The sequence below is a fragment of the Canis lupus genome, chromosome 18 (assembly GCF_011100685.1).
Source record: "Canis lupus familiaris isolate Mischka breed German Shepherd chromosome 18, alternate assembly UU_Cfam_GSD_1.0, whole genome shotgun sequence".
In the NCBI taxonomy this organism is placed as follows: Eukaryota; Metazoa; Chordata; class Mammalia; order Carnivora; family Canidae; genus Canis; species Canis lupus.
Genome location: NC_049239.1, coordinates 39,233,298 through 39,372,522, shown reverse-complemented (window position 1 = coordinate 39,372,522; position 139,225 = coordinate 39,233,298). Strand labels below are relative to the sequence as shown.

Below are 139,225 nucleotides of genomic sequence, written 5' to 3'. Positions count from 1 at the left end.
CAGCAAGGAGACTTCTTCTTCTTTTTTTAAGATTTTATTTATTTATTTTAGAGAAAGAGCACGCACGCCCATATGGAAGCAGGAGTAGGGCCAGAAGCCTTCCAGACAGTAACCCAATGCTCCTCCCATGCCTCTGGTACCACACAAAGTCCTTCAGCTGCATGATCTCACTTAACCACTGCCACATCCCTAGGAGATATGTACCGCTGTGATTTCCAATTTACAAAGAAGGAAAAATTGACTTTGAGAGGCTTAGTGACTTGTCCAAGGCCACACATTTAACGGCACTTAAACACCAAAACGACTCCAGAACCCACTTTCTTTAACACTCAGACAACGTCTGAAGGCCATTGCCGCCACTTACTGGCTAGTGACTTTGGGAAAGGACTTCACCTTTCCTGAATTTTCATTCTCCTTACCTGTGACATAGGTGTGTACCTAAAGCCCACCTTGCTGGACTGCATGGCCTATGACTCAAGCCCCAGCACAACCCACCTAACAGGTGCATGAGCTTTCCACAACTTTTTTTTTTTTTTTTTTTGCTAATCCACTTGACCATGAGAATTACTTGATATGCTTAATAAAAACACAGGTTCCTGAGACCTGCCCCAGACCTGCTGAATCAGAAGCCTTAGGGAAGTTTCCCAGGAATCTGTACATTTCTTAAAAAGCTCCACATGATCTTTATAACAAGTAAAGTCTGGTACTCAGCAGACCAGTGTTGACCATGCATTAGAATCACTTAAGGAACATTTGAAGATTCCCAATGCCAAATCCCATCCTAAACTATTCACTTTGAGTCTTAGCTTGAGCCCCAGCCAGGCATCAGGACCTTTTATAAGCTCCCAGGGGAATGCAATGGGCAGCCCGAGTAGAGAACCATTGCTCTAGGCCAGTGCTGTCCAAAAGAACATTCTGCAATGATGGAAATATCCTCTATCTGTCCTGTCCAGTCTGATAGGGACCAGCCATATGTGGCTGAACTTGAAACATGCCTAGCGCAAGTGAAGAACTAAAACAGTAATTGTACTTAATGTCAAATAATATAATTTTAAATTTGAGCAGCCACATGTGGTTACCTTACTGCAGCATGTGGCTCTAGCCTTGGAAGAGTGTGCTGCCCTTGTGGGTAACAGGCAGGGGCTAAGGCATGACAATAAGGAGGATCCTCCCCGCTTTGTAAAAGGGGTGAGGGGCCTTTCTGAGACATTTCCTTGGAAATTAAAATGTTTTCACGGGATCCAAGACAGTAATTGGTCCCAGTGGTCTGCTCCACTTGGTAAATCTCCCACCTGGCCCCTTTCTTGGCTCTACTGGAGAAGGAAAACAGCCACCTCCAGGCTTCAACGAGCGCCTTGAAGTTGCAGGAAGAGCCAAGGGGTGGGCTGAGGAGGCTAGCTTCTATTTTAAAGATGTTTTCCTTCTTGGAATAAGCTCCATCCTCCAATGGTGCCGACAGGGCAAAGGTTGTGACTGACATTGTGTTGCTGGACATTAAACAGCCTCTGAGGTCAGCCGGCAGCTGGTGGGCACGTCCTGACAAACGGTTTTAATCAGACTCACCCCTGCCCCTGGGAAGCTAGAGGCTCAGGGGCCGGGGAGGAGGGGAGGCCAGCTGCTGGTGATCACCAGTTTACTTCCCCATCTCCCTTCAGACTCCCTGCCCCTGCGTGTCCCCCCACCCTATGCACTACCAGGATGGATGTTTGTGAGTTGAGTGGATATACTGGCTGGAGATGCAGGGACCAGCCCCACCCCCAACCCCCAACTTGGGGGTGTGGGGAGGCAATGACTCAGGAAGTTCTATTGGGCTTCTCTTCCCTGCTGTGAGCTCACTCCTGAATGACAAGCTGTGAGTTCCAACCAAATGTTTTCTTACAGTCACCACACCTATTGGTTTTCTCTCCCCTGAGAAACTAGTCAGCCGGTCTTTTAAGAAGGTCATCTTACTCCTGCTCCATTAGGGCAATGGGACCTCAAGACCTCAGTCCAGGGTCAGGGAGTTAATATGGAGCGCTGGAGGAAGTGCCAGGTCTGAGCACGTCTCTTCACCTCTAAATGGGAACGATAACATTCACAAGGCAGTTGGAAAAATGAAGCCAGATGATGATTTGTAAATGAAAGTGGCAACAGGTACCCAAGTATTTTTAAAATCTGAGTTTCCCCAACCCTCTTGCACTGTTGGTGGGAATGCAAACTGGTGCAGCCACAATGGAGAACAGTATGGAGCTTCTTCAAAAAGTGAAAAATAGAAGTTTTTAACCTATGCTCCAGCAATTGCACTACTAGGTATTTATCCAAAGGATACAAAAATACAGAGGCAAAAGGGTATGTGCACCCCAACATTTATAGCAGCATTACCACAATAGCCAATCTATGGAGACCCTAGATTTCCATCAACTGATGAATGGATCCAGATGTCACACACACACACACACACACACACACACACACACAGTGGAATACTACTCAGCCTACAAAAAGAATGAAATCTTGACATGGATGGAGCTAGAGTGTATAATGCTAAGTGAAGTAAGTCAGTCAGAGAAAGACAAATACCATATGATCTCACTCATGTGTGGAATTTAAGAAAGAAAACAGATGAACATATGGGAAGGGGGAAAGAAAAGAAGAAGAAAGGGAAACAAGCCATAAGTGACTCTTAAGGACAGAGGATGGCTGGGGGGAGGTGGGCGGGGGATGGGCTAGATAGGGGATGGGCATTAAGGAGGGCACTTGTGATGAGCACTGGGTGTTGTATGTAAGTGGTAAGTCACTGAATTCTACTCCAGAAACTAATATTATGCTGTATGTTAACTAAAATTTAAATTTAAAAAAATTTTTAATTAAAAAAAATCTGAGCTTCCTTCATCCCCACTCTTAAGGATTTCTTAATCTTCACCCTACCTTATCCTATCTCTAAATTTCCTCTTAATATTTGTGGTGCCCTAGGCTGTGACCTTTGATCCCTGCAGATTGGGTACCCTAAAAAAATGCCCCCCAAACCCTAACAATACCCAAGCTCCAGATGGCCACACGATGGGATTCCCTACCTGGACTCAGTCAACCCTCCCAGGGCTATTATCTCTCTAATCTATAGCTCAACTCAGCAAACATTTGCTTTGTGTTTCCCCAGGATGATAGCTAAGCACTTGTACATGGGGTGGGACAGGGGATGGCATAAAATCAGTAAGACAGGCTCCCTACATTCAGAACCCCAAACAATGACAATAACACACAGCACCAGGGCATCTGCCAGGTTCCAAAGCACTGTCCTGACTAATAACGTTTATGAGCTTCAAAATAACCCTCTGAAGAGAATATGGAAATTGTTATTTATAATACCTAGATTCCAGATGACGATCAGAGAATGGGGATGTCTTGGTCATGTTCACTGAGAGTAGATGCAGAGCCAAGACTCACCCTCAAATTGGTTTTTGCTCTGAATGATACTATGCGTTCAAAGCAGTCATGATTAGAAACAGAATTATTGATTAGTATTACTGTCCTCCAGATTCCCTGTCCTTTCCCACCAGAGGGAAAGAGCCTTGAATTTTAAAGAGAGAACAGAGGCTGGAACTAAGCACAGATGCAGGCGTTCAGGGAAACCAGATGTTCATATGTGCCTGCAAATCAAGGGGCTCTGTGCAGGCGTTGAAGGCGGTGGTTGTGCATGGGGGCTCAGAACACGTCATAGAGAGGGCGGGGCTTGAGTGGGCCATGAAGGAAGGGCTGGGCTTTGCATGGGCACGGGGAAGAACCAGGGCTTTCCAGGCACTGAGCTCCCTCGGAGCCAAGGCTCCCAGTTCTGGCGTAAGTATGCACATTTTATCAGTTCATACAGTTCAGCTATGGAGCCAGGCACTGGCAATGCACAAATAAATAAGACAAGGTCACTGCCCCGGAGGTATTTCTAGTGGCAGGGCCAACACTTGTTCTAAGGGCCTGTCAGGGAGGAAATTGAGGAAAGTGGACAGCTCTGGTGGAGTTAGATACTGACAGCCTTGACTGGTGGTCCAGGGAATTCAGGGTTATCTTAAAGGCAGTGGGGTAGGCAGAGGGCTCTTCCTCTAGTCCCTTTGTCTCCGTCCTGGCATCTTGCTCAGGCTCCAGGACACAGCTCACGGTGCCTTTCATCTTTCTTCCCCAGGCCCTGTGGCTCCTGTAAGCAATTTGGAAAGCCATGAGACAAGGACAATAAATCGTCTTCAGTGACAACCCTGCTCCCCCTCCCCCCAGCCTTTGTCCCTCCCCTTTGTCTGGAGAGGGGGCCTCCCAGCCAGCTCTGCCCCTCCTCTCTCTAACCCCCTTCCAGTGGGCTTTATGGTTTCCATGGAAACCAGAGAACCCTAGCCGCCCGGGGTCTCTCACAAAAGTACTGTTTGTGCCACCATTTGGGACGGAGGAGACAGTGTGAAAGTGAGAAAATAGCTTATAAATGCCTTCCCCACCATGCAGCCACCCAAGCTCTGGTGGGGAGGAAGGAGGGACTGAGCTTTCTTTCTGCTTTCTGCTTGAAAGGGGCTTTGCTGGGCTAAGTCCAAACCTAGTCTAGCATCCCTAAAGGAACACACACACACTCACACACATGCAGACATACACACACGCATAATGCATAATGCATACACTCACACAAACACACACATATAAAAACCCTCAAATACACACACACACACACACACACACACACACACACACACATGCTCACCAGCCCAACCCTCACCAGCTACAGCTGGGTTCAGTCCACTAAAAAAACACATCCCCCCGTAAGATGACCCTGCGCTTGGAACAACTGTCCATTCCTAGCATATTCCTAGCATGTAAAAACCCTTCTGGGGACCTCCTAGAGCTGCTGCCACACCCTCAGGATTCTCCAGCACCCCCACCAAGCACCTCAAGCCCCCTGCCCTTACAGCTTACAGACTGGAAACTTGCTTCTTGGTGTTTTAAAGGCTTGTGACATCAGAAGCTGCAGATCAGGCAGGCTTTCCCATGCCACCCCAGCAAAAAGCCATCAGTCCTGCCCAAAAGGACCGAGAACAGTGGGGGAAGTGACAAAGAGAGAACAGAAGAGAAACACTTCACTTTCCATTTCGACGGGTCCCAGCTTGTAGATATAGATCCTGGGGAGCGAACTCACACTGGGGAGGGGTCCCCACATACTAGCAATCCTCAAAAAAGCAGCGCAGTTGGATGAACACATGCAGCCCCTGTCCTTGCTATAGGTAACAAGAGTCCAGATTGCTCTCTTCAGCTGCTACAAGACAGCCCAGACATCCAGTGGGTAGTTTGGTTGTTTCAGCTTAATTTTTCAGTAAGTGAGGTAATCTTGGAATTAGTTCTCATTCAGCATGGTCTGCTTGGTAATCCAAATATTTCTGAGCACAAGGAAGTCGTTGGTGTTCATACCCGTTATCCCACTAGCCCCAGTCCCTTGATCCATGCTGGATGTTGAGTCCATCCAAAGTCACTGCTAAATTTACTCCCTACCTCTGGTGTGGATTAGCCCTCCACTCTTCAGAGGAAAAACAAATAAATCCACCTGAGTGGGAGGAATGGAAGGTCAGTCTGGATATCCCTCCACTTAAATGATTTTTCCAACACCTGAAGGGTAACTGGGCATAGTAGACTTAGGGTTCTGATTGTTCCAGGTCCCTAACCACACTCTTGCATTTTTAGTATAGCCCTAGGAAAGTTAGTGTAACTCTAAATTTCATCTGTAAATCACAACATAATACCCTCCCCCAAGATTGTTGCAATGATGTTGACGTACGCATGTCAAAGAAGTACCCAACACGTTACCTCTCTTCAGTAGGTAACAGCTGGGTAAATGTAAAACAACATTAACTGTGCACTCTCTTGCCATATTTTTTTTTATCTCAAGGAGACCACAGATCTCATATGTGCACCTTAACACCTTGTCTCTGTAAACCAATTCCTTCTTACCCATGAAAATTAATTTTGAGCTAATCAATCTTGAATACCTAACACGTGGTCTCTGCATTAAGACCCAACAGAAAGGTAAAATGATAAAAAAAATTCACCATCACTTACAGAAAAATAATTTACTGGGCAATTTGACCTCTGCATACCAAGCCTTGCAGAAAACGAGGGAGGTGAGTAAAACACAGCAGCTGCCACCCAGCAGTGGCTCACTGGGGCCCACCCATCCTTTTTGTTTTTTAAGATTTTATTTATTTATTCATGAGAGACACAGGGAGAGAGAGAGAGAGAGGCAATGACAGAGGCAGAGGGAGAAGCAGGCTCCATGCAGGAGGACCTATGCAGGACTCGATCCCGGGACTCCAGGATCACGCCCTCGGTCGAGGGCAGGAGCTAAACCGCTGAGCCACCAAGGTATCCCCCATCTATCCTTAAGACTTAAGTCCCAACCCTCCCTTGCCAGTTATCACTTCACATTTGGCCGGTCATTTCATTCTTCTGAACCTCAGCTTTCTCATCTGGAAAACGGAGCTGATCACAATGGCACCTCTACCACCCAAGATTAAATGAAACTGAGCCCATGAAATAAATACTCCAGCTCGAGAAATGTCTAGTGCAAAAAAGTGCTCAATTAACTTTAGCTTCTGTTGTTGTTATTACTAACCACCACCACCACCACCACCCCCCAACTCTAGAAGAATTAGATCACAAAATGGCACCAGACAGCAAGGAAGGGCTGGTGCAGAGTCCAGTTGGCTCTGGGAATTCACTTCCCCTTTCCGGACCTTTGTCACCTAAAGCAAAATGGAGAGATGGGACTGGTGATCCTTCATCACTCGGTGACTTCAAGATATGCTTAAGAAGCAAGGGTCACAAACAAACAAGGGAAATAAACAACAGCCAGCAAAAGCACCAAGGAGCCCCTTAAGACTAACAGTCAGGGTCCTCCCACTCACCTTGGTTCCCTAACAGCCAACTGTTTTCCGGAAAAGCTCCTTTTTTTTCCCAAATGCTCCTCCCTGTGCTTTCCCCTCCTCCCCGCTACTTTTCCTCCTCCTGGGGAAGCAGAAGTTCCTGATGGCCATGGAGAAGGTCAGAGGTCTCCACCGGCCTGGCCAGGAGCCACCAGAGCTGCTTCCTGCCAGAGGCCTTCTGTGGACCGCTGCCCACCCCAGGGAAACCCAAATAAAGTCGCCTCCCCACTTAAGAGCATTTTGCCCTTTAAGGAAAGGTTGTGTTTAGAGCCCAAAACATATTTATGGCTTGATGAAGATTTCATCCAACCTTTTACGGACACGCTCGGCAGCAAAGCGGCCCCCCCAGGCGCATCTGCTACCGCCTTCGTGGGCAGACCTGGCTTGGATCCTGAATAAGTTACAAAGGTGCTGAGCTTTGCCTCTGATAAGCCCTTTCTTTGTTCTTTCTTTTCTTCTTCCAACTCTTCCGGGCCATGGCCAACCAGCCTTACCATCTCATCCCATTCTGTCTTCTCAAAAATGAGACTGGGGATAAATACTCAAAATGACCATCAAATGTGACTTAACACATTTCCACCTCAGGTGAGAGAAACTTAAAGAAAACACCTGATAAGCATTTCTGTGCCCAGAATTTTACAGGAATCTTGTTTTATCCTCACAACAGCCTGTAGGCAAGTACAGGTCACCATTCCCCCCCCCCCCCCCCCCAGCTCAATACCTATGCACCCGAGGCTCAGGGTGCTCATAGCTCACCCAAGGCCCTCGGAAGCTAGTGAGAGCAGAGCTGATACTTGCACTCAGGTCTCTGTGAGGTGTATCTGCTCCACCACACCATGAACCACCAAAAAACAGAGCTGTCCAGCATTGCCAAGAGATTGGCAGGATCTGAAGAGAGACATAAAAGTCTAGGGAATCTACCACACGTTGCAGGTTGCTCCCCAAACTTCTTTCTCATGGAACCAGTTCTGGGTCTGCCCACGACTGAGGTGGAGGGCAGGACACCCTCCCTCTAGGACATCTTTGATGGCAACAGTTGACCACATTTCAGCTTCCTCATCCAGAGAGGGGAGTGCACTGGAATTCACAGAGATTTGAGGAACAGAATGCAAGAGAATCTGAGATACTAAGTAAATTCCTGCCATTCCATTAGATAGATAGGAATAGAGATAAGAAACTGATAAGAACATGGATTCAAATACAGAGAGAGAGATACAGACAGACACCGAGCTTTCATGTTGCAAGTTTTCCTGCCAGTTAGAAATAATCCAGCGGCACTCAAGAGCATGGCATGGTGAAGCCACCACAGACTTTACAGCTGGACCGACGTGGCATTGGACCCTGGCAGGGCCACGTCCTGGTTACCTGAACTTGAGCAAATTGCCTGACATTTCTGAGCTTCAGTTTCCTCTTCTGCAAAACAGAAATGATAATATCTGCCTTTACAAAGCTATCTAAAGGATTTGGGATTAGTTCCATAATATACCTAACATTGCTTTGAGAGTGGTAGAGGTACGACAAATAGCAGTATCATGGTTCTTATTTGAAATGTAATGGTGTTAAGGTGCCCTCCAAGACAGCCAACTTTATATATCCCCCTGGCTTAATGAGGGCCAAGAAACAGTCCACTTTCTCCATCCTTATCTCAAAGCAGAGATTCAGAGAACTCCCAAGAACCAGGGTAATGCTAAATAAAGGAGAAAGATTTTCACCAGCCAAAGAGCAGCTGCTCTGGCCTTCTGGGAATGGCCCTCTGCCTTAAAGCCCTTCGCTGACCACCCAGGCTTCCAGGAGAACATCCAGACCCCCAGCATGACTCACGGAGCCCCTGACGGCCCCTCCAGCCAGTCTGCTCTCCCACTCACAAACCTCCCACCAGATGTTCGGTCCACCATTCCCCAAACACAGCATTCCATGGCTTTGCTCATGCTGCTTCCAGTGCCCAAAGCATCTTCCTCGCCCTCTGCCCAAAGAACCCCATGTCATCATGAGAAGCCCAGCCCAAATCCATCAAGAATTACCGCCACCTTCTCTAGGATCCCCTCACACTTCTTACTGAAAGGATGAAAAGAGCGGTGTGGGGACACTGAGGAGAACTATGCTTGCTGGGTGCCTACTATGTGCCAGGCATTGGCTACTCCACACACTTTACACTATTTACCCCTTCAAGCAACCACATGAGCTAAGCCATTATCTCTACTTTACAGATGGATAAAATGAGTTTACAAGGCCCAAGACATGGTCCCAGGATTGAAAGACCCCATGGCCCTTTTTTCCAACCCCTATCCCCCAGGGGCACAAAGTTAAGTGTAAGCCTGTCTGTCTCCAACACTAGACTGTGTTTCCTGTAAACAAAGTCCTTATCTTACTCATGCCTGAGTAAGCCCCGTTGGCCCAGGCTCAAGCCCAGTACCTGACACCTAGTAAGCCCTCCACAGATGCTTGTCAGATGGATCTTTCTCAACAAGCTCAGGGAGCCACTGGGTCACCCTTCTATTTATTATAGAGACCAGAGAGAAGGAGTGCTGGATCATTGAGGAATTGCATTTCCAGGTGGACTCCCTTGGCTTTCTCCATGAACACAGGTTTGCTGGCAGGAGGATTTGACCTTGACTACCACCCATTTGCAGAATCGGAGATACAACTGTCTGTTTCTCTTTAAATTACATTCATTTTAAAGGGAACTCTAAATTTTTAGCAAAAAAAAAAAAAAATCAGCAATGAGATCTCTGAGCTGGTGATCATTCTCTCTGAAGATGGGCCATTGGACCAGGAAGGACACTGGCCCAGTCACCACTGTGGCCCTACAGCAGCTTTCCCAAATTCTAAGCATAATGAACCCAAGGAAGCCTACAGCCTAATACACAACCTTTGTCATGTCCGCAATGCTCAGTTCTTTTACACAAACTCCCTATGTTTGGGGATCGTCACATAATCTGAGCGCCACCTCCCAACCTGGAGGCTGACTCCACTTTCCCTGGCAGTCTTTGCAGCCCTGTCAGCAGGTGGCCTGGGCTCCAAAGATCCTGCACATCCTGCATGTGTGAGTTTGCGTTAGAGAACAACCCAAGGTCCCAGGAACTCCGTGAAATCTGTCTTCTGGCCAAGTGGGGCAATGGCAGAAAATCATCGAGGTCTGGGAGTCAGCAGTGGCAGAAGTGCTATGCCAGTCCCAGGATGAAAGGATGAAAAGAGGGGTGTGGGGATTCTGGGGAGAACTATGCTTGCTGGGTGGCTACTATGCGGGGCCAAGCAGTGTGTGCACCCCATTAGAACCAAATAATTCAAGGAAGGCTCCTTCCTGAAGCCTAATTCCCCAGAGATTCTACAAACTACCTAACATGTGTTCTTTATTAAATTCATTTTCTGCATAAATAGCTGGGCGAGGTGCTGTTGTTTGCATCTTAGATGCCAGACGGATGCAAGCCTCATGCCTGCCAGCCTTGCAAAATAAAACCTGTTTAGACTGAACATACCTCACAGCAATACCTGATCAACCTCCCTGCCGACACACACACACACACACACACACACACTTAGATGGAGATCTCACAGACCTGGAACATATTGAGTGCACAGTAAATGTGTATTGAAATAAAGTGAAGAGAGGCCGTGTTTCCAGGCCACATCTTGGGGTCGCGGACCCAACACCAGAAAAGGAAGAGGTCCCACGCCTTTTGTATTAAATAAGGCCCCGCAGTGCAGTGGGCTGTCTCTGTGACTCAGAAGCTTGGCTCTGGAGATCATTTCTCTGACAGAGTTTCCAGAAATGGTTGGAACAATGGCAGCCTCACTAGAAAGAAGTCTGTCACCTCCCACAGAAGCAACTTTGAGGGACAACATGTTTTTGAATTTGCAACTTGGAGTGTTTGCTAGAACATCCCTTCCACTGCAGGGCATGGCAGGTAGGGCTGAGTCAGGAGAACCGAGTTTCGCTCCAATTCTGCCCCAACCTCCTATATGTTCGACCTGTGGTTTTAGGCGCAGACAACATGCTCGGCAGGTGTTGGAGTTTTGCAAGATGATTGTACCGGAGGAGAGAGACTCAAGGGTGGTGGCTGTGTTGGCCCTCAGTTTCCCTATCTGTAAAATGAGTGGTTCACCTTTCTCCCTATTGCCTCTGTCAGGACATTTCTTCTGCAGAAAGCTAATTCCTTCTATGCTAGTCAACCAGGGCTATGGGGCAGGGCTGTGCAGCTTGTACAATAGGTGTGTCCTGGCCAAGGATGCCCAGCTGAGGGGTAAGCAAAATCCAGTCTACACTCCCCAAGCTGTGAATCCTGGGGTCAGGCTCCTTTCTCTGGAAGAGGGACTTTTTTTTTCCTAATTTGCACAAAAGCATCATATAGGCTAGCCATGGTCCTACTTTCATTTCATATTTGTGCCCTCCTCCCCACTGGGGTCATGCTACCCTCCTCTGGTCATCACCCTTTCTTCACCACAGACTTGAGCTCCTGGTTACAATCATATTCACTGTCCTGTGTCTACAGTAATTCCAAAACTTCAATCTCTACATGTGCAACTCTCCCAGCTACCTGGCCTCTCTGTTTCTTGATGTTCTTCACCCCAGGAATCTTTCCTGCTGCCCCCCGATCTCCTACAGCTACTCACTCGACAGCCACACTGTAGACCAGACCATTACAAGAAATCTCTATTGTGAAACCCTGCTCTTTGACTTCTACTTTCAGTGGCTCCAGCCTGTTTGCCACAGTACCCTCATCCCACACTTCATGTCCCGTATCCTGCCCACCAACCCATTGATGCCACCCTATGCCCACCAGCTGGCAAATGCCTCCCATCTTTGTTTTCTTCCTCACATAAATTAAATTCCATTGTCCTTGACAACCACTCCCTTGCAAACAACCCAGTCACCCTTGCGTCTCTCTCCTCCAGTGCAATCACCTTGCAAAGCTCCAACTCCTGCTGAGCATGTTCTCTGCCCCTAAAACCACAGTAGCTAAATGCTGCCAGGGAGAATTACATAGCCTGGTAAAGAGATTTTGCTTTAAGTTCAATGGACCCAAATCCCATGATGGAGAATCAGAGGTGTACGCTTCCCTGGGAATGTTGCTTTTTTATTGCCCAAGATAATACTTTATGCCCTCAAAACTTTATTATACCCTTCCCCACCTTATGCACAGCTGATGACCTCATCTTACAAGTCACTGAAAAATGAGAAGTCACAAAACCAGGATTCACTCACCTTCTAGATTCTAGCAACTTACCTGCTTCTTGATTCATCCTTTCTGACTTCCTTACTAATATGGAGAAGGAATGTTCTCTCTTCTTATCAGTCTGGTCCTTTCACATGTTCCAGCTCATACCCTTTCTGACCTCCCGGAAGGCCTTTCTCCCCGAGCCATCCCCTCTCCATGGAAGCATTATCTCCCTTATGACTTGCTCTTGCTCTCACCTTTTTGTTTTTTTCTCAGATCATTGCCAACACACAAACATGGCCCTGAAGCTCTGATTGCTTAAAGGCTTTCTCTTCATCCCACCTCCTCCTCTAGCTAGCTCCCACTTCTCTGCTTACCTTTCCGACAAAGCTTTTGAAAAGCATGATTCCGGGGCACCTGGGTGGCTCAGTGGTTGAGTGTCTGCCTTTGACTCCGGTCATGCTCCCGGGGTCTTGGGATCGAGTCCCTCATCGGGCTCCCTTTAGGAAGCCTGCTTCTCCCTCTGCCTGTGTCGCTTCCCTTCTCTCTGTGTCTATCATAAATAAATAAATAAAAATCTTTAAAAGAAAAAAGAGGGGATCCCTGGGTGGCGCAGCGGTTTGGCGCCTGCCTTTGGCCCAGGGCGCGATCCTGGAGACCCGGGATCGAGTCCCACGTCAGGCTCCCGGTGCATGGAGCCTGCTTCTCCCTCTGCCTATGTCTCTGCCTCTCTCTCTCTCTCTCTCTCCCCTCCTGCTTCTCCTCCTCCTCCTCCTTCTCCTCCTCCTCCTAATCCACTCACCCACATCCAGGCCATCAGAAGTCCAATTCATCCTGAATCCAAAATATGGTTCAAATGTGTCTCCCTTCTCAGTCTCATGGACCCCACCTTTGTGCAACCCACCATCATCTCTCAATTTGGCCTCTGAAGTGATTTCTTAGCTGTCTTCTCTGTTTCCCCCTCCTGCTCCCCTTCAATTCATTCTCTGTGCAGCAGCCTGAAGGGTAATTTTATGCAAATTGGATCATGTCACTTTTTGGATGGTTTCTCATTGCACTTAGAGTAAAGTCACACTCCTTGCCGCAGCTCATGTAGCAGCCTCCTTGCCTGCTACATGAACTGGCCCCTGCCTGTCTCTCTAACTTTGTCCCATGCCACCCTCTCCCTGACTTCCTGTCCACTAGTCTTCCAGGGGCTGACAATAGCTCCAAGAACCCACTGAGATCTTTCCTGCATCAGAGTCTCTGCACCTGCTGTTCCTGCTTCCAGAACTCTCTTAGCCAGCCCTTCACATGGTGGGCTCACTCTTCTCTGTCAGGCATCAACTGAAAAGTCACTTTCTAAGAAGGCCTTGCCTGAACACCCTGTCTAAAATTGTTTTCAACATCATTTTCTATCTGAAATATTATTTCTTTCACAGCATTTTTTATAACCTGCCATTTAATATGTTTCGCTTATGTCACCTGTGTATTATCTATCTTCCCCCACAAAAATGATAGCTTACCAAGGGGAAGAGCCATGCCTATCTCATCCACCCCTGTAATCCCAGTGCTTAGCAAAGTGACTGCCATACAGTAAGTGTTTAATAAATATTTGTTGAATGAATGAATGAATCTCACACTCCCTTGTACATATGCCCTACACACAAGCTTGCTGGACCTGTTCCTCAAACGTTTCAGGCCCTTCCCTACCCTCTTGCCTCTGCTCACACTGTCCTGTCAGTCTAGATATCTTCCCATCAACCCCATTCTGCTTTCAAGGTTGCCAAAAGCCCAGTCATCCTTCAACGGCCATCTTCAACTCTAATGTCTGAAATCTCCCACTATCAGCAACTCTTAGAATCCCAGAATGTCAGTTCTTAGAGGTGATGTAATTCAAAATCCCATTTGCTGCTCTAACTGCTCAGCATGCTGGCTAGGGCAGCAATCAAGCAAGAAAAGCCAACCATGACAGTGAGGAGGGGATGGCTGCCCAAATCTCATTCAGTCTCCTCATGTTACAGATGAGGAAGCTGATGTTCAGGTCTGGGGGTGGCTTTCCAGGGAACAGCACTGAAAACAGCACTGTGGAATTATATCAGACTGCCTTTTCTTCAACCCCAGACAGAGAAGCTGAGGTTCAGACTTAAAAGACTATCAAGATTGTGAGTTTTTAATGTAAAAAAATATATATACAGTGTATTATTTTTTGTATATTTTATTGGAGTTCGATTTGTGCAGTGTATTATTTTTAATCTTTCTTTTCCAACAGACTTAATTTTATATGCAAACTTCTGTCCAGATTAATTTTATATGCAAACTTCTGTCAAAAGTCTCCAGTTTCATTTTGCTGTTTACTACCAAGATAAAAGTATTTTAAATACAAAAAGAAAAATTAGCTACAGTCCTGGAGTTGAACATTCCCTTCTTCCTTATGCTCTTTTTCAATGTAGAGAACTTCCAACCCTTCTGTAGAGGAAAGGTCAAGTCACTTTTTTTTTTTTTTTTTGTAATAAGAAAGGTGAAAAGGGAAGATGGAAGAAAATTAAGACCTACTTTCCACAAACTGAATGTGTCCCCCCAAAATTCACATGTTGCAATCTAACCTCCAATGTGATAGTGTTTGGAGGTGAAGCCTTTGGGAGGTTATTAGTCATGAGGGTGGAGCCTTCTGTGTTTTAATGACATCCCCCAGTGATTCTTCTGCACACTAAAGTTTAAGGAGCATTGATGGCACAAACAAGAGAAGAATTGGGATTCAGACTACACCTGTCTAACTGTGCTCTTAACAGAATGGAGAGCAGAGAAAACATCATGGTTTTGAAGAAAACAAGTTAAGCCATCACTGACATAAATTGGACATGTCAATACTATATTCGATTGCTTGTCTTCTCTGATAAGTATCCCTTCCAAAGCCATCTGCAGTGTAGAATGGAGACAACCTGGTGACATGAAAAGCAAGCAGGTCTGGAAATCAAGAGAACTAAGACAACCAACTCACCCACCACTTAGCAATGACATTAGGAAAGTCACTTGCCCTACCCCTAAAGCCTCACTTCCTTCACTAGTAAAGTGGAAAGGTAAGAGCACTCCTATCCAGCTCAATTATGCTGTGTTTTCTATGCCAGCAGGTTGAGCTGCCTGGTCTCCTGACACAATCAGAGTGGAAACCACTTCCTTCTCCAGCCTGCAACATCTATCTTTAGTCACTCCTTCAGTAATTGCTGTGTAGCTTTTCCCAAACATAAAAATAGCTTATTAGCACATCAAATAACCACCAGCTTCCAGGGGCCTGACAGCTAACAGCACTCCCAATACAGAGCTTGCAGCCAGCTGGATCCCAAGGATACTCAGGGTCTTCCAGGTCTCATCCCAGAAACCAACTAACAACCATTTTGATGCATCCTTTTTCCTAAGGGCAAGGGTTAAATCCATGCCCTTCAATCCTGGCACCTTGGGATAACAGTCCCCGAACTCTGGGCCACTGTTATCTCTACTACCAAAGTCCTTTCTGTGCCAAAGAAACTGGACCCGGGTCACCTAGAGTGAAGTCTGGGTCACTCTTGTCACCAGAGGCCACTTCATCCCCATCAGACAGGAAGATTCCTTGAACTTATGGATATATTCCAGACCCAGAAGAAAATCTGCCAAATCTTCTTTGATGCCCTTAAATCTGGCCCAGATTTTCTAAGAGACGGGAAGTTTTCCCTGAGTATTTTTGTAGAGGGGGAAGTCCAAGATTTGATTGTTCATTTAGTCAGTACATCTCCACCATCATGAGTCCTTCCTCCATGAACAGTGGATGTCCAGGCATAGATTCCCAGAATTTGTTTGACTCAGTGCTGGCTCAAGTTGGCTCACTGATAACTTCCCCAGGAAGCCAACCAGCCTTGCACAACATCATCCAACCAAAGAGACTTGAAGACACAGTTTCCAGCACAAACACTGAACAGTGTTTCAGTGCTATAACTTGAGGTGTCCTACTTACAAGAATATTAGAAGTGCCCCCTAGGCTCTGGCTCTGTGGTTCCCAAGCAACAGCTCTAAGAGGACCATGTTATTTGGTCTGAGTCAGTGGTTAGGAATCTTAGTGTTCATCAATCCCAGTTCATCTTTTCTGGCACCAGTCTTTAACTTCATTTTTCTGGGCTCTTTTAAAATACTTAACTATAGGAAGCAAACCAAGGGTTGCAGAAGGTGAGGTGGGTGGGGTGATGGAGTAACTGGATGATGGGCATTAAGGAGGGCATGAGATGTGATAAGCACTGGGTATTATATGCAACTGATAAATTATTGAATACTACATCTGAAACTAATGATGTACTATATGCTAGCTAAATGAATTTAAATTTTAAAAAATAAAAACAAAAGAGATCAACTTATCAAATAAAGATCTGATTTTCTCACCTTTCCTCTCACCCTTTCTTTCTCACGTTATTCAATTGTTTCAACAAATACCCTTTGAACACTGCCACATTCCAGGCACTGGGTATACAGAACTATGTAAACACAGCCCCTGCCTTAGAGCAGCTGCCCATAGGGCAGAGGAGACAGACCAGCTCTCAGAGCTGTAACCGTGAGGCCAAGTGCTCAAAGGACACGAAGTAGAGGAGGAACAGTGTGCTGGCCAAGTAAGGTAGTTCAAGCAGTTTGGGGGTACCTGCTTCTGATTATCCTATGTCCACACAGGACACAGCTCTGAGCAGACAAGAGATATATGCCATATGGCTAAATAATAAAGTACGAAACGACATCAGGCAAGATATCCATTGAACACAAATATTGTCTCATATTGCCAGGTTTGCAGTTATTCAGGCAAGAAAATAAGCCCGAAAGTGGCTTTGGAGGTGGGAGACAATGCCAAACATTTAGAGCCTAATAGACCCAGAGATGAGCCTGTGACTTCAGCCAGTACATCAACCCTGCCTGTGATCACTCTGTGATGTGCATCAGAAGATGGGTGTGTGCCTGCAGAGCCTCCTCTCTGTCTCCTGAAATGATGCTATTATCCACCATTAAACTCCAACAGAGGAGGAATCCCTTGTACTTTATTTATTGCTCTTTTCTTATCATCTAGCATGTGCCTGGTATATAGAAATAAAAATATATTTGTTTAAAAAAGACATGGAAGAAAATACTGGGCCAGTATTCCTCAAAACTCTCAGGGTTATCAAAAAACAGAGTCTGAGAAACTGTCACAGCCAAGAGGAGCCTCAGGAGACGGGATGGCTAAATGCAATGAGGTAACCTGGATGGGATCCTGGAACAGAAAAAGGACATTAGGTAAAAAGTGAAGAAGACAGAAGAAAATATGGACTAAGCTCATAGTAATGTATCAATATTGATTCAGAGGAAAGACGGAGTATCCTGCGCTGAGCACAATGGAGGCCACAGACAGTGGAAGAGCCAGGCCACACAGCAGCTCTCAGGAGCAAGAAGGACAAGAACCTCACGGGCTGTGCTTTGACCTCGAGGAGCCCCTCACCTCTAGGAAGCAGTGTCTGGGGGCCCAACCAATGGGGAGAGAAGAAGTGGAACTCATGATCCAGAAGAACTAGTATCTCTTTACCAGTACCCAGTGTAAGGTTTGCTGCGCCTTGCTCATTTCCGAATCCCAGGAACTGGCACGCTACCAGAGCAAAAAACATGTCAACAAAGTGAAGAGATGCCTACCAATCCATGGAATGGCGACATTAAAAGGGGAAACGAAGAAGCTAGACTCAGGTCAGAACAGCAGAAGCAAAGACAAGAACCAGTGCTGCCCCTTCTGTAACATGACCTGTTCCTCCCCTGTGGTGGCCCCATCGCAACTATCTAAGACCCACACAAAGAACTTAGAGCTGCAGCAGCAATCCACTAAGGTGAAAGCTCTGTCAAAATGCTTTGCAAACCCTTTCCTTATGGCCTCCACCTTAGCCTTGTACCAGGATAGAGAGATGATAGGCCCAGTCAAGTTCTGCAGCCTCGGCCATGCAACTTACAATGACCCTGTCATGGCTCAATAACATTATGTGGGCAAGAAACACAGGAAACAGGAAACCAGCTCAAATTCACGGCACATTATGGGCAGCTGGCAGACCCTGCTATTGCTGACGCATCAGCTGAGAAGGCCCACCCCTGCAAGATGTTAAGATAATGCTCAACTCCATAGAACGGTATCAAGCTCATGTCAGTGGCTGCAAACACAAGAACCAGTCACCAAAAGCAATGGCATCACACCTGAGCCAGATTCCAATGCAAAGGCAGGCAGGCCATTGAGAAAGACTCAGCCACCGTCGGAGACTAGAGATGTTTCTGTCCAGCACCCCAGGTTGAACCAGCCATGAGCCAGCTTCCCATTACCATGGTCAGCCCTTGGCTCCCTCTTCCTCACTTTTCTACCTGGAAAACACAGAGGCCTAAGGCAGGAGTGGGGCACAGATAGCCTCTGATTGGCCCAGGCACATCCACCCCTGCTCTTCCCCTGTAGAATGGGCCCTGTAGGTCAGGACAAGGGAAGGGGGTGGATCTTGAGAGGACTCGGGCCCTCACAGGAGAGTAGTTTGGAAGATGGCCTTTCCCCTTCCCCAGCCCCCTTGGGCCATATGTCATGAGCCCCAGGCCTGTCTTTCCTCTGCAGCTCAGTTTTGAACCAGTCTCTACAGCTAAAGAACTGAGCTCCCCAGGCTCTAGGCAGCTCCAGTGAAACCTGGAGCTTTCACAGCAAACCTTGGCCTAGGTGGCAAAGGATAGATGGAAGTGGCTGCCCCCTTTCCCCAAAAAGTACAAGCTTTCCTGAGCCTGGGACCAGATGCTGGCCAGTTATAGAGCATCCTGCCCACCGTGAAGTTTCCTCCTGGAGCAGTGATATAGTCCTAGCGGAGCAATGCCGTCCTTCCTGCCCCTTCTCCACAGTTCCTGAATGGTGCTAAGGATCTCAGCAGCTGGGGAAAAACTAGAAGGGGAGGTGGCCTCGCGGAAAGCTCCAAGGGGGGGCCAGCGAACAGAATAGGACCCCCAGGGAAAGAGAGGAGAGCTGGTACAAGTTTTGGCAATGAGGAAAAAGATGTTCCCCAGGCCCCAAACTTAGATTTCTCCAACTCTGCTGTGTTTTATGGCCTGGGACTTCACTGGAAGTGGATTTTTCATTGTAGCTTTCAAGCAGCAATTCGAAGAGGTGACAACCATCATAGGCACCCCTTTGTTGAGTCAGGGAAGCCCATAGCTGCTCTGTGGCCTCTTCCCCCCATTGCCTATCCCTTTGCCTGTGAAATGGCTTTACATATTGTGTGTGTGTGTGTATGTGTGTGTGTTTATGCTCTGTCTCTTGATCACTGAAGCATCTAAATAAAGAATTTATCCATGAAAAAATAGAGAGAGAGAGATAGATTCATTAATGAAGACAAGAGGGTCATGCTAATGTAAGATGTCAATAATAAAGGATGCTAGACGTGGAATATATGGAAACTCTCTGAATTACATTAGCAATTTTTCTGTAAATCCAAAACAAAAGGTGTAGTAACAGGAAATGTGAATAATCATCTTCAAGCATCTTTGTGCCCTCCCCCACCCCAGCTGGCAGTCCATCATCTTTCTGACCCTCGCCAGTTGCTCTTCATAGTTTCAATAAAAGACATTCTCCGTTTCCTAAACCTGGAGCCATGAGCCATGCTCTTGCCTGGCAGCGGGAAGCATGAGTTCTAGTCCCACCTCTGCCCTTTCCCTGCTGTCTGCCTGCGTACAAATCCTCACCCTCCACAGAGCCTTACGTGGAAGGTAAGGCTCTCCATGTCATTCCATGAAGCCAGGGACGGTGGCAGGTTCATCTCTGTATCCCCAACTTCTAGTAGGCACATAGTAGGCACTGAACAAAAAGTTTGTTGAATGAATAAATCAACAACCATTGCTTGAGACTCTCGCAAGCTCTTTATAACTAGTCAGCCCAAAGTGTCTGAGACTCCTTTATTGCCAACTCGATTCTAAGCTTCCGTTGTTGCTGTCTCCAACGTTGCTTACAGGGACTTTATAAGCATTTGAGCAATAATTCACAAGAGCTGCACCTGCTGCATCAGGCCCCGCAATCTTCCAACTGCCTGGCATTAAGACAGAGTGGTGCCAGCTGAGAAAGGCAGACGTCACATCTAGGTCCTGTCATGCTGTGTCATCTTGCCTTCTGGGGGTGGTCTTCCCCGGGGATCCATCGGCCCCCCTTGCAGCATCCTTCTCTAATTAGCACAGTGTAAGAGGACAGAACTCCCAGCCCCTGTCTAGGAGGCCCTGGCTTATATCTTCAAGGAAAACAGTTCAAGCCCAGGTAGGGGAAAACGGAAGTCATCTCCTAAAAAACAATCCCTGGCCCCCAAGCTGTCTAGAGACCTGGACTATAGTCCCACCCCAATCTGTCGTCATCCATTCTCTGAGACCTGTGCAGATTTTTCTCTGTTCCTCTGCTTGGCTCCCCTCCCAGAGCTGGTGGGGGTGACAGAAAGCACAGATGAGGACCTTTGTAGTTCCTCACAGGGGCTGTGCTCCTTCTGGTCTCTGGATAATCCCTCTGCACAGAGCACACCACCACCACCACCACCACCACCACCCGGCAAGCACTCTGAAGTCTGCCCTGGCACCCTGCCTACATGCATCCTACTGCCTCCATTAGGCCCTCAAAGCACCTTTATGCTCCCTGCTTAGAGCTTGCTGACTATAAACGCCCCTCTCACTGTCTCCACCAGCCCGCAGCCCACCGGGTCCTGTGCACCATTTACTCCTGTGCCCACCCCGCTGCTTGTCACCCAAGTAGTCAATAAGGGCTGGATGGGTAACCCCGTGAGTGGGTGAATGGGTGAAGAAATGAAGAAACTGTGGACAAATGAATTATTAACTGCTCTACAATCTTATGATTTTTTGGATAACTTACCTCAAATTTCCCTGGAGGGTTAGTGAGATTTTTCTTTTACAGCATCTGTAAAAAAGAGAAGAAAAAACCTCAAATCGTTTGTTGTTGCAGTTGTAAATTCCTGCTGGGTTTTCCCTGATGTGCTTCCAAAGACTTGGAAACAAGCTGTGACACCCTGTCCAGCTCCCTCCCTGCCTCCCACCACTACTGCTACCCAATGCTCCCCCCCCTCTTAATTTCTCTCTCTCCACATCCTGTCTCCATCTCTCCCCTCACTCTGTTTCTCTATCTCTCCCTGTCTCTGTCTCCCTCCCTTTCTCTGTCTCTATCTCTCTGTCACTGTCTCTCTATATCCCTATATCTTTATCTCTATCTCTCTCTCTCCTTCTGTCTCTCTGTCTCTATCTCTGTCTTTATCTCTCTGTCTCTGTCTCTCTGTTTCTATCTCTCTGTCTCTTTATCTCTCTTCTCTGTATCTCTCTCTTTCTCTGTCTTTTCTGTCTCTATCTCTCCTTCTCTGTCTCTGTCTCTATCTCTCTGTCTCTATCTCTGTCTTTGTCTCTGTCTCTCTCCTTTTCTCTGTCTCTATCTCTCATGCACTCCCCACCATCCCTCTCCCCTCCCCATCCTGACCCGGTCCCTGTGCTAGTGCCTTACCAATGAGCCCCCACTCTCCTTCCCAACCACCCGGCCCTGCCTCACTTGTGCTTTGGGAGAAACAGTGGCCAAGAGTGTGGGCTTTGGGAGGGGACAGCCTGAACTGTCCTGGCCTCGTTCTTCCGTGTACTAGCTGTGTCACCTCGCTCAAGTCTGTGACTAACCTCTCTGAGCCTTGGCTTCCTTGTCAGCAGAATGAGTGTCTAGGAGCCCCGCTCAGAGCACTGCAAGGATTAGACAACATGTTTGGAAGTGCTTAGCACACACCGCGGTGACTCTCGCTCCTGTCCCTTCTACTGCACTGATTGCTTTCGTGTCATCCGCAGACACGGCCAGTCCCCCAAGTCCTCATGGAAGGTGATGAACACCTCTGCACCTAGTGTTTCCCTCCGGGAATGGTTTCAGACTCTTCCTCCCCCAAATCAATGACCCTCCAGAGCCCGGTTTCCTGTCTCTGACCCGCTGGTCTTCTGTGCACTCCTCCTTCATTTGACCACAGGATCTGTGTGGATGGGGATGTCCCCAAGCCTGGCCTCCCCCTGGAAATCATCTTAGGAGCTTCTAGCAGTTGGAACATCCAGGATGGGTCCAGAAGGTTTGGATTCCTGAGGTCTGGGGTGTTGCTCGGGGACAGGTATCTGCAGACACCCGGAGTCACTAACTGGAGGCCAGCACCTGAACTTCTCATTTAAGCCAACTGGATGGTCACGGGACAATGAATGAGTGAAGGAGTGAATGAATGAATGCTAACATTTTCCCAGGGCCTGTGCTCAGGACTCCAAAATATGCGCCCATTTGTCCCACGGTTTTCAAGCAGGAAATCTGAGCTGCTTCCCAACCCCACCCTATCCCCACCTCACCCCCCACCCCAGCCTTTATTTCCTGTGCTTCTCCTGGGCTCACTCCCACCCCTGCCCTGCCCTGGGTCTAGTTCTCCCAAGTTTTGCCCATCTCCCCTCTCCCATTCCAGTTTCCCACCTGACTCCCATTAGCTCCTACTTCCCTCCTGTGCCCCCTCAGCCCAAGTCACCTCCCACTGGGACATCTGCAAACAGGGGGGCCTTTCCTCATCCCATGACACTTGTGTGAGAAGAGGCTCTGGACACAGCAATTACACAAAACAGATTTATTGAATGAACCGAAGTGACTAACAGGGTCAGAAAACATAGCAGAGACGTTCCAAAGAGGGGGCTGGTAGGGGATGAGGGAGCCTCCATCCTCTGTCCAGGGCCACCAGTGAGTTCCAGGCAAGAGGTCTCTGGGGTCACTGAGGAAGGCCTCAGAAAGGCACCCTCTTCCCTTCTGGTAGCTTCCTCCAACCTTGACCGCATGCTTTGAGGACAGCCCTGGGCTGAGAAAGGGAGTCTGTGGAAGATTCCAGTCTGTAAGGGGGAGATTAAGCTGAGGAGAGCCTCTTCCTTTCTCCTCCTCCCTCGGCTCCTGGAGCTGGCGCCATCCCAGGGATGGTCAAGCTCTCCATTTACACCACGCTGGGCTCTTCCTGCCTCCATGGCGCAAATCTTGTCCTTCACGTCCTGTCGGGAGGCCTCCAAGAACAAAACCTGGAATATACACATCCCTGCCTCCAGCCCACAAAGGCCCCACCATCAATTTTGTCCTTGAGGCCTCTCTGGTGGCTTGAAGTCATGCCCTCAGCCCTGCCACAGCTGCTCCAGTCATCATTCCCAGCCCCCCAGCCCAGCAGGAGAGGCCAATGGGTCCCATCCTGGTGGTGAGGTGACAAAAACCCCACCCAGTGCTTTTCACCCCAGGCAAGAAGGCATGTTCCTTAGGGAGGGGGACACAGACCCAGGGAAAGGGGAGAGTGGTAGGGAACACACTCATGGACTCAGAGCAGGGGGGAGAGGTGTGGGAAAGGAGCCAAGGAAGCTCTTAACCACCTCCTGCTTCCCTCATGGAACTAGGAATGATGGCACCCAGCACATTGGGTTTCCCCAGGGCTTGGGCACCACTGCCTTGGGGACAGATCTCCCAAGAGGGGTCCCAGCCCTAACAGGAACATCTCTCTTAAAGCACGGACCAGCCGTCAGAGCCCCCAAATCCAGTGGGGGAAGGGGTGAATTCATTTTTGTTCTATATTGCCTCACTATGTCCCTCTTTCCCCAAGGATGCTGCGTGCAGAGTGGAGAAGTGGTAGAGAGTAAAGAGTAGAGAGTAGGGGGGTAGTTCACCCAAGTGACGAGTGACACAGGCACACTGCTCTTCCTGTTATACTCATCTGTGTACACACACAAGCACACACACACGCACACACATAACTCTTGGCACCCAGCAACACCAGTGCTCAAGAAAAGTGTCCTGCCTGGAGATGCCAGGCTGTGGTGGGGAGACCTACAGGTCCCAGTTCTGGAGAAGGTCGGAGGGGTGAGGAATTGGAAAGGGAAGCCAAGCAGCATATAGACTAAATACGGACTCCCTTCTTCCTCGACGTTGCCTTCCCGACTCCCCACTCATAGAATGACACCTAGGAGCCGGCAGTCCCATCACCAACCCCGTGGACTTCCGATTGCCATGGGGAATAGAGGTTGAATGAGAGGAAATCTGCAAAAAAAGCACATCTAGTTGGCATGAAGGAGGGGCTGCAGGAAGCGAGGCCCCCTTCTGGGATCCTTAGTGCCCGAAACTACAGTGAAATGGTCCGGTTTGCAAGAAAGTTCTGGAGCTCCCAGCTGCAGAGCCTGGAACTAACTTTGCTGACACCAGCCCCGGTCCCTCCTTCACTCTCGGGGAGCCAGAGAGTGTGTGCAAGCTTCAGGATTCTTAACCCTTGGAAGCCCTGCAGAACCAGGGAGGTGAATAGGGGAAGAAGGAGGGATTAAAGAGGAGGTGTGCCCCGGAGACCGGGTTGGAGCCAGCAGGTGACAATTCGGGCTGGAAAGTGCAGACAGAGGAGAAAGTAGGGGCAGGGAGAAGGGACAGGGCATTAGGAAGAAAGGAGGGAAAAGGAAAAGCTGGAGATCCAAGAAAAGGAGTGGGGGCAACCCAGTTCAGTTGAGCCAGCACAACTTCCCTTGTTTTATATACAAATGGGGAAACGGAGGCCCAGAGGGGTCAAGACACTCGTGCAAGGTCCGTCTCACGGATACCGAGTGGCCGAGCAGGAGCCTGCAGGGCTCAGTGTCCTCCCACTCAACCACAAACCTCTGAACAAGCCTCAAGAAGGAAGGAAGACAAGAGGGGGCAGGGGGGCAGGGAGCAGGGGAAAGGGTGGAGTGAGAGGGAGAAGGTGCTGTCATGCTACCTGACTTTCAGAGAGCAGGGGAAGGCCGGGCAGGCCCCAGCCCTAGTCAACCACGAGGGTCTCTTGGCTGTAGGGGATGGACTTCTCGTGCATCTGCTCTGCACCCTTCCCCGAGTTGGGGCCAGGGCCCCTGGCTGTGGCCGGAGGAGTAGCTGGCCGACTTCTCCCCGCTGCTGCTGTGGGAGGCCGCGCCGCACCTGCTCCGGCCGCAGCAGAGCATGGACGCGCAGGCCTGGCGGAAGCGCGGGTCGAAGAAGGCGTAGAGGAAGGGGTTGAGGCAGCTGTTGACGTAGCTGATGCAGGTGCAGTAGGGGAAGACGTTCATGAGGAAGATGTCCAGGTCGCAGGGCCAGTGCAGCAGGCCGCCCAGCATGTAGAGCGTCTTCACCAGGTGGTAGGGCATCCAGCAGAGCGCGAAGGTCACCACCAGCACCACGATGATGCTGAGCAGCCGCCGCCGCTTCCGCAGGCCCTCGATGCGCTCCTTGCGGAAGTGGCCGGCGATGGTTTGGGCGATGAAGAAGTAGCAGGTGAGCATGACGGTGAAGGGCACCACGAAGCCCACGGCGGTGGACGACACCCCCAGGCCCACCTCCCAGGCCCACTCGGAGCTGGCGGCGGCCACCATGGAGTAGTCCATGTAGCACTGCACCTTGGTGCTGTTCTCCAGGTCCCCGGTGGAGCGGAACACCATGACCGGCAGGGCCAGCAGGGCGGCGAGCACCCACAGCACCGCCGTGGCCACGGCCCCGCTGACCCGCAGCCTCAGGCGAGCGTTGGCCACGGGCCTCACGATGGCCAGGTAGCGGTCGAAGCTGAGCCCGGTGAGGCAGAAGACGCTGGCGTACATGTTGACGAAGATCACGTAGCTGCTGAGCTTGCAGGCGAAGGTGCCGAAGGGCCAGTCATAGCCCCGGTACGTGTAGGTGGCCCAGAGCGGCAGGGTCACCACGAAGGTCAGGTCGGCCACGGCCAGGCTGGCGATGAAGATGTCTGCTGAGCGCCTCTTCTCGCGGCCGCTGCGGAACACGGTCCAGAGCACCAGGCCGTTGCCCGTGGTGCCCAGGAGGAAGACCAGCATGTAGATGGCGGGGATGAGGGCGCCCGACGACTTCCAGTCCGCGTACTCGCACTCGGACTGGTTGTCGGCGCCGTAGTAGTTGTCGAAATCGCCAGCCTCCTCCATGCCGGCAGCGGACAGAGGCCGGGCGGGGGCCCCAGGCGGGAAGGGCCGAGGGTGTCCAGAGCCCCCCCAGGGAGCCGCCGAGGAGCTGCCTGGGGCCCAGCCGTCCCCCCACCCTCTCCTGCCGAGTCCCCGAGTCCCCAGTCCCGGCCTCAGCCAAGCCGCTTCCCTGCGCCCTCCTGAGTCTCTGTCTCCTCCGTGTCTGGTCACTCCCTCCTCCCACCTCCAGACCAACCCCTCACTTGGGAGTCTTAAGATCTTTAAGTTACAGCCCACTTTCTTTTTTTTTTTTTCCCTCCTTCTCCTCCCTGGGCAAGTGGACCGAATGGAGCCCTGCTGCCCTGGGCAGAATATTATCTGGGGCTTGCAGCCTGCCCTCCTCCCGGCCCCGCCTCCACCCTCTGGCTGCCACCCACCTTCTTCCCAGCCTCAGCCTCGGGCTCTGCTTTCCTCTGGCCTTTGGAGCAGCCCCTCCACAGACCTCCTCACCCTCCCATTCTCACCCCCTCCCATCCACTAGAAATGGGGCGAATTATGCAGATTGAAATGGAGCCCGAGCTGGAGCCAGGACGGGTGGGGGGCAAGGAGGGTGTGAGATTTCGCAGGATGTTCTGAGCATCTGGCAAGCCCTCCCCGCAGGCAGGCGGGTCTGGCCCCCACCCTCCCCCTCCTGCCCTCCCAGCCCCCACGCAGACCAGACCTCACTCCTCTCTTCCCCCCCCCTCATGGCCATCCTCCTTTACACCTCCACACTTTGACCCCCTCTCTGGAAACTTTTATGGTTTACAGACACAGTTAAGGGGCTTTCTCCAGGATTCATGCGAGGTTGGCAGACCGCCGCCGTTTGCAGATGGCCTGGGAAGTTTTAGAGGGTGGAGGACAAAGTCGCAGGAGAAAGAAAGTCCAGACAAAAGTCATTAAGTCAGGTGATTAAATCTGCGGGGAAACGGAGGCCTAACAAGGCAAATGTCTTGCTCCAAGTCACAGGGATGAATCTCGCTACAGTTCTGTGGTTTGCTTTCCTTCCTTTCCAAGCACCTGCCTCTGCTTACCAGATAGTAGGTGATCACTAAATGATGGAGTGAGCTAAGGGATGGATGGACTGGTTGCTGGTGGAAAGAAAAGCCCGTAGGCTCTGGGAACCTCAGACACACTTCAATCTTCGGGGACCAGCTCTCTGTGAGACCAGCAGCCAGAGGAGGAGGCAAGGGAGGGGCAGCCACTGAGGGGATGCTATGGGCACAGTCCCGGACAAACTCACTTTGCCCCATCTGTTCAGCTTTCCAGGACCTCTGGGCAGGAACAAGGGAAGGCCACACAAGATTTCATTCTTAAGTATACCTCTCGTGAGTGGAGGAGTCCGTCTAAGGTTGGGCAGGGATAAGATGGCACAAAATCAGGAGATAAGTCATGGCCCCATCCAAAGTAAAAGGCTTATAAAACAAGAATCCCTTGTCTCAAAGGAGGGATGGTCGGAAACCCTCGTGCAGGGGTCTGCAAACTCAAATACTCACAAGGAGCTGGTTCAGAGGGTCATGCATCTTATATGTGCTTACTATCTCCTTTAATTGGCACGACTTTGGAAAGTAGGCACTCCTATTAATCTCCACTTACGGATAAGGAAACGAAGGCACGGGGAAGTGAGGTCATAGCCAAGGTCACTCGGCTGGTAATTGTCAGAGCCAGATTTTGAACCAAGGCTTGAGCACATAGACTAAACCTCAAGTTCTCCCACCCACCCACCTACCCGCAAAAAAAAAAAAAAAAAAAAAGAAAGAAAGAAAGAAAGAAAGAAAGAAAGAAAAGAAAAAAGAAACCTCAACCCTTTTTAGATTGGCAAGGTTTGTCATCTGCTGAGCATCATAGAAATGTAGGATCACACTAGGATACCTGTGATTCACATTAAAATAAGCTCTCTTGAGAGAAATGTTTTAAAGATTGACTAAAATATTTTAGAGATCCTCCCCACTCTCCTGATTGAACGGGTTCTGAGAAGCCCAGCCAGGCAATCATTGGGGGTTGGCACCATAGCATGGTCCGGAAACTGCCCCGTGGCCAACCACCTCCAAAGAGGATTCCTGGTCACCTGAGGCCAGCAGGAAAGCCAAGCAGGACCCAGCCACTGGCACCCTGGCAGTCTGCAAAACGGTGGTCAGGACACCCACAGATTTCAGACCGAGAGCTCTATTGACCTCATAGGGTAGGGATTGTTTGGGGCCTGCTTGCTCCGGCATGTTTGTCTAATAGAAGTCTGTGCAGGTGGAACAATGGTCTTCATTAATCTGACCCTAAACTTGGGTGAAAATGGTTAACCTTCAACCATGTCAGACTACCTCAGCCTTGACCTATCACAAGGGGCCTGAGAGGTGTGCAGGAACCAGTCTGGCTCTGGTCAGGTCACAACTGATGGCAGCTGTCATGAATAAAATTGCTCAGGACATGCGAGGATAAAGGCCAAGGTCAAGACCCCCCAGGTAATCCAGATCTTTGTTTCTCCCAGAAAGATGTGGGCACCCAGGCCCTTTGCAGCTAGGAACATCGGAGAGCCAGTGAGCTCGCAGTGTTCCCCAAATCTGGTCTCCCCTCCCCCCCCAAGTTGTTCCCACTTGGACCCTAAGCCAGATAGAGACCCTGTGGGAGAGGCTATGGGCCCATCTCTTTAGAAAGCCACGAGGTTCCCTGACTCTGATGGGGTAAGAAACGGTTGCTCTCACCAGGGGAACCAAACTAGGGAAAATTGGGAAGGAATTGGGGGCCGAGACTAGGAAGTAGCTACCGATTAGGGCTGGACTGAAGTACGGATGAGATCTGACCTCCAGCCAAAAGCCAGCTGGAAGCAGGTGGCCTGAGTGTCCCCAGCAATGGCAGCCTGAAATGAGCAGAATCAGCCAACCTCACCCAGCCTGGGACCCAAGGTCCCTGTCCACCCAACACAGGTGACAGTTTAGTGAAGAGGACCAGTAGCGGAAGCCTGATCTCATGTGCCCCCAGGGCTTAGAAGGAATGCCTCAGCAGAGCACACCTGGGCAGACACCTGTACCCGTTTGTTTTTTGTTTTTTGTTTTTTGTTTTTTTTTTGGTAACCCCCTCCCCCACCTCAGATTGGAGCCTGGTAAATGCCTGTTGAATTAAAGCTGTAGGAATGTGCTTGGGGGAAAATATGGGAGAAAGGCTGGGTCTTCACTCCAGGGCTGCTCCCCTGCATTAACAAAGGCACCTTTTTTGCTACACTGACCCAGAATAATCTGCCCCGAGCCATGTGGCAAACCAGCAGCCAGGGCAAGGCTGTTGGCCAGTGTCCCCGGGGCTGCCCTGCCCTGGAGAGGCTGATCGGTCTCCCGGGGGACTTCACTCTCTCCTGGGAGATTTCTTCAGGGTATTGTGAGGAGCCTGGCATGACCGGCTCCTGGCACAGCAGCGCCCCAGACCTGCTGCGGGTCCCTTTGAGGAGAGCCCAGACCGCCGGGGGACCTCTGGAGTCAGTGATTCAATGGCCCTCCCCCACCCCAGCTCTGAGCTTGTCCCCGGCCTAGAAATGGAGACTGGCTTGGCCCTCCGCCCCTGACTGCGTGTGGCTGCATGTGCACTCAGGGGCAGGGCTCGTGTGTGCCGTGGGGCCGCTTGTGAGCAAGCAGGACATGAGTGTGCGCAGGGCACGCGCGTGCATCGGGTGCGTGCGTGCTTTCACAAGCCGGTGTGTGCCGGGCTCAGGCACTGGAAAAGCCTCCTCCTTGGAGGGATGGGAAAGGGTGGTTCGTTCACTGGGTCTCTAAGGGCTTGGGGTGAAGGAGAAGGCCCAAAGGCTCTGGTCTGCAGGGACCTGCCCAGCCCCTGCCCCAGGCTCTGGGTGGGGGGACATCAAAGTGAAGCTGTCTTTCTCTGCCCCTTGCTGACTTCTCACCTCCTCCCCCAGCCCTGCCCCAGCCCCCTCACTTCACAGGTCTGCTTTGAACTCACCCAGGGCCTCGGGGGCCTCTTCTCCCCTTCCCAGGAGAAAGCACAGCTGTGTGCTGAACAGCTGGTGGTGTTATCTGAGGGGAAGGGGAGGGAAGGACAGGGATGAGGACGAAACGGGGCTTCCCAGCCCACTCTGGGATTCCTCCCACCTTTGTCCAGCCTCACACCACCCCCTCCCCCACCGCAGCCCTGCACGCACTCACACACACAGGAGCCCCACCTTAGCAGCTTATCTGAGCAAAACCAAATGGCCAGCTGCCTCTGACAATTAAAGCAGACCCCCCTCAGCCCTCAGCAGCCCCTTCTCCCCCAGCCATTTGGTGCTACTTCAAACTTGCGGGCGTACTCCAAAGGCCTAGGACCCAGGGCAGGGTCGGGGGCTGCTCTGCAGACTGCAAACGGAGGAAAACCTGCAGGCCCAGGAGCCAGTCCCATCTCGGCTACTAAGTCATTCACTCGGCAAATATTTATTGAGCAGCTCCAATAAGCCAAATTCCACCCGAGGCACGGGGCCCACGCTGAATTGTGTGAGCAGTTCAGACCACGTCCCCAATGTCCTGCATATGTGCTCTAGAAGCCGAGAAGACACAAAATAGCTGGACGCAAAACAGATTCAATGAGCTCCGACAGCGAGATGGGCTGCAGAGCAAGCTCACCCGGACAGCCACTTAGGGTCAACGTTAGACGGAGCCGACCACCAGAAGAGGGCCTCGTCGGAGCACTGCCATGCTCCCTAAACTCTGACCGAACCATTCGTTTGCTGTGTGACCCTGGACAGGGCTCTTCCCTCTCTGATCCTCAGTGTCCCTGTCTATGAGGACATTGAACCAGCTGGCAATTCTGGGAACTACGGCAGTGGCTCCCAGAGGCGGTTGGAGACGTGGATTTCCTGCTAAAGCAGTCAAAAAGGGGAGGCAACCTGACTCTCAGTGTAGCAGGTCGATGACAGACAAAACCAGATCAGAACCCTTTCTCCCTGCCGTGGCTTGCAGCCCCCACCTAACGGGTTGTTCATCAGGCTGTGAGTAATGGGGGTCTGAACACACTTCCTGACGTTCCCCAGCCACCCCCTCACCCCTCACCTGACATTACCCTCCCCCAGTTATTTAGCACACCTCCCTATACTAGGTGGCCTCTAGTAAATGTGTGGGGACCCAGTTGCTAGGTCACTGACCCCCCACCCAAGCTGAAGCCCTAGGAGACAGTAAAGGGGGTAGGGGGCAAGAAGGTCACCCCTGACACCTTAGTAAGACCATCCTCTCGGGATGCCTGGGTGGCTCAGTGGTTGAGCATCTATCTGCCTTTGGCTCAGGGAGTGATGCCAGTGTCCTGGGATCAAGTCCCACATGGGGCTCCCCACATGGAGCCTGCTTCTCCCTCGGCCTGTATCTCTACCTCTCTCTCTCTGTGTCTCTCATGAATAAATAAATAAAATCTTAAAAAAAAAAAAAAAAAAAAAACACCACCCTCTGTAAATGTCAAGTAGCGGCCCCTCCAGCTTGGATTTTCAAGACTGGATATGGTGGCTCTGCTTACCCCCTGGTGTTCAGGATGGCTTTGATGAATAAGAACTGAGAATATGAATCAATTATTATTTCACAAACAGAGTGGATTAGATAAACAGACCCTTCCAAAATGACAAGCCACTGGGGTGGGTGGGGAACGGAGAGCAAGCCAAGTGGTCTCTGTGGGTGCAAAGGTTGCCGCCAGTGATCTACCCACATGCTCAGCTTCACTAATGAGGAAAAGGAGGCCCCAGGGTGGGGGGGGTACTCATCCAGGTGTCCCCACCGGGTCACACCCACTGTCCCCTGTGCCCCTGTGCTTTCCCCTCCCTTCCCTAAAGATCAGGTCCGGAGGAAGCCTTTCTCCTTGGAGCTCACTCGCCTTTGTTAGCCTGACATAGGAGAGCTTGGGCAGGAGGCAGCTAGGACAGGAAACCGCGCAGAGGCCGGAAGGAGGTCAGGAAGAGGCGGACAGGACCCTGGCCCCGCTCACACCCAGCCCTACTAGTCTTCAGGAGAGCAACAGGGTGTTTCCAAAAATATTTACAGTGAGTCTAAATTAATGAGGTACTGTATGAGCGCTGACAATGGGAGGATGTGGGACCAAGCCCTCCAGGGGAGAAGACCAACGCCGACAGCCACAGGCTGCACGAGGGCTCTGGAGTGGGGAAGGCCCCCCACGACCCAGGGACAGGGAAGTCAAGCCCTCCACCCTGGGGCCAGAGCAGGCACTGGATACGACGGCACCCCATCGTGGCTGCCCAGCCTCCCCAGGAGCGGGGACACCTCCTCGACCCCTGCTTCTGCAAAGAGGATCACCAACCTGCCTCCTGCTCCAATCCCATGTGGAAATCTCCTCTAGTGCACCCAGTCTGAGGACCTCTTGAATACCTCTGTTGCCCAGACACTCACTCCTGTCCCCTGAAAGCCCACTCCACCCGGGTGCAGCACCGCTCATTCCACAGTGTCGTCTTCCACAGAGCAGAGGGGTCCAGAGCGCAGCACCGCTGCCCGCAGGTCACATCCCACGGGTCAGGGAGCCATGGCCAGCCTTGACTTTCTTGTCTGTAAAATAGGAGTCGTTATAGTATCTACCTGATGGGGTCCGTGTGAGGATTCGACGGGATGGTAAAGGACCCAACTGGGGGGCAGAGGGACACCGCGCAGGCAAAAACTCCACAAAGGTGCAGAGATCCAAACCAGAGTTTAAAATGTCTCTGGGTGGGTATCCCTGGGTGGCTTAGCGGTTTAGTGCCTGCCTTTGGCCCAGGGAGCGATCCTGGAGTCTCGGGATCGAGTCCCGCGTCGGGCTCCCGGCATGGAGCCTGCTTCTCCCTCTGCCTCTCTCTCTCTCTCTATGTCTATCATAATAAATAAATCTTTAAAAAAATAAATAAATAAAAATTAAAATTAAAAAATAAAATAAAAAAATCAATAAAATGTCTCAAGGTGAAAGTTAGTGATAGCTGGAAAAGCCAAGCACCATTTTGTTGCCATTAAAGTGACACGGAAAAGCTTGACATGCACCGTCCGTGTGTTACCGCTCAGCCCAGGAGGCTACCAAGCCCTTGGAATGTGGTCGGGGCCAGGGGAGAAGAGCTGCAGGTGTAGAATGCATAGGCCAGGCTGCAAGGACTTGGCCACAAAAACGAGACAGAAGACATCTCAGTAGTAATTGGTTATATTGATTACATGCACAAATGATAATATCTTGAATCTATTGGGGTAAATAAAATATATTATTACAAAGAATTTTACATGTTTCTCTTACTTTATTGATTAACGTGGCCATTAGAAAATTTTTGATGACATGTGCAGTTCCCATTATATTCCTGTTGGGCAGCACTGAGCTAAATAGTCAGCTCTGAGGTTTAAGACACCCATTCCAGAGGCACCTCTGACGGGAGATTAGAAAGGAGAAATGGGGGCACCGGGGCGGGGGGCTCAGAGGTTGAGCATCTGCCTTCGGTTCAGGGCATGATCCCGGGGTCCTGGGATCAAATCCCCCATTGGGGTCCCCACAGGGAGCCTACTTCTCCTTCTGCCTGTGTTTCTGCCTCTCTCTCTCTCTGTCTCTCTCATGAATAAATAAATAAAATCTCTAAAAGAAAAAGAATGGAAAAGTAAATGCAGTCGTCCAGACCAAAGTTCTGTATTGAGGGGAGGACTCAAGTCGGGATCCTAAGCTACGGTGCCAAGTAAACACGACTTGTAGCGATAGGTTAGAGTTTATCACACCCCGATAGGAAAGTTGTCAGGCACTGCGTAAGCACCTCTACATGCTTTCCCCAAAGTAGTTTTCATTAAAAAATTATTTTTCCTAATTGCACTAAAAATTCAGCAGAGGATTTCCAGCATGATTCCCATTTTACGGATTAGTAAACCAAGGTTCTGAAACGTACATCATGGGCTCAGGAGCACTCGACTTACAAGAAACAGAGAGGGGATCTGAACCCCTGACCTTGGCTCCAGAAGCCTGCAAGCTCACCGCCCAGGTATGCTTTCCCAATGCAGGGCCCTGCTTCTGCACCCTAGTAGAACCTGCTCCGTGGCAGGGAACCTCCGAGGCTCTCCCGCACGGCAGGGCGGCACCAGCCATGTAACCCATCTGCCTGCACCATGGGGTGAGTGATGAAAACCTCACCCAGGGCTGCCGTCAGGGCTCACAGGGCCATGACAGCAACAGGCTCATTTGTAAGACCGACGTGCTTTGCACTGATTATGAGAGTGAACTCTGAAGGCAAAACATCTGGTCTCAAATGCTAGCTCTGCTACTTTATCCCTCCAAGCTTTGGTTTCATTAACCATAAAATCAGGTAATAACCCACTGCAGTGGTCAGAATTATAAGATACTAGACAAAAAGACTAGGCCCGATGCCCGGCAGAGAGATTTGCTCAGTAAACATTGCAAATGACAGTGATCTTATTTAAATCCTCACAATTAGCCGAAAGAGACCCGGAGGGTCGGTTAAGATCAATAGGAACGATGATATTCTCAGTTTACAAATGCAGAAACCGAGGCTCAAAGACATTACGAAACTTGTCTAAGTTCCCCGATTTCTAAGTATTGGAAGGAGAATTCAAACCCAGGATGGCTGGTTCCCCGGTCCGCAGTCTTAAGAGCACAGTGTGTAGGTCATCATCTTGCACCAACGGTGAAGTCGTATTTCCTTTCCTCGGGTAGCACAGGTATCCAGTGGCAGTCTGCCTTTGCCAAGGAGGCATGAGGCTGTTACTGCAGCATCTCTTGTCCCTGTGACTGCTCCTAGTCTCAGGAGTGGTTGGGGAGATGGAGGTAGGCACTGGACACCAGGGTCACTCCCAGACCAGGGCACAGAGCTGCCTCCCAAGCTCCATCCTCGCCAGGCTGGTATCTGCTGGGTGCTTCTGACCTGGGAGATGCTGACATCTGGTGGGAATGAGCTGGTACTCAGTCTTGACCTCCCCTGTGCCTGATTCCCAGCACTGGTGTCCTGGGCAGAGACCCTGCAGGCTGAGTCCCCAGCAGGGGGTGGTGCTTAGGTCAACCAGACCTCTCCTTCCTCTGGGTTGCCATGGCACCTGGAATTACCAACCCCAGAATCTTTCAATTGTGCAATTTGTGTGAAGGATCCTTAGCACAGGGGACTTACCCACAGTCCAATCAGCTGATGATTCTGAGGCTGAGCGGGTCCAAGAACCCAGCTAGCTCAGGTGCCCAAGTCTGCAAAGGAATCGAGCAGTAGGTCCCTACACTCAGCTCAGCGTCTTGAGCCACATGTTATCTCCTGAAATGTGGTTACATTGCACGATAATTATCTAATATCACGTTATGACACTCATGTAAGGAAAGAAATGTTCTTGTCATTTCCACTTTGGGTGAAAACCAGAGACACTGAATCATCCTCAGTGTTATTCGTGACACTCCCTCAAGCACGTCACTGCGTAAAAACATAGCAAAGTGAAAAGTGTGACTCTTTTATTAAAGAAAATTATGGACTAGGAAACTTTTTAAAATAAACTGACAATGGATTAAGAAAAAAGTTGGTCAAGTCCTGGAGGCAAGAATCTCATTACTGAGCACCTACTGCCGCCGTGTGGTAACTTGCATGACAACAACCTCAGAATTTCTTAGAATTTCTTGTCTGAACTTTTTATCTCAACGGACTTTGTACTGAAATGAATGTCTCCCACTCCACCCACAAATTTTAGCGTGGGACACACAATTGAGTGGGCCCAGGCAAGAAGTGTGAGCATAGAAATATACTTCGTTCAGAACCAGTCCAAGCTGCTGCTGCAATCTTAGCCCTGGGACCCTGGAGGCTACGTAGAGATCTAACTTAATGTATGTTTTTCTAGTGTGGTGTGTGTGTGTGTATGTGTGTGTGTGTGTCTGTGTGTCTGTGTTCTCTCTTTTCCTCTTTCTCTTTCTGGAAAGATTTTTCCTTTGTCTCAGAAACAGCTATTCTGATAAGACAGGTGAACTTGGGCACAGAAAGGAACGAGGATAGAGCCCATGAGTGGCCATGCCAGGGTGAGAGCTACAGACTCCAGAGACTCACCTAATGAATGAACGTTGCGTTTTCCTCTGTGGGGACCCTATGCTAAGCTCGGTGGTGATCCCAAACACTACCGAGGCCTTTACCTTTGAAAAACAGAGACTAGTGGGGAAGACTGGCATCTGCTAACTGACATAGGAAAAGTTAAGCTATAGCAGTGGGAAACAATGAAGGAGTTGTATCCACAGCCAGAGTTTTAGGGTGAAAACATGTAGAGGTTCCAAGTACTGAAAAGACTATGACATCCTCCGTAATTTAAAATTAAAACAAACAAACCAACAACAAAAAGACAAGTGTAATGAAATCCCCCAAAAGTCTTGTCTTGCCCACGATGACTTCTTCGATGTTATTTTGTTTTTGAAAAGCCAAATAGCATGTTATGAAAAATTAGGAGCGACTCTGTTTCATCAATTCCTGAAATACAAAATACATACTTAGTCTTCTAATGAAGAATCCAAGACTGGATACATATACAAGAAAGGTTTGACTTAGAAAAGTCAAGAAATACTCCCCTGAGGAAATGATTACTGCCCCCAAGAGCTTCAAGATGAGAAGGCAGTTAGGGGAAAAAGATGACAAACAATTACAGCAAACCTGGGGCAGAGCACGTGCAAAGGTCCTGAGGCAGCCTGGAGCTTGGGAAAGCCGAGGCTGAAAATAGGTAGGTGAGGACAGTGGAGACTGTGTTGCAAGAGGAGGCTAAGGACCAAGCCACATGGGGCCTTGTGGGCCACCCTAAGGAGCTTTGCCTTTATCCTCCCAGAAATGGAGAGTAGTAGAAGGGTTTTAATTAGCAGGGCACAGTGACAAGATCCAGCTGGTGTTACAGAAAAGCCGCTCTGGCTGTGCATGGAGAATGGATATGAAGAAGGACAAGAGTTCATTTAGAAGACATTTGTTCCCGTGAGAGGCGATAGAAGCTTTGATTAAGAGTGTGATACTCAAAATGGAGAGAAGTGAACAGATTTCAGAGATATTTTGGATTGGATCTAGGCATAAGGAAAAGGGAAGTGTGAGTGTCTCTTAGGTTTCTCCCTTACGGGACTAAATGAATGGGGTGTCACTCATGGAACAGGGTGCGACAGGAAGCGGTAAGCAAACCCTGATATCTGCTTAGAGACTGCATGAGAGTCTTGTCACGGGTTCAGATCTTCTCAGGCTCCCCTCCCCTTGCCCCAGCTCTGCAAGGGCTCTAATGAGCCCGAAGCAGGCAGCCTAGCGGCTCCTCGTCTCTGGCCCATGCCGTGCCTATTGGCCTCCCACTCTGGGGCTTCCCTGCTGCCCATGTCCTTGCAGACTCCATGCAAACTCAGAAACGCAAGAGAGTTAGCACCCCAGGGGATGAAACGTTGACCAGTGGAAAACAAGCCAGTGGAGAAATTCTTCCTGTGTTCTCTCCCAGAGGGCTGGTCCTCAGGGACAGTTTATACCGTTTAGGATAGTAGTCCTACAGATTGGCTGGTTCACAATATGCATGATCATCTTACCTCTCCCTCTTTTCTGTGACGGTCCCCTTGTAACTTATTCCTATTCTCTGGAGTTGATTCCCTAATAAAAGAAGACTATAGTAGCTCCCTGCCTCAGACGTTGCCCTGAGGGGAGCCCAGTAATATGACTGCCCCCTCTCCAGTGCATCAACTGGGGTCACAGCTGCATGACTAGAGACTGGTATGTCCACCCTCCTTCTCAACAGCTTATTCTCTAACTGTCCATGGGGTATGGGTAGAAATAATATGTATTCTATCCGGGTCATAGCCTCCAAAAGGGACATTGCTTACTCTTCACTTCCTGAAACAGGGGTGTGGGGCTAATGAGCCAGCATTGACCATGTGGATGAAGACACCATGTGGAGGAATGGCAAACAGGGGGACACCGTGTGGAGCAGAGCTGAGCCACGCATTGTCTTATCTCACAGCTTCACTGTACTACACTTCACTGAACTACAACTAACACATAGGAAGACCAGATTTGGGGAAAAACCCATGAGTCTAGTTTCATACATTTTACTTTTGAGCAGCCTTTGAGAAATCTGAGTGAAATGGGAATTGAGATGTGAGCCTGGAAGTCAGAGGGGAGGCCTGAACTGACAACATAAGTTTGTGAATCATCTCCCTCTTCTTTGTGGCTGGGTAATTAAAGTCCAAGTGTGTCTGAGGTGGTCTAGAAAGGGTAGAGAGGGAGAAGAAAAGGGAATTTCTAAATGGCCCCAGTCATCCCTACCTCCTGTGTTTATGCACTTATGCAATTTCCCTTGAATGTGGGTTAGAATATAAGAAAAGTGATGGGATGTCACTTCCAAATCAAGTCACAAAAAGACTGGCTTCCATCTCATATGTCCTCTCTCTCAATCACCTGCTCTGAGGGAAGTCAACCTCCATGTTGTAAGTTTCCCTACGGAGAGACCCACATGGCAAGGACCTAAAGGAGGCCTCTAGCCAAGAGCCAGGGAGGGACTGAGGCACTTAATCCAACATCCCATGAAAAAATGAATCCTGCCAATAAGTACATGAGGGATATTGAAAGCAGATTCTACAGTCCTTTCAGAGTATTATTCAGCCCTGGCCAATACCTTAATTGCAGCTTTGGGAATCTTTACTCCAGAGACATCTAGCTAAGCCACAGCCAGATTCCTGACCCAGAGAAACCATGGGATAATAAATGCTTATTTTCTAAGCTACTAGGTTTGGGGGTGATTTGTTTCTCAGCAATTGGTAACTAAGACAGAGCCCATGCCAGAGCCATGAGGAGCTCTACTCCTTTAGCGGCTGGGAGTGGAGAACCAGCCAATAAAGGAGGCCAAGAGCAAGCAGCCATGGGCATAGGAGGCAACCCAAGTGGGTGCCAAGTCTACAGAACCCAGGAAAAGATAGGAGGGAAGAGTCAGTAGTGTTGGGATGCTACTGACAGATCAAATAAGATGAGATACAAGTACTGATGAATGACATGATGTGGGGGCACCAGTGACCTCAGGATATAAGCTGCTCCCTCAGGACCAGTGGGCCTGGAAAACCTGTTTGGAATGATTGAGGAAAAAGCTGGAATGAAGGAAATGCAGTACTTTTACTCCAGTTTTGACAGTGAAAGCAAAAATTGAGCAGTAGTTAAAGCTAAAGACAGAATTTTTTTAATGGAAAAGACTTGAGCTTGTGTTAAAGCTAAGGGGGGGGCTTCTGGGATGGCAGGGTGAGGAATGTCATGGACCCACTCCCCAGGAAAGAACCATCACTGGTGAAAATCATTAAACCCAACCACTAGAAGTCTCTGGAAATTGTCATCATAAAAGAGGACAGCACAGTAAGAAACACTTATTTAAGAACTAAATCTCAGTAAGTACAGGAAGACTATGAAACTTGAGCTTCCCTCCCCAACTCTTCATCTCAACAAGACAATGGAAGCTCCAATCTGAGCAGGTTGTGTAAATAAGGTGGTCCTCTTTCTCCCCTAAGTTCCCAGTCCAGGAATAGTGTATTTTGCGGGGAAAGGCAGACCACTAGCATTTCTCATGTCCCCAAACTCCAAGCTGCAGAGGCTAACCTCCTGGCAAAGGTGGCCAAACTGTTGGGGGCTCACTCCCTCTACTTAGTTCTTCTCCTAGATCAGGGGCTTAACCCCAGGCACAGCAGGCTAAGAATATGGGAGCCCTGATTGCTTTCACCCCAATTCAGTTGTAAGGTGGAGGTTCCATACCAGGAGAAGAAGCCGAGAAGACTAGAGGCTGCCATCATCATTCAGTGCCCTGCTCCTGACTCAGGATCATCATTCCAAAAGAAGTGACCATCCCATCCCTCACCCCTAAAGAAATGGTTCAGAGATTTCACCTAGGATGAGGATGGAGAGCTCCAAAGCTCTTCCCACAGAGACTGAATTTATATGAAATGGAGTGTGGGGAATTTCAAGTAAGAGTGCTCACAAAAGCAATGAAGATTTTGGAAGTAAGCAATTAAGAGGAAGTTAGTAGATCCATTAGAGCAAAAAGCTAAATCATAGGCCAGCTAGCTTACCAGAGAGAATCAGGTTAAGAGATAGCTAAGAAGAGCCCTCCTGGGTCTAAACAAACCTCAAAGACTTGCCTTTAAAGCTACCTTTGCAAAGGTGCCCAAATCTAATTGGATCAGACTGCAGAGCAATATACACCCCCAGGGCATTGTCAACAACAATAGAGCAAGCAAAATTAAATGAGTGGAGGCTAAGAGCTGGATGTGATAATAGCAAAGGCAAGCAGCTTAATAGAGATTTTAGAGAAAGAGACTATCAAAGAGAGCCCTGCTAAAACCCACCATCCCAGGATGACCATGTGCATGCCCAAAGCTACACTCTGTGAGGAGCAATATCACAGGCTTCATATTAAGCCAGAAGTATAATTTACTAAAATAGTTCAGCCAAGTCACTAAACACATGGCAACAACAGAAACAAACCAGGGAGGGACAGACTATAATCTCCAGAGTTTCTATAGAATATCACCTAAAATGTCCAGACTTCAAGGAAAAATTACAAGACATGCAAAGAAACTAAAAAGTGTAGCCCATGCAAGGCAGAGGGGAGGGAAAGAAGCGGCAACAGAAACTATCTGTGAGATAGCCCAGAAGTCAACTGTAACAGACTTCAAAGCAGCCTTTATAAATATTTTCAGAGAAGTAAAAGGGATCGTGCTTAAATAAGAGATAGGATCACAATGTTCCATCAAGAAGAGACTCTCAATAAAGTGATAAGGATTATATATATTTTTAAAAGAACCAAATGGAAAATTTGAAATTTAAAAGTGTGATAGCTGATCTGAAAAATTCATTAGAGGGGACACCTGGGTGGCTCAGTGTTCGAGCGTCTGCCTTTGGCTCAGGTCTGCCTTTGGCAAGGTCAGGACAGTAATAAAGACCATGTGGTACTAACATAAAGACAGGATAGACATATATATCAGTGGATTAGAATACAGTCTCCAAAAATAAACCCTTGCATTTATCGTCAACTGATTTTTGGCAAGAGTGCCAAGACAATTCAATGGGGAAAGAAAAATCTTTTCAACAAATGTGAGGACAACTGAATATCCACATTCAAAGGAATGATGCTGAATCCCTATCTCACACCATAGACAAAAATTAACTCACAATGGACCAAAACCTAAATGTAAGAACTAAAGCCATGAAACTTTAAAAGAAAACATAGGCGTAAGTCTTCATGACCTTGGATTAAGTAACAGTTTCTTAAATATGACATCAAAAAGCACAAGCAGCAACAACAAAAAATAGATACATTGGACTTCATTTAAACTGAAAATTTTGCTCCAAAGAAGACCATCAAGAAAATGAGAAGACAACCCACAAAGCAAGAGAAAATGTTGACAACCATATATCTGATAAGGGTCTTATGTCTACAATATATAAAGGATTATTAGCACTCAATAATAAAAAGACAACCCAATTAAAAATTGGCAAAGAAGGGGTGCCCAGCAGGCTCAGTTGGTGGAGCTTGCAATGCTTGATCTCGGGGTTATAAGTTCAAGTCTCACATTGAGTGTGGAGTAAAATCTTTAAAAAAAAAAATTGGCAAAGGGTCTTTTTTTTTTTATTTTATTTATTTATTCATGAGAGGCACAGAAAGAGAGGCAGAGACACAGGCAGAGGGAGGAGAAGCAGGCTCCATGCAAGGAGCCCGATGTGGGACTCCATCCCAGGAATCCAGGATCAGGCCCTGAGCCAAAGGCAGATAGATGTTCAACCACTGAGCCACTCAGGCATCCCATTGGCAAAGGATCTTAATGGACATTTTTCCGAAGAAGATATACAAATGGCCAATAAGTGTGTGAAAAGATGGCTAACATCATTAACCAAAAATATATCATTAACCATATTAACCATCACTAACATTACATTCAAAGCATCACATTTGCTTTATTAACCATAAAGCAAAATCAGAGTGAGATACCATTTCATACCCACAAGAAGGGCTGTAATAAAAAAAAAAAAAAAACAGACAATAACAAGTGTTAGCAAGGATGTGGAGACATTGGAAATCTCACACGCTCCTGGTGAGAGTGGAAAATGGTGCAGTCACTTTGGAAAACATCCTGCTGGTTCTTCAAAAGGTTAAACATAGAATTACCATATAATCCAGCAATTCTGCTCCTAGGTATATACCCAACAGAAATGAAAACGTGCCATACAAAAACATGCACACAAATGTTCACATAAATATTATTCCTAATAGCCAAAAAGTGGATCCAAACCCAGATGTCCATCAGGTAAAGTGTAGTATAGCCACACACGGAATATTATTTGGCAGTAAAAAAAAAAAAAAAAAAAAAAAAAATTGATATATGCTACAACCTGAATGATTCTTGAAAACATTATGCTAAGTGAAAAAAGTAACAAAGAATCCCACATTGTAGGACTCCATTCATTTTAAATGTCTAGAATAGGCCAATCTACAGAGACAGGAAGTATTAATGGCTGCCTAGGGCTAGTCAGGGAGAGGAGGTGGGAAGGGAAATAATTGCTGGGGGGGGAGGGTGCAGAGCTATAAATACATTCTAAAATTGATAATAGAGATGACTGCATAACTCTGAATACATTAAGCACCATTAGGTTGTTACACTTACACAGGCCAATTATATGTATGGCATGTGAAGTATATCTCAGCAGAGCTGTTATTTCAAAAAATAAAAGTCAACAGAAAAGATCCAGTCAAAAGAAGGAATGAACCGGATGAAGGCAGAAAGGGATCAAGGACAGGCCAGGCGAGGGAGCGATCCAAAGCAGAGGAGGATCAACTTTCAGCAGCGGGACAGCAGCCTTGCCTCCCTGGGGGGTTGGGATCTGTGCCACCCGTTGGGAGGTCCGAAGAAGAAGTGGGTTTGAGAAGATGCCTGTTCTCATCTGATGGATGAACAGGAGTAAGGGGAGCAAGTCGGGGGGTTTGAAGGGAATGGAGTTTGGATGCATGGTGTCTCCAAGCAGTTGCCATGGAGAGCAAGGTGAGGGCTGCTAGGAATGCCACCACCCTGATGTAGCCTCACATTCTTGCCCCCAGCCCCATCCATTTCCTGCTTCTTCCTTTGGGCCTGCATGCAATTCACGGAGCGCTTCTCAAACATAAATAAGCGTTCATGGGGAGTGGGAAGGAAACAGTCGTCAGGCCAATGAGAAATGGACAGCTTTGCACAAAAGAGAGGAGGAAGGCTGAGTGAAAGGCTGAGGAGAGGGAAGCTGTAGCCTGCCTGGACCTGATGGAACCAGCGGTTACCTATACGCAGGGCCAGCTTCATGGGTGCACGACCTGTACGGCTGCACAGTGCCCACACTCAAAAATGCTTCATCATGCGTGGTTTTTCTGCCTTTGCTGTCAGTGCCTAGAATTTTTTTTTTTTTATGATAGGCACACAGTAAGAGAGAGAGAGGCAGAGACACAAGTGCCTTGAAATCCTTAATGAGTTTTGTACAAGAGGCTCCACGTTTTCATCTGGCACTGGGTCCCCCAAACTAGGTAGCCTGTCCCACCCTCTAAAGAACTATCCAGAATCTGACCAAGACTGGCTACATAAGTAAAAGTGACTTCTATTCAGCCTGAGGCAGGAGGGGTGTGACGGGCAGGATCACAAAACTCAGATTGGGACACCTGGTGGCTCAGCAGTTGAGCCTCTGCCTTCGGCTCAGGGCGGCTCAGGGCGGCTCAGGGTGTGATCTTGGAATCCAGGGATCAAGTCCCACATCAAGCTCCCTGCAGGGAGCCTGCTTCTCCCTCTGCCTATGTCTCTGTCTCTCTCTGTGTGTCTCTCATGAATAAATAAATAAATAAAATCAAAAAACAAAACAAAACTCAGATTAACCCAGGAATGAATCCCCAGATCATCCCTCTCCCTACTACTATGTATCTCCCAGGCCAGCTTACTCTTTCTTGACACAAAATCTCAGTGAGAAACTGGTAGTTTTGTTATTCAAATATATTTACTGGGGAAAGGGGAATTAGGCTTCCCCACCCCTCTGACATCTGGCTCAGCCCAGTGATTTGCTTTAGCCAGGAAATGTGTCACTCCTAAGCAGAAGCAGAGGGACCCGGCACGCGGCCTACCAGGATTTATTTTCCTCTGTCCCAGATATAGGCTGCCCTCTCAGCCAGGTCCTGGGATGAAGATGCCGTGGGGCAATGCTACCGCCAAGCTGGGGTGGAGCACATGCAACAGGTAGGCCTGCATTGCTGTAAGCCCCCCGGAAACCCAGAGTCGTTCATGACTGCAATGTCCTCTAAGGTATCCGGACTAATGAGAGTGGCCTCCGTTTGCTAGGACAACCTCACCTTAAAATCAGCAAATTAGGAGATGCTCCAAGGCTTTTCTCTCACCTCTAGAACTAACGTGACACATAATAGGTATTTGCTGAATTCATTCAGAGTGGAGAACTCAGGTGGTCTCCTCTGAGTGATTTCCAAACTCCTTCATCTGTGTTCAGAACACCCCCCGACCCCGCCGCCACAACCAAACTCGACAGTGTTATCTTCCACTGGCCCACTGGCCCCCAAAGGACTGGTCAGCTCACTCACCTCCACACATTTTCCATCTGCTCATCCATTCACTCTTTTATCCAGTGTGTACTGGTACCCACTCTGTCACCGGGATGGGGTCAGGTGCAGACATGTTTGCCAGACACCGTCTCCCTACCCCAGGGATGGAGTCCCTGGACCTAGGTCGTGCTGTTCCACTCTGCCAGAAGCATCGGTCTGACCCCTCTCTCTGCCTATTGAAGCTCTAACCATCCCTCTAGACACAAACTGAAACCCCAGCTCTGTCTGCTAACCTGCCCATCACTCCATTTACTCGGGAGCAGCCTCTCCCTCTTTTCAAATCCTGAATTAATCATTTTCTTATAAATTACTTGGCAATCAGTTAGATCCTGCCTGACGGCCTCTCTCCTCTTGTGCTTTGAAGGGCTATTTAAATCTCATTATTAAAACATTTATACTTTTTTTTCTCACGTCCTTAAATAGATGCATAAAGCAGCACATGGCTTAATGCAGACTTAATTAAAGTCAAGTGAAGTGGTCTTATTTATTTCACAAGGCTTGCTTATTATATTCAGCCAACTTTTGACCTAGAAAAATGGCACTTCCCATCGTCCAACCTAATAGTTCTATGGGAAGGAACTTGTTGGCTCTGGAGGCCTTTCCCTCCTTCGGGTTCCAGGGAAGAACATGCACGATGGGTCCTGGAAAGGAGCTTGCACACTGTGTCTTCTGCTCTCGTCCTAAACCTCAAAGGCCCCAGCACCCCGAAACTCTACACCACCAGAGGAGTGTTGACAGGTATCAGGAAAGAGAACTGTTTCTGGAACATCAGCTCCTTCCAAACTTCCTACCAAGTCTTTCCCTCTCATCCCAAACGAGGAATGTCTCCAAAGATCCAGCAGAAAGACAAAAGAAAACCAAAAAGGGGGAAAAGTGATATTTGCAGAGCATCCGCTGTGTGCCGGGCCCTGGGGCCGAGCACTGCTTGCACACCTGCCCACTCAAGCCTCCCAGACAGTCTTCAGAGGTGGGTGCTCATTTTCCAGAGAAGGAAGCAGGCTTGCAGACATGAAGTGGCATGCCCAAGGTCATTCAGCAGCAAGTACCAGGGTCCCTTTGTCTGGGACATCCAAGCCTCTCGCTGACTCCTGACAACCGCCTTGCCCAGTGGGTATAGTCTCCATCCCACAGACATGGAAGCAGGCCCCCCCAAAGACGGTGAACCTCACCTCTCCCATCACGCAGAGAATCACAGGCAGGGGAGCCTCCATGGGGCACTGAGTCATCCTGCTCAGTCCAGCCAGCTTGGCACAGTCAAGCTGGCGACGGGATGCTCGTGAGCTTTACCACTATCATCTTAAAGATGATTATTCAGTTATTGCAGCTAATTAAGTCTTGAACGCTGGCCAGCGCAGCTTCCAGCTCAGAGAGGAAGTGCAGGAGCTCGAGCTCGGCTTCCCCTCCGGTTTCTCTCTCTCTTGCTGGAGCAGTGGAGCTCAGGGCCTGAAAGGGTGAGGAGTAAGGGGAGCTCAAGGGAGGGTGCTCAGCCTCCCCTCCCACCACCCATTAGGGAAACCGGGGGTCCGGTGTCCGCCACAGAAAAAAAAAAAATTCTCTGACCTTTTCTCGGGAGTGGGCAGCCTGTTCTCTGCAGGCCCAGCAGGGAAGAGCCTGGAACTGGCCGGAAGCCTGGGTTTCAGGCCAGGAGCAGGGCGTTGCAACCTGGCTTGGTAGCTGCGGGGGTCTGGACAATCCCCTCTTCGCTCACCTGCAAGCCGTGAAACAGAGCCTGTGCTACAATCTGGAGGCTCCATGGCCCAGGGCCCTGCCCGCCTAACACGGGAGCCAGGGCCACAGGGAGCTATCGAGATTTTAATTGTAATTACTTATAAATTAACTTGATTACACATTCAGTTCCTCTGTCACCCTGGCCACATGCAAGGAGGTCTCTAGGGCTACTTACATGGGATAGGCAGCTACAGAACATCTCCGTCCCCATGGAAAGTTCTACTGGACAGCACTGCCCCGTGATTAGGAGTGTGAGCACCCATGTTCGACTCACAGAGGCGAATCCCAGCACCACAGCTACTGGCAGTCTTGGGCAAATTACTCCATCTCCTTATCCTCAGTTTTCCCATCTATAAAATGGGGAAGCATGGGGCCAAGCTCCCGGAGTTGTTATACAGACCAAATGAGAAGTACATGTGAGACAAGGAGAATGTCAAATAATGGTAAGGGAACATTTCTCTCCTGTTAGGAATGAGATTCTGGGCAGCCCCAGTGGCGCAGCGGTTTAGTGCCGCCTGCAGCCTAGAGCGTGATCCTGGAGACCCTGGATCGAGTCCCACATCCACGCCCTGCATGGAGCCTGCTTCTCCCTCTGCCTGTGTCTCTGCCTCTCTCTCTCTCTCTCTCTCTCTGTATGTGTCTCAATAAATAAATTAATTAATTAATTAACTAACTGCATATCCTTTAAAAAAAAAAAAAAAGAATGAGATTCCACGAGGGGAGCAACCCTAATGCCCTCACTCTGTGCCAGACACTGTTCTACACATTTACTGAATCTCCACAACAACCCATTATTCCCGTCTCCGTGATGAGAAAGGTGAAGCACAGAGAGGGTCGGTAACTTTTCCAAAGTCACGCAGCCAGGGGGCGGTGGGGTCAGGAGAACCCAGAACGTCTGACCCCAGCCTAGTGGGAGAGATGTCCCCCTTCACTCGCCCACATCCCAACTCAGGTGAAGGAAGCGGGAAGAGGACAAAGCCCCTTTGTTCCCAAGGCCTGTCTCTCTCTCCCGCTCTGTCACCTGCTTCCAGGGGGAGAAGGCTGCAGGCCGCCCTCTCAGGGGGCTCAGGGAGCAGGGAGTGTGGGGGGCCACGGGAGGGGGCGCAGAGAGGGGCCTGCCGCACGGTGGGGGGCCGTGACCAGGGCGTTGGTGCCTCTGCACGCCTCCCACGCGGCTCCTGCCCGGTCTGCTCAGGCTGCCGGGGCAGATTCCACGGACTGGGGGATTCAAATGACAGAAATTTATTTTTTCTGCTTTGAAGGCCAGAAGCCGGAGGAAGTCGGGGTGTCAGCGGGCTCGGCTCTTTCTGAGACCTCTATTCTTGGCTAGGGGCGGGGGTGGCTGACCTCCTGGGTCTTCCCTCCACAGGTGTCTGTGTCCAAATATCTCCTGCGTGTGAGGACGGGCATACTGGGTTCGAGCCCACCCTCAGTGACCCCATTGTAACGTACTTACCTCTCCCAAGACCCCATCTCCTCACGTTCTGAGGCCTGGGGCGTTAGGGCTCCAACATATGGATTTGGGAGCGAGGGGGGACATGATTCAGCCCGTGTGACACACCCTGTCTCGCTCAGGAGCCTGACAGCCGTTGGCGTTACGGATCACGGGGCCTCCCTTCACAGTTAAACAGTCCACTAATCTGTCGTGTCTGTTTGGCTGTCTTGCCCCTTCCCACCACGGAACCTTCACAGATGCTGTTTCCTTTTGCCGAGGATGCCTCCCCGTCCCCACTTGTCCTGCTCAGTCCTTGCTCCTCCTTCCTCTTCAGAGAAACCTCCCCTACATCCCAAAGCCAAGTCCTGTTCCTTGGTTATTTGCTCTGACAGCACCACCATCCTGTCTGGTACCCGTGGGATATTCAGAGAAGTTGGGGGACCCCCGCTCCCACCAGACTGTCAGTGCCTTGAGGCCAGGTACCAAGTCCTTTACACCCTCAGTGCCTAGCAGAGTATACGGCACAGAGCAGATGCCCCATAAATACCTGTTGAAAACGATGAATATCACCTCCTCTCAACAGCCTCACTTAACATGCCTCTCCCGCTGAGATCCAGGCTCCCTTTCTTCTCTTTGTTCCCATGACAGGTTTTATTTTATCTCAGCACATTTTACGCTGAGCCGTTCTAGTTATATCTGTCATCGTCTCTCGACTCTGAGCCTTTGGAGCTAAGGCTCAAGTCCTATTCATGTTTCTACCCCAGGAGCCCAGCCCACAAGCTGGTACAGAGTGAGCAACCCATTGTGAACCCAGAACAAGAGTGGAGAGTGGACATGCATCCTGGTGGTGAGATTTCCCCCCCTCCCCTGCCCCCAATAGGATTCAGATAGCCAAAAATGCTTTTCTGGAGAACCAAGGGTAACAATCAGGGCTCTCACATAACTAAAACATTGAGGTGGCCTTCAGGCCCGGTTGGGTCCAGGGGCTTGCACACAGTAGCATTGGGATGCAGTCTCTGTTCTATCCATACTGTGCTTTGCTATATTAGCCATAGGCAGATTTTTCTCCCTGGACCTATGAGCTTCCAGAAGGTCAGAGCCCATAGCCTCCTCCCTGTGAGTCCTGTGAAAAGAGAGATTCTATCCCCCAAGGGTTCAAATGAAAGTTCACAAGCTGTGAAGCTGTCACAGTAGCCTGGAAGTATTGATACTGTGAATGGTCAGGCCCTGGAGCTGGACACAGAGTCAGCCCTGCTGAACCTATAGATTTAGGGCTGGCTCAGAAAACCAAGAGACAGGAAAATGGATTCTGGGTAGACAAGACACCCCACTTTCACCCTGACAGGACTTCACCACCCCATTCACCGGTGCTCCCAGGAGGCTGTCAGACATGTGGCTGCAGACACAGGGCGGTACTTCCCACTCCCAGGCCTCTGAGATGTAACTTCAGTGAAGTGCCGCCTGGCTTCTCAGGCCTGGCGGACTGCAAGCCGGAGACCCCCAGACCACAATTCCCCGGGGACAAAGGTGGCACCACCCGTCCCCACCGAGCTCCTCACACAGGGCCCCTAGGAGAGGCACTTAGCCTCGATGTGTGCTTCCTGTTGCTTCCTACCAAGAAGTCACTGGCCTTGGCTCCCTTCCTGGCCTTGCTATTTTTCCTAGCTCCTCTGAAGGAGGCAGCAGGACAGGAAAGGGTGACGGGCACTGGGGGTTATTCTGTATGTTAGTAAATTGAACACCAAAAAAAAATAAATTTAAAAAAAAAAAAAAAAGAAAGAAAGGTTCTCCAATAAGTCCAGCAGTTCAGGCCCTATCGCCCTGTTGGTTAGAGACCCCCTCATGTTCAGAGAATGAATTTTTTTTTTTTTTTTTTTTTTTTAGTTTGTTGGACGGTGGATGAATTCATTCTCTAGGTACCCTCAAGACTCTCTAGGTCCTTGTCTCCTACATTTTACTATCTTAGGCTCCAGATTATGGGTAAGAATGGAAAGCTCTTCAGTTTGCCCTGAAATCTGCCTCCCAGTCCTCCATTAGCATAACAATGACAGATTTAGCACAGCTGATTTTAATCAGGCACTAACCCTAATTTAGGCACTGAGCAAGCACTCACCCAACCTTCACAGCAGCCCCCCTGGCCAGTCTGGGCGCTGTGATCACCTGCAATTTATAGTTAAGAAAACCAAGGCTTGGAAGTAATTTGCCCAAAGCACACAGCCAGTCCGTGGCAGAGCCAGAACTCAAGGGAGTGACCCTGACCCCTATGTTCTAGGCCTCTGTGAGCAAGGACCCTCGGGTCCATCCACACCAATGCTCTCCTTCTCCTGTAACATGGCACATCTTTACTCGTGCTGCTTACTCTGTGGGAATAGGGTCCTCCCTCCTCTCCTCTGTGTGGACCAATGGCAGGAAATGGAGGGGGCAGTGCTAGGCTACATCGCTTCACCCATTAACCCCCAAATCTCAGGGGCTTATTACAATTAAGATTCACTTCTGTTCATGTCACAAAGACCACTGTGAGTCAAGTAGCCTTCCTCTACCTTAGAGATGGCATCCAACAGGGGACAAGGGAACACTAGCTCTTAACGGCCTCTGCCTAGAAGAGACACATGTCATTTCTGCCTACATTTCATTGACCACCACCACCCCCAACCAAGAGTGTGTGAACATTTGATGAACACGCCCTGTCTTGGCCATAAATTTGTCACACAGCTTCTGTCAAGGGGCACGGAAATGGTAAAGATAGCCAGCCAGCACAGATGGGAGCAGGGGCGAAAGCAAAAGGTAGTGGAGAAGTGGGGATGGTAGGATTTAGGGACCAACCAAAGTACCTCCAATTCTGAACCCCAGTTCGGGGCGGGGCCATGTTTCTACCGTCTTGGGTATTGCTCAGAAGTCAGCCACCCCTTAAACTTGGCCAGGACTCCTATCTAGGTTTGGGGCTGCTAATGACAGGATTTGACCTGAATCAAGGAAACAATGTAATAAGAATAACAAACCCTGACTTTCCAAACTTTAGCATTTACAAATCCTACTCACAGCCAAAATCTCATTTGACCTTCACAATGACCTTGTGACGTGAGTCTGTTATGTCCATTGTCTGGTAAGGAAATGCAGAGAAGGATGAGGTAACCGACCCAGGTCACACAAAGTCTGTGCGTGCCAGGGTACTTCTCAGCGCCAGCTTTCTGGGTCCACACGCAGGGCTCTTCTCCAGCTCAGCGGCCTCCCGTGCAAATCTCTTTGCGAACTGACCATGCGAAAATGGACATTGGCAGGACTCGGACTCAAGAGCGTGGGTGCTCCAGCCACCAGAGAAATGCAGGTGCTGGAGGCAGAGAGCCTGTGTGTGGATCCCACCTCTACCACCTGCTAACTGGGTGAGAAATGGCAAGTTAATCCCTCTGGGCTCCCCGTCCTCACCTGGAAAACGAGGATGAACAGCACCTAACCCATAAGGCTGTGGTGGAAGTTTAATGAAATAAGGAATATTGAATGCTTAGCACAACGCCTTGCTCAACATTAGAGCTTCGTAGACACTGAATAAACACAACATCAGTATTCCATCCCTCCTCCCCCGGGGCACGATCACATGTCACTACATTCCACCCTGGGCTTCGGCCACAGAACAATCTGACCCCCTAACCCAGCTGCACATGCCACTTCCCACAAGAAGAGAACATTCTTTTTAAACACACACACACACACAAAAAATAAATAAATAAATAAATAAATAAATAAATAAATAAATAAATAAATAAATAAACAGGGCCTCAGTCAGTTAAGCATCTGACTCTTGATTTCAGCTCAGGGCATGATCTCAGGGAGGTGGGATCAAGCCCCGTGTGGGGCTCCATGCGCAGTAGGGAGTCTGCCGGAGATTCTCTCCCTCTCTCTCTGTCCCTTCCCCCCACCTCCCTCTCCTCTCTCTCTCTAAAATAAATAAATCTTAAAAAAAAAAAAAAAAAACACTTTAGGTGTGATTGACATACAAAATGACATACGCATTTAAACAATACAACTTGATGAGTTTGGAAATAAGTGTACACCGATGAGATCAACACTACAACCTACATAAGCCATAAACACATCCATCTCCTGCAGCAGCTTTCTCCCTCCTCATTTGGTGCGTGTGTGTGATGAGAACACTTAATACAAGATCTACCCTCTCGGCACGTGTTTAAGCATGCAACAGAGTATCACCAGCTATAGGTACTGCGCCACACAGTAGATCTCTAGGGTTTACTGACCTCATATAATCTAAACTTTGTACTCCTTGATGAACACTTCCCCCTTTCTCCCCACCCCACAGCCACCCCACCACACACCATTCTACTCTCTGCTTCTGTGAGTTTGACTCTTTTAGATTCCTCATGTGAGGGATACCGTGTAGTATTGTCCTTCAGTGTCTAACTTACTCACTTAGCAAACCATCCTCCAGGTTCATCCCTGTGGTGGCAGAGGAAAAATCTCCTTCTTTTTTAAGGCTGAATAATATCCATTGTACAGGGGGTCCCTGGGTGGCTCAGCGGTTTAGCACCTGCCTTCGGCCCAGGGCGTGATCCTGGAGTCCCAGGATCGATCGAGTCCCACGTCGGGCTCTCTGCATGGAGCCTGCTTCTCCCTCTGCCTGTGTCTCTGCCTCTCTGTGTGTGTCTCATGAATAAATAAAATCTTTTTTAAAAAAATCCATTGTACACATATATAATTTTTTTTTCAAGATTTATTTATTTACTTGAGAAAGACAGAGAGAGCACACACAAGGGGAAGGGCAGAGGGAGAGGGAGAGAATCTCAAGCAAACTCCATGCTGAGCACAGAGCCCAATGCAGGGCTTGATCTCACAACCCTGAGACCATGTCCTGAGCCAAAAGCAAGGGTCAAATGCTTAACAGACTAACCCACTCAGGCGCCCCATATACCACATTTTCTTTATCCGTTCGCCCATCGATGGACACTTCAGTTGCATCTCTATTTTGGCTCTTGTGAATAAGGCTGCAAATGAACATAGGGCTTCAGATAGCTCTTTGAGATCCTGATTTCAGTTCCTTTGGCTCCATACCCAGAAGTGGGATTGCTAAATCATATAATAGTTCTCTGTTTAACTTTTGAGGAACCTCCCTACCATTTTCTTTGTCTGGGGATCAGCACTGGCCATTGACGCCAAGCCCTGGGCCTTCATTTCAGTTTTACTGCTACCCAGGGGCCATTTCAAGGGTTTGTCTCCAAGCGTCCTTTTTAGGACATGCTAGGGTTTGTCTCCAAGCGTCCCTTTTAGGACAGTGGTTCTTGAAAAGAAAGTGAGGGTGCATGGAAGAGGAAAGTGCATCTGAGGATAGCTCAGGGAGCCACGAGACTGTAAGAGTTGCAAAAGTCCCACAGGTGATTCTTACATGTGCCTCGACCCCATACTGTTAGGGACCCACGGACTGAGGCAAAGATCCAGAAACAAGAAATGAGGGGAAAGGGGAACCAGGACAATCCTGTCTGTTTGCACCAGCACCAAGAATGCATGTGAGCTGTTGCTTCCAAGGAGTTTCTGTTCTGCCTTGTGGATGAGCCAATGTTTTGTTCCTGACACAATTCTCCAGCCAGTAAACCCAGGAACAGGAAAGCTAAAAAATGGCCTTTCCTAAAAATTAGTAAAGCAAACCCCAAGAAGGGACTTGTATCAAGAATACATAAAGAACTCTGGCAATTCAGAAAAGGTTTGAAATAGACATTTCTCCAAAGAAGATTACAAAAGACCAATGTGCAAATAAAAGGATGCTCAACATCATAAGCCATGAGGGAAATGCCTAGCAAAACCACAAACACATACCACTTTAAACCCACTAGGACGGCTAGAAGCAAGAAGACAGGTGTTGGCAAGGATGCAGAGAACCCAAAACCCTCACAACACTGGAAAATGGTGTAATTGCCCGGGAAACAATCTGGAAGTTTCCCAAAAGGCTAAATATCAAATTCACATATGACCCAGCAATTCTACTCCTTGACATAAACCCAGCAGAAATGGGGATGCCTGGGTGGCTCAGAGGTTGAGCGTCTGCCTTCAGCTCAGGGTGTGATCCCAGAGGTCCAGGATCGAGTCCCACATCGGGCTCCTTACAGGGAGCCTGCTTCTCCCTCTGCCTGTGTCTTTGCCTCTCTCTGTGTGTCTCTCATGAATAAATAAATAAAATATTTTTTAAACCAGCAGAAATGAACCCTATGTCACACAAAAGCATGCATACGTGTGTTCATGAGCATTACTGATAACAACCAAAAAATGAAGGTAGTCCAAGTGCCTCTCAAATACAATGTCGTAGAGCCGTACAGAGGATACTACTTGACAAGAACAAAGAATGGAGCGCTGACATATGCTGTAACACGGATGAACCTTGAAAATTAAGCTAAGTGAAAGAAGCCAGTTCCTTGGTTTCTCTGTCTCTTTTTTTCTTCATTTGCTCCTTTGTTTTGTTTCTTAAATTCTACATGCGAGTGAAATCATATGGTATTTGTCTTTCCCTGCCTGACGTATTTCACTTAGCACAATACTCTCTAGCTCCATCCACGTTGTTGCAAATGGCAAGATTTCCTTCTTTCATATGGCTGAACAATATTCGTGTGTGCGTGTGTGTGTGTGTGTGTGTGTGTATCACATCGATACTACATCTATGCCACCACCATCTATGGTGTCTTTATCCATTCATCTTTCCATGGACACTAGGGCTGTCTACATAGTTTGGCTATCATAAATAATGCTGCAATAAGCATAGGGGTGCATGTAACCCTTTGAATTCCTGTTTTGGTATCCTTTTGGTAAATACTCAGTAGTGTAATTACTGGATCATAGGGTAATTCTATTTTTAACTTTTTAAGGAACCTCTGTACCATTTTCCAGAGTGTCTGCACCAGTCTGCATTTCCACCAGCAGTGCAAGAGGGTTCCCTTTTCTCCACATCCTCATCCACACTTGTCTTTTTCCTACCAGCCATTCTGACTGGTGTGAGGTGCTATCTTGTTGTAGCTTTGATTTGCATTTCCCTGATGATGAGTGGTGTTGAGCATCTTTCCTTATGTCTGTTGGCCGTCCGGATGCCTTCTTTGGAGAAATGTCTGTTTCAGGTCTTCTGCCCATTTTGTAATTGTATTATTTGTTTTTTGGATGTTGAGTTGTATCGGTTCTTTATATATTTTGGATACTAACCTTTTCTTGGATATGTCAAGTATCTTCTTGCAAGTATCATCTCCCATTCAGTAGGTTGCCTTTTAGTTTTGTTGTTTCTTTCACTGTGCAGAAGCTCTTCATTTTGATGTCCTAATAGTTTATTTTTGCTTTGTTTCCCTTGCTTCAGGAGACATATCTAGAAAAATGTTGCTGTGGCTGATGTCAGAGAAATTACTGCCCATGCTCTCTTCCAGGGTTTTTATGGCTTCAGGTCTCACATTCAGGTCTTTAATCATTTTTGTATATGGTGTAGCAAGGTGGTCCAGTTTCATTCTTTTGCATGTAGCTGTCCAACTTTCCCAACACCATTTGTTGAAGACACTGAGAATGGCAGCATTTTTGCTACGAACATCTCTTGAATGTGCTGGGAGCTGGATTACACACTTTCCTTGTACATACCATAGACTGTCTACACTCGCAGTCATTCTACATGCTCCCCTCTTCAGGAGGCTCTGATAGGGAGCTGAAGATGTGTAGGAGGAATCCTACCCTTACAGAAGATGCCTTTTGCTTTTGGGGAATGGTAGAGGACAAAGAATTAGTGGACAACTGGCCTAAAACAGATCAGAGGAGGTCTGAAGAAAAGAGCAAGGATGAGGTCATGGCAGGGCTCAGGAAAGCAGATTCTCTTGCCAATTCCCAGCCAGTGAGAAGGCTTAACTCTGCCTTCCCAGGTCCAGCCACTTCTCGCTCCATGTTCTAGTTATTATTGGGGTAACAAATTATCCCAAAACTTAGCAAGCTTGCAACAGCCATTTTAATAGGCACCTGAATTCCATGGGTCAGGGATTTGGACAGAGCACGGTGTGGCTGGGTGACCAGAGGGATGATCTGTTTCTATTCCATGATCTCTGAGGCCTCAGTTGGGTAGATTTGGAGGCAGGGCATGATTTGACAGCTGGAGGCTGGAATTTTCTGGCCCCCATTCCCTCACATGTCAGATGCCTTCCCTGGCTAGACTCAAGATGGGCTAAATACAGCATGCCTACATGAGGCTCCCCGTGAAGCTTGGTTTCCTGGGAACATGGCAGCCTCAGGGTAGGAAGCAGTCTTCCGAGGTGGTCCAGTGCTTCACGCACCAGTGTTCTAGCACGTCAGGCAGAAGCTGCATCACCATTTATGCTTCAGCCTAGGAAGTCCGAAGTGTCCTCCCCACATGCTCTGTTGATCAAGACGGTCACAAGCCCAACCAGCTTAAAGGGCACAGTTGTCCTGACAAGAGAAATGTCAAGAAATTTGGATGTCATGTTTCAGGGAAGAGGCAAGCTCAGGAGCATTCATGGAACAGACTTTTTGAAGAGGATCTTCCCCGTTTCCAACAGAATCCAGTGGGAGAACTTCTCAGTGTAATAGAGAACAAAAGAAGCCAGACACAAAAGAGTGCATACCAGGACCTGAATAGACATTTCTCCAAAGACGGCCAACAGACACATGAAAAGATGCTCAACATCACTCATCATCAGAGAAATGCAAATCAAAACCACAATGAGATAGCACCTCCCACAATTCAGAATAGCTATTAGGAACAAAACAAGAAACAAGTGTTGGTGAGGATGTGGAGAAAGGGGAACCTCCTCTTGCACTGTTGGTGAGAATGCAAACTGGAGCAGCCACTCTGGAAAACAGCGTGGAGGTTCCTCAAAAAATCAAAATCAGAATTACCAGCATGCCTGGGTCAAACATCTGGCTCTTGGTTTGGCTCAGGTCATGATCTCAGAGATCGAGCCTGGAGTTGGGCCCCAGGCTTGGTGGGGGAGTCTACTTGATATTCTCTCTCTCTCTCTCTCTCTCTCTCTGCCCGCCCCCCTGCTTACACACACTCTCCCTAAAAAAATAAGTTAAATCTTCATTAAAAAAACAGAATTACCATATGATCCAGTAATTCCACTTTTGGGTCTTTACTTGAAGAAAACAAAAACAGTAATCTGAAAAGATATATGCATCCCTGTGTTTATAGCTGCTTTATTCACCATAGCCAAGATACGGAAGCTGCCAAGTGTCCATCCATACATGAAGAGATAAATAAGATGTGGTCTAAGAGCGCCTGATTGGCTCAGTCAGTAGAGCAGGTGAAGATTGAGCTCAGGGTCATGAGTTCAAGTGCCACGTTGGGCATAAAGCTTACTTTTTTTTTTAATAATAAATTTATTTTTTTATTGGTGTTCAATTTGCCAACATACAGAATAACACCCAGCGCTCATCCCGTCAAGTGCCCCCCTCAGTGCCCGTCACCCATTCACCCCCACCCCCCGCCCTCCTCCCCTTCCACCACCCCTAGTTCGTTTCCCAGAGTTAGGAGCCTTTATGTTCTGTCTCCCTTTCTGATATTTCCTACCCATTTCTTCTCCCTTCCCTTCTATTCCCTTTCCCTATTATTTATATTCCCCAAATGAGTGAGAACATATAATGTTTGTCCTTCTCCGATTGACTTACTTCACTCAGCATAATACCCTCCAGTTCCATCCACGTTGAAGCAAATGGTGGGTATTTGTCATTTCTAACGGCTGAGGAATATTCCATTGTATACATAAACCACATCTTCTTTATCCATTCATCCTTCGATGGACACCGAGGTTCCTTCCACACTTTGGCTATTGTGGACATTGCTGCTAGAAACATCGGGGTGCAGGTGTCCCGGCGTTTCATTGCATCTGTATCTTTGGGGTAAATCCCCAACAGTGCAATTGCTGGGTCGTAGGGCAGGTCTATTTTTAACTCTTTGAGGATAAAGCTTACTTTAAAAATAAATAGGGCAGCCCGGGTGGCTCAGTGGTTCAGCACTGCCTTCAGCCCAGGGCATGATCCTGGGGACCCAGGATCGAGTCCCACGTTGGTCTCCCTGCGTGGAGCCTGCTTCTCCCTCTGCCTGTGTCTCTGCCTCTCTCTCTCTCTTTCTGTGTCTCTCATGAATGAATAAATAAAATCTTTAAAAAAATAAATAAAAATAAAAAGGATATGATGTATATATGTATACTCCAGAATATGACCCAGTCACGAAAAAGAATGAAACCTTGCCATTTACAACAACATAGGTGGATCTAGAGGGTATTATGCTAAGTGAAATAAGTCAGACAGAGGAAAAATATCAAATGATTTTGCCTCTACATGGAGTCTGAAAAAAACGAACAAAACAACAACAAAATAGAAACAGAAAACAAATTGGTGGTTATCAGAGGGGAGGGAGAGAGTGAAATAGGTGAAAGGGGAAAGGGTTCAGAGGTACAAACTTCCAATTATAAAATGAATAAGTCGCAGGGATGAAAAATACAGCGTGAGAAATATAGTCAATAATATGATCGCTTTGTGTGGTGACAGATGGTGACTGCAGTCATCATGGCGAGCATTTCACAATGTACAGGACTGTGGAATCGCTGTGTTGTAAGCTGAAGCTGAAATGTCGAACCTCAATTCAACAGTTTTTTAAAAAGAGCGCATACTGTGTGATTCTATGTATGCAACGTTCAAGGACAAAATTAATGGATGGTCAGAATAGTGGTTGTCTGAGGATGGGGTGCAAGGGGGTATGAGGAAGGGAGCCTTCTGAGCTCTGCTATGTTCTGTATCTGGTTCTGAGTGGCAGTTACACAAATGTATTCCTGCCTGAAAAAAAAAAAAATCAAGCTCTACGACATGGAATTCATGTACCGGACACACCAGGTCAATAAAGGATTTTGAGAAGAATTACCCAGCAGGAGCACTCGCCCTGCATCCCTGCCCCAGCCAGCTTCATGTGTCCTAGGAAAGTACATTCCCAGGCTGTCCTGGCTAGCCGGTGGAGCCCGAGGCTCTCCCCAGGGGCCCGACAGGTCCCACCCCCTGCTCTGGTCCTTCTCCCCCTACTTCCTTCTCAGTTCCAAGATCCCAAAGTCAGGGCTGGAAGGGCCAGGCCCTTCGGGAGTTTATTTCCCTTTGTTTCATGGAGGCGGAAAGAAGGGTGGTGGGGCTTGGGGCTGGGGTGTGCACTCAGGGGAAGAGGCAGGGGAGGACCACAGACCTCCTAGCCTCCCAACCCTGGGAGGCCTCACCACTGAGGGGGAAAGCCCAGACAGCACAACTCTGGGCCCTCCCCTCTCCTCCCCTCCCCTCCCCTCCCCTCCCTGGGAAGCTGAGCTCTCTGTGACCCATCAGCCTCAGATTAGTGAGGTCTTTGAAAATCCCTGCCCACCCAGATGGGAGTTTCTGGAAAGCAGGAAGGTTTACTACTAGATATGATGCTGGGACCCACCCAGCTGGGCAGGGCTCCCACGGAGCAGGGCAGACGGCCACTGCCGGCCCCTCCTTGGGGCACAGCCTCCATGACCAGCCCTGAGGGCAGTAGGCCTGAGCGATCTCACCACTCCCAGAATTTCCAGTGCTTTGGAAACAGGAACATGGGGATGCTTTCGTTTTTGAGCTGGCCCCTCCGGAAGCTGGAGCAGGTGCTATCATCTTTAAGTGCTGAAATGCGAAGCTCAACCCCGAGATTCAAGGCCTTTCCTGACCTGACTCTGCCCCCCCCAGCCCGCCCCCCGCCAGGCCCATTTCTCCATGTCCCGCAGTCAACTCCCATCACCGGCTGAACTGTGTCCCCACCAAAGTTCATATGATGATGCTCTAACCCCTATGCCTCAAATACAAATACCTATATTCTGAGATAGGGTCTTTAAGGAAGTAATTAAGTTAAATGAGGTCCTAGGGGTGGGCCCTAATCCAATAAGACCGGTGTCTTTATAAAGAAGAATTTAGGACACAGACAGGCTCAGAGACAAGACCACGTGAAGACACAGGGAGATGGTGGAGCCATCCGCAGGCCAAGGACAGAGGCCTCAGGGGAAACAGACCTGCCAGTGCCTTGACCTTGGACTTCCAGCCCCAGAAGAGGGAAAAGTCATAGTTAAAGCCACTCTGTCTTGTTTTGTAATGGTGGGCGGAGCAGGCCAAGACAGGGCTCCTGGTGGAGAGTGTCAGGTGTTCACACCAGGCTCTGCCCAGGCTGACCCCCAACACCCCCCTCCCCCGCCCCCGGGGTGCAATTCTTTCCCTCCTCCTCCTGTACTCTGACAAACTCCACCTTCCATGCCCTGCTAACTGATCAGTCCATTTCCCTTCAAGAGGCCCCACATCAGCAAAGTGCTCCACACTGTCTAGCTCTGCCCAGGTGTCGTCACTATAATCTCCATGACACCGTATTTGGGGGTTATTGCCAGACTTTTACCCCAAGACAAGGGCTGTACCTGCTTTATCTCCACATGCCCAGCAAGAATAATAGATGGTCCAGTAACACGTCTGTGGGATTGAACTGAATCAAGGAGTTTGCTGAGGGGCCTTAGCACGGCTCTGGCAGGGTCTCTGGCCCTCAGACCCCATGGCTTCCCCTTCATGCCTCTGCCCTGCTCCCTGCACAAATTCTAAGAAAGGTTTTAAGGTCAGAAGAAATTAGCACTGCCTTAGAGACTGTTCATTCTAAAACAAAACCCAGGGTTTGGGGAGTGGGGGGAACAAACCTTAACCCCCAGATATGGGTTGTGAGTGATGAAGACACAGGCTGCTGGGGCTGCAAACTGCAGACTTTAAGTGAAGGAGGTCCTTTCCCACCTACCCAATACCCCAAAACTTGAGTCTATGTTTCCTTGTCATGCTGAGACCAGCCCTAACCTTATGTGAATCTGCAGGAGTGTGTGTCTGTCTGTCTGTCTGTGAGAGAGAGAAATGGAGGGTGTAGATATTATGTGCGGATCCTGGGGTGGAAAAGACCCCAAACTCACATGCCTGGTGAAGCAGGGATAGAGGCTTCTGGAATTCTGGAGAGAACAGCATCAGAAGCTCAGGCAGGCCTGGGGCTTGAAGTCTGTCCTGATTCAGGGAGTCAAACATTTTGATGAGAGAACCCAGCATAGCCACTGGCCTTGGGTGGGTGCCCTTTATCCATAGGGTGCTCCCCTTTTCCTGATGCCTGACCGGACCTAGTGCTGAGCCCGGAACACAGAAGGAATCCCATTTGGGGCCAGACTGGCAGGGGTTAACAAAGAAAGGCAGGTTGCTTCTCGAAAATAAAGGGCTGGGTCAATAGATCTACAGTTGCAGCCATTGATCGATGAGAGCAAAGGCTCCACGGGCAGGCGCTGCCAGCCGGTGTCTCTGAAACCTCTAGAACAGAGCAATTCAGGAAAGCCAGGCTGAGGCTTGAAAGGCCCTGTGAGATGTCTGTCCTGGGGCCAACATCCTCAGAGCACAGGGCCCCCTCTCCTCTCCCACAGGACCCCTGAGGATCAGGGTCACACTTGGAAGAGCTGGAAGGAACCCCAGGCATCCTCCACCTCAATTTTTTTTTTTTTAAGATTTTATCCATTTATTCATGAGAGACACAGAGAGAGAGAGAGAGGCAGAGACACAGGCAGAGGAAGAAGCAGGCTCCATGCAGGGAGCCCGACATGGGACTCCATCCTGGGTCTCCAGGATCACACCCTAGGCCGAAGGCAGGCGCCAAACCACTGAGCCACCCGGGCGTCCCCACCTCAGTTCTTAATCTGGGGTCCGTGGTTAACAATTCAGCCATCTGTGAACTTGGACTGAGGGGGGAAAATGCTCACACGCCTCTAACTGAAACTTAGCTTTTTTTTTTTTTTTTCCTATTGTGAACACAAACATCAACCCACAGCAGAATCTGGAGTACCTACGGCTTTGTCACTCACAATAATGACAGGTTTCTTCATAGCTCATTAGTCATTGCGGTATTCTCAAACATTGTTAATAATACCACCTCGAAATTGTAGTAGTGCTTGGACCTACCGCTAGATCTTATGTTACGAAATAAACACACCACAAATTGTTTTTTGATATTTTGATAGCTTTATTTCAGTATAATTAGTTTCCTTCGTGATCCTATGTATTATATTTTACTGGCCTGCCAAGAAGGGTCTATGTCCCAAAAAGGGCTGAGAACTCCTACTTTGGTTTGACACCACTATAGATCTGAATGTGAGGCCCAGAGCAGGCGGTGCTTTTCCTGGATGGATGGATGGATGGATGGATGGATGGATGGATGGATGGACGGACAAATGAAAAAAATATCATAGTAATAACAATAATCACTCACTGACTGCCTACCCTTAGTCAAACATGTTTTTAAGAAATCTAAGTCTTGGGGCGCCTGGGTGGCTCAGTTGGTTGGGAATCTGATTCTTAATTTCAGATCAGGTCATGATCTCAGGGGTCATGAGATCAAGCCACATATCAGGCTCTGCACCAGGCATGGACTTGCTTAAAATTTTCTCTCTCCCTCTGCTGCTGCCCCTCCCCACTGCTCATGCACTCGCTCACACACACACATTCTCTCTCTCAAAAATGAATAAGAAAAACTTTAAAAAAATTTTACAAAAATATTTACGCCTCACGACAGCCCCATTTGGGAGATGTTATCGTCCCCACTGCACAGATAAGAAAACTGAGGCATGAAGATGGGAAGTGACTCACCCAAGGCCACACAGCTGGTAAATGGGAGAGCCACGATTGAAACCCGTGAGCCCAAAAATAAATAAATAAATAAATAAATAAATAAATAAATAAATAAATAAATAAATAAATAAAAAAAAAGAAACCCGTGAGCCCACATTCTGAACCTCCCTGCCCTGTGACTGACCCTAAGCAGCCCAGGTAAGCACAGTTTCGTCCAGGGCTCTGGAGTCACAGACCACGGTCTACATCCCAGCTCTGCCACTTGCAAAGCTGCATGACTCTGGGCAACTTACTTCATTTCCGCAAATCAAAGCTTTCTCATCCATAACACGAAGGCAGTAGCATCATCTCCATCGCTGGGTCATTTGTGCATTTAATAAGGGATGGAACGCACTTAGCACAGGGACTGGCACACAGTAAGTACTCAACATTTTGGTTTTCATGGACTGAGGCACAGATGCATTTAAAATGGTAACTGGTGCCCAAAGAGCTCCAGAAATGATGAAAATGAAAGTGTCAAGGCTAGAACCCACACCCCAGCTCCTGGCAAGATCCTTAGGGGTCAGGAGTTAACAGGTGCCCATTAGAACTTTGCTGTGTTCTGGGGATGAGGGCAAAGGTTGAGTCTGGAAGCACATCTGTGAAAATGCCAGAACTGAGGTCTTCCTTCCAAAGAGTATCACATGGCAAGGGGACAGAATAACTTTCCAGAGAGGAATCCTAATAGACGTTGCCTCGGCCAGTGGGGCACACTTAAAATGAACAAATGATAGAGGCGCCTGGGTGGCTCGGTCGGTTGGGTATACGACTCTTGATTTCTGCTTGGGTTGTGGGATTGGGCCCCACATCAGGCTCCACACTCAATGGGGAGTCTGCTTCTCTCTCTCTCTCTCTCTGCCCCTCCCCCTGCTCTCTCTCTCTCTCTCAATATAAATGAATAAATTTTTACAAAGAAATGAAAACAATCTTTTTAATAAAATAAAAAGAAATGAACATCTGATAGGTCATACTGAGAGCCTGTACCTTCAAGAGAATGAGAATGGCACTTTACTTCTACCTCCCGAAAACCTATATTCCCTCTCTAATCAGGAAACATCAGACATTCTCAAATTGAAGGACATGCTACAAAACACCAGACCAGGACTCCTCTATACCATCCAGGTCACCAAAATCAAGCAGAAACTGTCCCAGTCTAAGGAAGTGTAACGAGACGTGACAACTAAATGTAATGGGGTGTCCTGGGTGGGATCCTGGAACAGAAAAAGCGATGCTAGGCAAAAACTAAGAAATGTGAGTAAATTGTGAACTTTAATAAATTAACAATCCCATCGCTATTTCTTCATCGGTTGGAACAAACATACCATCCGCACGCACATCAACTATTACAATTAGGGCAAACTGGGCGTGGGTTTAGTGGAATTCTCTGTACTATTTTTGCAGCGTGTCCATAAATCCAAATCTATCCTAAAATAAAAAGTATTCTTTTGATAAATGTTAGCAGTCTAGGTATATCTGGGTGGCGATGTCACAGGCTAATTTTCTGAATCTTACTTCTCCGTGTTTTCTAGGTAGTCAACCATGAATGTTCTGCTTTTGCCATCAGAAGAAAATTCAATAAACTTTGTTTCTTAAAAAAAAATGAATGAATGGGTGTTTGGCCCTTTGGAGACAAAGCCTATGTAAATAAAAGTATAATTGGAGCTGTTTCTCGGGCAGGGATTAAAACCCACTTTATCACTGGGCTCAGGAGGCTCTAGCCCCGAGGGCCTGGCTCTCCCCCAGGGCAGGGGGTGTGCCTCTGAAACCGGCCAGCGCTTTTCCTGCCTGGATCAATCAGCACTTGCGGGGAGGAAAAGGGAGCCAGGGCAGCGGCAGCAGAGGCCAAAGGGCTTGTCCCAGGTGAGCCTCCGCTTCTGGCTCAGTGAAACTCTAGAGGCAAATCGGCCCTAAGGACATCCCGTCCACCAGCTTCAGTCTCTCTGGGCCGTCGGACGAGGAATTACTGCTCCATCCAAGGGGACATCCAGGGTTCTGTCTCAAACCCCCTCGGGACAGCAATGACCACGGCCCGTGGCTGGACCACATTTGGGGACAGGACACTGGAAGGAGGAAGAGCTAAGTGGGCAGCAACCCTTCAGAAGACTCTGCCCAACACCCAGCATCACCAGTCAGATCCCAAGGGCACCATCGGCGAAGGCCAGCTGGTTCTCAGGCTCAGCCCGACCCCGAACACCAACTCCAGCTCCTGGAGGGGAGGCCACGCGAGACAACCCCCTGGGCTCCACTCCTGTCCAGTTCCCAAAGGCTTCCCCCGTCATCAGGAATCCGATCTGTATGCGGCCGGGCTCTTGGTGAGGGCCTCAGAAGCAAGGGAGAGGGGAGAGGCAGTGTTGAGACATTTCTAACTTTGATGAAATCAGGACAAGGTTCTCGGGAAGGGACAGCTCCGCTGCCTAACACGCAGGGAAAGGACTGGAAAGGGGGGGATTCCTGCATACACACATTGAGCTGTTGCCTTTAGCCTGAGAGGCTGTACGCTCGACTCTTCCAGAGCTCATTCACCTCTTCAGAAAATGCCTTCAGAGCCACCTTTGACTAAAATCGATCAGCTTCCTGGATTGCCCAGAGTATCCCCACAACGCAAGCCTCCAAGTGACTTTCAGTGGTCTCCAAAATCCAAAACCAGGCAAAAGACCACCACCACCCAGCTGTCTGAGGCGACTCTCAAGAACCCCAGGCTCGGTCTGAGAAATGGCAGCACAAGAACGTTACCATCTCAGTTGTGGCATTTGTCACACACCTGCCTTTGTGGTCAAAGCCTGAGTGGGTTGCCCTCTCTCCTGGGCTCCCAGCAAAGGCCCTGAGCCACTCTCCAGGCAGAGGGTGAGCAGAGGACACCCCCCACCCACACCAGATCTGGCTCTGCTTCCCTGGGAGCCGGCCCATCTCTTCTCCCTCCCAGCAGAGCCCGGGCACTGGGACAGCCCAGACTCCATTTGTCCCACTAATGAGTCTTAAGTGTTTGGCTTGGGCTCCTGCCAGTCCTACTCCTACAAGGAAAAGAGAATGGGAGAGAAGAGGACAAAGCTCACGCCGGCTCGGCTCTGCTGGGCCCTGGGAGGGTTGGCATGGGGGCTGCCTGGCACAGACCCAGGCACCAGCCCGAGGCCCCTTCACCTGTCTTTCCCCTCTACTTCAGGGGAGCTTCTCGAAATGCAGATTCCTGGGCAGAGCTACTGGATTGGAAGCCTAGTGGGGGCCCAGGAATGTGCATTTTTAAATAGCACCGCAGGGGCTGTGCTCATGGTGAAGGTGAAGAACCACTGCTCTAGGAGGTCCGCATTGGGAATTCCAGGCTGCTGTGGGTATGGTATGTATACGTGCATTTTTCTAGAGCATCCACAGCTTTGGTCAAATTCTCAAATTAGGTCAACAGCCTCTAGATTCCCCTAAAATAAAATAAAAAGCTAAGATGCTCTGGCGAATGCAATGATTTCCAAACTCAGGTGTATCTGACCTCAGCGGCTCAGTTCAGTCCCCATCAAGGCGAGGCCCGCAGGGGCCTCTCCCTTCAACCAGCCTCATAGAAAGCGGTTGGTGAGTCTGGGGAACACAGGATGACACAGAAGAAGGCCAAGTAGGAGGTCAGGGCCCCGTGCACCTTCCAGAATGTATGGGCTAAAGGGGCCCTTAGGGAGCAACAGAAGTCAGACACCGGCAGGAAGGCTGACTCTTCACCTGCACCCAGTCTTCCGTGGCCACACAACTAAACCACATTTCCCACCACAGGCACTCCCCACCCACCCACCCATGCCCCCCCTCTGCTAGCAAGGGCCCTGAGTTCAGTTCTGGCCAATGGAAATCTCCCATCCTGTGGTCCTGGGGAAAGGTCTCCCCAAAGACCTTCCGTCCACTCTCCCCTGGGTGTCTTGGGGGACTCCGGAGCCCCTGCAGAGAGCCAAGCCACCGCAGGGAAGAACTGGCTCCCAAGTGACTATGAGGTGCAGAGCGTCCCTACCACCAACCCACCCCCCAGACTGCCGTGAGCAGCAAATAACCCTGTGTGTCAAGCTCCTGAGATGTGGGGGTTGTGTGACTCAGCAGTCAGCTTCCCATCAGCAGTACACCCCCTCCTCAGGGACACTGAGCCCCCGAGCACCGGGAAAGGGAGCAGGCAGTGGCACGGTGAGCTCCCGTGGGCAGGGGCCAGGCCCAGCACTTTCCAACTCTGGTCTGGCATGGGGGTCGGGGTGCCACAACCACACACCACAGCCTGGGCAGCACCAATTCCCAAAAAACTTTATTGTTTCAAGTGGCAAAATGTTATTGGTCTCTGTGGGGCACCTGGCAGGACGGAGGGAGGCCTGGGCGGGGGCAGGGCTCCGCCCGTTACAAAAATCAAAGGCTTTTATAAAAAATGCTATAAATTGATATCAAAAGAAAACCCGGGGGAGGCTGGAGGAGGAAGCAGAGAGGGGGGTGTCGAGAGCGAGGGAGGAGGGACCAAACCTTCAACCACTAATGCCTGAATCTGGTCAGGAGGGAGTGAGGGAGAGTCAGGAAGGGCAGGGGGATACAAAGTGCATAAATGTGCCTCCCCAGACGCTCCTCAGACGTGGAGGGGACAGAGGCTGCAGCCTGGGGCCTGGTGGGGCTCCAGCCGTCTCCTCGCCGGGGACCCCACAGGAATGGGCATTGCCTGAGACTGCCAGATGGAAGGACCTGCAAGGGGAGGAGGGGGAAGAAGGGGTCAGGGGGTACACCATGGCGGGCAGAGGAGCCACTTCAGCTCTGGCTTCCTGTCCCTTGCCCATCCTGGCTCCCCCAGCTGAGCCTCGTGGTGAGGAGGGTCCCACCTGGGGCCCTTGAGCCTAATAAATACCAGAAGGGCAGGCTGACCCCACTTGGGCCAGCCACGGGGTTGGGGGCCCGTGGGGACCATCCTTGAGCCCAGGGAGGAAGGGTTGGGGCACGGGGTTGGGGGCCCGTGGGGACCATCCTTGAGCCCAGAGAGGAAGCCAGGATGCAGCCCTCCTCCCCATCATCCCAGGCCGGACAACACTGGATTCTGTGGGCAAAATCTAAGGGGAACCAAGGGACCCACCAGGTCCTAGAGCTAGGCTCCCCTGGGCTGCTGCCAGGCTCACAGAGAAGAGGGACAGAAAGGCCTAGAAGAAGGCAGGGGGCCTCCTGAACCCTCCCGTGCAGGTCTTGCCAAGCCCAGGAACCCACACTTACCTCGAGGACTTCTCAGACCTTCTTCTTCTTCAGCTTCAGGGCTTGTAGCCAGTTGGGTGATGATCCTTCTGACCTAGATGGCACAGGGCAAAGGTCATTAGGCAAACCTTAGGACATAAACACGGTTAATTCTGGCCCACCCAGCGAGGCCAGTTGAGGTCACCTACCCTGAGGATTTCTCTGGCTTGGGAGGTAACGCAAGGGGCTTCCCCAGCCCGGGGACCTTGCAAGACTTGGAACGCTGCACCGCGGACTCCTTCTGGCTTGGCTTGTTCTCCGCAGACTCCCCCTCCTCAGCTGAGCGGTTCCGGGGGCGCAGCTTGGCCTGTGAGATGAGCCCAAGTGCAGACAGATGTCAGAGGAAGGAGCAGGGTGATTCAGAGGGCAAGGCCTTCTCTTAGGAGCCGTCCCCAGAATTAGGCACAGACCCCTTTGCAGTCCTTCAACCCAGAGGGACGGGAAGTCGCCTGAGCCACACCCTGCACGGAAGGTCCTCGTGAAGGTTCTGCTCCACTGAATCCAGACAATTGGGCTGGATGAAGCGAAGCCGGCAGTGCCTCCCGAGCCCTGTGCCTCCGTTCATCGGGTTCCCTCTGCCTCGGGAACCTCGAACTCCTCCCCATCACCCTGCCCTCCACAGCCAGCTCTACACACGCCTCAAGCTAAGATCCGGCACTTCCACGAGCCCTTCCCCATACACCCTCCCATCCAGCAGGCAGGTCGGTGGGTCAGAAGAAGTCACACCTCACCCCGACCCTCCGCCCCCACCCCCAGAAGAGGCCCAGCCCTTATCTGTACATCCCCAACCCCACACCTGCAGCTCGGCCCTTCACCAGAGCTAACAGGAGACAGGGCGTGTGTCCTCCTCGCCTTGTGAGGTTCTGGGACTCTGGGACGGGAAGGAATGCCTTGTTCTTCCTCCCATCCCACTCGGGACCCAACAGGGCCCTCAGGGGGAGCAGAAGACAGGAGAATGGGAGGGAGGGAAGGACGGATGGATGGACGGACAGAAGAAACCCCAGGCAGGCACTCGGGGGCTAGGGGCCGGAGGGGCTGGATGCGCTGGCCGATTAAGACACTACCTTCAGGGCTGACGGGCTCAGGCCAGGAAACAGGTTGACTTTCAGCCCCTTGGTGCCCAGGGACATCCGTGTCCGGCGGTTCTGAGGCTCCTCCACCACCTCCTCGTCTGAGGATGGCACCCGAGAAGCCCGTGGCTCTGCAAGGGCCCAGAGCGGGGGTTCAGCGCGACGGCGAGCCCGGAGCACCGCCCCCACGCAGACCCAGACGTCACCCCACCAGACAGGGGCCTACCCGTAGAGTCCTGGAACAGGCGTGCGTCCGAGTCGGCTGCCTCCGAGAGGCCCAGGGTGCCCCCGGGCCGAATGGCCGGGGCCCGGTGCCCACGCTTGCGCCCCAGGTTGGCTCGGCTCCGGTACATGGCGCTGTCGAGGATCTCGGTGTCCTGGTCGGGACAACAGCAACACCACTGCCATTGCGGTCCCACGGGAACCCTCAACAGCGCATCCCTCCAGCAGCCTACAGCGCCCCGTTCAGAGGGTCACCCACTGCCCGCCTCCTGCCCCCCCTCCCCGGGGGCTGACGCCACTCAGGGAAGCCCTAGGGACCAGCCTCGGGCCACATCGCCCATGTGCCCCCCGACAGCCCAACCACTGCCCTGGGCTCACCCTGCACTGACCTCAATGAAGGAGAAGTCCTGACTGGGAGAGCGGGGCGGAGGGCCCTGAGGGGGCCGCCGAGGGGGCCGTGTGGGGCCCTGGGCGCCCTGCCCGACCCCTGAAGGGCTCCAGGTGCCGTCCACCTCTTCCGTCTGGCTGGCCTCACCATCAGGCTGCGGCCTCCAGGAAAGCAGAGGGGCCCCGCTAGGCTCGAGGGGCTCCCCTGTGTCGGCACCCACTGTGGCTCCGTCCTCCTCCAACAGGCCCCTGGGGCCCGAGGCTGCTGACCCCTTGCGGGCTGCCGCCCTGGAGTTGCTGGTGGCCAGCATGTCCTCCAGCAGGCTCTGGGAGCCAGAGGGCGGGGAGCGGGCCGGGCAGCCGGCAGGACTGCAAAGGAGACAGACCAGAGGACAAGGTCACCCATGAGGCCCCATCTTCCTCCCCCAAAGCCCACTTCCCAGTATTGTGCCCCCCTCCAACAGGCTCTCCCTCTCCTGCCTCTCCATGCTTTCCCAGACACCTTCCTTCCGAAAGGACACGGTCGGGGCCTCAAACAGTACAGCACAGAGCGGGCAAGGTGGGCAGCCTGGTTCAAATCCCAGGTCCGCCACTTACTGAGGCTGTGGACAGGTCCCTCCACCCATCAAGGCCTCAGGACCCTCTAACTCCCAAGAGTTGCTGGGGACTGAAATGGGAACCACAGCACAAAGCACAGTGCCTGGCACCCAGCGTGTCCCCAGCACTGACCACAATCATTACTGCTGTCCATGTGCTCCTCATAGGGGCAGCTGCTTGGGTGGTCACTCTCCCTGGGACGAGCCAGGCACTGGCCCCTGCAGCATCCCTCCCTGCACCCCAGCCTCACAGAACGTCCAGGGACTCCCCCAAACACATCACCGTCTTTGCAGACTGCGGTGTATGTGCACAAGCTGTTCCCTGGCCTGGAAGGCTCCCCCACTGCCCTGCGCTCCTCTCCCGGTCACGGGTCCATTCCTCTTCTGAGGCTGGCCCCTCTCCACCCCCAGCCACAGCCCCCCTTCCTGAGCCCTGCGAGCCTGGGGCCCCCACCTGCACCAGCCCCTGCCTCAGAGCCCATCTGGGAACCACTCAAGGGCAAAGGCGGCCCCTTTGGCCTTTGTGACCCTGGTACCTGGGCTCGGCCCAGCCAGGAGGAGGATTTAGCAAATGTTCGCCATCCACTGACAGGCTAGATCACCTTGCACCTCAATACGGCCTGTGCATCTTCGGCCCGCCGCTCCCTCAAAACACGACAGACACACCCGGCTCAGCACACACGCTTACTCACATACCTCACACAAGGAGCTGGTGTGTGGGCCAGCTGCCACCCCCTGAAATATGGACACACCCTACGCACACTCACAACACACTTCCCTCGAGGCACATGTAGGACCCACCCCCAGAAGCACAGCAGAGCCACACCCCAACACACACACACACACACACACACACACACACACACACACACAGGCAGCAGCCGGGCAGGCAGGCGTGGGAAAGGCAGGCAGGGGCAGTGCCCGGAAGCCAGGCCTCAGAGAGTTCCCAAAGGGACTGGAAGGGGAGGAGTATAGGGCAGGTGAGTCAGGACCAGGCCGGAAGCGGGGAGGGCAGGAGAGAACGTGTGTCAGTCTGTCCTTCCACAAGCTGCTGACAGATGGAAATAAAAACGGTCAGGGGGTGGGGGGGTGGCGGAGGTGGCAGCAGAAGTGCAGCAAGGCCGGGAATGGCGCAGCCCTGGATGGGGGCCAGAGCCAGCTCACCCTGCAGCTTAAAATCACGGAGGCCAGGAGGGAGGGGGCGGTGGCGGCACCCCACCCAGCCTGAGGAGGCCCCGCCTAACGCCTCTCCCTGGGGTGGGGCAGAGACCAGGCTGAGGGCAGGCCAGCAGAGTCAAGGGGATGTGGAACAGCAATGGGTGGATGGAAAGATCCACATCCACATCCAACACGTGGACCCCAGCCGCGTGGGCAGAGGGCAGAGGAAGAACGAGTGGGCTTTGGGGGGGCCACGAGGAAGGGAGGGTGGGAAGTGCACTGGGGAACATGGTGTGCATCCTCCTTGCCGGCCTGTCTAAACTCCAGCTCCAGAGAAGCCTTCCTGCCTCTGTGCACCAGAACACCTGCAACCTGACCCCGCCCTGGCAGGGAAGCAGGAGAAGAATGGTCAAGGCCTGTGCCGAGGGCTGCCGTGGGCACAGCTACAGGCTCCGCCCGTACACCACCTGCCTACTTACCCACTCTGAGCCTCAGTTTCTTCATCTGCAAATCGGGGATAATAAAAGACCTATACTTTGCTGGGTCTGTTGGCAACACATAGGAAATGTGTGCCCAGCACACACCACTGTGTGCTAAGTTTTGATACATTTTTAGGATAATCGGGGCACCTGGGTGGCTCAGCCAGTTGACTGACCAACCCTTGATTTTGGCTCAGGTCATGATGGCTCCTCAGGTTCCAGCTCAGCAGGGAGTCCGCTTGAGGATTCTCTCTCTCCCTGCACCCTCTGCCCTCCCCCCGCTCATGCCTGCTCCCTCCCTGTCTCTAAATAAATAATTTTTTTAAATTTTAATTCTTTCAGGATAATCAGCATCCTCAACACAGGTTCCTGGCCTGAGGACCTGTCACATCTTATACCAGCTATACCCCTCATCCCTGAGTCATCTGGACTTAGAGTCTCCTGAGGGTCAGGACTCTCATCTCCTGACCCTCAAGAGACTCTGTCCAACTGCACCCCACCCCCCCACCGCCACTGTGGGGCAGAGCCTAGGGAAGGGCATGTAGTCAATGTGCACAAAGCCAGCTTCCCCATATTCAAGGCTCCAAGACCCAAAATAAAGGAGGCTCAGGCCTGCAGCTGGAATGATGTGCCTAAAGGGGCAGCAGATGGCCTGGACCCCAGAGACAGGAAACACACCCAGAGAGAGGATGACAAGGCTGGGGCCTGAGGGAACATGAGGGAGCCCGTAATGACCAGCCGTGGACCTTGTGCAAGTCACACTGCCTCCCTGGGCCTCAGTTTCCCCACCCACTGAAATGAGGGAGCTGCCCTCAATGATCTCTGAGGAGATTCTATGAACAGCCCAAAATGACTGAGGTCCCCATATCACTGGGGCCCAGGGGAAGGGCAGGAGATGACCAGGAGGTCACAGAGAAGAGGGGGCAGTGCATGAGCTCTCGGGGGACCCGAGAGAGCTACTCCCACCAGGAAAAGGTGGCCCTAGACACAGAGGAGGGGCCTGTCCCTGTGACCTAGGAGCTGCCCCTATGACCCAGCCATCCCATTCTGGTCCTGTCAAACTGTGCTGGACAGCAATCCATCAAGGGTACCTTTGTCCCACACAGAGTGAATGACAAAAACATCCCCAAGGGCCTCACTCAAGACAGCTCAGATCCAACCAAATTTGCAAAACGGATACAATTATGACTAGCAAGAATTTTTTTCAGTGATTACCACATGCCAAGCAGTTTTCTATCACTTGATGTGTGTCTGAGACTCAATCCTGTGAGTGTGGGGTGTAAATTACTCCCAGTGTACACATAAGAAATAGGAGGCTCTGAGAGACAGAGAGAAGGGAACTTGCCCAAGGTCACAGAGGTGGTGGCTGAATCAGGACTCAAACCTGGCAGATGGACCCAAACCCAGACTACTCTGAACTGGCCTCAAGGACGTCCCAGGGGAACCTCCAAAACTTCCTTCAAAGAGCAATTTTCCAGGGTATAGGATTTCCCTAAGTCAGATGCCCAGAACTTCCTGGATAGGAGTCAAGTCTGCGAAACCCTGTGCTACAGAGCAGTGAACAGGTTTCCTCATGCCTGTGCTTTCACGGGCTAGCACGTGCTCGTGCACAAACACTCCACGTCTCCCAAATGGACAACACAGACAGAACACCAGAGCGGCTTAAAGGCAGGTTAGAGCCCGAAGCTCAGCCGGCTGGGCGCTGAGGACACCTGCTTCTCCGCTCCTACTTTCCTCTTCCCAATCCAGGCCCTGCGGCCCCCCAGTAGCCCCCACCCCTCTCCTGAACCAAGGGAAAGATACTCCCCTCTTTCCCCTTCTCAAGAGCCACCCAGGCAGAGGGGAAGGGTGGAGGGCCATGGGCCCAGCTCATGGGCAGCCTGAGACTCCCGAGCACTGTGACCACACCTGACAGCATTTATGATGCGGACACCGAAGCCAGAGAGCAGCACTGCTGACTGTGCGACTGTAAGCAGGTCACACCCCTCGTCTACGTGCAAACTGGACATGGTACAGATCCCTTTCCACAGAAGGGGGCAGCTGTGAAGGTTGAGGTAAGATGGGTAGCAGAGCGCTGGGCCCGGCAGAATGGCCGTGTGGGTGACAGAAACCAAGAGCAACCCCGGGGCACTAGGAACCGTAAAGCCTCCTGGGGGGGACGTGAGAAGGTGAGGCTCAGAGACAGCATCCAAGATCCCAGGAGCCCCCAACTCCCCATCCTGTGAAACCACCCCTGCCCTGCAGCCCCTACCCCAGTGCTTCCCCACCTTCCTCTCTCTTTCCCTCCTTCTCCTGAATCCTGGTGCCTCCCCATCCCATCAGTCAACACCCCCACCCACCCCCACCGTTCCCTCTAGACCATTCCAGGTTTCCCCTCCCCCCAACCCCCCTGCCACTACCAGCAGCCCCTTCCACTCACAACACGGCCCCCATCCAACACCTCCCTCCCTTCCCTTCTTCCCCGACTGGGACTGGCCGTTGAGAAGCTCCAGCTTCTTCAGAAAGGTAACCTTTGGGGGCGCCTGGGGGGCTCAGTGGTTGAGCATCTGCCTTTGGCTCAGGTCTCAGGTCGGAACCCCAGAGTCCCACATCGGGCTCCCTGTGGGGAGCCTGCCTCTCCTTCTGCCTCTCTCTCTCTCATGAATAAATAAATAAAATCTTTAAAAAAAAAAAAAAAAAAAAAGGAAAGAAAGAAAAATAACCTTCTATGCAGTCAAGAGAAGAAAACCCCATCTCAATGAACAGAACATGTTAACAAAACAGACGCAATGTCTTTTTAGTACCCCTTGCAGGTGTGAAATCACGTCAGCTACTTTCAGAACATAAAAATCCCTGGGACAAGCTGTGGTTGGCTCGTAAAACTACTGGTCTATTCCTCTGGAAAGTTCCCTCTCCGTCACCATGTGCACGGAGGCCAAGATCACGGGGTCAGAAGCCAGGTCTCCATGACCTTCAGGATCTTAAACTGTTTGCTCTTCCAGGCCTCACGACAGGGCAGGCAGGAAGCACTAGGTTCCCCGTCTCTGCAAGGAATGAGCGCCTCTGTCCGCTCCACTCCTAACCTGCAGCGGCCCAGGCCAACTGGACACAGGGTCCAGTCCTCCTGCCAATGCCGTGAAAGCATCCACGTTCCCTAGCCCGGGAAGACCCTTGGGCCAAGACCTGGGAACAGGTGCTGTGCACAACAACGGAACTCAGAGATGGGCCCCACACCCATTCTTCCAGGACAGTCGCGATACGTCACCCAGAAGCCGAAAGCACGGGCAACAGACGAACAGTCCCTCAAACACCGCAATCGTCACCAAAAAAAAAAAAAAAATCACCTGCATGTGTGTCACATTTCAATTTAAAAAAATGTAGGGATGCCTGGGTGGCTCACTGGGTGAGTGTCTGCCTTTGGCTCAGGTCATGATCCCAGGGTCCTGGGATCGAGTCCCCCATGCGGCTCCCTCTGTCTATGCCTCTGCCTCTCTCTGTATCTTTCATGAATAAATAAAATCTTTAAAATAAATTAGTAATTTTTTAAAAAAGTAAAATCAGTGATTCACAGTCCAAACCTTCTCAATTTTCCAAACCCTCCTCTCCCCTTTCCCCGGGGAAAGCAGTTTCTTCCTTCCTGAAAAAGGCTCAATGTTTTAGAAAGCTGCCAGCCCTTCCCTCCCACACGAGGATGGGGCTCCCTTACCTGTTTCCAAAGCCAGGGGATTCTCCAGCCTCCATCCTGGGGTCCTCAGGGCAGGTCTCTGGGGAAGGTGCAGGGGGGTCTTCACCCTGGGTCTCTGGCCCGCTTGTCTCGCCAGGCCCCTGCTCTCTGGCCTCCAGGCCCGGGGACAAGGCGCTGCTGTCCCTGAGCCCTAGGTCTGGGCACTGGCTGACCTCTCCCACCCCACGCTCCCTGACTTCACTCGGGGCCCCTGAGAGCTCCACATCCCGGAGTCCCAAGTCTTGGGTCCAGTCCATCTGGCCCACTCCACATCCCCGTGGGTCCTGAGAACCTCCAGACTCTGGGTCACATGGCACCTCCAAATTCCTCAGGCCCAGACTGCTGCCCCAGTCCACCTGGCCGGCCCCAAGCTGTCTGGGGCTGCAGCCTGCCCCCGGGCCCATGCTTCTCAGCCCGAGATCTGGCGTCCAGTCGGCCTGCCCCACCCCACGCTCCCTTGATTTAAGGAACTCTCCGGCTTCCACACCAGACCAGTCAGTCTGCCCCACGCCACTCTCTCTGGCCTGGCTGGGGCCCCCTACCTCTCCGACACCAGCCAGATCTCTGCCCCTCACCCCAACATCAGAGGTCCAGTCCTCCTTCTCCCCGACTCCAAACCCCCTGGGCTCCTCAGACCCTCCAGCCTCCAAACGGCCGGCCAGGTCCACATCTCTCAGGCCCAGCTTGTCTGACCAGCCCAGGTGTCCCACAGCTTCCTCCCTGGCCTCACTCGAGACCCCAGAACCCTCACAGCTGGACACCTCCAAGTTCCTGAGGCCCAGCTGGTCGCTCCAGTCCACGGGCCCAGCTGAGGTCTTCTCCGGAAGCACAAAGCGGCTACCGGCCATCTGGCCAGGAGGGCTCAGGGCAGCACCACTTGCCCGGTCGTCACCGATGATGCCAAACTGGTGGCCTCTCTCGGAAGCCTCCGTGCAGAAGTCACCGCTCCAATCTCGCTGGCCCGGGCTGAAGGTGGCCTCGGGCTGGGAGATGACGCCAAGGCCGAAGTCACCCCCCCAGCCTCGGTGGCCCACCTCCCTGTCTTCCGGGCCAGCATCGCCGGGGCTCTGGCCCCCCGCCTGCTGCCTCCCCTGCTGCCCGCCAGCCTCCTGGCCAGCCCCGCCACCATGCCAGCTGCTCTGGTCTCTCTGTGCCAGTGGCCCGTCCTGGGACGGGGGGGTGCTGGGGCTGAACAGGCCCCCCGACTCTCTCTCTTCGGGCTGGCCTGCGTCCCTGCTGGTGTCGCCTGGGCTGTCTCCACCACTCGGAACCTTCTTCTCAAACTCCTCATCCTGCTGTTGGGCTTCCTCAGGGCTGAAGCCTGCACTCAGGGTTCTCATCCCGAAGCCTCTGTCCTGGGGGCCGGGGGCCGTGGAGCTGCCACTGCTGTAGTCCCTCAGCCAGGCGCTCTTCCCGAAATCCTGATCCGGCTGCTCTGCGCCCCGGCTGCCATAGGTGCTGCGTGAAGACTCTCTCTTCCCAAACTCCTGGTCCTGCCCGTCTGCATCCTGGCTGCCATACCTGCCAAGGAGGTCCTTCTTCCCCAAGTTCTGGCTCTGCTCATCTGTATCCTGGTTGCCATAAGCTCCCAGAGAATCTCTCTTCCCAAATTCCCAGTCCTGAAGGCTTACATCCCGACGACTGCTGTAAGTACCCAACGAGTCTCTCTTCCCAAATTCCTGGTCTTGGAGTTGCGCGTCCCGGCTGGAGTAGGTGCCCTGGGAGTCCCTCCTTCTGAACTCCCAGTCCTGAACATCTGCCTCCTGGCTCTGCTGAGCACCCAGCTGGGCTGGCTTTCCAATCACCCAGTCCTGGGCTGCAAGGGCCCCCGGGGCCGACACTCCACTGCCATTCCGGCCGGTGACCTCCACACTGTCCTGGCCCATGCCACACCTGCTGGCCCACTCCCTGGTGCTCCCTTCCCCTGCTCCCTGCCCACGCTTGTCAGTCCAGTCCCCCTCTCCTCCAAGGCCTGGGTCCCCTCTAGGGCTTGCACCCCCAAGGCCATAGTTGTGAGAAGTGTCTTGCGACCAGCTGGAAGGACTAAAACTGCCGGGAGGTGGGTCTGCGGTAATCCCAAATTCACTCTGCAGATCTTTCTGGGCCCAGCCAAGGAGTCCCTAGGAATCAGGAAAAAAAGAGACACACGAAGAAACAATGCTTAGCCAATCAGGGTGGGAGTCCAGGATGAGACTCAGCACAGCCCACAACCCCAGAGCCCACTTTGGCTACAGAAAGGCTGGGCTTCGATCCTAGCTGTGTGACCTGGAGCAAATCACTTAACCACTCTGGGCCTCAGGGTCCTCACCCTTAAATGGGAAGAATTCCCCCTGCCTGGGTGGTTTGGGAGAATTAAGCAAGACCGTTTAAACCCAACCTCAGCATAGCACCCAGCCTGCAAGGGGCACTCAATCAATGAACCCACGGTCATGTTTACAGCCCTTGGGCAACACTTGGCTACCCGCCAAGAGAAAGGCTGCCTGGTGGAATGGTGTGAAAGGGGTACGCTTCTGTTAGGGGTGCTCAAGACTCCAAGGCCCTGCACAAGGAACAGTCCGACCCTGCCCCTGGCCCCACTCACCCCTTCCTGAAGCTCCCAGCCCGTCTTCCCTGTGGAAAGTACCCTCTGCCTGGCCCTTCCCAGGAAGACCCTGTAGCCCTCGCCTTATTCCTGGAGGACACAGGAGGGACAGCCTCTGCCACAGGCAAAGGAGCCAGCCCCAGGGCTCCGTGCACCCCACCCACACCCCACACCCCCTGACTCACCCCTTCAGGCGGGGGAGCCTGGGGCTCACGGAGCCGGCCCGCCTCATCCCTCAGCGCCGCGTTGGCTAACAGCCTCTCCAAGACAGACGTGCTGGGTTCCTGGTCCCCAAGCCGGGCCATGGTCCCTGCCCCCGGCCCGCCCCGGGCTGCTGGGTGCTGCTGGGTGCTGCTGGGTGCGGCCGGGCGCAGGGACAGGGCTGGGCCGCTCCCCTCGCCCGGACCTGTCCAACCACTCTGGCTCCCGCTTGCCCTGGCCCTGGCCCCGCTCCCTCACGCTCCCTCCGCGGCAGCTGCAGCTCTGGCAACCCCGCCCAGAAGCCCGTTGAGTCACCCGGAGCCCGGGACAGACACACCTACCAGGAGCCAGGCGGTCTTAACTCCTTCCTGTTCCCCCTCCTCCTCCTCCTCCACCCCTCTGCCCCTAGGGGCCGCCTGGCTCCTCCTTCCTTCCAGCCCCGCCCCTACCAGCCCAGGCTGGCCTTGAAAGACATTTCAAAAGCCACCTGGACCCCAGCCCTTAAATTCAGAGCAGCCTGGTAGCAGAAAGGGCACTGGCCAGAGGCCTGGCACCCTGACCCAGGCCCAGCCGCCAGCTTGCTGGGTAACCCTGCCCGAGGTTCGGCCTCCTCTGGGCCTCAGCTGCCTGTCTACAAGGCAGGTCTCGAGCTCAAGGGTAACAGCATCCATAAAGCCAGCCCCCAGCAAACTCAGGATGAGCCACGCGCTATTCTTGGTGCGTTACAGGTAACACGACTTCCTTAGTCTTTGCCATGGGAGGGAGACTTCATCGCTGTCACTCCCATTTTACAGACAGAGAAAGGCGAGGCCCAGGAAAGTAACCTGCTCCAGGTCACATGTGGGCAAACAGCAGAGTAGCCAGGCAGTCTGGCTCCAGAGCCTGTGCGCGAAGCGGCTGTGCTACGCTGCGTCCACAATCCCATCTGCAAAGACGGCCTTAAGGCTCAGCACACGTCAAGCACTGCACTGCGCCCCTTCCACCTCTCGTTCTACCACACTAAGACCCGAAGAGGCCAAAGCTCTTACTGTGAAAGGTCTGTGAAGCTCAGGAGTTAGGGTACGTTAGCAAGGCCGCTCAGCCAGTGGGAGCTGGAGCTGGGTTATGAACGCACACCAGTCCCGCACCCCCTCCTCCATCAGCTCTGCCACACTGTACAGCCCTGAGGGACACAGCTACAGGTGCCTTGCTCACGGCTATATCCTGAGCTTGAGACACATAAAATCCACATTGAAAGAAAGCCCACCGAAGCTCTGCTTCCATCCCGAGGCCTCCCCGTGCCATCGGTCCTCACCTCAGAGCAGGCACCTGGGGTCTGTGCGTCTTTCAGTTCGGATCCAGCTCCCCGCCTTGTGCTGCCAGCACTAGGTGGTGGCGAGGCCAGGAGGTCGTCCAGCCAGCGGGAGCTGCTGTCGGGGCCTGCAGGCTCGGGGGACACACTACAAGGGTCTCGACCTTCTGTCCTGGATTGGGTAGCCTCAGCCTGGGCCAAGGTCATGGCCTCCTCCTCAGCAGGCAATGCCTGCTGGGGGTCAAGGGTATCCGCAAAGAGGACACAGAGCTGGTCAGGGGGTGCTGGCTGTTGCTGCCCCAGGACTGGCTCCAGAATGGGCAGAGCAGCCTCCCTGGTGGCCAGAGGGAGCAGAGACTCCTGTCCTGCCAGGGGCTCCCGCTCCTCATATCTCTCCTCTGCCTGCAGCAAGGCCACTCCAGGTGGACCCCCAGGTGGTGATAAGGGCTTGAGGGGATCAACTGGCGACTGAGGTTGACTCTCCCCATCACCCTTCTGGGTTGGGGAGATGCCTGGATCATCCGCTTGCACCTGGGAACCAGGACTTCCTGGCCCCTCTGGAGCTGACTGGGCCCCCCGCCCCTGCTGGGACGCTCCTTCCTCTCTGCTGGATGCAGCCCAGTCACTAGCCTCAGCGGCCTCAGCGGCCTCAGTGGCTTCAGTGATGGGGGAGGGAGGGGGGGAGTCCAGCCGCCACACCCCCAGACCCGAAGGCCGAGTAGGGAAGGTCCATTCAAAGGACTGGGACAAGCTCCAGTTGGACTCTGTCCCACTCCCAAAGGGACGATCCAGGGCAGACTGGCTCCCCTGGGTTTGGGGCAGAGCAGCCAGTGAGCCCCCCAGCTTCTCCTGGTCTTGGCCAGGCGGCCGGAGCACACCTTCAGAAAATCGGCGCTGAGCCAGGCTGTTGGGAGGACGGTCTAGGTCACCCCTGGCTACCACATCCCCAGATGGAAACGTCCGAGGAAGATCCAGCAAGTCACCCCCCTCAGGCAGGGGCTGGGCAGAGGTAGCTGGGGGCTTCTCCAGGCCATGGTGCCCTGAGACGCTCTCAAGGGCCAGGCTGCCATTTGCAGGGGCCTCTGGGGCTGCCACAGCAGGAAGCCCTAAGCTCGGGGAACAGCAGGAGCTCTGACTCTCATCGGGCAGGGCTACAGTTGGGGATGCTGGGGTCACAGGGAGGCAGGGAGAGGGCCCAGAAACTGTGGGACTCTGGACTTCCGGAAGCTGAGAGTGGTGGGGAGAGCTCTCATCAGGTGAGCGAAGTCGGGGAGACCCCTCATCGGGTGAGCGAAGTCGGGGAGACCCAGGGCCCAGGCCTGAGACTTCCGTGGGGAGACCTGGGCTAGCAGAGCCTGCATTCTCGGAGGCAGGGCCTGGACTCGAGGGGTCCCAGGGCTTGGAGATCTGTAAAAGAAAGGTCAAGAGCCATTACTCGCCTCCCGGGTGGGGAGGAGACCCCTGCCAACCCAGAGACCCCAGCTCAGCTGCTTCCTCATACTCTCACTCCACAAACCAGAAGAGGAGACAGGGGCTCAGAAGGCGGGTCTCTCAGGACAGCTAGGAGAGGCCCCAAAAGTGATTTAGGGTACCTCACGCTTCTTAGGGTTTGCAGACCTCACCACAGGCCCTCTCCCAGAAAATGCACACAGCCTCACTCATATCATTCCTGCCCACCCATCCCAGAGCTCATCTAAGGCCCAAAGAGCTCGTGGTACATGGGTCAAGAACACTGACTTCACAAAGTGAAAAGGAAACTGGGGGATGTGTCATCTGGGCTGCTGGGGGGGATGCTGCCTCAGAGATCTCCAAGCCCAATGCGGTGCCAGAACACGGGCTGGTGGAGCAGATACAGGGAGCCCCCCCACCCCCCCGTTCTGTGGATCCATAGGTCCCTGCACTACCCACCACCCGAGGCAGCAGGCAGGCCTTGACTCAAGATTCAGGCAAAGAGCACCAAGGGACATGAAAGCACATGGCCTGGAGTCACGGACCCTGCCCCTCCTCGGCCATATGCCGTCCTGCAGGGTGGCTGCTGGAGCTCCCGGGGCCTCGGCTCTCCCCTCTGTACGCTGGGGCTGCACACCCATCTCACAGAACCAGGTCAGAACTCAGTAAGATCTGCGCTTGTGGCCTCTTGGGCTAGGACTTACAGAATAAGGGATGCTCTGGGATGGGGGCTTGGGGTGGGAGAAAGGGGCAAAGGGGACTCCAGGCACCTGACATCCGCCCCTCCACTGGGCCTGTCCCTAAACAACGAAGGAAACCTGGCTCTTTCTGACCTCCGCCCTCCCCAGGGGTCACACTTCCCCGGCCACCCTCTCCGATGGGACAGTCTGGGCAAAGGAAGGGAAGGTCTTCCTCACTGCTCAAAGCCCCCTCCATCCCTCCAACCTCCCTCCTGTCTACAAAACTCCAGTGTTGGGGGCATCTGAGCAGCTCAATAGGTTGAGCGTCCGACTCTTGATTTTGGCTCCGGTCATGATCTCAGGGTCCTGGGACTCAGCCCCACAGTGGGCTCTGCACTCAGTGGGGAGTCTGCTTGGGGTTCCCTCTCTCTCCCCCTTTGCCCCCCCCCCCGCCACATTCTTTCTCCCCTCTCTCTCAATGTCTAAAATAAACAAATCTTTTTTTTAAGATTTTATTTATTTGAGAGAGAGCAAGACGTAAGGGGGGGGGAGGAAGAGGGAGGAACACGGGCTGACACTTAGCCAACTGAGCCACCCAGGTGCCCCAAATAAATAAATCTTAAAGGAAAAAAAGAACAAAATCATCCAGTCTTAAACAACATGCCCCTAAACCACAGCACCCACAACCCTCCTGCCCGTGCCCCCTGCAGAGCTCACTCCTGGATCACAGCAACCCTCCCGAGCGCTAGCCACCCCTTATAATCTGTAGTGATTCCAACGGCCACACGGGTAACACGTGTAGTCCCGGCTCTCTGTTCCTGGACCTCTTGACTTTGTAACCCATCAGTCCCAGCTCTCCACCTCCCTACAGCCACACCTGGGGCCGGACGTGGCTGGAGAGGAGCAAGCAAGCAGGATGCCTGGTCTCACCTCTGCCCGATGGATATTCGAATCTCCAGGACCCCAGATGGGCCTCAAGTGCCCAGCAGTCCCCCAAAACTTCCCCTCCCCTGCCCACACCCGAAGGCCATGTTTTTGCATCTTGTTTTCTCAAGCCCCAACACCACCTGCCGACCCCCCTCAGCTGCCAGCACCCCCAGCTGCCAGCCCTCACATCACACCCCCCCCACCCCCACACCCCCCCACCCTCCCCCCCACCCCCGCATGTGAGCCCAGGCACCGCGCTCCCCTTCTGTGCCTGTGAGCTGTCCTCGCTCGGCGCTCTCCCTCCTGTACGCTGATCTTTCCTTTACTACGGGCTCATTTCCATCAGCTCACAAACTGCTCTCATTTCTTCTGTTTTAAGGAAAAAAACCTCTTGACCTCACCTTTCTCTAAAGCTATCACCCAGTTTCCCGGACACGTTGCCCATGTTCACTCTCTATCCAGAGAGTTCCTCTCGTCCCATTCTCTTGTGAACCCATTCCAAACAGCCTTGTCCCTGCAGGATGCCAGCTAACGCTCTTGTCAAGGTCACCAATGACCTCTCTGTGGCCAGCTCCCATTCCCAGGGTTCACCTGCCTTGACCTGGCAGCAGCATCTGACCATGGATCATGCCCTCCTCCAGCCCCGAAGCTGGCTGCTGGCTCCGTGTGGCCTCTACGACTGCACCATCCCCGACTGCCGCCCCCCCCCCCCCCGCCCCAGGTCACCCCTGCTATGCCTGGGGCCTACGCCCTCTGCCCTGCTGTACCTCCCCAGCTCCTCTGGGGACCTTAACCACCTTAACCACCACCTGTACACTGACAACTACCCAGCTGCCCTCCTCACACACACACACAATATTTCCATTTGGATGTCTAAGAGGCATCTCAAACTCAACAAACCCAGAAGCAAACTCCTCATATCCCTCTGATCCTGTTTCGCCTTTTTTTTTTTTTTTTTTTCTTCATGAGAGACACAGAGAGAGAGAGAGAGAGAGAGGCAGAGACACAGGCAGAGGGAGAAGCAGACTCCCTGGAAGGAGCCCGATGTCGGACTCGATCCCAGGACTCCAGGATCAGTACCTGAGCCGAAGGCAGAAGCTCAATCACTGAGCCACCCAGGTGCCCGCCCCCACTTTGCCCTTCTAAGTCCCCATGTCCTCACCCTCCACTGCATAGGCCAAAAGCCCTGCTGTCATCTATGACTCTGGACTGGCTCACTCTTCTATCAACCTACCTGTAAACCCAGCCAACTTCACTTTAAACCCAACCCAGAGTTGACCCCCAGGGTCCAGGCGCCATCACCTCCCACCTGGTCCCTGCTGCTATTAGCTCCCTGCAACCAAGATGCCTCTTTATAACAAAGCCAGCGACTCCAAACCTCCCTGTGGCCTCATCCCCTCACTGAAGCCTAAGTCCTTCTAGTGTCCTGTGTGGCTCGCTCCAAGCACTCTGACCCATCCCATCAGACCTCACTAGCTGCAACCCCTTCTCTATCCCTGCAGTCCAAGCGTCCTGGCTTCCTAGCTGGGAAGGTACCAAGTCCCTTGTACTTGCAGCTCCCTCTGCCCAAAATGCTGTTCCCCAAACACCCACACAGCTCACTCCCCTACCCTTGTGGCAAGGCCTCCCTGATTACCCTCAGCCCAGAGCTCTCTGCCTCTATAGGTCTCCCGCACTCGTCTGACCCACTTCGGTCTGCGGCTTCGCAGGGACAGCTGTGCTTGTGTCTGTCTCCCCGCACCAGAAGGTGAGCTCCCTGAGGGCAGGACAGTAGGCCCTTGGTTCCCTGCTGTGTCCCTGGCACCCAGCTTGTAATAGTTGCTCAGTAAGTATTTGCTGGATGGACAAGGAGATGTGGTCAGGTCTCCATTGTGGGGGGGACAGGACAGCCTTTGGCTAGCAAGGGCTCTGTGAGCAAGAAGGGAGGTCATTCCTTAGGAAAGCAGGCCAAGGTGACCATCCTCTGAGCACCCTGTGGGGAGCTGTGGGGATTAAACAGGAAATTCCCCCCCTTTGGAGCCCCACGAAGGCAGCCCAGCCAGGGAGAACACTGGAATCAGGCTCCTGGGATCCTGCTTCAGCCCCGGGTACCTAACCTTTGTGAGCTGCGGCATGCATACACCTCACTTGGGGCCAGGAGGGGCCACTAGCCAGAGCTAACACAACGACTAGGTCAATGTTCCTGGGACGTGCCCCACGCACGGCAGGTGCCTGATCGGCTACAGCAGTTGTTAGAAACACTGTCATTATTCCTCAGAACGACCAGTCTCACGGCCCCAACCACGCCTAAGCACCTCAGTGATCAAGAAAGCTGGCCTGGGAGTCCAGAAATCTGAGTCCTGAGGCCAGACCTGGGGCAATCACCTCCTCTCCAGGCCTCAGTGCCCCATCTGAACGACAAGGAGGTAACACAAAGGATCGCGGGTGACCCTTCCAGCTCTAAACAACTATGATTGATTCTTAATGGAAGGCCAACTCACATCAGCAGGTGGGTCCGAGCCGGCCGGCTGAGCCAGGTCCCCGTTGAAGGCCAGGTCCAAAGGGGCACTCCTGGGAGGGAACAAGACAGGAAATGGAGGCACAGAATGGAGCAGCCCGTCACCGATGGACACGGGGAGAGTGGCTCGAGAGTCTGCTGAGTGACTTTACTGGCACCCAAAGTTACCCGGCTCCCCCAGGCCATGTACCAAGGAGCCGCACCTGGAACTACTGAGGACAGACATGCCGGAGCTCCCAGAGATAAAGCGCCCATTCCCTTCCTGCACATCAAGGGTTAAATGCCCTGCTCCTCTAGGCGAAGCACCCTGCCTGCACAGACCCTCAGTGGTCCCCAAAAGGTTAACGCCCCCTTTCCCCAGCCCCTAAGGAGTTAATGTTCTCCTCCAGCCAGGGAGAGTGCAGCTGGTCCCGACTGCCCTGCCAATGCTTCTTGAAGGATTGCAGGGGGAGGATGAGGGGGAAGAGTGATTTTCCAAAGTTGAAGTTGTTCCTCTTATGCTCTGCTTAGATCAAGGAAAGGGAGGAAACCAGAAAGCGGACCAGCCTGGGCAGGGTGTGACCTCCCAGAGGCCTGGGACAAAACAGGGTGAACTGGGGCCCCTACCCTCCAGGCACCTGCAGGGGAGAGAAGGGCAAGGCTGGAAGGCAGGGTAGGGCAGGGGCCCTCAGCCTTGGGCTCAGCCCGCACCACCGCAGCCCTGCCCTTCAGGGCAGCAGGAGGGGGAGGGCAGCCTCTTCCCCCAGGGGCACCTCCTGGCCAGCCCGCCTTTACAAGGGCACCAGCTCTGGAGAGACGAAGCATGTGCACAGTCTCCAACCTGGCCATGACCTCTGTGCATGGACGCTTGCTGGCTGGGCATCAAGGTGTGCCCTGTCTTATCTGTTCTATCAGACTCCTCCTCGTGGGCAGACTGCACCCTACTCATCCTGCCCCCCCCCCCCCCACCAAGACCTGCACACTGCTCCACCCACAGTGGGAGCCACACAGAAGAGAACATGCTCTGGAATCAAACAGACCTGAATTCAAATCCCGGGTCCATCTCTTACTGGCTGAGCAACCATGAGAAGTCGCTTCAGAAACTCAGTTTCCACATCTCTAAAACAGGTCTAATACTCTCAGCATGGCTGTCACTTAAATGAGTCAAAATTCAACCCTCGGTATAAAAAGACCTAAAAATAAACCTCCCTATGGAACATTTGAACTCTGCCGTGAACGTCCGTCCACTCTGCAAACAGCACTACAATCATACAAAGAACGGAGTACCAATGATGATAAGGAACGTTCTGTGACTTAGTCCAGGGTCCGCCTGCACTCACGGCACACTAAGCTAAACGTGAAGGTCGCAGTCCCAGGCAAAGCCACCCACAGGCCCTCCTGACTGCCTCCCCGCCTCACCTCTCCTCAGGGGTCTTGCTGGGCTCTTCCTGGCACTCGCTGGGAGACTTGGCTGGCCCCTCCTGGGACCATCCCCTGCAGAGGGTCCCATTGTCCTCATCCCTGGGACCAGTAGTGGCCACACCATAGGTCCTGGGGCCATATCTTGAGCTGCCATCATGGTTGAAGGTGAGGCGGGAGCCCCAGAGGCGATCAGGGCTGGCAGGGACCTCCTTCCGAGGCTGTTCCATCTTGGCCAGGATCTCTTCCACCGTGGCGGCTGCAAAGCGCTCTGAGGCTGGACGGAAGGGGGCGGGGGCCTTCCGCACACCTCCTGGGGCAGCACATCGAGCTGGGGGTGTCAAAGGGGGCATCTCTTCTTTCCCAGCCTCCTCTTTCCCAATCTCTCGAGTGGCTTCTCCTCCAGTAGAGGCCTCAGCCACTGGCCTTGGTGCAAAGGGAAGAGGACGCTTGCTGCCACCATAGGGTTGGGGTCCGGCCAGCATGTTCATCTTCCGGGCAGAAGGCAGCTCAGCCAGGGGACCCCGGGGGGGTCGAGGCCCAACAGGCACCAGCAGGCTGGGCTTGGCAGGCAGGGCTGGCTTGGCAGGCAGGGCCCGGGGTTTGGGCTTCACGGGGGGTTTGGCCCGAGGGTCACCTACCAAAAGGAAAAGGTTGGTTGGGGAGCTGTCAGAAGAACCAGGAAGCAGAACTTCATCTCCCACCCTAAAAACTCAGAATGTTCACATCTGTCTAGGTGCAAGTCAAATGTCAGCTCTTCCAGGAAGCCTGTCCCGATTTTCCAGACACATCTCAGGAGCATCTTCCCCCATCTCCAAGTTTCAAAAACATTAGTCAATCCCCCTTAAAAGCCAAAGCTACTTAAGGGCCTGGCTGGCACCTTATTTCTCCTTGTACCCCACTTTGCACCCCAGCACATGTTCTTCTCAAATGAACAAATGAATGAACAAGAACCAATAAACAGATGCTTGCCTGCCCACATCGGGCAGCCAGGCCACCATGTTCCCACTGTCCTTTCCTCTGACATGACACTCTGCTACACCACCACCCAGAGTGAACACAGCTCAGCTTCCCCGCTCGGCCTCCCCACTGCCTTCCCCCAGCCCACGCACACCCAGGCCCCTCCCGCTGTCGTCTGGTGTGTGATCAGGTGTGCGATCAGGAATGCAAATGTACTATTGACCTAAACCAAAGAGAAGTAAATCTGCTACAGGAAGAAAACAAGACCAGAAACCTACCTTGTACGTAAGGCATTCTAATGCCAGATAAAAGACTTAGAATTACTCATGGCCACGGCCCTTCTCACTGAATCCTGTATCACCCACTCATTGGGCTCAGCCCAAAAAAGGAGTCTAGACAGAGCCAGGAGGCCTGGGTTCAAACTCCCCCCACCAGGTGTATGCCATTTCTCCCCTAGACCTCAGCGTCCTCCCCTGCACGCCACACGGTTAACCCCAGGGTTGGGGTTAACCCGCTTCACCTGGAAGGTCAATCCACCCTCATGTGCTGGGGATGGAGGTTCTCGAACACTTCTGAACGCTCTCCACGGGAGCAGACAACCTTCAGAACTCATCCTGCACATCCCCAGCAGCGTACCTCCTGCCCTCACTCCCCCACCCCCTCCAAGACAGAGCAGGGGGTTCGGCTGCTGCCCCTCCCACTCTCCTCCCAGCCACCCTGCTCCACCCTGCACCCATAGGTACCTGGCTCGGAGCCAGCAGATCCCAGCTCCTCCTCCGTCTCCCGGGGCGGTGGGGAAGCCATGGCAGTGCCTTCCCTGAGAGCGGACACTTTCATCACAGGCGGCAGACCCTGCATGAAGAGTTGGAGAGCAGAGGGCTGTGAGCCGGGGGGCTGGAGACCCAGGAAAAGAGGGAGGGAGACTGAGAAGGCAGAGGGGCTGGGCACTGGCAGTAGGCGTAGCTGACACAAGTCTCCTACTTCCAGCAGAGGCAGAGTGTGGGACAGGAAGCAGGAACTTCGGAGGGGGGTTGGGGAGGTCAAGAGCGGTCCCCTACAGCTGTAACCTCCGCTCTTCCCAGACCACTCTCTAAACTCCGGGCTCCTCACCCTAAAGTCCCGGAGCGGCAGGGACCCGCTGCTCCCAGGGGCAAGCTCTCCAAGACCCCCTACTTACCGTTCCCAGGGCACCCCTTGGGGCCGGCGGCCCAGCCTGAGACGTCTACTCAGGGGCAGAGCAAGAGGGCCGCGAGCTCTGAGGTCCCTCTGTGAATCACCTCATGGGAGACGGGAAAAACCCGCTCCTCCCCAACCTGGGGCTCCGCCCCGCCGCCTGCCTCCCCCTTCCCGCTCTCCCTCCTTCCCCCCTCCCCCTGCAGCTGGGAGTGGTTCCCTCTCCCCGCTCAGCCCCCCCCTTTCTCCTTCCACATCCCAGCCCCACTCCCGCCTCCCTCCGAGCCGTCTCATCCAAACACGGAAAAATAAGGAATAAAAAGTAAACATCTGGAATACATTTTTTTTTCTTTAATTTCTCAATCGCTTTGGCTTCAGCTTGGAATTTGATGAGGTAAAGCCAGGGCCTAGTCCTGTTGCCATAGCAATGGCCTCCCACTGGATTTCCAGAGCCTCGCCAAGAGGAAGGAGGAGCCGGCCCAGGCCTGGGCTGGGAGAATGGGACAGGACTTGAGAACATCCGGGGGGTGGGGTGGCTTGGGGGAAATAACTCCCCGGGGTTCCCCCTTCTAGGCAGTCAGGGTGGGAGAGCCTATGAAATGGGGATATTGGGCATCACTCAGCAGCCCAGGGTCGGTCCCAGGGATTTTGAGGAGGGGGAGCCAAAGAAATTTTAAACCAAGCAACACAGCCCTATGGCAGAGACCGAATGATGCCCCTCCTCTAAGCCTCAAGCAGGAGCTTTGGGGTCTGACACATCAGGATTCAAATGCTGAGTGGCTCTACCACTTCTTTAGCTGTGTGACCTTAGGCACACTGCTTACTTCTCGATGGCTCAGTTTCCCTATGTGAAACACAGCTTTACCTGAGACTGGCGGGAGGCCTATGTGAGAGTGCACGCCTAACCCATAAAAAGTATCCAGCAAATATTGGCCAGCATTAGTAGGATTCCATGCAGGGTCACCAATGAGCTAAGATCCTTGGTAACTAACTGCCTCTTCCTCTCCCCAGGCCACAGGCTGCCAGCACTCCAAACCACTCCTCCACTCCCGCGGGCCCATCTTGTCACCTGCTCCTCAGACACCCCACCACCTCCTCAGTTCCCATTCTAGCTCCATCCCACCCACAAGACCCCCCAGGCTCCAGAGCCCTACCCCTCTCATTCCTAAGGCAGGAGGAGGCTTCCCATCACCGGGCATGCCCGCAGCCCTGAGGACAGCCCAACCCTCTCCCGCCTGCAAGGGGCACTGCTTTCCTCACCACCCACTCCAGCTGGCCTGGGGGAGACAGCGCCAAATCCTGAGAGGAGACCCCTGGGGCCCAGCCTTGGCAGAACCCAACCACCCCTCACTTTTGCCCCTGCCCCAGCTGGCTCCTAAGATGGGAGAAAACACGACAAGGGTAAAGACAAACCCAGGACCGTCAATCCCTTGGTCAGCCAACTACAAGGGAGCAGCGCACGCGGTGGGTGGGTGATAACTGTGCAGAGCCAGTCCGAGTGTGCATGGGGGAGGGGCGCACGACAGGGGGAAAAAAAATTTAAAAACACACAAGATTGTTTCCTTGTCCTTGAACATTATTAAAAGGGACATGGTGTGGGTGGTTAGAAATGGGGACAGATTGGCCCAGAACCATAAAACCCTTTCACTTGGGGGGCCTGATGGGCACCTCTGCAGTAGGAGGGGCTGCAGCAATGAAGGGGGGGGTTCGGCTTCCCCACCTGAGGGCCACAGAAGCTCAGAGGGCCCAGCCAGGAAACCCAGGTGACCAAGGCCGTAGCCAAAAGCTGTAGAACGGCAGCAGCACTGAGCACTCCTGAGCCCCAACAGTCAGCGGGGGACCAGCCGACCCCCGGGCGCAAAGGCCACCAGGGGGGCTGGGGAGAGGCTGGGCAGCTCCAGCCCGGGGAGGCAGCGGCCCAGCGCGCCCTCAGCGCCAGCGGGGTCGCCCCTACGGACCCTGGGATCTCCGGCCGGATCCGGGGCCAGAGAGGTCGGCAGGGACAGCACGGAAACCACCGGAGGAGGGAGGGCAACGGGAAGACGGAACAGCCCGGGGCGAGGGGCCGTCTGGAGGGGCCCAGTGGGGAGCCCTGGACACAGAGGGGACGCCGGCCGCCGAGGAGGAGGAGGAGGAGGAGGAGGAGGAGGGGAGAGGAGGAGGAGGGGGCGGCGGCAGAAGCGGAGGACCGGTGCGCTGGCTGAGCAGCCGGCGAACAGACGAGGGACTGGGGACGCGGGCCGGGTGGGGGCGGACTGGGGTGGCTGGGGGCGTGCCGCGGGAGCCGGGGAGGGGGCGGGGGTCCCTCCAGCAGCTCCGCCCGCCCCCGGCCCCGCCTCAAGCCCTCGCCCCCTCCCCCTCCCCCCTTTCTTCTAGCTCGGCCAGCACGAGCTCCAGACCCTGCACCCACCGCCCCCGGGCGCACGCGCCCGCTCCCCCGCGCCCCCCGCGCCCCCCGCGCCCCCCGCGCCCCCGGCCCCTGCAAACTTTCCCGCTGACCCCCGCCCCCCGCCCCCCGCCACCACCTCCACGACCCGAGGTCCCGGCAGGAAAGCGCCCACTCCCTCCATGCCTCTCCCCCGCCCCCATCCCGGACCCCGCCCCCTCCCTCGCCCTCCTGCCCGCCCCCGCGCACTCACGCGCTCCCCGGGGATCCGGCTCCGCGCGGCTCGGGCTCGGCGCCCCGACGCCAGTCCTCGCCGCCGCCGCCGCCGCCGTCACCGCGGGACCAAGCCTGAGCGAGCCCCGGCGGGGCCCCGCCCCTGGCTCCGCCCAGGGCCCCGCCCCCAGCGCGCCTCGTGAATATTCATGAGCCGGTGGGACCCGGGAGCGGGAAGCCCAGGCCGGGCACGCCGAGCCGTATGCAAATGAGCGGCAGCCCCGGCGCTCAATTATTTATGAGTCTTGCAAATAAGGGGCCTGCCCCGGGCTCGGACCCCGGCGAAACTGACGCAACTCGGCGGCTGGGAGCGCTTGGGCGAGATGGCCACCGAGACGGCTGCCTAGAGAGGCGGCCTGAGGGCGGCCGGCTCCGGCTCGGGCTCGGGCTCGTGCTCGGGCTCCGCGGGCCGCGGGCCCTGATTGCAGCACCATAGAGTCCCGGCGAGAAAGAAGGTCGCCGCTGGCGGACCGGAGGGGCTTCCTGCGGCGAACACCTGAGAACGCGCGCAACGTGGCCGCTCCACGTGTACCGGTCGAGGCGTGGAGCCGCCGTGGGGGCGGCCGCGGGCCCCGGCTCTCCAGCCGGCCCTCGCTTATGTGCTCTTATCCCCCTTCCCGGACGGAAGCTCCGCGACCGCCCCACCAGAACAAAAGCTGCACCCGCGCTGCACACCTCGGCTGCACCCTGACCCCCACCCCCACCACTCGCCGTCCACCGCCCTCCGCTCTCCGCTCTCGGGTTTCCGTCGCCCCCGCTGCGCGCAGCCCGGTCAATCCTTATTCCATTATCTAAAGCCATGGAAGACCCTTGACTCGGGTGATGAAGGACTGAGCCAGAGGCTGCCTCCCCTCAGCGGGGCTAATGGAGTGAAACTGTGAGAGTGACTTCCTAATCAGATCAGCTCTGGTTTCTAGACTCTCAGGTGGCCCATCCCCGCAGGAGAGAGTGAAAACCAATGCCCGTCCAACCGGGAACAGAACAGGATGTACCTGGAGGCTTGCTTCCCGGCTGGCCAGCAGGGCCCGGCCCAATCACAACAGTACGGCAACCACCACCCCCGGACCACGGGCGCCTGTGTACAGCAGCAGGGCTACAGAGAAGGCATTAGCACATGGTTTCCAAAGTCAGTTCCCTTTATTAAATGTTGATTTTTCACAGACCAGAAATACAAAATAAAAGTAGAAATAGGCCCCGTTAGGAGCTATGGCCTGCCCTCACCTGACCCCTGCTGCAGCAACCTGAACAGGAGAAGCAGCAGCCGTATCCCTAAGGTCGCAGGAGCAGGCTCAGGATTCCACCCTGCACTGCACTGCCCCACCCAATCTCTCCCCAAGTTATCAAGAGCCATCCTTGAGAAGCAGTAGAGAGGAGGACACCTCCCCTGCTGCCCCGGTGAAGTGCGTGTCACCAGGAGAGCTTGTCAAGATGGCACAAAATCCAAGGGCTGCATTTCATGAGAAACTGGTACCAAAACACGGGTGGAGAGACTGCAGGTTGTGACAGGGCAAGCCCAAGGAGAGAGAATTTTCTTCCTCTCTACTCATCAGATCCTGATGCCGAGTCTTCTGAGCTGGGGGGGGTGCTGGCCAGCTCCTCTTCTTCAGAGTCCTGAAAATCAAAGGTCTCTTAAGGGAAAGGTTTAGAGTCCTGGTTGCCCTCCCAGGGAGCCACTTTTCAGTGGTGAAGGATCCCTAATTCCCTACCCACCCCCAACCCCCCACTGCAGCACTCGCCTTCAGAACCTGAGAACTGCACCTTTCCACTCCAACTCACTACTCTCACAGACCTACCACAGCCCCTGGCCCTCAGACATCCACCCCTCTGCCTCAAGGCCCCTCACCCCTAAACTCTTGCCGCACCTCACTCCGCCTTCTCTTCTTTTTGCTCTTGTTCTCTCCGGAAGAACTCTCATCACTGGACACAAACTCTTTGCTCTTGAAGCTCTCACTTAGCTGCCTTGATGAGGACTTGGATGATGAGCCCCTCGAGGGCGTTGATTTCTTTTCCATCTTCACCTTTACTTTCTTCTTTTTCTTTGACTTGTCCCTATAGCAGCAAGAGGGAAAAGGGCCTGGGCCTTCAGGTTCACCCATCAAAGCCAATCCACCCCTAACTTTAACAGGGCTTTTCTCACTCCCAGCCACACCGCCCATCTCACTGTAAGTGCAAACAGCCAGCCAGGTGAGCCCCAAGTGCCCAAGGAAGAGCCCCGTAAGTAAATAACCACAAGAATCACGGGCCACAGCCTGGAGCACATTGCAGACCTTGTACATATCCTGCTTATCTCTAAAACTTCATGTGAATTCTGCTCCATCATATTTATTTATTCCCCCACACTTTCAAGTAAAACTAACCCTCTAGGAAAAGGGCCCCATTTATCCAGTGAGCTCTGGAATTCCCCAGCACATTACCATATTGGGCAGTTGCCTACCCAGACCTGAGAAGCACTGCCTACTGCAATCAGAGCCTATCTATTATCTTTAACACCCCAATTCTCAACATGGACCCGCAAAAATAGATGCCAAAAAAAGCACTTACTGGGCCATTTTGTTCCCAACACTTACCTCTTGGAAGACTCACCCCGGCCCCCTTCATATTCTTTCATGGCTTTTTCATATTCCCTCCTGGCGTCCTCAGCTTTGCGATCCCACTCCTGTCTCACACACACACACACACACACACACACACACACGAAGAGAAGAATGAGCCCTCTTCCCTGATGGTGGTAAAATCTATATAGAAAAGGTCCACTGACAGCTCGTCCCTGCCCCCTGTATCAGTTACAAGGATGCCACCCCTCATCTCTGCAGCCATTCACCTCCTTCTTCTCTTTGGACATTCCCTTCCAGATCTCGCCTGCCTTCTTGGAAAGATCAGTGATGCTGATGCCGGGATGGTCGGCCTTGATCTTCTCTCGGCTGGCATTGAGCCATAGCATGTAGGCAGACATCGGCCTCTTGGGGGCATTGGGGTCTTTGCCCTTCTTCACCTACATGAAAACCCAAATGCCTTCAGCCATCTATTTCTCACAGGCCCCCAAAACAAATTATTTAGATCACCTGCTTGAGGAGAAAAATGAGAGAACTAATAAGTAAGCATAACGCTAGACTCGCCCTACACCCACTGCCTCGCTCCCTAGGGGCCCCCTGTCTTGGGCTCCTAGGACAGAAGCCAGGCTCCTAATTCTGATCTCTCAGAAGCTAATCAGCCCAAAGGCCAGAGAGCAAACTTTCCAGGGACATACTTCCCCAGGCCATCTTTATTGGCTACAACAAGCAGCCCCAGGACCACTGTGACACACCCTACAGGTGGTGGACAAAAGAAGGTAAAAGGAATGGCTTCCCCCACAGCCTCCCATTCTGAATGTGCACCTCCACAGGCTTCTTGCGGCTCTTGCGGTCCTTGGCCATCTTGGCCTTTTTAAGCTGCTTCCGTTTCTTCTCATCACGGTCACTGTCACCCTCATTACTAGAGGAGCTGGCTGAGGCGTTGCTGTCAAACCTGCCAAGGAGAGGGACGCTTAGACCTGGGAGGAAGGACAGCACCCCAAGGCCTCAGGACAGGAGGGAAAGGAGTCTGAAGCTACCCATGCAGAAAGGGGAAGGCAGGGCTGCAGGACAGCCTGCCCCCCAATGGTCCCCACCCTGCTTCCTCCTCTCAGCTGGAGTGGTTCCAGCTGTCCCCTCCCCACACCTGGCCTCTTCTGCACACCTATCCCTGGCATCAGTCAACCAAGGGGACATAAAATAACGAATAGGCTTCAGCTGCGCTCTTTGCTCATGGTCTGACCCATGTCTCACTCCATCGCCATACTCTTGGAGACAGGCACCCAGTCTTATCTTGCCCAGAACACGCCCTAACCACTCTTCACCACTTCCTCTGAGTTAGTTGTTTTAATCCATTCTAGAGTCTTTTTCTGATAAAGAGATAATTACTACAGAAAAAGGAAAGTTTTTTTAAAGATAACTTAAATAAAATTTAGGGGAACCTGGCTAGCTCATTCGGAAGACCATGCAGCTCTTGACCTCAGGGTTTTGGTTCAAGCCCCACATTGGGTGTAGAGAATACTTAAAAAAAAAAAAAAAAAAAAAAAGGAAAAGGAAAAACAAAAACTGACCTCAACCCAAGTCCATCCATACACATATAATTAAGTTCTATCCAATACGCATGGAACTCCTCAGAAGATAGACAGACCTACCTTATACCTATATGGTGCCAATTTTCAAGGGATTTTTGCAAGTGTCTGCTCACTGACCTTTATAAGTATGTGGCAAGCAGAACCACCCACTCCTAAATATGTATACTATGTATATAAATACATATACATACTATAAATCTACTGGGTTTTTGGCTGCCCAACATTCATTCCCAATTTTTCTGGGTAAAGAAAATCCCAATTTTCTGTGCGAACCACCTTGCCCCCATTCAGGAGGGGCTCACTCCAACAGGCTTTAAGCATGGGTACATGCCTAGTTTTAACACAGCTCACCCCCTAATAACTCAGAAGGTGGCAGGAACCATGCTGTTCACTGCCCTGAGAGAAGAGGCAGTTCTGGGTGTTAAACCAATAGGATTAAGCCTGCCCAGAGCTTTCTGAGGGTCATGTGACACTGCGGAGGCCAAACCTATCTAAAAATAAAAAATAAAAAAAATAAAAAAACAGAAGAAATAAAAGATTCCCCACAACTTTTGAGTATCTGGATCTAGGTACCTGAAGCCACTTATATCCCTGGACTCTCCAGTTCCATGAACTTCTAAAACTCCCTTTTAAGCTAAAGTCCGTTTGAGCCACATTTCTGAGGTTGGCAATCAAGAGTCTTGATCAGTACAGCACAGGGGACCACATGAGGTTCTACGTGAGGACACAGAGATTCAATGACTCACCCCGAAACTCCTAGTTAGTATATGTGCAGGCACTGGTTCTTATTCCCATTTTCTCCCCACTGCTCTTTTGGCTTACCATGTGCCTTGTACCTGCAAAACCCTTGACAATTTCCAAAGCATGTCCATGTACCACCTCAATGGAGGTCACTTTTCCACTGTGGGTCAGTAGCTAATGTTGGGACATGAGAAATGTCTAGAGATCTTGTGGTCCCTTAAGATCACAGGCCTCTACCTCACCCCTATGAGTAGAACCAAAACTCACTCCTCTGCCACGTCTTCCTCCTCTTCACCTGGATTGAATGACTCATCTGAAAAAGAACATAGGATGCATCAGTTTTGCCCCAAATGGAGATCCTGCCCCTTTACCCAGACGCCCAGCTCTGGCCTCAGGCAACAGCCTGACTGCCCTCGTGCCCCGGCACTGCCAAGGCTAACCTACCGGTTTCTTCTCCTGAGTCATCGCTGCTGTCGTTGGCATTCTCTTCCCGGATCTTGCCCTCCTCCTTCATCCGCTCCAAGTAGGCATCGTGCTGGTCCTCATCAGAGTCGGCGTATTCATCGTAGCTTGGGTTCATGCCCTAGCCAGGGAAAAGATGTGAGTTAGGGCCAATTCACCCTGGTGCCAGAAGCCCTGCACACTCAAAAGCACTCCCCCATGCCTGTGAGTAAGATCAGCTCCCAGAAGACCCTGGGGCTGGATTGTCCACACACAGCGGCGTGCAGGGCCTGTGCCCGAGGACGTCCTGCCAGCTGGGTTAGTCCAAGCCCCTCCCTCTCCCAGCCCCACTGGGGGCTCCTGAGGGGCGGCCGAGACTGAGCTAAGGTCATGCTGAGGAAACCTGCACCGGGAAGGGGGGAGGGTCACACGCACCTCTTTTTTCTATAAGGGTAAGAAGAAAACAGAGAGTGAAAAAGAAGGCAGAAGAATCCCTGCTCCCTCCACCCCTGAAAGAACAGAAGAGGCTCATTCTTCCCACTCGCACGGGTACCTCTTTTAATCCTCGGTTTTTGATGTTGAGTTTTTTGGCGTTGACAAAATCAAACAGCTTCCCATACTCCTCCCTGTGAGGTGAGATGCACCACATTACTAGACATGCAGGGCCCATGCCAGGGTGGGCCGCACGCTGTTCTGACACCCACAGGCAGGGAAAGGCTGTGGGGCCTGCAGCTGCTGACCACATTATCCAAGCTAACAGCTCAGAGAGCCCCAGAGGACAGCGGTAAGGAAGAGTCAGACACCAGTCTTGAAAGGAACCTGCAGTCTCAAGGGTCTGAGAAAGAGAAGGTGGGGAGGGTGTGTTTCTATTCACTGGATATGCCCAAAGTAGGGGGAGAATATCAGGGAAAGGGACATTTTCACCTTTGTGCTACTCTGAATTTCGTACTTCACAAGGGCTGTCAGAAGGATGAGGTGGGAAGATGTTTGGAAGACATTTAGCCCATAGTGAGCACTCAATAAACATTAGCTGCTGTTTTCTCGGGCACAGAGCTCATTCCAGGAAAAGGAGAGATAGCATTTCCATCATGGGAGGAGTGGAGGAGAAGAGCTGGTACTGAGCACATACTATGGGAAACAATTTAAGTACAGAAAAAAAGGGAGAGGCTTTCAAAGGCTGAGCACTCCAAGAAGAACCAGATCCCAAGGAAGCAGAAGAAAAATTCTGCTCAAGGCTTGAAATGTTAGGGAAAAGTCACAGCACAGAGATTACCCCAGGCCATGCCAGCTTCCCGAGAGAGATGGAGACAGGCCCAGGATGCCCAGAAAGTAACTGGCAGCTCTCACCTCTCAATGCTACTGAAGGTATACTGGGTGCCCTGCTTGGTCTCGATTTCAAAGTCAAAGGAACGAGTGGTGGTGGTACCACGGGCAAAGTTGACAAAGGAGATCTCATCGAAGCGGATGTGCACAGGTGGCTTGTGAACGTAGATGAAGCCCCGCTCCAGGGGGTAGAGCAGTCCCGAGCTCGCCTTGTAGGAGCAGGTGATACACTGGGCCCCCGAGTGCCTATGGAAGATGCGGGGAGCCTAGTCAGTGCCCACCTCAGGAGCAGGTGGCATAGAGTCAAAGGCCCCGCCCTCAGCAGTGACACATGTGTGCTCGGGCCCTCATGTGAGTAAACTTCACTAAGTTGCTCTAATGGAGACAGCTGACACCCATCGTGCTGTGGCCCAACTAGACCTCTAGGAGATTGCATTCCCAGCCCAGGAGGGGTTTACCAGGGAGACACAGCAAAGCGCCCCCCCAGGCAGGCCAGGACCCCAGGCCGACACTCTCACCCTTGGAAGTTGCCTGGCACTGTGATCTTGCGGTTGACCAGCGCCTTCATGACCCGGCTGACCATCTCGTATAGCGATCCCGACATGTTCTTAGTGAGCCGCCCCTCAAAGCGTTTCTCCACTTCTTCCCTACAAAGAGAGGAGGACGAGTTCACACGCGCTGCTGCCTTCTAAGGGCCACTGCTCTCCTGCCTGGACAGTGGAAGGACATGAGTTCAGGGATACACTCACTCGTTCATGTTGAGAGTCAAGGAAATGTCCTCATCCTTGGAGAAGAGAAGTATCAAGAAGTGGTAACGGGTTTGGCCCTGCTTGATGGGAGGATCTAGGCTGATCTGGTAAGGAAGAGGCGACATCAGGTTTCACACCAGTCAGTGTTCCACAAGAACTGCTGATTAACCAAACACCAGCAAGACCTATCTACTATGCAAAAACCAGGACGATCCACCCCCGGGGCTTTCTGCTTACCACAAAGAACATCTGGCGCTGGTCTTTGTGGGGCAGCAAAAAGAGACGCAGCACCGTGGTATAGGGGATCTTGTAGTCAAAGGTCTTGCCATGCAAGTGCAGAAAGGTGGGGTAGATCCGAATGTCGTAACGGCCTCGGGGAGTCAGACACTGAAGCTCCCGGAAGATGCAAATGGCGTCTCCAGTGGCCTGGATCACATCCGCCTTAGACAGCACATTCTGGGCAAAGGCCTGCAAAAGTGTACACACTGGTAGTCAGGCAGTGGGGATCCTGCTGCACCCCTGGGCCAGCCGGGGCCTGCTCAGCACCATCTGCTCTCAAGGCGAGCAGGGGAGGCCTCACCTCAACTGGGTCCACGCCATCCTCCTGGGTGGGAGGCACATAGAAGCGCACTTCCATGAGAGACACCTCAGCGTCATCATTCTGGTGGAATTCCAGCGTCACCTCATTCTTGCCAGTGGTGCACTGGGACACATTGCTGAGCGGTATCTCGAAGACCGGCTGGTCACCGATGTCAAAGGAGAGCAGCTGTCCTGCGGGGAAAGGGCTTAGCGACCACAAGTTTCTTCCCTCAAGTCTGCAAAAACAATGCTCCCGCCAGACACTGGGCTATTTGGTCACACTGCACCCGCAAGACCAGGCCTCATCTGCTACCAGTCCTCAGTAACTAGGCGATGAGTTACAAACTGACAGGAAATCAGAAACAGTAGCACAAAAAGAGCATAACAAGGTAAAGGCTGAAACTCTTCATCCAACCTTCTCCTGAAAACTTCAGTCTACCCAGGACTCACCACCAAACTTCACAGTTCCCCAGTTCCAGCCTTTCACACAGAGGTCCTTCTCCATCAGCTCAAGGCGATAGTGAGTTTTGAAGAAATCAGAGAGTTTCTCAAACTCCTGTGGGCAGAGGGGGAGAGAGCAATCCCTGTAAGCCCCAGTGGCCTTAACACATTCTGGGATTCTCTCTGACAAACTGCCCCGATATACCTTCAGCAAACCCACTGTTGAAAGAAGCTGTTGCTGGGGACTGGATGTCAGAGCAGGGGAGGAGGAAAGTATGGAAATGACATTCCTGGTTATGTGCCTCACCGTGCTCTCTGACTTTGTGTGGGCAGTGCTTTGATGAAAGTGAAATTCAAATGCAGTACTGTCTTTAACTCAAACATGTCGAAACATTAAAACAAAAAAACTCAAACTAAAGTACCAAGACTCTGAATCTGGATAAAGGCAATGAGCAGAAACCACCAAAACATCACAATAACAGAAAATCTTCTGGAGTCAAAGCACAAGACATCCAAAGCTGAACCGTGCTTCATGGCCGCAATGGCCCTGCTCTAAGGAGCCAAAATTAGCAATTACACGGCCATCAAAGGAGCCCCAACTCTTTCTAGATTAAAAATAAACAACGTGGCACAGTAAACGGGGGTTTATGGCCACAGGACACCTCACCGATTCTCGGAAGCCGTCATACTTGTAGACGTGGCCATTCTTTGTAAGCAGTTTAAGTCCATGGCCCAGGGCGACTCGGCGCCAGATGCCTTCCGTCAGCTCCCCAGCCTGGATGTTATCCACTTTGCCCGTCTTACTGTTCTTGAAGATGATACCCTGGCGGCTCAACCTTAGCCGACCATCGTTCTGTTGGAAAAAACAGGCCCAAATGCAAGGGTACAATACACACTGTGTCCGGGGCACAGACAGTCCCACCCAACACCTACCTACACCGGGCTGGCCAGATCCAGATACAGGACCAACAGCTGGCAAGGGTGAGGGTCAGAAAGAAGAAAAAAAGTAACCTGGAAATCTGGATCCTAAAACCAAACCCTGGTAACCAGGTCCTTAGTCTGCAGTGGGGAATGGAGCGCACGACGACGGTCCCTTTCAAAGTCTGCAATCCTCTAACTCCTACACAGATGCTTTTTGAATAACGGTGGCTCAACTTACAACCTTTCAACTTTATGACGGTGTGGAAACGATATGCAACGAACAGAAACCATAATTTGAATCTGTATCTTTTCCTGAGCTAGCAGCAGGTGGTATATAATCCCCTCAGGACGCTGGTGCAGTGGTAGTGAACCATAGCTCCCAGCCAGCCACACAGTCACCCGGGTTGATCACCACCAGGCCACAACCGATACCCAACCATTCCCTACTCATTCTGTTTCACTCTCAGGATGGTATTTCATAAACCACATGAGGTGTCCAAACTCAATCATAAAATAAACCTTGTGATGGTTGCGCCGAAGCGCACGCCAACGTAAACACTCTGGGCCTGTTTAAAGTGGGTAAGACTAACCTGCCCTGTTCATCGGGTTAGAAACATTACTGTGATTTTTTTTTTTTTTTTTTTTTTGCTCAAACAGTATTTTCGACTTACAACGGGTTTTTGGCCACGTGACCCCACTGGACCCGGTAGGGAGATCTGCAGGCATTGCCTTTTGTTGGGGAAAACACCCAACTACACATTCCACTCGGACTCCTTTTCCAAAATAGCAGCATCATGGATAATGGATAAAAAGCCTACTCTCCTTCCATCTCTCAGCCTATCGAAAAGCCCAAGCCCTTCTTACCATGGAGCCTTTCACCTCCTGATAGACGTCGTTGAACTCCAGTGTTTCCGCCATTCTGATCAGCCCCTGTTGGCCTCAACTGGGAGCTGGGCCCCAACTCCTGGGTGGGTGTGCAGATACTCAGCAGGTTGGGAATCTGAATTCAAGAAGGGGGGGGTGGGAGAGTGGGTAGACAAACATCAAAGGCAGCACCTCCCTGAGCCCGTGGATGGAGCCAGGTGGCAAGGCCCGGCTGCACCTGGGATGTGTCCGGATCTCGTCTCCCAGGGACCCCACGGCAGGCCCTGCAAACCTCCAGGAGCCAGGCCCAGCCGCGGCTGGGGAACCCGGCCCGGAGTCGCGCTTACAGCGGGACCAGACGCCGGCTCGGGGCGCTCCAGCGGGCGCCATGGCAACGAGCAGCGGAACCCCGGGGGCTGCACCTCTGCGGCTCGCGACCCGGCTCCGAGGGCAAGGCTTCCCTCCCGGCGCTCCCGCCGCGCCGCGGCCCCGGGCCCAAGCCCCCCCCCGCCCCCTAAAATGGATTCGCCCGCCGCCCGTGGATTCGAACGCGGAACGGCCCATCACGGGCGGCCCGCGGGGGGGAGCGAGGCCCGCAGCCTCCCGGGGCACGCGGCGGCGACCACCCACCTCCTCGAGCGGCAGCCTCGCGACGGCCCAGGTGCGGGCGGTGGGCGCGCTGGGGGACGCGGGAGGGGGGGCGGGGACAGGGGGTCGGGGGGACGCTCGGGAAGGTTTTCCCGCGTGCGCGGCCCCGAGGCCCGCCACCGGAAGCGGTGCAGGGACCATAGAGAGAGCGAGCGAGCTAGAGAGACGCGAGCCCGGCCCGCCTGCGAGGCGGCCGCCTAGAGCGCCAGCCGGCCTGGAGGACCTGGGGGGGGCCGCGTGCGGTGCACCCTGCGGGGACCCCGAGGCGGAGGTGCCGGCGCGTAGGGCTCCTTCTTTAAAAGTCACACCTGTTGAGGGGAGGACGGGGTCCTGGGGAGAAGCCGTGCACTTGTCTCCCGTCTGACCTCCCGCGGACGCCTGCGTGCGCCTTTCCCGCGTCCCGCCCGGGACGGTCCTGGGGAGCAGGGGGCCGCGGTGTCGGTGTCGCAGTGACTGCCCCGTCCTCCCGCCACACGGCACCGGATGCTCTTTGAAAGGGCTTCTCTGTCCGCACCCAAAACTTCCCTCCCGAAGCCCGCAGTCCATGTAGGGGTGGTGGCCGGCGGGGTCCGCGGGGGGCGGGGCGGGGGCGGGGGGGGGTCACGGTCAGACCTGCCGGATGGCAGGGGGGGACCCGGTGCCCGCACCGAAGTGGATGGCGGGGGGTCCCCGCATCAGTGTGGATGGCGGGGGGGGTCCCCGCACCGAAGTGGATGGCAGAGGGGGTCCCCGCATCAGTGTGGATGGCAGAGGGGGGGGTTCCCCGCATCAGCGTGGATGGCAGGGGGGTCCCCGCATCAGCGTGGATGGCAGGGGGGTCCCCGCACTGGCGTGGATGGCAGAGGGGGGTCCCCACAGCAGCGTGGATGGTAGAGGGGGGCCCCGCACCAGTGTGGGTGGGGGGCGTCCCCGGTGCCCGCACCAGCGTGGATGGCAGGGGGGGTCCCCACACACCGGCGTGGATGGCAGAGGGGGGTCCCCACAGCAGCGTGGATGGTAGAAAGGGGTCCCCACCAGCGTGGATGGCAGAGGGAGGATCTCGGCATCAGCGTGATGGCACATCTTATAAAATCAGAGGAGGCCAGGCCTGGGAGAAATGGTGAGTATGTCCACTCCTACCTCCTTTGCAGATCAGAATACTGAGGCCCAAAGAGGATTTGCCCAGGGCCCCCAAATCTCTTTATTACCCCACCCGGTCCAGCTCTCCTCTGCCCTAATCACGATGAGTCTACATCCAGAATGACTGGTGGCACCTGTCCTACGTGAAGACATTAGGACAGAATATTTAAGTCCAAGACTTCCTGACAATCTGACTTGGTTCCGCCAGCTTGCTAACCCGACGCTGGCCTGAGAGGCAGCGGGCATGCACTGCTGCTCCCTGAACTCGTGACCCTAACCTCCGGGAAACGGCCACGCAGCCCTGTCCAGCAGCATACGTTCAATATGGCCCGAACCCCCACCCGGTTCTAGGATTTTAGAAAACTAGTGAACAAGACAGAAACAGCCCCAGCCTCCCAGGAGCATGTTATCTAACAAACGATTCAGTTAAGGAAACTCACAGGAAAACAAAGCAAAATAAAAGCAAACACTCCAATGTGGTTGACGCTATGCTGCGGGGCGAGCTCAGCCACTGCCAACCTGAGTTAGGGACATGAACTCTACGACTCCCTCCCAGGAGATCCAGAGAAATATTCAAGAGACCCTTCCCCCTGACCCACGGTATTGGAGACGACTCAGAAAGGGAGCGGATGGCCACTGAATTGCGTGGCTTTGGGAAGAGTCACGAATGAGGCAGGCACTCAGCCTGGGGAAGGCAGTTCAGTGGCTGGGGCTGGGACACTGCAGGGGGCTTTAAGGAGAGCGTGAGGCGGCTGGTGAGCAGGGAGGAAGATGCAGCACGGAACAGAAAGGGTAGACAGAGTGCAGATAAAACATGACTCCCAGAGGGCCCTAGCCAGCTGCATCCTAGGCAATCAGGAGCGGGGATTGGAGACCCCACCCCTGCCGTGACATCACAGGGGAGTGGGGTGGAGACGAACAAAAAGGGGGTCCCCCGCCCTGGCCTTGGACTCTTGGCAGCCCAGGGTGTCAAGAGCAGAGAGAGCCTGGGCGCTGCGCTAGGGTCTCCTGACTTAAAGGACCAGGCTCCCCTCCAAGCGGTTCCCTCCAGGCTTTGAGCTCTGTCTCCCTGTCCCGAGGACCTGTCCCTCCTGAGGCCACCACTGGGTCCCTCCTGAGTGGCCCCCGAGCGCTCTCTCAGTATGAACTGCGTGTCAGATTTCTTCACCTACGAGACCACCAAGTCGGTGGTTGTGAAGAGCTGGACCATTGGGGTCATCAACCGGGCAGTCCAGCTTTTGATCATCTCCTACTTTGTGGGGTGAGTCCTGTGGCCCTTTGGGTCCTAGCAGGGTGGTGGGGTGCTGCTGCCTGGTGTCCGCTCACTGTTGCTGTCCAGCTGCCTGAGCCTTTCCTCTCTTGGAAGAAACAGTCTTTTCTACGGAGTCAGGGATCTGGTCCCCAGATTAGTCCTCTTCCCCAGTAAATCCTCTGGAGTCAGAGAGTGGTTTCCAGGCACACACCCCAAGAAGTGGAGTTCTTGCCCCAGTGCCACCCTCAGCCAGGAGACGTCCCAGGTGACCCTCTCTCCTTCCTTTCCTGCTCCCACCAGAGAACAGACCACCCTCACGCCTTCCCATTCTCCCTAACCAATGCTTTGGGGTCTCAAAAAAGAAGAGGGAGCACAGAAAAGGGGAAGAGAAGACACCGACACAAGGGAGATGGGGATGGGGTGACCAGGTCAACGGTGAGGTGGGAAGGACAGAACTAGACCACTTTGGAATGAGGGATTTCCCTCCTGGCTTGAGGAGTTGGTGAAAGAAGGGGGCAAGGGGAGAAGCCCTTGCTCTTGGAGGGGAGGACAAAGCAGGATGTCTGCGCCCTGGGCAGGGGGAGAGACGAGGGCACAGATAACACTCAAGGGAAGAGCAGCTCGGGGGAAAGGTGGCTTTTCTGAACACGATACCGGGTCCCTCCTCATGAATCCAGAAACACTCCTCTTTGTCAGAAAGCGTGAATTCTCTGCTGCTGCCTAACTTTGCGCCATATAACCCATCCCAGGAGTTGCTTGAGAGCCGGTGGTCTGAACACCCCCTCTCGGCACCCACCTTCAGAGGCGTCCACCCCCCACACATACACACACGTGTGTGTGTGCCAAGGGCCATGGAGGAGACAATGGCCGGTGGGGAGGGGGGGAACACAGGTTCTTTCCTTGTGGTCATTTGCACACACTGCTGGACGCCAGAAACGACAGGCAGAAGCCTCTAGATCTTTCTTTCCCAGTGCGCCTGCCTCTAGTCTCACGCCATCCCTTGAGACAATGGTTCTGTGTGTGTGAGAGAGCAAACCACTGACGGCTGTCATGAGTTAATTCAAACCAGTCCAAGAAGACATCCGGTGTGCGTGCGTGTGGGCCAGAGCTGCGTGTGCATGGGCCCCCTTGCCTGAAGGGTCGGAGTGGTATGTGCGTGGAAAAGTGGGCATGTATGGATTAAGGGATTTTTTTTTTCCCTGCGTGATTTGCGGGAGCCAGTGGACTCGTTTACGTGGCTGCTGGAGGCAAGGCCACGCAGCCGGTGCTCCTCTCAGGGATGTGAGAGAAGAGATTCGAGCTTTGGCCTTGAAGTCTACTTCCAGCTTCGAGGTTGTGTGAGCTGGAATGTTTGCAAACATGCCGTGTCCTCATCTCCAGAGCCTGGCTAGGAGCTGACTCCTAAATGTTCTGCGTTCACGCGTATAAGCGAGGCTATAACTGTTTAGAGCCGCGAGACCGTGTGGTGGTCCCGGTGAGTCCAAAGGCTGCCTCAGCACATTTCTGGCTCTGTTGGCTTCGGGCAGAAGGTTGATGGAAGGTAGACAGTGGCTCCTGGACCCGCCTGCTCTGCTCTGCCACTGCCCCTGTCCCTCCCTCACCGTGATATGATCTGATGCCCTGATCCTTGGGGCTGGAGCCCGGCCTGCAGGAACAAGCATGAGAGGCTCTTTGGCGTCTCCATATCCAACCCCATCCATCTCCCAGCCTGACAGGTCCCCACGGAGAGGCTCCTTCCAGTTACATCCTCGCAGCTTGTAGCCCGGCCCCCTGGCCTGAGCCCCATCTCTGTGCACATGAGCCCGTGCACCATTAGGACTTCACGAATCCATTGTCTTTGATTTAGCAGAAATTCCTCGAGCATTTCTTCATGCCAGGCACTGTGCACCAAGCATAGAACACGGGCAAAAGCAGACAGCACCCTCAGCCTCGCGGAGCTTGCGATGCAAGCGATGAGCATAAATCAAACCATGTCCACAAACAAATGTACAGTTTAACAGTGGCTCAAGATTTGAAGGAGACATGCACAGGGAGTGCCAGGAGAGCTGCTGGTATGGAGGTGTTTGACCCAGTCGGGGACCTAAGACAAGGTTTCCTGGAGACGTGCTGCCCAAGCCGAGATTTGAAGGATGAGTATGAGCAACCCAGGAAAAGAAAGGGAAGGAAGAGGGTTCGAGGCAGATACACCAGCTCTGCGAAGGGAAAGAGCCAGGCAAATGGGGAGAGGAAAAGAAGGTCTGTATGGCCACAGCAGAGCAGAGGGAGTAAAGCCAAGGGTGGTGTAAGATGGGGGTAGGATCACAGACCCAGCCAGACCTCAGAAGCCCTCAGAGCTTTCACTTTTACCAGGAGCAAAGGATGGGATAGGAACTGTGTGTGTGTGTGTGTGTGTGTGTGTGTGTGTGTGTGTGTGTGAGGGGGGAAGCAGGTAAGGAGAGAGGAAGAGCCAGAGAAAGACAGATGATGAGATCTGAGTTGGAAAGATCGCTCTGGCTAACTCACCAAGGGATGGAAGTGGGTAGGAGTGGAGGCAGGATACCCTGTGAAGGGTGGTGCGGGCTTGTTGAGAGAGATGATGAGGGCCTGACTCAGTAGAATTGAGAAGGATTTGTGACGCTGTGATATTAAGTAGCACTTGAATGTCTTCCGTATGATCCCCGTGAGGTAGACCCGATGCACAGCCCTACTAGGACACGTGTTCCATGAGCCAACTGTTTCTCTCATGCATTTACAGCAGCACACCAGCTAGTCGTGTCCACACGTGCTCTCACCCCTGCTCCAGCCTCAGCTGCCTTCTGGAGTTGACCCCACTTCATCCCTGGTGTCCTTTACCCGTCCAGGTACACAGAGAGGCCAGTGGTGTTTCTCTCATGGCTTTCCCTGGATCTAGGTGGTGACCCCAGTCTCCTCAGTGCGGTGGGACTCCTGAAGAGCCAGTCTCTTCTGGGGATCCTATGGGAGCTGAGGACAAAATAGGAGACCCCTGGGAACTGAGTTTACTGAGTTTCCTGAACTGCTGACTGATGGCCTGAGCTGGTTTGCAGGGTCCTTGAAGGAAGCCACCTCCTGACAGAGGGACATTCCTGGCCGTCTGATGCTCTGTCATCAGAAGAACCTGCGGTGCCTGATGGTGCCTCGGCTTCCTCACAGCCCTGCCCTCCCTGTCCCATCCTCCCCCTGCAAGGCCCAATCCACAGACTCACTATTTGCATAGTTGTCCCATTTGGTTCATAATACTCAGCCTCATTTTGAATCTTTTTTAAATTTTTATTTATTTATTTATTTATTTATTTATTTATTTATTTATTTGGTTGGAAGAGCAAGGGGAGGAGCAGAGGGAGAGGGACAAGCAATCTCCATGCTGAGCATGAGCCAGATGTGGGGCTCGATCCCACGGCCCTGAGATCAGAACCTGAGCCGAAATCAAGAGTCAGACGCCCAACCTACTGAGCCACCCAGGGGCCCCAAGCCTCGTTTTGAATCCTATAAAGAAGCTCAATACATAAGGCAGTTACACAGGGGAGCTGCTCTGGTTTCAGGGGAGGGGCCTGGAATCCCACCTTCTTGGCCCACCGCCCCATCGCCTCAGCCCAGGATGGCACCCTGAGGCGCCCCATGGGACACTCGGCGACAAGGGTGGTGGGAAGACCTATTGGAACCCCCCCCCATATTACAGATGCAGAGAGGAGCAGCATTCACTCTTATCTCCGCTACCCGCCCCCATCTGCAGCCCCATGATGGAGAGACCATGGAAGGAGGAGGACCCCCTGCTTGGAAGCCTCACTGTGACATTGGCTAGGAGCAGGGCATTGACGGGTCACCTCATGTCTCTAAGTCTCAGTCCTTGTATCTGGAAAGTGGGTTTCGGAGTGCAGCAAGGAGGACTAACATGCCGAGTGCCTTGCCTGCAACGGGAGACCAACTAACAGGCGGCAACTATCATCATTTCCCCAGATTCCCCAACACACCTCCTGCTTCCCCGCCATCAGGCTCACACCTTCCTCAGAGGCCCCTCGCCTCCTGGCACACACAGCACACACTCCGCACGCCCCCTCCCCAGCCTCCTCCCTGACTCCTTGGGGGTGGACAGAAGGGTGCTGGCCTCCTTCCTGCATATCCCACCTGCCAAGGAGCTGCCACCCGCCTTCCGCTCTATAAATAATAAACCAGGAACACGAGAAAAAAATAAGTCAGAGCAGCAGAGTAAATGCCAAGAATTGAAGACTTGGTCCTGCCCCATCTCCTCAGCCCTGGCCTCTGGAGACAGACTCAGCCCCTCTATTCTGGAAATGAAGCATTCCCTTATTTTGAGCTGCCCCAGTGACGTCCTTGGGCCCCAAGGGGCCACTGAAATTCTTCCGCTTATTATTTAACTCTGAGAAATTCTGATGTGGCCTCTCCTACCCACTGGGCACAAGGAGGAGCGTTGAAGGAGGAGGAAGGAGAGGTTCCTTGGTCTTCCCGAACCCTATGGCCCTTCCTCCTGAGACTTTCCCAGGGCTGGAGATGTGCTCCCTAGTGACAGGCAGGGCCAGCACCACCGGGACCAGGATCCGGGTCAAGGCGCGAGGTGGTTCTGAGCAGGATGTCCACGGTTGGAACCCACGTACCAGCTTGGCAAGTCAGCACAGCACTCTGTGCCTCTGTTTCCTTATCTGCAACATAAGGATGACAACAGAGGTGTCTCACGGGGTTGTGCTAAGGACTCTAGGAACCCTTACCACAGAGAGCACTTAGCGGGCTATGTTGGTCTGGTGATAATAATCTGCAGCCCGCTTCTCATCTGCAAGAGTTCCTGGACTTTAACAACAGGGTAAGGGACCTTAGGAAACCACGGCATTCCATCCCTCCTTAAGAGATGTGTGCGTTCTGTGGCCAGGCACACTGAGGCTCCAGAGGGCGGATTGCAACTGTGGCTTGTGCTGGGGACAGAGGGGCGCTCAGCTGGAAGCAGGGAGTTTGGGCCCTTGGCCTCATGCCCTCCACTGCACAGGGTGACCCCCCCCGGGAGCTAGTAATACTCATTTGGATGTAGGAAGGTGGATGAGATTTCTATGTGAGCCATGCATCCTTAGGAGACCTTGACAAAACCCCTCCCCTTCCAAAAAAAAAAAAAAAGGAGAAAAGTGCTAGGAAAATAAAGCACTCGGCACCACAGGCGCGTCCACACCAGCGAGGTGTTCATAAGAGCCTCACAGAAGCCTGTGAACTGTTCCTAATGGTGCGTGCCTCAGGACGCGGCCTGCTCTGAATAAAATGGGGGACAGGTTAGGAGCCACTTGCCACCGGCTGTGACTCCTCCCCTCCTGTCCCACTGGAGAGAACATTGGGGAATTCAAGAGCCTCACGATGGGATACTCCCAGCCCTCTCGCGGAACACCCAACAGAATCTCCTGCGAGTGTCAGCCTGTGTGCACATGAACATGACAGAGGGGTGCCCGTTCCACAAGTGGCTGTGACCCCCCCCCATGACCTGGGAGCTGTTCCCCTCTGCGGGGACTCCAGAGGTCATCCAGTCCAACCGCTCCCCACCTGAACGCGTGTCCTTGAGTCTTCCCCGGCACGTGGAGCTCCCCACCTCCTGCAGGCAGCCCGCTCTTGGGCAACTTTCTGGGGTTGGAAAGCTCCTGGGCTTGAAGTCCTAACTCCCTCCTTAGAAGTCCTCAGGTCAGCTTCCCAGCCCCAAGCTCCCCCAGCTTTGTGTTCTCTCCACTACTTGGTCTCCAGCACCTTCCTGCGGCTCGTCCTCAACCTTGTGCCTCCCTGGTTGGCAGGCAGAAAATGACCCTGGCCCAGCATTTCCCAAAGTGCGCTCCTGGATTCCACAAAACGTCACCGGTGTTTCTCCAAAATCAAGAGGGCGCGGCATCTCCCAAACCCACCTGGTGGCCTCCTCTCAGGCGCACCTTGGGGACTGGGAACCGCAGCAGCATCTGCTGCCTGGAGCTAACGGGACGGGTCGCAGGGTGGAAATGTGCTATTGAGACGGCGGGTGGCTGTAGCCTGGAGGGCTGTGATGGGAAAGGCGGCCCCTCGCAGGCCCGGAGAGGCTCTTCTCGCTGCTGGGGAAGGGCTGCCGAGCGGGGAGGGGGTGCGAGTGGAAGGAAGTAAGGAGGCCCTCCCTCCTGGTTCCGCGGGAGGGCAGGCGTGCGGCAGGAGGGAGGCAGAGGTAAACGTCCACGGGGTGGCAGCACAGCCCAAGGAATAGCCCTGCTGCCCAGGCCAGCGCCCCGACTCCCGTTCACCTGCCGGGAGGGTTGGGCAGCCGCTGCTCCTGCCTCCTCCCGCCTCTCACCTGGCGCCGGCACAAATGCAGCCCCTGCCAAGCACCCGGCTCAGCTCCCGGATGCCTTCACTGATTTGTTTACTGAACTACTACTATGTGACTGCACTTGGGACACCCCCCTCCCCCAGCAAAGCCTGGGATGCTCAGGGCCAGAGGCCTAGGACCTTCTGCGGGTCCTCTCTCCCGCTGCTTGCCAAAGAGGTGGCCTGGGGGTCCGCGCGAAGGACAGTGCGTTGGCAGAGGGGCGATGTCGCCCTCAAGGGTGTGAAAATCTGTTCTTGAGGGATTACAAAAAATCTCACTCTTCTCATATGTAAAACACAAATGTACATACAGCACATAAGCTGATATCTGTAGTATTAAAATTTCATGTTGGGGGGGTTAGGGGAAAAAAGTCTAAACATGTTCGGAAAGCAGGAAATGGGAAAGATGGACAAACACCAATGTAAGCTAACCCAGGGGAGGTCCCTCCCCTCCAGCAAAGGCCTTCCCCTGGCCAGACACCCAGTGTGGCCGGTCTACCGTGGGGGCAGGAAAGCCCTCCGGCCTCTGCACCACGGGCCTAGACCTCTCTCTCTCTCTCTCTCTCTCTTTCTCTCTCTCTCTCTCTCTCTCTCATTCTCCATCCCTGCTCTCCTGCCCAGGTGGGTTTTCTTGCACGAGAAGGCTTACCAGGTGCGGGACACAGCCATCGAGTCCTCGGTTGTCACCAAAGTAAAAGGCTTTGGACGCTATGCCAACAGAGTCATGGACGTGTCTGATTATGTGACCCCACCCCAGGTACGGCCCCCCTACCCCAGGGCGCTACGTGGTTGCCCAGATGCTGGGCCAAGGCAAGGAGAGTGCCAGTGAGATCCCAGGTTGTGTGGCATCAGGGACCAGCAAACCCCTTCCCCAGTGGCTGGGAGGTACAGGGTGGGGGGGAAGGGCGGCTGCCCTCCAGAGTGCATCACTAGGCAGCAGGACAGCAGGGTCCCCTCCGGCCCTCCCACACTCAGCCTGCAGATCAGCAGGACACACACAGAGGGAACAAGAGAGGCAAGGTGGGTGGTAGGACCTGACTTGAACCCCCCTCTGCCCTTGGTTAACCCTTATACCTTGGCCTCATCTCTTACCCTATGTCTCAGTGTCCCCATCCGTAGAGTGGGGATAACAGTACAGCTCACCTCATGGGCTGCCACTGGTGCATTTTTTCCTCTCCCTTCTCCCACCAAGGGCACCTCTGTCTTTGTCATCATCACCAAGATGATAGTCACCGAAAACCAGATGCAAGGATTCTGCCCAGAGGTGAGGGGAGGAGGGAGTGTGGATGAAGCACATCAAGGAAGGAAACCGTGGGGGTGCGGAGGGGTGGCAGGGAGGGGCACGAGTGTAGGCAGAGGTCCGTGGTCCAGCCCCTGCCACCTCCCAAAGGCCCCTGGTTATGGGGGAGCGCTGGGAGCCAAGGGGCTCATCCGGGGCCAGCTCAGGGCCCTACACCCACCTGCAGACCTGTCTCCCCACAGAGCGAGGAGAAGTATCGCTGTGTGTCGGACAGCCAGTGTGGGCCTCAGCGCTTCCCGGGTGGGGGTGAGTGCAGCCCTTCCCACCCCCTCGCGCCCCCAGAGTGTTCGTGGGACCCTGGAGGACAGCACATCCCCCATGAGGGAGAAAGAGTGGGAACTGGCCTGTACTGGTGCTCACTGTGTGTCAGACCCAATGGGGGCTGCCCCCAGGGGAGCCCACAGCCCAGGGATGCTGGTGACAGACAGGTGCCCTGGGAGGGAGCAAGTGCTGTCGGGGAGGAACAGCAGGGAGCTAGCTGGGGAAGGGAGAGACAGTGCTTCCAGGTACGGTGGCTCCAAATGGCTTCCTGGAGGCAGTGACATTTTAGATGGGCTCTGAAGGATGGGAAAGAGTTGGCAGCTGCCAACTAGGAGGGCTTTAAAAAGAACATTCTAGGCAGAAGGAACAGTTGCTGCAAAGACCCAGAGGTAAGGAAGGCACTCTTTGCCTGGGGAGCAAGGAAACAGGGCCCCCGGGGTGGCTGGGGTGGCTGGGCCTGGGACGTATCAGAGGAAGGCTGTCTCCTCCCCTTGGCCTGGTCTAGAGCTCAGGAGGAGAGGAGGGAGAGTTGGGCAGGGCTCCTGTACCACAGGCCCACCTCCCTTGACCTCCCTGTATTTCCCCTCCACCTGCAGGGTCCCGGAATGGAGGTGGTCTCCAATGAGAGGTGGGGTGGGCTAAGGGGGTAGCAAAGGGCCAGGCAGGCACCCAGCCCGGTGGCTCCCCCTCACAGGGATCCTCACGGGCCGCTGCGTGAACTACAGCTCTACGCTCCGGACCTGTGAGATCCAGGGCTGGTGCCCCACCGAGGTGGACACGGTGGAAATGTGAGGCCCCCACCCCAGCTCTGCTTTGCCCATAGGCGCAGCTCTGCATCTCTGAGCCTGCACAGGGTCTCGTGGGCACCCCCAGCGGTGTCCGCTCCTAGGCCCCTGGGGAAGTGGCCTCAGGATGGCACCTTGCCCCCACCTCTCCTACCTCCCCCCACCCTCCAGCCCTGGGCTCCCGAGAGGCTGTGACCAGGTGTCTGGTGGGAAACATCCACGGGGAGAGGTGGTCCCTCGGGGGGAAACCCCTTGCTTCCCCTTCCTCTTCCCAAGAAGCCAGGGCCTCCTTGCTCTCACCCACAGGCCTGTCATGATGGAAGCCGAGAACTTCACCATTTTCATCAAGAACAGCATCCGGTTCCCCCTCTTCAACTTTGAGAAGTGAGTCCCAGCTCCCTCCCTAAAGCAGAAAGCAGGGTATATCCACCCCACCCTGCCAGCCTGTTTTCAGAGGGGTGGAGAAGCCCATCCACACAGTTCTCTGTGCTTTCCTGCCCTCTTCCCATCTCCCTAGGGCTCCTGTTCCCAATCTCCAAGCTGGTCTTGAGCACCGAGTGTTAGGTGGGCTCTGAGGTCCACCTCTCTGCCAGCCTCCCACCTTGGGGCTCAGAACCCAGATGGGAGTTCTGCTTGAGGCGGGTGAGGGACAGGCTCAGCCTGGGCCTGGAGCCCCGATGCCTCCGAAGGTTGGGGCCCAAGGCACCCATCCCACTTCTTCCCTCCCACCTCAAGCCCAAGGGCGGTGTCCCTTCTCCACTGGCCAGTCAGGACTTCTATGACTCCTTCATCTGGCAAGTCCTTGGTGGACATCGAGCATACGCAGAGAGAGGGTGACACCAGGCACCACAGAGGTGCCAGAGAAATCAGGCGTGACTCCTGCCCCCTGGGCACCCCCCTCACCCAGACTGGGAGCCAGGGGCTAGCAGACACAAGTATACTCAACCCTAATACGGAGGGAAGGGGACGGGGTTGCAAGGAGATGCAGGGATGAGGTGCCGGAGCCCGCGAGTGTCCAAGACATCAGCTCCGGGTCCTCCCACCTGGAGTGTCCAAGACACAGCTCTCGGGTCCTCCCACCTGGAGTGTCCAAGACACAGCTCTCGGGTCCTCCCACCTGGAGTGTCCGAGACACCAGCTCCCGGGTCCTCCACCTGGACCGGGAAGGCTAGGGACACTCGTGCGCACCTGTCTTCGCTCCTCCATCCCCTTACCCTGCTTCTGTCCTCTCCTCCTCCGCAGGGGCAACCTCCTTCCCAACCTGACCGCAGCCGACATGAAGACGTGCCGCTTCCACCCTGACAAGGCCCCCTTCTGCCCCATCTTGCGGGTGGGGGACGTGGTCAAGTTTGCGGGGCAGGATTTCGCCAAACTGGCCAGGACGGTGAGGACCTAAGGAAGCGCCGGGGGCCGCTTAGCCAGCGGAGGGTGGAAGGGCTGGGAAGGGCGCCGTGGCCAGGCAGCGCCACCTCGGAGCAGAGCCGTATGCGGGCCTGCACCGGGCTTGCAGCCTCAGCGCGGTCTCCCGCCCCAGGGCTGCGGGGCGCCGAGCCTCCGTCTCCCCTCCGGGCCTTCACGCTTCACCTTAGCGCCCTGAAAAAGCATCCCCCCCCCCGCCCCCCGCCAATGGCTAAGGGATCCTGGATCGCTGCTAAAGGACGCAAAATAAAAGCAGGACTTAGAGACTCAAAGGTCCACACCCCAGACTGCAGCACTTTGTTTCCTAAGCAACCCCAGGAGAGCAAATCACTTTCCCTCCACCTAGATGATGGGAAGAATTTGGTGTCTGTGTGTCACCACCCCCAGTCCCCACCCTGGCAGGCCATGGAGACAGCGCATCCTCCTCACAGCTGGCGCCTTTCCACAGGGTGGAGTCCTCGGTATTAAGATCGGTTGGGTGTGTGACCTGGACAGGGCCTGGGACCAGTGCATCCCCAAATACTCCTTCACCCGGCTGGATGGCGTTTCGGAGAAGAGCAGCGTGTCCCCAGGCTACAACTTTAGGTAATGCTGGGTTTCCTGGGACGGGTTTCCTGGATGTGGGGAGGAGGAGCACAGGCTGCTCCAAAGAGTCACACCTCCAGCAGCCGCAAAGCCTACCAGGAAGAAAAGGCCTCATGCATCCCCCTGGCCGGTTTGGGCTCAAAATTGGGAAGGACTTTCTAATCATAGGCCAGGTCAGCAGTCAGACCTCGTGACCAAGGTCTCCCAGAACATGCGTCCTATGATGCTGAGCCCTTCTTAGCTCTGGCTCTGAAGCTGTAAGGTGCCCCAGGAGCTCCCAGGGCAGCCCTTCTCCTGTGCCTGGATTTTCTAAGGCTTCTCTTCTCCATCCACAAAGCAAAGGCAACAGTGGTATCAGTTTACAAGATGGAAACTTTGTATTTCTGTTCATCACCAGGAAGTTTCTTCTGAGTCACAAATAACAACCACCATGGCCTTCAGTGCTTCCATGCTGTTCCAACCCAGACTTCCAACCAGTCTTTAAATATCATCCGGTTTATATTCCCAATGGCCCTGAGACATAAGGAATCTCTCCCCAAAGCCCCCACCAATCACCCGTTTTGAAAAAAGGGAAAGAGAATAACCCAGGGCTAACTATTTGGAACCAAACGAAAGCCCCTGAATGAGCCCTTGATCTACCCCAGTCTACGAAATGGCAATCGTGTCATTATCATGAGGATCCATAGCCAAGGTGTGAAAAGCTTCAGCCCTCTGCTTGTTTTTTCCCCTTGATTTGTGAAGACACTGAAACTTCTAGTAGGGCCCTGATTACATTAACAGTGTCATACACTAAACAGTCTACACTGGCTAAATAGGCAGTGATGAGGGGGGAAAGTACACGTAAGAATATATTTCAGTTATATATTCAAAGAATTATTACTTGAACTTTCTTTGTGGTGGTGGTGGTGGTGTTTTCCAATATAATGGCACACAACAGCAAAAAAAAATTCATTTTACCTTTCTTTTTTTCTTCTTTACCTTTATTGTGGTTTCAAAACTGCATCTGAAACTACATCCCATTACACTTTATATTTAATAGTTTAAAATATATATGTATATTCTCTGGAAAGAAGAATTTTTTAAAATTGAAAGTGCTTTCATAATCAACTCCAAACTTTAAAAAACCATAGGAAACAACACATATTTTAAAGTAGGTTAAAAATACTGTTCGGCTCCCTGGCAGAAATTGGCATATTTATTCAGTGGGTACATCGCACAGAAATCAATACAAAGGATATTTGTATGGTGGCTTAAAATAGCAACATATTAATAAAATTCTCAGGATCTAAAATGCAAAGTTTTCATCTTCATAACTTCCCTGTGGCCAGTGGGAATTCTTGAGTTTCCCAAATAACTTACTTGGCAGGAGAGCTTATGAAGGATGTAACTATTATGAAGACTCCAACCACTGAGCCACCCAGGTGCCCCTATAACAAGCTCTTTCATTTAGAGAAGGAATGGTGTGGAGTCCTGTGCTTTGGCTGCCTCTCCACCCCAATTCGCCTTACTGGGCCCACCACCGCCACCCCTACACAGCAGGACCTGAGGGGGACCCGGTCCTAAATCAGCTTAGATTGTATTTGGGCAGACAGTTCCAAGGATGTCTAAGAACCCTGTGAGCCTAACTCCCAGGGGACTATGGGAGCTGAGAAGTGTGGACCCCAGATAACTAACCCCCTCACCAAGACCACTAGGCCAGAGTAAGAATGGGCAAAGTGGCTTATTTTGACACCGCCCCCCATCACCCTGTAGTTTAAAAGAATTTCCAGAGGGCCCAAAGAATAGCCCTGGGATGGGGGAATATCTGGGATCCCTGACAAAGTTGAGGACTCTGCCCAAGCTCCCTCAGATCCCTCCCTTGGGTGCCCACCCACCACCCTCATGTTGCAGAGGCTGCAGAGAATAAAGGTCACAACCAGGTTCAGCACAGGCCACACTGCAGTTTCTGATGATAGTCAGACTTAATATCCCACAAATCTCCTTCTTTGTGGGCACGATCCTCGCCACTCTGTGTGCCAGGTGTTTCGTGTGCTTTGGCGCCTTGTCCCTTACCCATTCTGTGGAATACATGCCGCAATCCCCTCCGCAGATGAGAAAACAAAAAGACTTGACAGGGTGAAACCAGCTTCCCAAGGTCACATGGCCAGTAGACATGGGAACTGGGACCCAAACACATTTTCTTGGATGATTTCCATGCAGCCAAAAAGGCTAGGGACTTTCGTATGTCTTAATCCGAAGGAAAAAAAAAAAAAAAAAAAAGGCATGCCCACATGCCCATGTGGCTGATAACTTTCATCCTTACTTAAAAAACCAACAAGCTGAGGCCCATAGACCCTAAAGGACAAGCTGGCTGCCCGAGGCACAATTCAGGGTCTGGCCCTTTGTCTCCCAAATTGGTCTGCTGCTTCCTCTCTAACAGAGGCCAGATTTTTTTCAACATCCTACTGCTGCCATTTGCTCTGGAGGGAACGCAGTCATTCAGCCAAGAGTCAGCCTTGTTTTTTAATCTGCACACTCAGACGGGAGGCAGCTAGAGATTCGCATTTCCATCACTAATTACTTCTGCAGCTCCTTTCCAAATGCGCCCCCCTTCCCACTTCTTGCAGCTCTTTGCCTGTAGGATCAGAGATGTAGAGGATTCGTAGTCGTCGAGGACCCCTTGGGTACCCCTAGACTGAGGTGGCCATTTAACAAGTGAGGAAGTGGAAATTTCAGAGGGGAAGTGACTTGCCCAAGGTTACAGGGGCATCTAGAGAGACTTTGAGGTCCTTTGTGCCAGCTCTTTCTGCATCAGTCTCGCTGTGACATGGCCCTTCTTCACAAGATGGCCCGTCTCCCCTTGACAGCTCCCATTATTGGAAAGATGACCTTGTATTGAGCCAGAATGTGTCTCCCTTCAACTTCCACCCATATTACCTGGTGCCGTCCATCTAAATTAATCTTTTTTGTGTATGATCTCCTCAAGTTGCCCTCTGTCCCTACCTGAAACTTGGTGGAGAGATTTTGCTATTAATCCTATATCTATTCTGTATGGCTAACCTCTCCAGGAGCCACTTTCAGTTGGTACTTTTACAAAGCCTCTTTCCAAGTACATTGAGAGTGTGGCATTGGTGGGTCCATCCGGATTAGTAGTAGGCCAAGAACAGCATTTCTAAAGAAAAAGAAGAAGAACTGGCAAGAGTCACAATTCAGTGGCGCATCGGTGATGGGCACCCCGGAGGCAGGGGGTGGTGTGCAGACAAGGGCCAGTTCTCCCATCACAGGTGGACCTTCCATTCACAGGAGCAGGATTTTAACCAGAGGGTTAAAATCTCCCTGGGGTGCTGGGAGCGGCCGGTGGTGCATGTGAATGTGAATGTTGTGCAAGTCTTTGAACGAGTGAGTGTGTTTGTGAGGGGATGAGTGCAAGTCTGTGGGTGAGTGTGTAAGTGTGGTGTGTGCCTGCGTGTGGAGCGTGCGTGAGGGTGTCAGGGAATGTATGCGAAGACGTGTGAGTGTACGGGCAGAGATGGTACAAAGACAGATTAAAAATACTGTAGCAGTCAGGGTCCCAGCAGGAAACAGATGGCGCACACAGACTGGGTAATTTGAGGAGAGTTTAATAAAGGGACTGTTTCAAAGGTGTGGGCAGGGAAACCATGAAGGGTAGCGCAGGGCCTGGGACCAGTAACAGGACATTGGTGACGGCCCAGGTCTGAAGGGGCGAGGGCAGGAAGCAGTTACTGGAACCTGGAGACACCGCTGTGGTGACAGGCACTGTGACCTGGACAGACCGCCAATGGAGGCAGCCCCGGGCAGGGTGGGGAAGGCAGGAGCATGGACCGGCGGGGAGGAGGGTGTCCTTTGTGAGCACTTGGAGGTCTCTAACCCTTTCTATGCCCCCGATGAACTCATGGACCAAATAAATGCCCAGTAAGATGCACATAATCATAGACATGAGCACTTTGGCAGGCATCTTCATTCAAAAAAAAAAAACTTATTTCTACAAATAAGATATAAATACATCGTCAGAGTAATAAATCCCAGCGATACGGATGCATACGAGTAATGATGTGGAGACTCCCTTTCCCTCCTCCAGTCTTCCTCCCCTCCATGGAAGTTAACATCTTGGACCGTTTAGTGGGCTTTCCCTCCAGTGTTTTTTCTCTGCATTTAGGAAGCATAGAATTTGAAGACTTTGGAGATCTCTAAAAGCCCATCCCCAGACCTCAGATGGAGAGCCCCTCCAGGTCAGTTTGCAAAGCCTTTTCACGCCTATTTGGACAGGTTCACAGCTCCCACACCCACACCCCCATAGTAGGCTCCTAAAGATGGAGCCTTGCCCAAGATTACGCGGCTTAATTCAGAGGGACACGGGACTCAAACCCAGGGCCCCGCTGCATAGCCGCTGCTTCTAGCACACCTTCCACCGCCACATCGTTTGCAACAAAGGAGCAAGGGGAAGAGACAGACCCAGCAGTGATGGCTGGGGTGATGGCACAGGAGCAGAACAGTGGGTCCAGCGATGTCTGATTCTTATTTCCCACCCTGAGCCCTGCTAAGGCAGCTTTGCTACTAAAAGGCCAGGCAGTTTTGGATTTCCTATCTTGGTGTCTGGGACGAAAAACACTTGTTCAGCTGCTAGATGTTCCTCGTGCTGTAGGTGTTTCTAGTGATGGTTTCGTGTTGGAAATGTACCCACAGCAGCTTTCCTGGAGCTCTGAAATTTGGCGCCCGCTCCGCTTCCACGCAGAAACGTGCAGTTCAGCAAGATCTTAGGCCAATTGACAGAGACGGAATCGAAAGCGCGCCCTTGGCTTTGATCATTCTTTCTGCAATCTGGATCTCTCTCCTTCCAAAAGCCATAGAATATGTGTTAAAAAGCAGCCATCCTCCCTCATCTCCACAGAGAGGCTTGAAGGCCCCTCCGACAGGGGTGTATGTTGCTTTGCAGTCGCTAAGATCCGTCTTCCTCTTTCTTGAGGTTGAGGTGGGAGGAGAGGCCATCAGAGCGATCCTGAATATATTCAGCCTTTTATAATTTTCATGTCTAGCCTGTCCTCACGACAAACCAGCGTTTTTGGTGGGAAACAGCAGCTAACCCTCATTGAGTGCTTGGGAGCCAGGGACTCAACACGTGCTCTTTGCAAATTATCTCATCACCTCGGAAGGGAAAGGAAGGGAAAGAATCTTCCAGCTGCTGCTGCGGCAACTGACACTCAGAGGTTTGGTGACCTGCTGAAGCCACACAGCAAACGGTGCTGGCTGGGATTTCAAATTCCAACAGCCTCCAGAGCCTATGCTGGTAACTGCAAGGCCCCTGTAAGCCCGGTGACACCCCATCACAGCCAAGGAAACTGAGGCCAAAAAGGTCACTCCCAGGACAAGCAGCGATAGCCACCTGGCTGTCAGGTACACCTTCCAGCTCCACGTCCATTGATCTTTCCCCACCTCATTCAAGATGTATTAAAAGTAATATGTTTAAAAAGGTCAACAACCAACCACCATTTAAAACGTCCGCCCCTGAGGCTGACTAGGTCCCCGGGATCTGAGTAAGTCGCTATGGCTCGGGGTCCCCTCTAAGGGAAGGCGCCCCAGCCTGCTCCAAGGATGTCGCCCCACCCCCACGCAATGAGCCTGCCAGCAGATATTTTCCTATCAGTAGAAAGTCAACTGTAAAAGTATTTCTCAGCTGGCAAAATCACTTCTCGCCAGGCAAAAGCTTCGCCGAGAACACCAGTTCCTTCACTCAGACACTCAGATCCCCGGCCCAAGTTTTCCCTCACTGAGTCCAACCGGGATCCCGGCAAACTTTGTTGCTGTTTTCCCTGCGGCTCTAACACTTAGTGTCCCTGCTGTACCAAGGGATTTCCGTCACTCTACGAGATCGTTTCTAAACAGATGTCTGAGAGCTTCCAAGGGATTCATACTTTGTGAGAAAAGCCTTCTCCATTCAGCAGATGCGTGTGGACCGCCTGCAAACGTCAGCCCGGCGCGGGGGATGCTCCTGAGGCCCCGGGCCTCCCTCCTGAGGCTCACATCCAGCTGCTCCCCCAGGCAGGGGTGGCGCCTTGCCCCTCTCTGGGGAGATCCAGGCCCCGGCAGCAAACCTCAGGGCTAACGAAGGGAGGGCCCCGGAGATCTCTTCCAGTTCCAGATTACATCAGGCTTTGTGGCTGATACAAACGTGAACGAGGCCAGTTCCTGTGATCACGTGGGACGGATAGCCCTGAACCCAAGCAACAAAATATTTATGCGGAAAATAATTTGTGCTGGAGCAAGCCAACCAGAATGAAGATGAAGCAAAGCTGAAGCAGACAGGGCCCTGGCTTCGGGTCAGGAGGCTGTGGTTCAGGCCTCGCTGCAGATAAATGCTCAGTGTGGTTTTCAGCAAGTCCCGGCCCCTCCGTGGGCCTCAGTTTCCTCTTCCGTGAAACGGGCTGCTTCAAGGTGAGGAGGTCCCTTCAAGCTCTAACAGTCTGAAGGAGTGCATGTGGGTGTCTGGGGGAAGGCTTGGGAAACGGGCCGCTGACGCGTGCACTATTATTTATAGGCCTGTCACATTGGAGCGTAGCTTCCACACTGCCCGGCAGACACGCATCTGACAAATGATTTATCACGGTAATTGGTGTTTGTACTTACGCATCCTTTATCTATCGCTGCTCGTGGCATGAGAGATCACGTGTACACACACACGCACACGTGCCTCAGCCCCGTCAGGCCTCAGCTTGTTGGATTCGGTGCTCTGCTGGGGTCGTCCTGTCTGGTCACAGGACGGGTGTCTCCAGGAGGGTCCGGGTGGGAATGCATCCCCGGCAGGGGACTGTGAAGAAACACACACAACAAGGTTGCTGAGACCTGCCCTGAGACGCTCAGGAGCCAACAGAGTGGGAAGCCGTTCCCACCGCAAGCCCCACAGCCCCAGTGGGAGGAGCAGGAGCCTGGCTGAGAGCTGGGGTCCCTGATGGGAGCAGCACAGCCACGGACAGAAGCACAGCCACACAGGGAAGTAGTGGGTAAATACCTGCCACCTTCTCACCCTCTCTGCACCCCCCAGTGCCCCCATTTACCAAAGCCCCGTGCCAAGCAGAAAGAAAGGCTGGAAGGGGCCTGTGGGGGTCAGAGTGGAGGATGGTGAGCACACCAGGACCTATCCACCCCCTTCCAATGCTCCTCGCAGCTGGGCCCACCAGAGAAGCTTCAGCCCTGCCCTGTGCCCACCCCTCCTGGGCCCAGTGGCTGCAGGTGGCAGGCGTGGTTCTCTCGCCCACTGTGCGTACCCATGGTCCCAGCGCCACACGTCCCTGCCCACTGTGGCTGCCGTCAAGTGTCCTTTCTGGCTCGTCTGTCAGGGGAGCAGCAGGGGTTGGCATGAGAGTACAGTTCCTAGCTGTGCCCCTGGCAGGCCCAGGAGCTTCAACAGCCACCTGCCAGGGCAGTACCAGGTGCCGTGCACTGAAAGCTCTGCAGCTCACAGAATCCTCTGTCACAGCCCGTGGCCATCACTAGTACCCCCATTTCACATCTGGGGAGACTGAGGCTCAGGGCTTTACCTCGGCTGATGTCAGCTAATTTGGAGCCACCGTTCGAACCCAGGACTGTCTCATTTCAAAGCCCTTCGGCCAACAGCTGTACGACCTGGCCATCACTGTGAAGCCTAAATGAGGTAACAGGTGCAAGCCTCCAGCCCAGCACTCAGCAGGAGGAAGTGCTGCACACATATCATGTCTCGATTGTCCCCACGCCCCCCGTACCCTGTTTCCCCTCCACAGGGGCCGGTTCCCACCAATAGCACCTACTCTCCCACCTGCCAGATCTAAATGCTTTCTGTTTGGGAGAGAAACAGCCTGATGCGACTGCCTTATACTGGCTCCATCCAAAGAATGCGAGGATTTAGAGAAGCCAAGTCAGGAGGAGGAAACCCGGAGGCCAACAGTGCTTAACTCAACCTGGGAGACGTCAGGAATCTCAGGATCTCATTGATGCTTTCAGCAAGCAGGCCTCATTCCTTCCCTAGGGAGGCAGGCAAAGGCCAACAGCGAGAACCGGCGCACAGTCCAAACTGTTAAGTGCTGTCTGGTGCACAGGTGCTGAGGTGGAGGCTTGGGCCAGGTGGAGGCAGGACAGGTGGCCTCTGCCCCACACTGAGAAACCAGCTCTGGAGAAAAAGAAATCAGACAGACAAAGGAGACACCCGGGTCATGGTGTTTGCCAATTTCTGTGGTGGAAACACAGCTCCCTGGTCAAGCTACAGGCATGACATGCCCCGAGGTGGACATGGAAAGAGATGCAGGCACTGGCTCTGTCAGCCGGGATGCCGTGGATCCACTTCCACCCGCCCCTGTCCTGCAGCCCACCCAGCTCCTTGCCCGTGAGAGGGCTTGCAGCTCCCTCAGCCTGGACGGCTGCCCCCACCTCTAGCTGTCTCACCTTTCAACTCTCCATCCTTGGGCCGAGACTGTAACCACACTTTACATGCAGCCTTCCTTGACCCGCCAGCCCAGGTCAGATTGTCTTCACTAAGTATGCTCGTCGAATGCTGCTCTCTCCTCTTCAGTCCTTAGGTCAGATCTTAGCTATTGATGAGAGTGAGTGGTTATTAATATTTCTCCCCCTCTGATGAGAGCAGAGCTTGCCAAGGAGTCAGCAGTGCTGAGCACAGTGCCTGGCATAGCTAAGGCTGTTGTGCTCTAGACATCTGCTGGGCCAGGTAGGTGCATAGGAGCCTGCAAGGGGGGCAAGGGAGGAGGGGGGACGAGCACAGACAAAGGCAAGAGGTCGGTGTCTGTGACGTGTGTTCAGGAAACACAAGAAAGTGGGCCGTGGGGCGTGGCTGGCACTTGAGGTGAGGAAGGTGGACTGGGCCGGGCTGGGTGCTGGTGGCATTGTTCTCATCGACCGCATTCCCAGCCAAGGAAACCAAATCTGGAAAGGTAGGAAGCGGAGGACTTGGGAGAAACCAGGGCTGGCCATGGTGTAGCTCAGCTCATCATCCCCTTTTCAGATGAGGAGGCCGGGGATCCTTCTTCCCACACTCCATAGCCCTTCCCGTTCTACTCCCAGCCAGCGACGCTGGGTGTCGGGACTCATCTGGCCAAGGCAAAAGGGCCCCTGGCTGGAGAACTGAAAGAAATTAGCCAGGACCTCCCAGAAATTGGGCATCAAAAAGAACAATCTAGAATGCTGGCTCAGAGGGTAAGCTCTGGCCCTGGACTGCCTGAGTTCAAATCCCAGGTTTGGTCACTGACTGTTGGTTTGGGGACCTCAGACAAATTGCTTAATCTGTATGATCCTGGCTCTTCATCTGTAAAATGGGAAGAGCAACAAAGATTCCATGGGGCTGGGTCTGCAAAGAGGTAGTAGGTATAAATAAAGCCCTTGGCACAGGGCCGCCATGTAGTAAGTGCTCAGTATCCACTGGCTGTTCTCATGGTGGATGTGATTCTCTCCAGGAGGCAGGACACTGCAGCGGCTAAGGAGACTGTAGGCAGAATTTCATTTATTGTGATCCTGGGAAAAGAAAGAGACAAGTTTTAGGGACTTTCTATATATCAACATTATCTCATCCATCCTCCCTGTGGCTCTTTCTAATCTCACCACCCAGTTGAGGTAGAAAACTCAGAGAGGCGTTGCTTGTCCAGGGTGGAAAAACTAATTGAAGATAACAGAACCACACCCAGGCCTCCACGACTCTTCTAGAGAATCATCCTAGAATTGTGAACTCATGGGAACTTGCCCTCTCTCTGGCTCATCTTGAAAAACTCCCCAATTTTAGCTCGTTCTTTGTCCTTTGATTGAGAATGTCTCCTCCCTGAATCTCAGGCTTCTCGGCTAGACAATTAGGACTGTTTGTAACAGTCAGGGTAAGCATTGCTAGCTGCTGTAACAAACAACCCCTTTAGCTCAGAGGATTCACACAAATGTTCGTGTAGCTGCTGGAGGTGGGGCACTGAGGTGCTGGGTTCCCGTTGCCTACTGAATCAGTCTCCCCTAGGGCCCGAGTTCACCCAGAGCTCCTGAGGAAGTGGCCATGAGGACAGGGAGGCTGTACAAGACACCCAGCTCTGACACCTCGGCCCACAGGCGACAGGCGGACCTCACTTCCCTTCACATCGCACTGGCCAGAACTAGTCAAGGGCCCACCTCGCTCACTGCAAGGGGGTGAGCAGTATAGTCTAGTGACGGTCTGTATGGGCCCACAGAAGAGACAACCCAGGCCCCGTCGCCATGGGGTTGGGCCAGATTCCGTGGCCCTCACCAGCCGCACACGAGTGCAGCAGTCAGGACTCCGGGCACCCCCTCCCTGAGCCCTCCTCCTCCTCCTCCCTCCCACCCAGGAAGAGAACCAGTCCCTGCCAACCCTCCTCCGAGGGTGGGTGGTTGGTGAGATAATGATTTTATCATACTTATTGCCTCTTGGAAGGCAGGTGCTGGAGAAAAACCAAGTCCGCTTTGGTTTTTCTCCCTGTTCCTTCACATTCCTTCCCAAGATAAATTTAGCCAGGCTTCGCTTTGAACACAGTGCCCAGGATGCTGACTTTTTGTTCTCCAAGTCGAGGCGAGAGCATTTTTCTTGGCTGCAGCCTCAGGCCGGAACGCAGACTTCGGGAGCACGGTCCCAGCCTCTGCCTGGCCCCAAGCATCTGTGACCCACCCTCCCACCCCTGCCCCCGTAGACATCGGCTGCCACATCTCGCAGACAGGGAAGCTGAGTTCTCAGTGATGTGAACAGAACAAGGAAGGGCTCTGAGGTCTGGCTCCAGGGCTGCCAGTGTCCTTACCGGCCACCCGGAGCCCAGAGGCAGCAGCACGTTCAGGGTTAAGGGCAGAGACTGGGATCCTGGCTCAGGCAAGTCACCTTCTCCTCCGTCTTCCCATCTATAAAATGGGTCCGCGTGCCACCTTTGTGAGATTAACGGCATGAGGTGCTCGTATTGAGAGATTTGCTTCTTTTCCCGGTGCTCTGTAATCGTGGGTGTGGAAACCGTGGCAGTCTGTATGTAGCCTCAGGCCAACCTGAACACGCCACCCTGAAGACTTCCTTCTGTCCAGTCCGGATGCTCCTTTTCGAAACTTCTTTACAGTCCCCTGAGAGGCCTCCTTGGAGAGCCGTGTTCTTGGGTGTCCTCGTCATCATATGAGTGACTTCCTTTCTGGTGTCGAGCTTTTCAATCTCCTGCTGGTACAGCCCGACCCACTCCGTTGTGCCTTGGTCTGGGAAGCCTTCTGCCGCCACCGCCCAGACCATAACTCGCCACCTCGTTGCAGTGGGTCCTCCGAGTCTTTGCTTCTCAGGCTTAGGTAGCTGGGCTTCTCTCAGCCTCCTTCCTGGGGCCACTCCTATTTTTCCTGTGGGTCTCAGTCTTGAGAAGATCATCCTGTCTCCTCTGCACCCCCTGCCTCTGCCCTCGGCTGCCAAGTCCACGGGACACACCTTCCCAGGTCGGGATCCCCAGGGAAGCTCTCCCTCACTGAGCAGTTTTCAGCCTTACTTTCAGGCCTAAGGCAACAGGTGCACCACCGGGGCGCACACGCTCGGCCCTGCCTAGGCGGAGGCACACCCGAAAACATGCAGCCTGGACACCTTCCTGACGCTGCCCTCTGATCGCCCGTGGATGCCTCCCACTGCATAACCCCCGGGAGCCAGAGGCAGGGAGCTTGGCGGAGGCAGTGCCTGCAGGCCTGGCTCCCAGGCCCTGCAGAGGAGCGTGGGCAGAGAACAGGTGTGGAGCGACAGGCAAAATGTCCAGCACGGGGCTGGTGACAGTGCCCATCTCGAAGGATGGGTCTCGGTGCTTACCTGTCTCGCTAACAGATCTGTGCGTGGCAGGGGGTGGGGGGAGGCATGAGCACCCCCGTTTCATAGACATGGACAGAGAAACCCTGAGGGCTGAGTCACAAAGAGAGGCCGCACTACCAGCAAGGGTTGGAGCAAGAATCTGGACTCGTTTCTGCCCAACTCCAGAGCTCCACACAGCCAGAGCAGACACTGGCTGACATTTTATGCATTTAGATGACTCTTCCCCAAAATGATCTTGCTCCCATGCCTGTGCTCCCTCTGCTATCTGTGTACTTGGGTCGAGCATTTCCGTCTCTGGGCCCATTTTCCCATATGCACTTTCCCTGGGAGCGGCGTCACGCAGCCATGGAACGGGGGAAGGAGTTTCTCAGACTCCTCTCTCTGGGAGAGGCCTAGGAAACTGGGGGTCAGAAACACTGGTGGGGAGCCGGCCGGCACCAAATAAGACCCACATCAACCCTACACAGTTAGGGGGGTTTTCCGAGCCCCTTTGCCCCATCATCTCACTTAACCTTCCCTGTGCTTCTGGGACCCAGGAGCCCGTTTTACCGCCGTGGGTCCACGGTAGCCCTGAGAAATTACACTTTGCTGATACTAGGGTTTTGCCTACACTGGGCCGAGCTGGAGGGGGCACGCACTGGCTTTAGACACATGCAATTTGCATGCTTAATGACCACGAAACCACTGGCGGTCCCTTCCCCTCCCTGGGTATCTCCACGGTGAGGCACTTGTGACCCCATTTTGAAGGTGATTGTTCTAATCTGTCCCCAGCAGCCCCGGCGTAGAAGGGGGAGAGAATATAGTTTTAGGGAAATCTAGCATTCAGTCTCAGCCAGCTGGGTGACCCTGGACAAGTCACTTAACCCCCAGACCCTCACTTGAAAAATAGAGCCGTCACATCCCTATCCCGCAGGTCTGTGATGAGAGTGAAATGACATGAGGTGTCTGGAAGGGCTTTTTGAAACTGCTCTACAAATGCAAATGTCTTTATTCAGCAATAATAACAGCCAACACCAGCGAGCACTCCCTGGGTGCTTACCGTGTTCCAGGCACTGTTCTAGATCCCCGGTGTGTGAGCTTTCCCTCAATTCTCAGCAGCCCTGTGAAGCAGGACTTCCATATCATTCTCAATAATAAAAGAAAAAAATGTTATTTATCTCAGGGAGGCTGAGTAACTGGCCCAAGTCTGCACCACTGGTAAGTGGCGATCCAGGCTTTGAACCCAAGTAGGCTGAGAAACCTTTGGGGAGGGGCGCATCTGCAGCGAGCTGGGGCCTGGGGTACCCGAACAAATAACACCGAAGAGACTTGGAGTCCAGCGGGACTCAGACTTTTGCATGCATCAGAATCATCTAGGGAAATTACTTAAAAGGCAGAGTTCAGAGCCCCACCCACAGAGATGCGGACTGTACAGGTTCAGGCTGGGCCTGGGGATCTGCCTGTGTAACGAGCCCTCAAGGTGATGTCTGCGCAGAGCGTCGGCTAACCACATGGGGAGGCCTGTGGCAGGTGTCCAGCAAACCATCGGTCAGAGTTGTTTAGTAAGTGGGGGTTATGGGCTCTGAAGGACCCTGAAACTTCAGGTAGGAGCCCTCAGTGGGACCCACCTTCTGCTTCTGGCTTCCAGGTTTGCCAAGTACTACAAGATGGAGAATGGCAGTGAGTACCGCACCCTCCTGAAGGCTTTTGGCATCCGCTTTGATGTGCTGGTGTACGGGAACGTGAGTCCTTGGGTGGGGTGGATGGGGGGACGGGGCGGTGGTGGGGGAGTGCGGAACCCAGGCCAGTTTTGGGTCCTCAAGAGCCTCCAGTCAGGGGGTGAGGTCCTGCCACTGAGCAGCTCTGAGGGCCTCAGCTGGTCACATGCCTCGTCTCTTCACTGGTACAGTGAAGGGCTGGGGCCTCCTGCTCCACCGTCTCTGGCTGGGAGTCCACGTTCAGCCTCGGTCTTTGTGCTTGCAGGCTGGCAAGTTCAACATCATCCCCACCATCATCAGCTCCGTGGCAGCCTTCACCTCCGTGGGAGTGGTGAGTTTAGCCCCCCTCCCCAGGCTCAGACAGGAAGCCAGTCAAGGTGGGCCCCCAGCTGGGGGTGGGTGGCTGGGAAGTGGCCCAGGGAAGCCCTGTTTCTGCCTAGAATGTAAAGCCTGACCTCTTGCCAGGTGCCTCAGTCTCCCTCACCAGTTCCCTGCCAGGTGGGTCCTTGAGTGAGCATCTCCACCCGCGGAGAGCTCATTACCTCCCGAAGCAGACTCCCCATTTGCAGGAGGCTCCACCTGAGTTTGTACAAATTCCTGCTCCCCAGTATGAAGGGGAGGGAGGAGACTCCAGGGTTCCAACGACCTAAAGACCAGAGCCCTGCTCCCAGGGACATCTACCCTCTCACCCACCTCTTCTCCCACCAAGTCCTCTCTCTGCACTTTGGTCTGCGGTCACTGCCAAGAGCCAGAGAGGTAGGTGACGAAGACATTCTCCAAAGTCCTTGGACATTTTTCCAAGTGGAAACATCAGGTGTCTTTGGAGGACTCACCCCAAGCCCTGGCCTGCTGTCTGCCTGAGGACAGTCCTACCCACTGCCCAGGTGGCTCAGCAGCCACCTGAGCCCCTCACTTCCTGCCACACTGAGCCCACCCTGCCTCTCCTCCTCCAGGGGACTGTCCTCTGCGACATCATCCTACTCAACTTCCTCAAGGGGGCTGACCAGTACAAAGCCAAGAAGTTTGAGGAGGTGAGCTGGAGAGGAGGGGGCGGCAGGCAGAGGGGCATGAGAGGTAGCCGACAGGGCAGGGAGGGGCGCTGGACCCTGGGGACTCCCAGAGGCTCCCCCTCTGGGGGCTTCATAAGGGGAGTTCATGGGGCCTCCATGCAAAGTGGGAGCCCAGAGAGAGGTATTTGGCCAAGAATGGGCTCTGTGGGGACTCTGTGGGTCACCACTGTCGACACCCCCATCCACTCATGTCCCCTCTCCATTTCTGAGGTGGGACAAGTCCTGCTATTGGGTTAGCTCAGATTTCTGTTTGCCCTTGAGGTGCATGGAAAGACTGCTGGGATCTCACAGACTGGCTGTGGCTCCCTGACAAGGAGGCCCTGAGCCCAAGCAGAGACCCCTGTTGGGACGGGGGTGGGGGTCGTGCCTGCAGTTAAAGCACGATCATGCCACCCCTTCCACCTGCAGGTGGACGAGACAACACTGAAGGTCACTGCCTCGGCCAACCCCGTGTACCCCAGTGACCAGACCACCGAGGAGAAGCAATCCACGGACTCGGGGGCCTACTCCATCGGCCACTAAGGCCTCTTCCGGGGCCCCATTCTCACCCTTGGGCTCCGGGCCTCCCCATAGGGCACCCCACCTGGGCAAGGGAAGGGGCTTTCATTTCTGCTGCTCACCCCATGAAGCCACACTGGACCCAGGTGTCTGGGCCTCCCAGTGTCTAGCAGACAGGGGTACCTGCTAAGACCCCCATCTCTCCCTCGCCCTTTGCCTTGCCCCTGTCTGCTTCCCGGAACCCCCAGGGCAGCAGCACATGTACTGTCCCCCTGCTAAAGAGTAGAGAGCATAATAGTCATGACAAGTGGCCGCCAGGCACTACCCCGTGCCAGGCAGTGTCACACACCTTAGCTCATTTAACCCTTAGAATAATGAGGTAGATATTAGTTTCCCTGTTTTGAAGATAAACTGAGTTCCAGAGAGGTTGAGTCATTTGCCCAAGGCCACACAGCCAGGCCGCAAGAGAGCTGGGATTTGAACTCAGATCTGACGACGTCACCCACACCCAACAAAAGAAGAGTGAACTCCCGGGGGGCATCTGCCCCTGCTGCTTCAGCCTTCCCCACAGTGACCAGGATTAGGTGCAGCTAATAAAGAGTAAGCCCCATGCTTTCCACAGGAACCCAGGCCCCAGTCTGGGGGAGACCAGCTAGACAGTGGTTCAGGGTCCCTTTCTCTGACTTGGGTGGATCCCCAGTTCAGAAGAACCCAGGAGACATGACTTAGTTCAGTCCTCAACCAGGGGAGGGCCATTCTGTTCTCCCTCTGGGACCCCCACATACTCACACATGTCTGGGCACCCCCACCCCAGGAGTGGAATTAGGCCCCCCTAGGATGCAGTGTGATTCCCAGGCCCAGGGCCCTTTTCTCAGTGGGCAGTGACCCCTTGCGACACTGGTGAACAGGCTCTAATGAGGCCCATTGCCTCTTGAGCAGCTGACCAGCCAGGCCACCCCCACGGGGTCCTCATGGGTGTCTTCCAATGCTAGAAACCCTCTCATCGCACTCTCCTATTTACAGATGAGCAGTCTGAGGCGAGGGAAGGGAAATGTCTGGTGTCCCACAGTTAGTGGCCAAGAGGACCCGGGTGTCCTGGCACTGAGAGGAGGAGGCAGGGGAGCATCAAGTCCCCCCGCACCTCTGTCAGCCTGGCGTCCCCTCCCCTTTCTGGGCTCTCCTCTGGTGAGAGGCCCCGGAACCTCCCCAGGGCAGAGCTCAGGAGTAGGTCCAGGTCTCCGGAAGCCTGAAGGTTACACAATTTGGGGCTTCTTTTTAAAATAATACAAAATTAGGTATTAGGAGGGGCCCATAAAGGGGCAGAGAGATGGCAGGGGGCGGGGGCAGCTTTGGGAGCCACTTGGAAGGGCCTAGTTTGGGAACAGTGGGCACTTGCAAAGGCCTGATCCCAGTGATCCCCCCTCCAGGGGAGAAGGCGTCAGATTCCCTCACACGTGGCCCGTCACCCCTTCCCCCACTTGGCTTCCACCCATCCCCATCCTCAAGCTGGTGGGATCACAGCTGCCCAGAGGTGGCCTCGGGCATGGGGCAGTGTCCGGAGATCTGAGCAGCAGAGACATGACTGGAGGCCGCGTTCTGCACCCAGGGGAGACCCACAGGCATCCCCAGCAGGAATCACAGGGATGCCCCCTGCACAGGACACCGCCCCCCGCCCCCCCTCCCCCCCCATTCCTGCGGACTGGGGTGGTCCTTCCGCAGGTGCAGCAGCCTCTCCTCTTGGGCCTGCCAGCAAGTGTGCAAACTGGGGACAGTGAGCCCGCCATGCGAGCCACCAGGAACCCAGCCGCGGCTTCTGTGCGCTAGATTGACGGCTGTCGTCTGCGGTAGTAACAGCAGCTGGCCGGGCCCTGCTGCCTGGTGGCGGATCGGCACAGTCACCAACGCCACCACACGTGAATCCTGGTACGGTTGCCGAGGCTTGTCACTAATCCTATTGGATGGAAAAAGAGATCTGGAATCCGGGGCAGTTTGAGCTGGAGCCCATACTCGCTAAATGGGCTGTTGTGTCTTTAATCACTCAGCATAAAAGCTAACGTTTAGTGATGACTTAGCCCTGCTGAGCAATGCGTGGAGCGCCCCCCCCCCCCCAAGAGGCTTACAGCACTTGCAACCACAGTGCACTGCAGAGCCCAACTTCATGGCAACAGTGAAGGGGACAGTCATCCTGGGTCCTCGGGAAGAGGTTCACACAACACTCTCTGCCGTGCTAGTCCCCTCTTCTCCACAATCCCCCCAGCCCACGGCCACGCACAGGTACACACACCCTTCCCATCTGTGTTCCTTCTCAAAAAACCTTGTTCTTGACAAGTTACCCATCAACCTCCCAGGGGTTTTAATAGATAACATCCTCAGGAGTTCCTTCTCCCAAGAGTATTAGCTTTCTAATCAAGGGCTATTCAAGACTGAAAGGCCTTAATTAAACAGCCAAAGATGTGAAAGTATAATGGTTGAAGTGGAGGCCCAATAACTGACAGTGCTGAACATTTAAGGGATATCTTATCTACCCTGTTCTGCCTCAAGCAAGCGGCAGCCTGGAGGGGTCTGAGCCCCGCTCCATTCCCCTCCCTCTATCTCTTGCATTGGGTGGCCAGATAGCGGGCCACTGGTGTTGGCCACAGCTCATTCCCCATCCAGGAGATAAGTGGAGGCTGATAAAAAGGAGCCATTCAGCCCAAATTCCAGCCCCAGAGCTCCCTATGCAGATCTTCCCTCACGGACCATCCTCCCACCACCACAGCCGGATTCCACTGTTCTTTTAGAAGCAGAGCATTAAGAATTAGCTCATTAAAGTCTGCAGGGAAGGAACAGGCAGGGGGGGAGGGATGTTGGGAGGTCTGACCCCCCAGACAGTCCCATTTTTTTGCTCCTGGGAAGACCAACATGCTGTGATTAGTTTCCCAGCCCACTGTCCACCCAAGACAGATGGACAGACGCCTAGAGGCAGTCCCTGGGCCCAGCATTGGTCACGTTCATTGCTACGCCCAGGCCCCTCATGCTGTTGCCAGGGGTCTGCTCACGGTCAAGGGATTTGTCTCCTGCCTTTTTACCACCTACTTGCCCCACCCCGGGGTCTCCATTCCCATCCTGTTTCATTAACTCTGGCATCTTTAGCAGCAAGGCCCCTCTGAGAATACTGTTCTTTTTGTTCCTGAAACCCTGCATCTCACCACATGCCCGAACAGATACATGCATGTACATATACTAGACGTAGATCTGTACACATGTATGCCAGACACACACGTATATGCACACTCACAAATGTGCTGGCCAAAGACACACAGGTACACACATATTCACGTGCCCGCAGATTCAGGCATGTGAGGGGGCAGCGCTATACAGACATACACCGACATCCAGGCATATCTGTAAATACACAGAGATGTTTAAGATGTGCACACACGCAACACACAGATACATACTGACTCATACAGATTTATGCATATTTACAAATATGGATTCACAGATACACAGATATGTACAAGTATACAAAGATTCACTCCGGTACACACCAAGATCCATATACACACGTGTACGTGTGCACTCGCAAAAATACTTGTACATTCTCCCTGTGCCCCATGTAAGACTCACTCTCAAGAAGTATATATCATCTACCTCTGTGCCTCCATCTCTCTCTCCCTCTGCATCCCCACCCCACCCCCAACAACCCAGGGCTCTCTGCCCTCTTAATATCCAGTCTTAGGTCCAAGCTTCCTATTCATCAACCCCAGATCCTTCCTGGAGCCCAGCATCCTGCCTGGAACAGAGGGCCACAGTAGCGTTCTCTGTCAGTGGCCCCAGGGCCTGGCAAAGTGGGCTGAGGGAACACAGCAGGGGCCCAGGGCTTGGGGCCTGGGGCCTGGGGCCTGGGGCCTGGGGCTGTAGGATCAGGACTGGAGCCACACTGCTACCAGATGCGGTAACTTTTGCCCCAAGGCCATCCTGGTGAGAGGTAGCTCCATCCTGGGAATGTGATCCCTCTGGGGAGATAACCTGGGGATGGGGGGTGGAGAGAGAAGGAATTGGGGTGGGGATCACACCTCAGAATGGAGTGAGGAACACAGTTCAGAAGCTGGGGACTTTGAACTCACCCACTGGTGGCTGGGAGAATAGAAAACGGGGACCAGTATCTGAGAGGCCAGGAAAACCCAGGGCTGGAGGCACATGTGCCCTAGACTTGCCCCGCCCACACGGGATCTCACTACACCCCCATACACACTGCAAGTCTTGAACAGGCAATGTCGCCTCCACGTTGGAAAGGCGCCCCACTCCCCCCCACCCTGCCCCCTATACAGGAGCCAAAGCAGGAGGGCACCACCCACCAATGAGGCGTTTCCCAGGTGCCTCTGCCCGGGGCAGAGGAGGGCGAGGGGGAGCCCATCTGGCACCCCGTTGCTCCAGCTGCACTTCCTGGGCCTGCCCTGCAGCTTCCCACCCCCCACTGGCAGTCCTCCCAAGACTGTGAAGGGCGCAATAAGGAGACCGAGTCAGGAAATGCTATGGGAAGTCTGGATTTATGGCCAGATGAAGCAGGGGGACCAAGCCTGGGGTCTGGCGGCAGCCAAGGGGGGTGCAAAGGGAAGGGGCTCCGAGGCAGGGACTCTGCGCCATGGACTTAGAAGGAGCAGACGAAGGGCAGACGCCTTTTGCATGGGGTCCACTTCCAGTGTCCCCCTAGTAGTGGAGAGCACAGTGTTGTCAGCTGCAGCCTGTGTGGCGTGTGGCCCTCCTGTCCTCCTCGGGCTGGCAGTGGTCAGGATTGCCAGCCGTGCTTCCCATGTGTTCCCTGGGCAGCTAAGGGGCATCCGGCTCTTCCCCAAGGAGGCAGTGTGCTTGCTAAGTTTCACGTGGGCTATTGCACTTGATCTTCACAATGATCCCAACAAGTAGGTGTTATCATCATCCCCATTTCACAGATGGGGAAACTGAGGGATAGTGGGGGTAATAACTTGCCTGGGTCTCAGCCTGCAAGAGGCAGAGCTGGGTGTGGTTGGCAGCAGTCTTACTCCAGCACAGATGGTCTTAGCCATGGTGCTAGCTCCCTCACATCTGGCATCCATGCTGTTCAAAGCTGGTGAATTACCTATCAGCCCGCTTAATTCCCACGTCTTTCCTTCATCCCTCACCCATACCTTACATTCACATCTGCTACTCTCACCTATCACATCAGTCACTCCTCATGGCCCTCATATCATAGGAAGGAAAGCAGCCCCCAAGCCCCCATGCCCCCAGGCCCCCGGCCTAGCTCCTATACAGGCACCCCAGCACCTGGATTTCTCAGAGGAATCTCTACATTTCAGCCCTCCTCACAGAGGACATGGCTTCTCCAGTAGGGGGAAGGTGTGAGTTTGGGGAGGTGTGTTCAAGTAACTCAAGGGGACAGTATGTAAGAGTCTCCCTGCCACCCCTGCCCCCTGCCCCAGTCCCAGTCCCTCTCACCTCTGGTGCGCAGGGCCACACAGTTGCCTCGCCCATACACACGCTGCCCTGGGGCCCAGAATCCAAAATTCCATCTGCTCCCATCAACCCACCGAAATCTCCGGTGCAGGAACTGAAGAAGTGACAGGCTGGGTCAGAGGGCAGAGGTCCAGGGAGACAGCTCCAGGGGCCCCAGAAAATGCTTACTGAATATGTGATTTTTTAACAAAATAATGTTAAAAAATTCTCACTGCCCACCCAGCTAGGAGCCACATATGCCCGAGACCCATCCCTGAAAGTTTGTACACAATGACAATGCGAGAGCAGCCAACACTCCCAGCCATCACACACAGGGGGCTTCCCAGACATTACTGTGCACACGGATCTCCTGGGGACTTTTTAAAAATGCAGATTCTAATTCAGGAGCTCTGGGGTGGGGCCCAAGATTGGGCCTTTCTAACAAGCCACCCGGTGTGCCGGTGTGCTGATACTACTGGCCCATGGACCACCCTCGAGCAGCAAATGTAATGGCACTTATTCATCATAATCCCAGAGCTACCTTGAGGGAAGGGCTCCATTTTATTTTATTTTTTTTTTAATTTTTTTAAATTTTTATTTATTTATGATAGTCACAGAGAGAGAGAGGCAGAGACATAGGCAGAGGGAGAAGCAGGCTCCATGCACCGGGAGCCTGATGTGGGATTCGATCCCGGGTCTCCAGGATCGCGCCCTGGGCCAAAGGCAGGCATCAAACCGCTGCACCACCCAGGGATCCCGAAGGGCTCCATTTTAGAGATGAAGAAACTGAGACCCCAAAGAAATCATTCAGCTAGTAGGTAACTAAGCTGAGCATGGAGCCTATCTCCTGACTCCAGTGATGTGCTGGGAAATGTTCGACAGCCAGCTCTGGGAGAAGATGAGAATACAGAGGGAGGGAGGAACGCTGGTTTACAACAATCGCCCATTTCCTTGGTGTGCATACATCCACTGGGGCAGATTTCAAGTCACAGGCATTAAGTCACTGAACATGAGGCTAGGATGAGATGCCCACAATTGACAGTCCTCCCAACCAGGTCCAAGCCAGCTCCAGCACAGCACTGCCCACTGCTTGAAGCTGGCTTGGGCTGCTGAGCTGCCAGCAGGGGCTCCTTGGAGGCAGTCAGAGAGAGCTTCCTGTCCCCAGGGTGGTTGCTGCCTCACTTACCGAGCCCGAGAGTCTGCCTCCGATCCAGACCTGCCCTTGGTTGACTCCTCTGGCCGTGCATAGGATGCAATAATCTAAATTGTAGTTGTGTATGGAGATGAGGCTGCCTCTGTAGCACCTTCTGCAGACATTCTGCAGAAAGAAGAAAAAGTAGGGTAGAGAATTTGCTGGTTTCTCTCAAGTCTCTGAGTCTCCAAGAGAGAGCCTCTTATCCCTTTGCTCAGAAATCAGAGACCCTCTCAATCCCATCTTGCACTCCCTTCTCTGTGGTCAGGAACTTTCTGCAAAAGCCAATAATACTTGGAATAATCATAGCAACCATTTGCTGAGGGTTTTAGTGACCCAGGGACTATTCCAAATACTTCTGTGTATTATCTCATTTAATCCTCAACCCTAACAACCCTAACAGGTTGGTACTGTATATCTCCATTTACAAACGAAGACTCAGAAGCCCCCAAAAGTGAAGTAACTTTCCCAATAACACAGTCAGTGAAAGGCATATCCAGGATTGAACACAGGTATATCCAATACCAAAGCCTTTCATCCAGCATCTCATAGTGCAGTCCCCCAACCAACAATACCAACGTTAGCTGGGAATCGTTATAAATGCCAACTCTCAGGTCCCACCCCAGATTTGTAAAGCCAGAAATGTATTTTAACAAGACCTACAGGAGATCCCGATGCACGCTAGGCTTTGAGAACCACTAATCTAAAAGGGAGGAGAAAGTTGAATCCAGTGTCTTCTCCTCCCCACCCCCAGTCCTCCACGGTAGCCCCCTGCCACTTACCTGAGCGTTCTTAAATCTCTCGGGGTTCCGCACCAATAGGAAGCGGCAAGTCTTGCACCCAGGACTGCCTGGAATTTGAACTATGTCCTCTTCTTTGGGGCACTGCAAGTCCTTGTCTAGAGCAGCTGGGTCAGAATCCATGGCCTCCTCATCCTGAAATGTGTCCCAATAGCTGGAAGGCTTGGCCTCCTCTTCCTCTGACTGAATCACCTCCGGGGTCAGGGCCGAGTCTCCCTCCTGCTCCCCTGAACATTCCAGATTCTGACTCAGCTCTGCCTGTGTCTCTTGGCTTTCCAGACTGGGGGCATCATTCCCTGGGAAGAAGAGATAACCTGCTATCATCAGGTCAGGGGCCTCCCTTCTTCCAGGACCATGGACAGCTCTCACGGCCTTCCTAGTGCTGCCATCTGGAGCCAATCCTGGAAGGATCTCCTTGGCATTGGGTGAGGTGATAACACTTGGATTATAGGCACAAATGGATGAGATCCTGACTTCTGGCTGACCCCGTGGGTGTGTACTGTGGGGATAGGAGGAGGCACCTGTGAGAAAAGCGTTTCATCTTCACAGGTGGGTGGGTTTTCCTGTGGACTAGCCCTGACAGAAAGTTTGGGTCACAGTTCCAAGCCCTTGAGAAATTTAATCAGAGATGAGCTGGGTCAACTGAAGGGGGGCAACTGTGGCTCTGGCCCCATGAGGCAAAAAAAAGGTGCAAGAAAGAGGAGAAAATAGAAATGTAGGGGAGATGGGAAGAGGAGGCTTACCTGGATGGAAAGCAGCAACTGTCCCCAGCAGGAGAAGGAGCAGGAGGAGGGGATCTTTCATTTCCACTCAGGCTTCAGACAGGGACACAGCTCCACCTTCCCTCCTCGTGGGTGTCCTGTGTGTCTGCGCAGCCCCTGGCACACAGTGTATGAAATGCTGTTTAACTGCTTGATTAAGGGGCAAAGTATTGATTAGAGCACTCCTTCCTCCCCAGTGAACAGACCCCAAGCTAGAGAATTAGGAAAAGGACATGGGACAAAAGTCCCTTTTTCCTGAAAGCCCCATCACAGTTCCCTGGGATAGCCCTTAGCTCAGACCCTTGGCCTGCAGGAATAGGCCTGCTCAGGGTCAGAGCACTTTCATTCACAGTGGGGGATGAGGGGAAAGGATGGTGGTCAATATAGTCCTGAGGACAGGCTTCCAAGGTCCGTGCCATATTGAGCCAAGAACTCACCTTCAGGAGTCTGAGGCCTCCTCTGTCAGTGTGTCTGACTACTGCGCCCCAGAGGCAGCTCTTATACTGGGCTTCTGGGGAAGTGGGAAGTGACCAGGATGATTACCCCAGGCTGGGGTGAGGAGCAGAGGAGCCAATAAAAGTCTTGCTCAGTCCCCCACCCTTGAGCTCTGCTGTCTGCTGGGATTGCAGAGACTTGCCTCCTGGGGCCCACTTCATATGTGGGCACCCAGACACGCTGGTGTGCTCAGAAAGACCCCAGTACAGGCATTATTACTGTCTCTAAAGTGTCCCAGCCTGAAAAATACTCCTTAATGCCAGGAGCAGCCTTCTGGTCAATACCCCAGCTAATGAGGGAGGGGGAATCCCAGGTCTTTGGGAGACCATGTGGGGAGTAGATAGGAGGCCAGGGGAGCCTCAGCCCTCCTGAGTGCTTATCTAGACCAGGTACTTACATGCATCACATCCCTGATTCCATTCCTCACCTTCATACCATGAGAAGGTATGGTTATCCTTACTTCACAGATGGGAAAAAATGAGATTTAGAGAGGGAAAACAGCTTGCCAAGGTTGCACAGGAATTAGGAGAA

The 139,225-nt window shown here is 53.1% G+C and overlaps 6 protein-coding genes and 2 long non-coding RNA genes across 13 annotated transcripts; 3 read left to right on the top strand and 5 right to left on the bottom strand.

The window, feature by feature from the left end:
• Window positions 1–17,433: 17,433 nt before the first annotated feature.
• On the top strand, window positions 17,434–18,310 carry LOC119864121 (zinc finger protein 346-like). Its single transcript, XM_038562462.1, has 2 exons — window positions 17,434–17,587; window positions 18,156–18,310. Exons 1-2 carry the CDS (start codon window positions 17,434–17,436, stop codon window positions 18,308–18,310), a joined length of 309 nt encoding a protein of 102 aa, XP_038418390.1.
• Window positions 18,311–22,692: 4,382 nt separating this feature from the next.
• APLNR (apelin receptor) lies at window positions 22,693–26,449 on the bottom strand. The gene has a single exon (XM_038562461.1). It carries the CDS (start codon window positions 26,027–26,029, stop codon window positions 24,890–24,892), a length of 1,140 nt encoding a protein of 379 aa, XP_038418389.1. The 5' UTR covers window positions 26,030–26,449; the 3' UTR covers window positions 22,693–24,889.
• Window positions 26,450–44,948: 18,499 nt separating this feature from the next.
• Window positions 44,949–50,182, bottom strand: LOC111090818. The gene is made up of 3 exons (XR_005372955.1): window positions 50,100–50,182; window positions 46,138–46,285; window positions 44,949–46,020 (listed from the first exon to the last, which is right to left on the bottom strand). It is a non-coding gene; the product is annotated as an uncharacterized LOC111090818 (long non-coding RNA).
• A 16,479-nt stretch (window positions 50,183–66,661) lies between these two features.
• Window positions 66,662–91,156, bottom strand: TNKS1BP1 (tankyrase 1 binding protein 1). 2 transcript variants are annotated; one of them, XM_038563251.1, is made up of 12 exons: window positions 91,051–91,156; window positions 87,982–88,090; window positions 86,279–86,915; window positions 84,864–84,933; window positions 79,331–80,734; window positions 75,237–77,374; window positions 69,321–69,687; window positions 68,936–69,086; window positions 68,704–68,840; window positions 67,789–67,946; window positions 67,622–67,694; window positions 66,662–67,105 (listed from the first exon to the last, which is right to left on the bottom strand). In XM_038563251.1, exons 2-11 carry the CDS (start codon window positions 88,073–88,075, stop codon window positions 67,634–67,636), a joined length of 5,217 nt encoding a protein of 1,738 aa, XP_038419179.1. In that variant the 5' UTR covers window positions 88,076–88,090; window positions 91,051–91,156; the 3' UTR covers window positions 66,662–67,105; window positions 67,622–67,633. The 2 variants fall into 2 exon arrangements, with proteins under 2 accessions (XP_038419179.1, XP_038419180.1); XM_038563252.1 differs by lacking the exon at window positions 91,051–91,156 and adding an exon at window positions 88,416–88,576.
• On the top strand, window positions 73,188–74,915 carry LOC111090959. The gene is made up of 2 exons (XR_005373432.1): window positions 73,188–73,605; window positions 74,332–74,915. It is a non-coding gene; the product is annotated as an uncharacterized LOC111090959 (long non-coding RNA).
• Window positions 91,157–92,185: 1,029 nt separating the features above from the next.
• On the bottom strand, window positions 92,186–102,034 carry SSRP1 (structure specific recognition protein 1). 5 transcript variants are annotated; one of them, XM_038563247.1, is made up of 18 exons: window positions 101,901–102,034; window positions 101,271–101,406; window positions 100,153–100,338; window positions 99,495–99,600; window positions 99,046–99,236; window positions 98,703–98,933; window positions 98,466–98,569; window positions 98,235–98,363; window positions 97,741–97,962; window positions 96,947–97,019; window positions 96,829–96,837; window positions 96,397–96,535; window positions 96,220–96,265; window positions 94,445–94,574; window positions 93,892–94,062; window positions 93,638–93,726; window positions 92,933–93,119; window positions 92,186–92,681 (listed from the first exon to the last, which is right to left on the bottom strand). In XM_038563247.1, exons 2-18 carry the CDS (start codon window positions 101,322–101,324, stop codon window positions 92,610–92,612), a joined length of 2,139 nt encoding a protein of 712 aa, XP_038419175.1. In that variant the 5' UTR covers window positions 101,325–101,406; window positions 101,901–102,034; the 3' UTR covers window positions 92,186–92,609. The 5 variants fall into 5 exon arrangements, with proteins under 5 accessions (XP_038419175.1, XP_038419176.1, XP_038419174.1 ...); XM_038563248.1 differs by lacking the exon at window positions 101,901–102,034 and adding an exon at window positions 101,618–101,741; XM_038563246.1 differs by lacking the exon at window positions 101,901–102,034 and adding an exon at window positions 101,509–101,650.
• Window positions 102,035–103,109: 1,075 nt separating this feature from the next.
• P2RX3 (purinergic receptor P2X 3) lies at window positions 103,110–130,381 on the top strand. The gene is made up of 12 exons (XM_038563245.1): window positions 103,110–104,298; window positions 111,220–111,355; window positions 111,791–111,862; window positions 112,081–112,144; window positions 112,854–112,947; window positions 113,251–113,328; window positions 114,187–114,328; window positions 114,812–114,948; window positions 128,355–128,448; window positions 128,690–128,755; window positions 129,378–129,455; window positions 129,903–130,381. The coding sequence occupies exons 1-12, from the start codon at window positions 104,180–104,182 to the stop codon at window positions 130,014–130,016; spliced, it is 1,194 nt and encodes a 397-aa protein (XP_038419173.1). The 5' UTR covers window positions 103,110–104,179; the 3' UTR covers window positions 130,017–130,381.
• Window positions 130,382–134,625: 4,244 nt separating this feature from the next.
• Window positions 134,626–138,313, bottom strand: PRG3 (proteoglycan 3, pro eosinophil major basic protein 2). The gene is made up of 5 exons (XM_038563244.1): window positions 138,182–138,313; window positions 137,421–137,734; window positions 136,633–136,764; window positions 135,450–135,561; window positions 134,626–134,684 (listed from the first exon to the last, which is right to left on the bottom strand). The coding sequence occupies exons 1-5, from the start codon at window positions 138,240–138,242 to the stop codon at window positions 134,626–134,628; spliced, it is 678 nt and encodes a 225-aa protein (XP_038419172.1). The 5' UTR covers window positions 138,243–138,313.
• Window positions 138,314–139,225: the final 912 nt, after the last annotated feature.

Bases quoted from the DNA above. Each gene is read 5' to 3' on its own strand.
- LOC119864121 (XM_038562462.1), top strand. From the start codon at position 17,434: ATGGAGGCCACAGACAGTGGAAGAGCCAGGCCACACAGCAGCTCTCAG. The intron at 17,588-18,155 runs AACTCATGATCC...GACGCATCAGCT, and splicing joins AATGGGGAGAGAAGAAGTGG to GAGAAGGCCCACCCCTGCAA.
- APLNR (XM_038562461.1), bottom strand. From the start codon at position 26,029: ATGGAGGAGGCTGGCGATTTCGACAACTACTACGGCGCCGACAACCAG.
- TNKS1BP1 (XM_038563251.1), bottom strand. From the start codon at position 88,075: ATGAAAGTGTCCGCTCTCAGGGAAGGCACTGCCATGGCTTCCCCACCG. The intron at 86,916-87,981 runs GTACCTATGGGT...TCCTTTTGGTAG, and splicing joins ATCTGCTGGCTCCGAGCCAG to GTGACCCTCGGGCCAAACCC. The intron at 67,947-68,703 runs GTAGTGTCTTAA...CTCATCTCACAG, and splicing joins TGAGCCCGTCAGCCCTGAAG to GCCAAGCTGCGCCCCCGGAA.
- SSRP1 (XM_038563247.1), bottom strand. From the start codon at position 101,324: ATGGCGGAAACACTGGAGTTCAACGACGTCTATCAGGAGGTGAAAGGC. The intron at 99,237-99,494 runs GTGAGTCCTGGG...CTTTCCCCGCAG, and splicing joins GGGAACTGTGAAGTTTGGTG to GACAGCTGCTCTCCTTTGAC. The intron at 98,934-99,045 runs GTGAGGCCTCCC...ACACTTTTGCAG, and splicing joins ATGGCGTGGACCCAGTTGAG to GCCTTTGCCCAGAATGTGCT.
- P2RX3 (XM_038563245.1), top strand. From the start codon at position 104,180: ATGAACTGCGTGTCAGATTTCTTCACCTACGAGACCACCAAGTCGGTG. The intron at 111,356-111,790 runs GTACGGCCCCCC...TCTCCCACCAAG, and splicing joins ATTATGTGACCCCACCCCAG to GGCACCTCTGTCTTTGTCAT. The intron at 113,329-114,186 runs GTGAGTCCCAGC...CCTCCTCCGCAG, and splicing joins CCCCTCTTCAACTTTGAGAA to GGGCAACCTCCTTCCCAACC.
- PRG3 (XM_038563244.1), bottom strand. From the start codon at position 138,242: ATGAAAGATCCCCTCCTCCTGCTCCTTCTCCTGCTGGGGACAGTTGCT. The intron at 137,735-138,181 runs GTAAGCCTCCTC...TCTTCTTCCCAG, and splicing joins AGTTGCTGCTTTCCATCCAG to GGAATGATGCCCCCAGTCTG. The intron at 134,685-135,449 runs GTGAGAGGGACT...CTCCACTACTAG, and splicing joins TGTGGCCCTGCGCACCAGAG to GGGGACACTGGAAGTGGACC.